Source organism: Asterias rubens, chromosome 12 (assembly GCF_902459465.1).
Source record: "Asterias rubens chromosome 12, eAstRub1.3, whole genome shotgun sequence".
NCBI lineage: Eukaryota > Metazoa > Echinodermata > Asteroidea > Forcipulatida > Asteriidae > Asterias > Asterias rubens.
The window spans coordinates 808,643-925,478 of NC_047073.1; the positions used below are offsets into that span (position 1 = coordinate 808,643).

Below are 116,836 nucleotides of genomic sequence, written 5' to 3' on the forward strand. Positions count from 1 at the left end.
CTTCCTACAAACAGAAAACCATCTTTAAGTTCAATGGGAAAAGATATGTAATTGATTGTAATAGTAAGTAAAGCGATAATTGGACGAAGCAACCTTAACTCTACTGATACAAAAGGCATAAAGAAGAAATATTATGCCTACATGTACATCACAACAAATACAAACAATCCTTCTAATCGGTATTTTTTTCAAAGTTTGCAAACATATTTTGTCGGTCTAACTTCTATATTTGGCCTATACTCTTATAAAAAAAATTCGGTGTTTAGCAAGTTTTAAAAGTGTAGGCTAATAAAAATTAAAGTTTTTTTCGAAGCGACCTCCTCCATTTCCCCACACTGCCGCCCGGTTCCTCACCTAACAAAATGTTGGTGTCCTGAACAGTTTGGTTCAGGGCCAGCTTTCATGAAATTTCAGGAAATGTTCTTTCTTTTCAAAGTGAATCATTCATATACAAATATCTACGGGGAAAAAAAACCAGTATTTGTTAAAATATTATTAGACCTAATGCTCACCACTGTAAGCCTGTATTAAGTGATATAAAAAAAACAGGTAGGCCTTCTGGAAAGTATCTATCTAGCCTAAGAACAGAAATCAAATTAGGCCTAAAGGTAGTCAAACCATGGTCAAATATACGTAAAATTTACCTTGAATTCCATGAAGTAAACCGTTCCTTTTTGTCGCTGACGAATCCGCTAGCGATCGCAGACGGGCCGCAGTTATCGCGTCCGTCGGCAAATTTTCAGCTTGTTGTTGAAAATTCGTTATGATTTCGTTAAGATTCCGTTGGAAAACGCAACATGCCAAACTCGACTCATGCTCGACAACAACGCCGCAGGCGTCAGCCGCCGCTCCTTGCCGCCAGGCAATCCGCTGCAAGCCGTCCGACCTCGTTGACGGGCTCCGTCGAGACATCGTCACTCGCCGCCCAGACAACGTCCGATTTTGCTCGCTAGACTCCGTTCTCTCCCGCAGGCATTCGTCCTTTTCCGTCTTGTTGTCGCTGAAGGTCGTTCCCCGCCCGTCAGCAAGTTGGTTTTCTCTCTTTGCCGTCGCATTGCCGCAATTTGAGATTTTCACAGGCTTTGATGGTCATTGATTCACGCCAACGGCCGCAACGGCGTCAGCCGCCGTTCTTTGCCGCCAGGCAATCCGCTGCCAGCCTTTCGACCTCGTTCCTTGTTGACGGGCTCACTCGCCGCTCAGACAACGTCCGATTTTGCTCGCAAGACTCCATTCTCTCCCGCAGGTTTTCGTCCCCTGCCGTCTGGTTGTCGCTGAAGGTCGTTCCCCGCCCGTCAGCGAATTTTGGTTTTCCCTCTTTTGCCATCGCTTTGCCGCAAACGTTTTGGGATTTTCTAATACGCTTTCATGATGATCGTCGATTTACGTCGGCGTCGCCGCAAACATTGGCGTCAGCTGCCGTTCTTTGCCGCCAGCCAATCCGCTGCCAGCCGTCCGACCTCGTTCCTTGTTGCCGGGCTCCGTCCTGACATTATCACTCGCCGCCCATTACAACATTCGATTTTGCTCACAAGACTCTGTTCCCTGCCGCAGCGATTCGTCCCTTGCCGTCGTGTTATCGCTGAAGTTCGTTCCCACACGTCAGCGAATTTTGTTTTCCCCTCTTTTCCGTCGCCTTTCACATGGTCTTTGCAGCTATTTATTAAATCAATCTTAACCAAGTTCCGCGCAGGGATTCCAGTAGAGTATTGTACGCTGTACGAATAGCCCCACGTTCTCCGGAGCAAGATAATTTTATTTGCCAAATTAATATCAATTTTCACCAGACACTGCGTCTTCTTTGGCACAAGTCTTGAAGTAAGAAATTGTTCGCTATCAATGTATATTTCCATATAAGTTCACCAGTTTCTTTTTGGGAAATAACTTCTCCTTTCAGTAATTAATTTAACCCATACATTATATAAAAGCATAATGTTAAACATTTTTACAAGTATGTGATGACATTATTCACATTACATTTGTCGTGATTTGCTGCTCTTTCTCAACAAAGTCTTGGAGGTTTCATATTGTGGTCGCTGTAGTCTATCTCTGATTGGGATACTTGTATCGTAAGGTAGGCTCTTTGTCCAGTGAGTTATATCCAGTGAGGTATATCCAATGAGGTATATCCAGTGAGGTATATCCAGTGAGTTGTATCCATTGAGGTATATCCATTGAGGTATATCCATTGGGGTATATCCAGTGAGGTGTATCCAGTAAGGTATATCCAGTGAGGTATATCCAGTGAGGTATATCCAGTGAGGTATATCTATTGAGGTATATCCAGCGAGGTATATCCAGTGAGGTATATCCAGTGAGGTATATCCAGTGAGGTATATCCAGTGAGGTATATCCAGTGAGGTATATCCAGTGAGGTATATCCAGTGAGGTATATCCAGTGAGGTATATCCAGTGAGGTATATCCGGTGAGGTATATCCAGTAAGGTATATCCAGTGAGGTATATCCAGTGAGATATATCCATGAGGTATATCCAGTGAGGTATATCCAGTGAGATATATCCATGAGGTATATCCAGTGAGGTATATCCAGTGAGGTATATCCAGTGAGGTATATCCAGTGAGGTATATCCAGTAATGTATATCCAGTGAGGTATATCCAGTGAGATATATCCATGAGGTATATCCAGTGAGGTATGTCCAGTTAGTTGTACCCACGCAGGGGTGTTCAGTACAATTAATGTATAATGTCTCGAATCTGAAGCAAATTAGTACAAGCTATATCCATTTTGCGCATCTTGCTGACTGCTGAAGTTTAAATCCATCGAGTAATTCCTCATTGACAAATTGTTCCGTAAGACATAAAGTTAATGGGTGGTCTTCATTGCCCATTCACCCTGTAATAGCTGCTTAGCACGCGTGTTGAACGATTTAAGTGTGTTTTTTGAAAATATGTTTGACTGAATGGTTTTAGTTTATATTGGTTAAAGCAACTATTAATGAATATTTATTGAAAGTAGTAAATATTACTCATCAATCGAACCAACAAAACATTCACACTTCTCGCACCCTGAAGTTATTTTGTTTTATTATTTTACGTTGGTACATACTTTTTGAATTAAGTCATTATTTGAAACTGATATTTGCCTTTACTCCTGGATAAAATACTAAATTTAAATAAACAGACACGGATTTATGTAAACAGTTGAGCAGACAAGAGTAGTTGAAGAAATCTCCATCAATTCCTGAGACTTTCGATTCATTTTGTTTGTACTGGCTTTGAAGCTAAGGACTCTCAGAAAAGTGAGATCAATCCCTGTACATTGCCAAGAACCCAATGTAAGGAAGACAAGGAAGGAAGTTTCACTTTCAGATGTGGGAGGAAAACCTCAAAGAATGAATTTATGGGAAAACCGAAGCAGTCAGGTAGGGACTCAAAGCCTAATCCACGTAGTGCCCCCAGCGGGATTCGAACCAGGCTCCTAGAGGTGGAAGGCGAGGAAAGACCACTGCACCAACCTGACAGCCTTTCTCATCTTCTCCTCACGTTGGTAGATTAAAGAGCAAAGAAGCTTTTGAAGAACTATACCAGAGAGACCATTCCAGAGCCTTGCATTTTTCCAATTATCCTTTGATAAAAATTGTACTTTCCAAGAGCTAATTATAAACTAATTATTTATACGTTTATGAATTAATTAATATTTTACTGGTTTTTTTTTTAAAACTATCACATTATGTTAACACCGACACATTCACATACTCGTCCTTCACTTCGTACATGTTTAAGTTATCGGTTTATTTAAACAAAAGTAAAGAATTTTTTATAAATTTAGTGTTTTTATCCGTGTAAAATTGTAAATGGTTTTGAGTGTTGTACGATGTGTTGCGAGTGGATATAATTTAGTCCATTGGATTAAAATCTTCACAGCGGGATGGAAGATATTTACTGCGATTACAGTTTCAACTGTTCTCAATGTTCAACACGCTCCTTTTTGCTTCCGAAGTTGTTCATTATTTGTATTAATGTTTTCTCCTTTGGACAATAAGCTGTTTCCATGTGATAAGTGCGCCCTCGACGTTACGTTCTGTGTAGATAACAACATTGCGATTGTGGTGGTTCATCTCTTAATAAGAGTTGTAAGTTTTACATATTTTCCTCTTGGCTTGCGTCAACATTAACGCAATAGTTATTCATTACATTAGAGTTGTGACCAGGACCTTGAAGACTGTATTGCAAAACTGCATACAAAGTTATGTATACCAACACCAACTTTAAACTAGAGTACAAAAAAATGTGTACACAATATTATGTCTGCTCTTGTTTTGACGCAGAAACAACATTACTTTTGTTCAGTCTGTTTTACTACACTGAAAAGTCAGATAAGCAATTATAATAAGGTCACATTAATATTTGTTGGCACCCTATCTCTTCATCATTGTGTGGTTACCGATGCATTCACATAATCCTTTCTGGGCGTGGTAAATGACGCGTCCACTTTGATGATTTCTTGGTTGTCTTTGGTGGGCGTGGTTAATTGACGTGTTCACATTGACAACTGGTTAAATTAATGGGCGTGGTTGATTGTCACGTTCACATTGACACGTTTCTTGGTTGACTTTGATGGTGTAGCAGAACAATTCGCATTGATGATTTCTTGGCGGAAGTGGCGTAAAACCCAAACATGGGCGTGGTCGATTCGACACTGATGTTAGAGATAACCTCGTTGGGCGTGGTGTCACAACCGGAAGATTTGTGATTTTTGTTCAGTGTTCTGAGTCAATTAATGTTTGGTACATCATTAAGAAATGACAACCTCGTCTCAGTTTCCATCTTTGAACACGCGAGGGCTTCATCGTGCCCAAAGCTGCCCAATAGCAATGCGATGCGTTTGCTGTTGTAACTTGCATGAATGTTTGTTTGGGGGTTTTATGTTTGGTGGAAATTTTGTCGTTTACCTACTATTTATTTAAGTACAATTATTTAGTTCAACAAATTAACCCAAGTTCCATTTTATAATTTTCAGCATCCTATGCATCCATCTCTCATCCATTAATTCACATGCTCTGTAGTTCACTCCTCATTTAATAAACTAATTACCTATTAATCAAAAAATTAATTACTTGCGAACCTATTTAGTTTGACATGTCTCTGTTTAACATTTAAAAGAAATAAGTACAATGCAGGTATGTTCCAAAGTAGTGGTCCTGGCAGAGTTTATCCAAAGTAGTGCCTGACAGAGTTATCACGTATCTCCTTGGCTGACGTTCAAGTATTGCTTCATCCTACTTGTCTCATTTTTGACAGGAGCCTCAAAATGTTTACTTTATCCTCCGTTTCCTTTTCTAAAGTGTATCATCCAATGTGTTTAGTATCCGTTATTCCTTATTCGCACTCACTTACCTGATTTATGACAAGGCCAAGGATTCAGAAATGAAAGTAAGAAAAAAGAGTAGAAGAGAAAAGGAATCTGAATCCAGAAAAAAATAGATTGTGCACCATCTATTTTATTTCTTAATTCTCATCCATGAAGATGTGTTTTACGAGCACAGGACAGGTTTGGGGCTTCAGGACTCGAGAACCCGATAGACACGTCTTACGAAGTGAAAGGAAGGTCACTGATACCTTAGGTTGAAAAGTTAACATAAAGAACAGAAGTAGAAAAAAAAAAAACCTTCGTGACGTATATAGTTGTTCCTATTACTAACGTTCATGTACAAAATGACTACAATTTTGTACATTTACACAATGTCCCACACAGTATCATCAGAGTGAACAATACTATCTTTGTTTACTGTAAAATGGGTGTGGCAACTGCCGTGTGCACACACTTACCTTTATATAAGACAGGTGTTTCTATGGGGACTGGGTCAGGGAAACCAAGGATAGGGTGTGTATAAATGAGTCAAAGAGAGTAAAAACCTATTGTTGACATAATATTGGTGAATATGGAGAATATTTAGATGAGGATACAGTGAGATGACAGCTCAAAGAAACTGAGTGTCTTACACTCAAAAGACAAAAGACATGGATGAAAAAGGAAGTGTGTCATAAATAAAAGAAAAAAATAAGTAATACAAAAATTTCTCCATATACTACACCTATTCAATTATCACGCTTGATATAGACCTACTTAATATTAATTTTCCCTTTACACTAACTTCTTACAAAATATTAACTATTAAACTTATACCGTTTACTGTTAAATACACCTACAATATTACAATATGAACATCGTGCACAGACACTTACCTTCAGTCGACACTTACATTCATAGTCCATATAGATAGAAGAGAAGAGACATTGATGAGAATAAAAATATACGATAAGAAGAAGCTGTCTCGTAACTATCACAATAGACAAGCTAAAGACAAGAGACATGTGATGATAAAGGAAAGGAAACGAAATAAAAATCCAAATAATTTGCACCATAGACTACACTTACTCATTTAACACGCTTATTTATATACTGAACCTTATTAACTACTTACATAATAAGGTTTACCACTAAACTTATACACATAACACAAAGGAAAAGTGTCCACAGTGGGAACAAATTTAAAAACCTAATAATTAGCACTAGTGACGACACTTACTTATGTATCATGCTATACTGATATACTTGTACCTTATTAACCACATAAAAAATGTTTACCACTAAACTTATACTTAGGGCACACCTAAGGTTTTACCTGTCAGACTTAACAAGTTGTAAATATTTCTGACACTGGTAAACATTCCCGTGCACATACAAAAACCTACCTTGAGTGGCCATCCCATACAAAACAGATTTGTCATGGGATGGGGACTGCATCTCGAACAAAGAGATCCAGGGTATTAAATAGAGAAGAGAATTTTTTTAAGATAAGACAAAAGAAAGGATTTTCAGGATGAGATGATAGCCCAAAGAAACTGTATCATAACCTAATCACATCAATAGGTTCAGGACAAGGGACACATGGGGTGCAAAAGGAAAGGTTTCCAAGGTTTCCATAGGGGAAACACGTTTAAAACCCCAATAATTTGCACCTGAGACTACACTTACTCATATATCATACCAAGACTAATATACTTGTACCTTACTAACTACTTACACAAAATACGAACCCCCATTCTTTAAATGTTTTATACTGAGAACACACCTAAGATGTTACCAACATGTAAGACATAACAAGTATTAAACATTTCTGAGACTGGAAACCATACCCATACATGTACAGAAACTTACCTTGAGCTGTTAACTCTGACAAACCAGGTTGTCATAAAAGTGCATTATAGAATAAAATACCCATTTCCAGATTCAAAGATGTATGAAAGAGAACTTCTATAAGAAGTATAGAGTTCTAAGATGACATGATAGCCCAAAACATGACTTACAAAATATACCATTGACTATATACTTACTTAAATTATCATGCTTACTAAGATACCTGTACCCTGTTTGCTGCTTACAACAATCTTAACCAATAAAGACATAAGAAGTTGTAACAATTTCTGACACTGTAAACATGTACAGATGAGGTGGTTTTATCCCCGACCCCCCCCCCCAAAAAAAAAAGGCCTGGGGTGGGGAGTGTGTCTCATAAAAAGAGCCTAAGGATCATAGGGAGAGAGATTCTCTGAGATGAAGAAATAAGAAGTGTTGGGGGCCGGGGGAGGCTGTGGGTAGGATCTCTCACGGGTGAGGAGGACAGCCCCCGTAAAAGGTGTCTTGAGTTGTCACAAAGTAATAACAACCTTAGATTGAATTGCTCTTACAATTACAATTAAGGAATTGTCGTACTTGCAACTTACTTAAACTTGTACCGTAAATACTTTCTTGAAAGTATAACCCCACGGATAAACAAACTATTGGCAGGAGATAAAGCAGTAAGGCAGAAAATTGGTTTGCATTTATAACCAGATTCACGTGCTTACTTACCTTTATATCAACGTAATTCGAATGGGGACTTTATAAGATATATGGGGGTCACTCACTGAAATTGATGCTACCATTCTCTTCAAACAAAATACTATGGTGGCAAATATACACACATTAAGAAATTTCATTGTAAAATAGTCAACACAAGAAGAGTGTTATGTTGATTAAGACAAAGAGCAGACAGAGAATGACAACGGGGTCTTCATGAGCTCAAGGCATAACTGGCAGGCGACCAAAGTTTCTTCAAAAAAGAGAATAGATGGTGGCAAATACACACATGGAGACATTTCAATGTAATAGTCTACACAAGAAGAGTGTTATGTTGATTGGGACAAAAAGCAGACAGAGAAAATAACAACTGGGTCTTCATGACCTCAAGACATCAATGGCAGGCACCCAAATCTCCTTCAAAAAATAGAGTAGATGGTGGCAAATACACACATGAAGACATTTCAATGAAATAGTCAACACAAGAAGAATGTTATTTTGATAAAGACAAAGCACAGAGGACGAAAATTACATCTCAGTCGTCATGACCTCAAGACATCAATGGCAGACCATCAACAATACTTAAAATCCACGAAAGGCAGCAGAGAAGAGAAACTATATTTTTCTTAGTAAATAAGACTAAGCAATGTCAGGCTAAATTGTTTTAATATAATTTACTTCATAACTTTACTTCTAAGTAATTTGTGTTCAGTTGTTTTACTTCATAATAAATAGTGTATCGACTCATTTAGCAAACATTCATTCCCTCTCCAGGAGGTACACTTTCATCCAATTTATTATCTCAATCATTCAATCACTCTATACTAAAACTGTATAAGCCTAAGAATGATGAAATTTAATTTACTACAAAAATCTTCTTTTAGCAAACATTCATTCCCTCTCCAGGAGGTACACTTTCATTCAATTTGTTATCTTAATCATTCAATCACTCTATACTAAAACTGTATAAGCCTAAGAATGATGAAATTTAATTTACTACAAAAATCTTCTTTTAGCAAACATGCATTCCCTCTCCAGGAGGTACACGTTCATCCAATTTGTTATTTCAATCATTTACTCTATACTACTTGGAACTTGAGTAATAAAAAAAAAACTTATTGGGCTACTTTATTCAAATGGTGTCAGTTGTTAAAAAATTTGTTTATATTTAAAGTCTAGTACATAATTTAATGTTCGTGTGGTGGATTGTTTGGGTCAGTAATGTTGGTGTTGAGTTTTGCCTTTGCACCGCATTGCGTGTAAACAAACTAAACTGTTATAACGTCAGCTTTCTCCCAAAGTCATTTCAAGAAGTTTTTGCAATTCAATAGAACCCATAATCCGGTTCAGAGCGTTGAAGATCAGTGCAGTTTTCTTCCATTTTATCTCCTTTGAAAATTGTATTACTATTTCTTTTGGAGATCCAATGAATGACATTTCGGAGCGATGGTTGCGTTTGCTGGTCACGACCTTTCCTTTGTGCAGTTCGTGCGTGAACAGGTGTGTGCAATGCGAGTTCAACAATAGCGGAGTATGTATACCACATTCCAAATAGGCTATATTATAGGGCTACAACTTTTGTTTACAATGTTTAAATTCTAACATGACCAAATTTATATTAATATTAAGCACAATGATGCACACATGAATGTGCAAAATATACATCGTATAATAATGGCATTGAAATATCAACACAATTTTCAAAATACATCATCCTTATTTAAAACATCATCCTTATTTAATTATCTGGTAAAATATCTTTAGTAACCTGTCTAATTGCATTTATATTGCCCTCCTATTTGACACAAAATAAGTTTTAATTGGTAGTTCGTCCAGTAACTTTTGCTGCAAAACCTTGCAGATTAGTACCAATCATTTTCATCGTCACAAAGAATTTTCGTTTGGTGTTTTTTTGCAACTATTTGCAATTTCTTTTCACGAGCATGATTTTGTTAATATTGTTTCATTTTTGTTTTCATTTTACCCACATGACATGTATGAGCATGAATGAAAACACAGTTTGATAGGAATTTGCATGTGAATCTGTGTTCACATGTACACATTTTAAAGGGTGTTTTGACAAAATAAACTATGGTTTTCAACGGAGAGCTAAACATAAATTGTTTGTGGCCTAAGACTTACAATTAAAAACGTTGAAACAATATCGCTCTATGTTCATGAGAGTTTTCTGCCTTACTGAGTGCTGCTGGTGGTTCTAAAAAAAAACGTTTTAGTGTTGACTTACCCCCTCCTGGTCAGGCTTGACCATGTCTTCCTCATTCTTATTGGAGTAAAACTGTATCTCTTTTTGCACAAACCTTGTTCCAAGTTTCAGCACAACCTTTGCCGTCAAGCAACCGCCAGTGACTTTGCTCGTAGCTGTACGGTCTCAACTCCTCGAATAACAGCAAGTGTTGTTGCACAGCAGCACGGCAGCGTTTGGCGGACGACACACGGGCGAAAGGTGAAATGGTGCAACAAGTTTCACTTCTAAAATTCAGCCTTTTTGCTCGTCCAGTTCCAGCTTCAGACAATTTACATTTGGTCTATACAATTTAAGGTGTCCACTTTAGTCCATGGCTTGACAAAATTTTGCAAAATTGTGAAAAGTTTTCGTAAATTAGGACGGCGAAAATCCAAGGAGTCGCAAGGTTACATCCGTTCTGACGTGTGCTAATTACACCGAATGAAAGACGAACAAATTGCTTTGGCGGACCGTTTACTCATGATTAAATTTCTACGCGAGGCGTTTACTTTTTGAAAAATCTAAACAAAAATACTTTCAAAATAAAATGGAAGATGTTTTTCTTGAAAAGTAACCCAAATAATTATTAGAAGAAAAACTTCATTGTGTTTGTTCTTTGTTTTCAAATTTTTACACATCAAAGGCGCACTACTTTCACCGGTGCGCGGAAGGAGTTTAAAGTTCTACGGTCGCGAAAATGTTGTCCGTGAAACTTTGGGGGCTTTTTGTGCGGAGGGCGGAGGTGGGGTTGTATTTGCATGGGGGGGGGGGGGGGTCACGTAGACTGGTTTCCTGTCTTTTATACGCAAGACATGTACTTGATTTTTAGAACCAGCGATTTCATTGGATACAATAATTTCATTGGATAAACGTGCAGTGACGTAGGCATTCTGTATGTGCTTTGATTGGTCCGAGGTGCAGCTACTTGCTTGCGGGTCGTCTGCACAGGTAAAGATGGACAATTGTCTAGACTTGATTCAAGCATATCCGCCGTAAAATAGCGCGGAACAGGTTGGGCCGGTGCCCGGGAAATTCTGTCCGCCGTAGATTCGGTCTCCCAGTGGGAAATTAACATGGGCTGAGGAGGATAAAAAAGGATACTAAGTTCTCAATATAAACTAAATTTCATATCTTAAGTTAGGCGTATTTCGCAGGTTAGACAGAAAATTATGCATATACAGCTTGTGTGTTGACCATACCAACCGAAAACGGGTGCGAATCCCACCCGACTCTATGCATGTGTTTTTTGTTCACACAACTCTGGAATGTACCGAGTATACAGTGCTAACACTCATCGTTTATGGGTACAGGACTCTGGAATGTACCGAGTATACAGTGCTAACACTCATCGTTTATGGGTACAGGACTCTGGAATGTACCGAGTATACAGTGCTAATACTCATCGTTTATGGGTACAGGACTCTGGAATGTACCGAGTATACAGTGCTAACACTCATCGTTTATGGGTACAGGACTCTGGAATGTACCGAGTATACAGTGCTAACACTCATCGTTTATGGGTACAGGACTCTGGAATGTACCGAGTATACAGTGCTAACACTCATCGTTTATGGGTACAGGACTCTGGAATGTACCGAGTATACAGTGCTAACACTCATCGTTTATGGGTACAGGACTCTGGAATGTACCGAGTATACAGTGCTAACACTCATCGTTTATGGGTACAGGACTCTGGAATGTACCGAGTATACAGTGCTAACACTCATCGTTTATGGGTACAGGACTCTGGAATGTACCGAGTATACAGTGCTAACACTCATCGTTTATGGGTACAGGACTCTGGAATGTACCGAGTATACAGTGCTAACACTCATCGTTTATGGGTACAGGACTCTGGAATGTACCGAGTATACAGTGCTAACACTCATCGTTTATGGGTACAGGACTCTGGAATGTACCGAGTATACAGTGCTAACACTCATCGTTTATGGGTAACACCATAGACCTATAGCTAAATCCGAAATGAATATTCTTTGTCCCCGATGCAAAGCCTACAGTGCAAACTGTTAAATATAACAAAAATACACAACTAACACCTATAAGTCACAAAGCTTTTTACAGTAAAGGAAAATTTATTAATTGGCTCTTGAACTTGTAGGGCCGTCGGGTTAACAAAACATAAACATCTTGCATCTTAAAAATCCCTTTTATTTTCTATTCCACGAATTGCAGTTCAGAATTCCTTCGATACGAAAATACAAAAACGAAACCAAGCCCTTTCGATACCTTCTCTCATGATTGATCAACTATTTTGTATAACACACTTCCTGTAAAACCATTGTTCCTTGGATTATTTCCGTGAGAACAGACTGTGGCAAATTTTTTATATTTTTACCAAAAAGTTCCGGTAGCAGGATACTTTAGTTGTTCAACTGGCCACAGACCCTGACAGACGAATATTTTGGGAGCCTTTACTACCAGACGAAAACAGCAAACCGAAAGACTTAGTGACAATGGCTATCCAGTTCAATTCAACAATTCCTTCAATGGAAGACTTTGATGAAAACTTTACTTCTTTGACGACGGGTACAAGTAGTGAGACAACAGAAGCTGTGGGACTCCACCCTTATGGTGTTATAGTGACCATTGCCTGCTTGTGGATCTTGATCGCAGTGCTAGGTATCATTGGAAACTTGCTGGTGATTCTGTCGGTGGTCCTGAGTAAGAGTGTCCGAACAATGACCAATGTCTTAGTGGTCAATCTTAGCGTGGCCGATCTATGGACCTCACTGTCTCTCCCTTGGAATGCTGTAGCACTGTTGAGTGACGGCACCTGGCCCCTACCAAGTCTAATCCCATGCCAGGTAGCAGCATTTATGTGGCACACTGGTCTGGGTGCTAGCCTCTACAACCTGGCCCTGATCTCTGTCAACCGCCTGGTCAGGATTACCCGCCCGGGCCTCTACTCAAGGCTCTTCACACCCTTTAAGATGGCCATCATCGTCACCCTCTCCTGGCTTCTCTCATTCTTCGTCATCTTATTCCCCATTGCCATCGGTATCGGCAGCTTAGGACATGACCTCAGGGACGACACATGTACGGACCAAGACCTGCACCCCAAAGCAGACGAATACAACCTCATCCAGACCATTGGGTTCTTCCCTGTTCCAATGCTAACAGTTATCATCAGCTACCTTATCATCTACATCCACGTTAGGCGTCACTTTAAGAAGCGGGTATACAAGAAAAGCAACAGCTCCTCCAGGCCATTTGATGCAAGCCAAGCTAGCCAGTCCAGCGTGGTGTCGATGCCAACGTCTGGCTCAGATGTACCGGCAGTGCTAGAGAAAAACAAGTTCAGCCGCCAGCAGCTTCAGATCACCAAGAATCTCTTCTTGACCTTCTGTGCCTTCTCGCTCTGTATCTCGCCCTACTTCATCTCCCTCTTCATACCAAGCAGCAAGAAGTTTGCGCTGTACGGTGCTACAATCCTCCTATGCAACAGTTGTATCAACCCCATCATCTATACTGCTAACCACCCGCAGTTTATGAAGGTACTTCGACCTATGATAAAATGCAGGTGGTCTGAAATACCACAGCCATCCAAAGCTCTTCAATATCTCAAGAATAAACTGGGTCAAGACGGCTGATCAATGAGTAAAGTTAAGCCTATTTTCATCTAATTGCTTTTTCCCGTTGAGATGCATTCTAACTATTTTGCAATTTTTTAAAAATACTATTGCATTTATGCTTGAATTTTATAAGTAGCCTAAGTAAGAAAAATTAGTTTTAGAATGACTTGTTAATTCTCATCCAAGAATAAGATGTAATGTTGTTCGCACAGACATAGGTGAACGACCGAACCGGTGCGGGCGGGGGGGGGGGGGGGGAAACTGCCCTGCCAAAATGGGCAAAAACAGTCAGGGAAATTTGGGCAAAGCATGAAGATGGGAAAATAACATAAAAACGTACTTTTCACACGGCACTAGAAATTGGTATTATCGTTATCAAGTGATACAATTGGGGCAAATCGTCACATCTGCCCCCCGCCCGCCCACCCCTTACCCAACGAGTTTCCTCTTATATGCCCTTGCATACACACCAGAACATCTGTAGGCCTATAAACTGTATTATGAGTAATAATAATGAACTTTATTTAGAAATGTTGTGCATAATGTACAGAGTTTTTGTAATTTTAAAACATTACACAAGTATATGGCGCTCTTTAAACTCGTTCAGTATTCTTTGAATCATTGTAGTATAATGGTTGCTCGTGCGTAAAGCGCTCACCTCTCACAAAATGTGGCCCTGGTTCGATTCCCAGCTAAGGCCGTATATACCTTTATCATGGTGTAGCCATCTTGACTCTCCCATTGATATCAAAGTTACCAAACCGAGGCTGGAAGAACAAAATAGTCTGGTTCCTATTTGCAAAACGCTTATTAGCATTCATTACTGTTATTCGATACAAGGAACATGACCAAGATGTAGGCAGCATGATAAAGGTTTATAATGAGTGAAGTTGTGTGGTGGTTCTCATCACATGAGGGTTTTTCCCTGGGCCCTCCCGTGCTCCTCACTCTTGGAAAAAATAGCTTTCGATCTGTGCGGCCTTGGGTTGAAGTGGCTGCTGTCCAGGGGCGCCCTTTTATTAATGTATGTTTCAAATGACTATATTCAAGCCCCACATAAAGAAGGAAATGTTGATAACATCGCTTTCAGTAAACTCAAGTAGGCCTATAAATGTTTCGGTTTTGTACATTGCTAATGCTTGTTAGATTATAACTTATCATCATGAATATCAGCTGAATTTGTCAAGCTTCCTCATTTTGACAAACATACCTGTGAACATTGCTTATTGTATTGGTCATCGGAGTTGCAAGATTACCAAAAGTGTAATAATTATGTAGATTAGGGGCCTATAGTGAATCCACCATAAATAAAATATTACAATTAATTATAAAATTATTGGAAAGGTTGCCCATACTTGAACATAAGGTCAGCTACTTTTAAATCAAAATCAGTTTGTGAAACGTTATTAAAAGTGACATGTAATTCAGTTACCCGAATAGTGTCAATTATTAGTTTATTTTGTAAAATAAATTGTTGTATCAAGGAACGGTTTCAAAGCACCTTTTGAGTCGATTGATCACTTCAAGGCCTAGGCCCTACATCCAAGTAATACGGATCGGAAATATCAAAATGTCCAATTTCTACCTTAGAAGCAGTTACGTTACAATATTGTTTAATGCTTGCGTCAGTTAGTCCGGTTGTCTCTTGAATTATTTTCTTGTATAAATTCTGTCTTTAGAGAGCCACTCTGTGCTTCGTGGCTCCGGGTCTGAACATCTTATTTCAGAAATATCATTTATAATTGTCTGCGGTTAGGGGACGTCACTAAAGATTTGCATAAAATGAATAACTATTTTTAAAACGTTTATTTGACGAACATTTTCTGCAAACTATATTTTGCACACCGTGACTTCAACTACGTACCCAAAATAAGACTTTGCAAAATTTCAAGGTACTATAGGTTGCGTAACTAAAAAGTAGTGCTAAAATAGTGAAACCAACGTATTGGATATTACTGAAATGAAATGTTCAGACCCGGGAGCCACAAAGTGGCTCTCTAAAGAAGCTAAAGACAGAATATGATAAAGACAAAACTCTAGGGTCAAATGGTACTTATTAATGCAAGCATCAAACAATACTAGATATCTAATAGTTTTAGAAAACAAAAATAATTGATAAAAAAAGTTTATATTTCACGCACGATTTCTGCGAACTACTTGCACACCCTGAATTCAACTACGCACCCAAAATACCCCCTTGCCAAATTTAGGTAAGGGTCATTTAAAGGCAGTGGACACTATTGGTAATCAGTCAAAATAATTATTAGCATAAACCTTTCTGGTGACGAGTAACAGGAGCGGTTGATGGTATAAAACATTATGAGAAACGGCTCCCTCTCTGAATTGCCATAGTTTTCGAGAAAGAAGTAATTTTCCACGAATTTCATTTCGAGACCTCAGGTTTAGAACTTGAGTTCTCGAAATAAACAATCTAAACGCATACAACTTTATGTGACAAGGGTGTTTTTGTTCTTTCACTATTATTTCACAAGTTCGATAACCAAATAGCTCACATTTTCGCAGGTTTATTATTCTATGCATATGTTGAGATACACCAACTGTAAAGCGCTAGTTTTTGACAATTGCCAATAGTGTCCACTCCTTTAAAAAAGAACTTTGAGTTACAACTTAGAGCTTAAAAGCTTGATTGCTCTCTCAAAGAAGATCATACGGGAATTTTCTTGTTTTTTCCCCTAACAGTTTTGTTTGTGATCACCCAGGTTAAAAAGAGCCAGATAGCTCAGTTGGTAGAGCGCACGTTCGTTAATCCGGAAGTCCCTCCATGTTAAAATACCGTTCTGGTGAATTTGTTTAGGCTCAAAAGCACACTGAAAAAAATTATATCACTCAAAATCAATCAATTGTCATCAAAATTATGCTTTTTTATAATTGGGGAAAATGATGCAGGTTGCATGAATTTTACAATTATAGTAACAAAGGAGTCAGAGCTGCGCGGAGCTGGCCTGCCGTTAAATTAAAATAGCGCCCTCTTGGGAACCACTAAGAAATGAATAACCCCGTTTTTAATGGTATCGCACATTTATTTCCACATCAACACAATAATTTAAACTATTTTGTACAAAAAAGCAATAAAATCATAGTAAAATATTAACCATTAACAATAAAATAAAATAAATAACAATAATTTATTGTCCAAATTGGTAAAATGTATAATTTTAGGAAAGTTCCATTTGTTGCGGCAGGTAAAACGGAACATACGGCAATGCCCACACGTGCTTACTCTTACATAAAAATTTCACACACTGAATCATTGTGTTGCATACAGTCGAGGTAAACCGGGTGACAAAATAACTAGCACTTCAGCAGAAAGGTAAATCTCATTATTTTGAACCATGTTTCATGTTTTATTGCGGATACCTTTATTGCCAATAAGTTTACTATTTTCCTGAAATATAATATCAATTCAAATGAAATTCTTTGGTGAAAAACATTTTTACTACGAGTGAAGCCGGCTACGCCATTTTTGCCAATGCTTTGCACTGATGTCTGTCTTTCCGTCTGTCTGTTAAATGGAAACTGAGAGCAAAAATCGATGATAAAAATGCTTAAATGCACAAGGTTCTGTAGTTTCTTCTTCTTCTTCCATGAGAGTAGACCTTCCCCTGCTCTGTACTCCTACGCTTTGATGTTCATTCCGCTGAGAATGGCTCTGTGTAGTTATTTATCTCAGAACCTGGAAAAATGGAAGTGATTGTACAAACCTCAATGATACAAAATGGAACATTCCAATCTATCTATGCACGTTTCTACGTAAACAAGCACTACATACATGTACCTGTTTGTGTTAATGGAACAGCACTACGCATTGCTATTTTTTTTAAATGTGTTTAATATGAACAGAAAAACATTCATGTAATTGTTTAGGGAGTTTTCTTCCGGCCACCATCAAGGGACTTGAATGCCTAACCCAGTAGTGTGATTTCCAGCAACTCATTAGAGTAAGACATCTTCAAAGACACTCTCACTTAGCACTACAAAAATTAAGCCATCCCATCCACACAGTGCGCATAAGCTGGTGTGATGTGTCTTTTAGACATTTCTTTGCCGGCTGAACTATACAGAAACAGAAGGTCCTTTTTAAATTGGTTGTTTACCACTTGGACTCTTGTCCGATATTAATGTCAAAGTAGTCTGGTTATTCATTCTCTTTTGATGGTTCACATCACCTAAATCATTACTGTCTTATTTGTTGTCTGTTCCAGCCAGTAACACTAGATCACAATGTCTGCCGGAAAATGTCAAATCACAAAGCCCGCTCCGGATTTCTCTGGCACGGCTGTCATGCAAGAAGGTGATTTTAAAGACATCAAACTGTCCGACTACAAAGGTATTTATGACTGCTTCTTCACTTTGGGAAACAAAGTGCCTTTTCTGAGTGACCATTTAAAGGCAAAGTAAAAACTGTTTTTTGTTTTTAAGCCAATGATTGTTTTAATCTTTATATTTTGTATAAAACTAACCTGTGAAAATTTCATTTAAAAGGTGGTTGCGATTTTGAGATACCGCCCAAAATCTGCAGCAACTGTGGTTCAATCCTCAATCCGACAGAATCAAACAAAACATGCTGTTGGAGTTGTTGAGTTTGGGCTGGTTAGGGTTTAGGGTGGGGTTGTTGTAGATATATGTCAAAGGGGTTCCGAAAGGCACAAGACCCTCCTTTCATCCTGAATTATTTATTTATTTCCTCAAAACCTTATGATTGGTTAACCTAAAAACTTATCAAATTTATTGATAATTTTTTTTAATTTCCGTAGGAAAGTACCTCGTGTTTTTCTTCTACCCATTGGACTTGTAAGTATACAATGAGTACATCTTACATGTAAAGTTAAATAAGGGAATAAAAGGGTAGCGACGAGGTCGAACACTGCTGTAACCGGCAAGGTCGTTGCCCTGCGGCTCAGGCTATTGCACGGCCACGACCCTGGAAGGTTTTTAAACGGCCATTTATGCACGATTCACTACTCTTTTATTCCCATTCATAAATGCAATTTTTGTTTAGCAGTTATAAAGTAGGAAACTCTGTAAAAACCTATCTGGACCTGGTTTAGATTCACTGAGGTGAATGTACACATTCCTTGTGTTTTCCCCTAGTGGGTTTTTCCTCCCACATCTAAAACTAAGCATTTCTTCTTGTTTCCTATTCATCTTGTTATTTGCGCTACATGTAATTGACGCATAATAAAATAACTGTACACTGAAGAAATAGGTTCTATTCTAATACACAATCTGCAGTGAAGAGCGAATTCATAGCGTTCTTTTGAAGACCTTGCAATTTCAAACTTATCCCCGATGCAAATTTAACATCTATTATCGTTGCGGTACCCGCTGCCAAAACATAGAATTCGAACTGCCTCTAGCTGCCGGGCAACCTCGGTAGTCTAGTTGGTAAGACACTGCTCTAGAATTGCAAGGGTCGTGGGTTCGAATCCCACCCGAGTAACATGCCTGTGATATTTTTTCACTGGACTCGGGAAAGTACTGAGTATACAGTGCTAACACACATCGGTGTATGGGTAAAAACCAAAATTAATATTCTTTATCCCCGATGCAAATTTAACATCTATTATCGTTGCGGTACCCGCTGCCAAAACATAGGATTCGAACTGCCTCTAGCTGCCGGGCAACCTCGGTAGTCTAGTTGGTAAGACACTGCTCTAGAATTGCAAGGGTCGTGGGCTCGAATCCCACCCGAGTAACATGCCTGTGATATTTTTTCACAGGACTTGTGAAAGTACTGAGTATACCTGTAGTGCTAACACACATCGGTGTATGGGTAAAAACCAAAATTAATATTCTTTATCCCCGATGCAAATTTAACATCTAATATCCAACTTGCTGTTTTCTGAGTCACAAATGTTCTATTTTTGTGGCTTGAATACATCTTATTATGCTGACAGCACCGAAGATGTAGTACAACACACACAGCTTATAGTAAAAGGTTTCCTATAAACCAGACTACACACTCTACAAATAATTACCACATTGGCCTTGTGTTCAATTTAAAATCTTGGACAGCCAGTTTGGGAGAATTGACAATTATTGTTTTGAGACAATTCAGGAAACAACATTCCATCTCAGCTATGTAATCAGGGATCCTAAAAATAATGTACAATTCTCAACTATGAAGGAGTGATTTCACATGTTGATAATTTAATATTGTTCATATTGTTTTGGGATCGCAGTTGTGTGAACACTATAAAGGGAAATACATGTATAACATTTTTAAATATTAAATATTGATTTGACATTGATGTGTGGTGAACAATATTTTGTTAGTTGCATAGTTGACAATATTTCAAACAAAGAAAGAATAATTAAAAACAAAATCTTCATCTTCTCAACTCCTTGGTACAGCCTGTAAAGTCCATGTTGTCAATTTTATATCATTGTATTTGTGCAAAATGTTGTCTCTTAAAATAGCACTTACATTTCAAGCGAGTTTTAAATTGTCAAATATTGTATCTTGTTTAAAACAGCCCAAATGTCGACACAAACACGTACCTGCTAGAAATGCCAAGGTTGTTTTGTACAGAGCATTTAACCCTTAAAAGATAATGCCAATTTTGCTACATCGAGATCTAGATACAACATTTTTGCACCAACGCGAAGATATTTAGTAATCAGCCTTTTATAATAAGAAGTTGTTCAATTAAATCCCCTAAAATCAATTGATAATTAATTGTTTTCCTAGCAGGATAAATGTCTTTGCTGAAATTGTTTTTGGGGGAAGATCATTGTATCACTGCTAATCAATTTAACAAGAGCTTCAAGAAATCCCAAACCATTTTTTGAAATTCAATTAATAACAAATTTTAAAAACGTTGCAGTAAAATTGTTTTACAGATTTTTGCAGAGGAATCCATTTATAAAATAATAAAAGCCCTGTAGTTATAACCCTTAAAAGAAATTCTCTGACATGACCAGTACATTGTCACGTAGTGTCGTAGGTATTGAATCATTTTATGCGTGTAATTGCTTAAGTGGTAAAGCCTGTGATAGATCTCCAGATATGAAATATTAGTGAGTGCATCAAAGGACTTTGGTTTTCTTTCAGGGAGTTGTAGCATCAAGGTCAGGTGAAAACCAATTCATTCGACCTTGACTAAATGGCTTCAGAAGCAAATCAGAGACTAGATTAAATCAGAAACTCAGTGCTTGGTCAGCCAAGTCAGCTGTGTGTGAAATATACATGTACGTCATGTTTCAGCAAGAAAACTGCCTTAAAGGCCCTGGAGTAACATATTTTTTTAAGAAAGAGGGAATTTCTCACTCAAATAATCAAAGCCTTCATATGAAAAGCATTTCAAAGAGATGGTCCAGCATGTGAAGAAAAACGATCTCCCCAAGTGTGTTTAGATCAAGGGATGTTGAGGTGTATAGTGTTTGTAGAGCGAAGCTGTCTTGTAGAAACACTTAGCTGTATTGAAACCTGGATGACTTCAAACTGAGAGACGAAATATACACTATACACAACCACAGCAGGGATCTCCCCAGGTTTTTTGAAATCTGGTGGGCAATCTGAACACAAATGGTTGAAATAATATGAGATCCTTGGAATGTTTTTTACTTGTTGTTTATGTTTTATTTTAAAAGCTCTACCTGTGCCATATGGGGCAATCTGAATATTTATATCTTGTGATTTTGGAAACAAAAAAACCCAGTGTTTTGGGTTTTGTTTTGTTTGTTTGGTATTTTTTTATTTTATTTTGTATTGGGTGGGGGATTTAAATGAAGAATATAGACACTCAAATTTGGGAAGTGTAGGCTTTTCTTATGTATGTCTATGAATGGCAAACCCAACAAAATTTCGTCCTAATGTATGTATGTATGGACTTTTGAATCTGTAAATAATGGTCCCTTCATGGGTTGGTTTTACAAGATGATCAACCAGCATTTGTATTTTTTATGAGGGTAGTAATTTTATATTATGCGTGTCGTTTGATTGCTTGACTTGCGTCCCATGTCATTCGTTACTACTGCCGTGATGCTGAACATTTCTTTTTTAATATTGATAATTGTAGGGCACTTTAGATGTTACGCATCGTCTTATTCAAAATAACATCCTTTTCCGACAATTTGTCTGCATGAGGCAAAGTTGGGTTGCGGCGAAGGTTGATTGATGTCTACATGGAGTGGTTCATCTGAGATAATCAGAGGATTTTATGTTATGCAGATTGTTGGGTGGACGAGTGTATTTTGTGTTTATTGTGAAAACAAGTTCAAATTGCAAGGATCTTTATGCGAGTTAAAACCAATATTGAATGCATTTCGTTTGTTCATTGTCATGTGAAATCTGGCTTTTCCATTTCACTCCGCTGTGATTTGTAAAATGAAATAGTGTACCTCCAATTTAATTATGTTAAAGCTGTATTACTATTATTAGTGTATTTTAAGCCTTTGAGAAAGACTGTACTTGAGTCGAAACATCATGCCATTCACTATTTTTTGCATTGTTACTGTAGGCCCTTGTGGTTGATAAGCAGTTTGCAATCAGCTAATTCAATTTTCATTCTTGTGTTTTGGGAGCATTTTTCCAAATAAATTTGGCACAGTAATTTATGGTTATTAAAATATTATTTATCATGGGCATGTGGATGTTATATGGCAAAGCGAAGTATCAAAGTAATCACAATTCATTTATGAAATTAAATATATAAGCATAATGCAAGGATACACTGATACTTGCACCTTCAATTTGGAAGTGTGGTTTTTGCCTTGGTTTCTGAAGCCAAATTGATTATCATATTTGATCTCCATTTGATTGATGGTGTGTTACCAACATAACCTTGAACTGTCCAAACCAAATTAATATCCCTGTGCCAGAGAATCAATGGGTACATCTTTCCTTTTCATTTCATTTGTTCAAGCTATTTCTATCAAAATCGGTGCGCTGTACCATTGTGAAAACCAAACAAATTTCTTGATTGATTGATTGATTGATTGACCTTTGAAATCATCCTAAATTAGTTTTATTCCTTTTAAAGCCATTGGACCCTTTTGGTACAGAAAAAACAAAAAAAGTTCACAGATTTACAATTAATTTACAGGGTTTACAGAAGGTAATGGTGAAAGACTTTTCTTGAAATATTAGTCCATGAAATGCTTTACTTTTTGAGAAAACGGTAAAACAATATAAATTCTCGTTAGCGAGAATTACAGATTTTTTTTAAACACATGTCATGACACAGCGAAACGCGCAGAAACAAGAGTGGGTTTTCCCGTTATTTTCTCCCGACTCCGATGACCGATTGAGCCTAAACTTTCACAGGTTTGGTGTTTTATATATAATTTGTGATACACAAAGTGTGGGACTTGGACAATACTGTTTACCGAAAGTGTATAATGGCTTTGATGTAAATTTTAATTGAGAGGACAGTAGTAGGCTTTGAATTTGAAATGTGAAAAAGATCCTGAAGGCCATTTTTTGACAAAGTTGTTTTGTGCTATTTGTTGAATCAGCTTTTAGCTAAGCACAACAGAACTATGCTTACTAGAAAAACATTCAGCCGAAATACCATCTCACAATACTATCTGTGTGGCCGGTATCCTTCCTAATTTTGCTAAGCTTAAATTGTTTAAGCAGTATTAAATGTAGCTCTATGAAATTGGACCCAGGTGCACCAAGTCTCTATACATGCTAAATTTTGGAAGTCTAATATTGTAAGATGGAAAGAAAACAAATATTAACCAGAGAAAAAACAATAGATGATGCTGTCTCAATCTCTAGTGCTGCATCTTACACTTGCATCCTCTAGGTAGCATGAGCAGAGTTAATGAAATTGGTGTGGGTTGCATCTATAATGAAAATACCATCAACAAAACCACAGCTGGGTAAACCTAATGTAATATAGGTCTGTATGCTGATTGCTAAACTCTGTTAACATGGATCAAGGATGGTGCAGTAATGAAGTTACAATGGGTGAAATCACCTGCCATCTCGTTGTGATTGCATTAGGACATAAATTATAAACAATGTTTAATATTATAAATTGTTTGTACATGCGAAATATGATGTACTGCATTCAGGTTAAATCTTTCCTTAACTTTTATATAGTGCTTCATTACAGCCCAAAGCGCTTCTGACATTATTACCCCTGGTCACTGGGCCATATATTTCAGTCCTTAAACCATCTCGGCTGCTTGGGGAGTATACAGCCGATGCTGCAAGTTACAGCGCTCCAAGCTAATCAATCACATGAACCATCTCTGCCCTCACAGGTACCCATTTTACTCCTGGGTTGAGAGAAGCTAAATGATTATGTGTCTTGCTCAAGGACACAAATGTCATGGCCGGGATTCGAACCCACATCTCGATGACTTAACCACCCGAACTTGAGCCCGGTGCTCGTTTCTGCTCGACCACAACAAATTGACTGTAAGGCCATAAGGCTTTTTCAAATTTTGCCACAAATGTTCTGGCTCTCAGTGTTACTGTTTCATCCGGCTGGAGAAAATATATTTGATTGAAAACAGATTTTCCTGCGCTCATTTGGAGCGACTTGTGTTTAATGATAATATGTTTTGGAAGCGCCCTCAAGCGTTTGTGCGTGCGTTGTAAATACGGTATTAAGTGAAGACTAGACATTCTGTTGAATGGTTGCGTGGTGCTGTATAGTATATCAATGTATTTTATGTGTACATCCATACACAATCTTTATGTCAGGCTGTGAAGGAAAGAGTCACTGGCATCCCTATACTAGTTTGTCTTTGTACGAAAGCCTTATTCTGTGATTGAACAGATGGTCAATGTGTACCGGTAATTAGTAGAGAAAACTGAAACTCTAAAACATCGTGACATGAGTATTAGTTGTCACACAAACATAATAAGAAAGTATCAAATATACAGCAAAGTCATGGGATAAGAGACCAAAGCATGGTTTGCCTATAACCTTTTCAGTGACTAGCCAGCAGGAACAGTTAGCTTGTCAATTCACTAGTCCGTCAGTCCATCAGCATTATCTTCTCACTCCGCATCCAGAGTTCTCATCAAATCATTGCACCTGAACTATGGATCCGTGTTCCACACCACATCAAAAACTGCCCCACCTGGAACAATTTAAGTTGAAACTTAAAACCCACCCAAGCGCATCGAGACTTCATTGTATGCGCTTCGTAATAACTGCTACAGTTTACAATATATTATTACTATCACAAGTCCATTATTGAAATGAATAGAGATGATTTTTCAACACTGAACTAGCCAACCGGACCACGAGTAAAGTTTGACTGTTTTTTTAAGGTGTTTTCACTAGCGTTTTGCCAGCAGACCACTGTTAAGGGAGAACGCTGCCAGAGACCAAAGCCTTATTGCAAAACTTCCTCTTTCAATCTGGCTTAGGCTTCATCTGCTTGTTCAAATGTCGCTTTATACTAAAAGAGCCAATTGTTACAACTACTGACGTAATGATGCTCTTCAACAAGTCACTATTGGGATTCATAACATTCAAATCAGCTGAAAGATAGAGGCAGATAAAGGACTCCTCAGTCTTGTGTTGTAATAAAATTTGAAAGTGAAAGGCTGCCATGTCTTTGTGGGGTTTTAGGAACAGAAGTTAAAAAATTCCCATGGCCTTCAGAGACAATTTCAATTAAGTGTCCTTATTGACAGACATCTTTGTATCATTTAAGAACTAATAATCATAATGATTGTAATGATTTCCTCTACTGCTTGATTTGTAAACACATGTTGTTTATTTGTTAATTTGTTTATTTGTTTATTTGTTTGCAGCACATTTGTTTGTCCAACGGAGTTGATTGCCTTCAGTGATCGAGTGAAGGAGTTTAACGACATCAACTGTGAGGTGTTAGCTTGCTCCTGTGATTCTCACTTCAGTCATTTAGCATGGTGAGACAAATTTTTACTTTCGATCTTGTTTTAAGTAATAATCATAACAATAATAATAAAGACTTGTAATGTGCACATATCCAGCCTGCTGTGTGTTCAAGGTGCAGTAAACCAAAACAAAACATAAGAAAACTGGCACAACAAAATTAGTCCTTCAAACCTGTGACATAAGATAAGTTTTGAGAACGGATTTGAATTTTGTGGTACAAAGACAAGATCTGAGACTAAGTGGTGAAGAGTTCCAGATGCGGGGCGCAGCTGAAGAAAAAGACCTGTCGACCCTGGAGTGTCGAGACTTGGGTTAATTGAGGAGAAGTAAGTAACTGGATTGAAGATTCCTTGACGGAGTGTTAACTTGATTATAAACATAGTAGGGGGATCTTTCTTCGCCTTTCCAATTCTAGGACTTAATTTCGAATAACGCCAGGGCACTATGTTGATGGGTTTTCAGTCTTTACTGGGTGGATTTTTCCATGGAATATTTCTCGAGAGGTTTTCCTCCCACATCTTAAACTGAAACTTCATTATTTGTCATCTCTCCATGGATTCTTGGCTAGAAAAGTGATTAAGTTTGCTTTTCTGAGAGTCCTTAATAACGGACATGAAATGAAATACCAAGTAATAAACCACAAGGGAGACTGTCGGCAATATGGCTTGATAGCTCAGTTGGTAGAGCACCGGCACTTTAATTCGAAGTTCAAAGGTTCGACTCCTGCTCTTGTCAGCTCGTCTTTGTTCAACCCGTCATTATTTTGTATGAAATAATAGACATTAACCACTGATGTTGATGCTCTTACAGTCTTAGCGCATAAACATTGTTTCCCTTGTTTATACTTGGCTATTTGTCTACTGACTGTGCTTCAAAGTATGTAGTACATCAAGCTATAAATCAATTGGAAGAATGATCTCTGCCTTTACTGTTACCCTGGTAACCCCTGGGCGAAGAGAAGCAATTAGAGTTAAGTGTCTTGCTCTCATACTTCGTTTTCATCACCTGGTTTCGATCAGACAGCCCGGTTACGCTTGGCCATCACACCGCATATATTTAGTGATATGAATATCTGCTTTCATTGCTTCATCCATTTGTTTTGTTTTTCCTTTTAATTGTGTAATCCTCAAGTCCAAATTTCTTTTCCCTTTTGTTGTTTGGTTGTGTACTTATTGTAGTATTTCAAATATTGTATGTTTTGAGTGGTTCGACTTATCATCAGTGGAAAACAGCTTTCATGATAAACTGATTTTACCCAGTATAAATAAAGTATTTAATTAGTTAAATGTATCACCCCGTTAACATATTCCTGGTTGTTAATTGCATGATAGGACAGAGAAACCGCGCAAAAAGGGTGGTATTGGCAAGATGGCCATGCCTCTTCTTGCAGATAAGAGCTGTCAGATCGCCAGGGACTACGGTGTGCTTATTGAGGAAGATGGTGTTTCATTCCGGTAAGACAAAGATAGGAAACTCAGTGCTGGATGAATAGTAATAATAATAACAATAACCAGGAACTGTAATCTGATCGAAGAATGAAGCAAGTATACCAAGTAGAGTTGAATACTTCAGGCCTGAAGCCTTTTATTATGCATCTGAAAGCACACAAAGTAATGCAAAAAGGCTGTTTTTTCTTTCATTATTCTCTTGCAACTTCGATGACCAATTGAGTCCAAATGATTTTATGTATTTATGTTTGAATACACCAAGTGACAGTACTAGTCTTTGACAATTACCAAACGTGTCCAGTGCTTTTAAATACAATGTGTCTTTTGATTCCAGCGGTCTTTTTATCATTGACGACAAGGGAAACTTGCGCCAGATCACCATTAATGATCTCCCTGTAGGCCGCTCTGTGGACGAAACATTACGACTCGTTCAGGCTTTCCAGTTCACCGATAAACACGGAGAAGGTAATTGTTGTTCTTCTTTTTTATTTATGAGAACAGTTGTGTACAATACCCAAATCAGAAACTGACCAATGTGGTCATAGTGGTAGGCCAATCAATTGTTTTACTGCTGCTTAGAGAAAAGAAAAAAACACTCTTTGTAATGGGCTACAAGAGGCAAACATTTAAGATGAAAATAGGAATATATATTCCTCTTAGAACAGTCTAGATTGAAGGATGGAGGAAACATTCACCAGGTAAGGAGCTCTAAAGAGTGCAGTACATGGAATAAAGCTGATGTAATGGCTTTGTTTTACATCTCGGCATAGCTAGAGTGTATGGTTAAGAAGAAAGCCTGCTTTCACACTCAAAGATCCTGATAATATTACTTTGTTGGGTTGTGATGTTTACTGACCAATTGCTATGTTATTAGACTTGGGCCAGTTATCCAGTGTGTATTTCAAACCATAGTGGGTTGGTGGGCATATCCTAGTCTTGTCAGTAAACTACAATAGAACCTTTAAAGCCTAAGATTGCCTTACATTTATTTTTTATTTTGCACTTTTTTGCCCCATTTCAGTTTGCCCAGCAGGCTGGCGCCCTGGCGGCGACACCATCAAGCCAGATGTCAAAAAAAGCAAAGACTACTTCAGCAAACAGTAACCAAAGCAACGAGACAGCAATGAAAAGCAGCACTGACTTAATATGTTTATGTGTAACATATTTGTATTAAACAGCAGTGACAGTTATGAGAATTGGAAATAGTTTTAAACATAGTTTGACACATGTGACAACATATTGAAAATAACGCTTGTTTGGTGTAGAACATCCTTTGTTTTTGTCCTGTGGGAATGCAACTAGAGTTTAGATTTGCACATTTCAGTCTGCACCATGCAGCTATTTCATGTGTAGTTTTGTAGGTGACGTACCTGTAGGGGAGGTTTTTGGCTGTGGCTGTTTCATGTTTCATTATATTGGATTCGTGTGGGTTTGCAGTACAAGTTGGGGACTTTCTGTAAAAGTGGTTTCATGAAGTAGTTAAAGGGTTTTCTGACACAGCTGCCCCGGTTGGTCTGAATTTGTGTAGAAAGTCCTTAGCAACACCATTAGAAACAGTTGTAGCCGTAGTTGTAGCTTACTAAGTAAGTGACGCTCTATGAGGCTGTTTCATGTATTATTTTTGTAACTTCCTCATACAGTACTCTTTAACTATTTATCAGTACACCCATGGCAGCATTTGGAATTCAGTATTGCAGTTATTACTTTGTTTCTTGGCAAGTTAAGATGAGTAAGTAGGTAACTTTCCAGTAAATAACTTTTTGGTTGACCTTAATGGGGACTTGTGGTGTCGCTTGTGGTGTCGCTGGTGGTGGCATTGCTTTTGGAATTGTGCACATGCTCAGAACTGTGTATACAATGGAAGAGGTTAATCTGTTGCTACACAGCATCCCAAAGTCGCCCATATCGGTCAACTGGATCATATATGACCAAACAAAAACCTGATTTCTTATCCAAAAGTCGCTAACAAAGTCTGACTTTTGTCGTTGTCTGTACATGTACATGTATGTATTGTGTTGGGCTTGAGTATGTAGGTTACTTAAGTAAAAATGCCACAAGCCTGTGATCACCAATTTTCGCTTACAGAACAAGCATTGAATTTCTGCGCTAGCTGTGTACAAATGGTAGTAACGTGGCATGTGCACAAGTTGCAATTCCCTGCTAACCTGTGAAATACGCTTGACAGCAGAGAATTCCCTGCTTCTGTAAGCGTTGATACTTCGCTTACGGTAAGCAGAGCCATGAAATTGGTCCAGCTCGTGAAGCAAATCAAAAACTGTATACTTGGTTGACTCCCAAAAGTAAATATTGACTGTTGTATTTATTTGTTAGTTGTATTGTACTTGCTGTAAACATCATCTCTGATAAAAAAAAATATGAAATCAAAACAAAATCTTCTACGGACATTATAGACCTTTTCGCAAATACTCGGGCGCGCGCGTAAAGCTTGGAATTAGGTGCATTGTGGTCTAGCTGGTGATCAAATTTGATCCATAGCTATCCCACAATGCACCTCATTCAACAGTTTGCGCGTGCGCAATGGTATTTGCGAAAAGGTCTATGTGTATGGCGTCATTTGAGTAGGGCCCCCTCGGTTAGAGGTCAAAAGACGGTAGCTCATTGGCTGATCCCTGTCAGCTGTGCGTACTAAGTATTTTCCATTGTTACGTCATCGTTTGACCTCTAAGATGGCTGCTTGATGTCAACGCATAGGGTCTAATGTACCTGTATACACCACAACGATAATTGTGATTACTAACAAGTTGTTCATGTTATCAAGTGCAAATAACAGCATTACTAATGCTATTACAATTATACAATTTGATCCGAAGTTCCATCCAAATTGCTGTTTTTTATTCACGCCCCTTAATAACTCTATCAATACCCTTTGGTTTTCACATTGTGTGACATTCTTTAACTATTACTTTATAAGAGTTCTGTATTTTTACCATGTCTAAGTATTATTTATGGGATCTAGTGCAGCTGCTGAACAACAAACATAATATCTTTTACTTGTACGTAAGGAATAATCTGCTCAATTGGCCAATCAATGCTTCTAAATGATTTCAAAAATTGGCAAGCAATGCTTTTGTTGTATGCATACACCTTTGAATTTTAAACATAGTTATGAATCAATGTTAAATGGGGGGTGTGACAAATATTAATTGGTTTTACCTGATGTGTGTAAACCACTTTATACTCTGTGCTTTCTTAAGTTCTGTAAATAACTTCACAGGCAAAATGCTGGGATGGGATTCAAACCCATGACCCTGTCCATTCTAGAGCAAGTGTCTTACCCCTAGACAACTGAACTTGCACAAAAAAGTAGCTAAGCACAACAAGATTCTGCTTACCAGAATATGGTCACCAGCCAAAATGTCATTTCTCAAATACAATTTGTGACTAGTATCCTGCTATTTTTGCTTAACAGAAAATTGGTTAGCATTATTTTCTGCTTAAGCAGTTCTATGAAATCGGGGGCCCGGATCATTACCTTGTTTTCTATCTTACTTTCTAAGGTGTATCCAGCAACAGGGATACCCTATTTTACATATTTTCATAAGTTTGGAAATTATGTCAAACAAGGTTGCCGAGTTAACACTTTGTTAGTTTTGTGTGTTTAGAAAGGTGTTAATATCATAAACAAGACTGTGTGTATTCAAAAAGTAAAGAGTATTTTGGCCAATAAACTGTAGGAGTTTGGTACGAGTAGTATTCGACTGTGTGTGCTGTGAATTATCCATGGGAAGTTGTTCAAAACAGACAGCCATGTTTGTCATGTTCCGTATGGTTTCAACTTTAATTTAATACCTAAAAAGCCAGTCATAAAATGGGGTTAGACTAAAGGTTCTGCGTCAGGATGGTTTCATTGATTTCAACAAAGCTGCAAACTCTCCCTGATTCTGCAGAAAGTTCCATAAAAATAAAAGTATTTACTTGTACGTGAATCTTTGTATAGTTTGTAGCTCTGAAGTGCAAGAGGGCAAACTACAACTGCAAGCTTTCTTGTTGTTTTAGAATTTTTGCGATATATAAGAAGTGGAAGTGAAAGGAAGGCTTGCGAACAGGGTTTGGGTCAAAAGTCAAAATTTACACTAGCCTTTCATGTACCTTATTTTATTTCTATTTAAGAGAAACAATCTGTTTAATTACTTGTCAATATAATAGCAAACCAATTCCAGACTCTGTTCTAACTGTACACAACATGTTTTGCTTTTTATCACAAAATTTATTCTTTTCAAAATCAACCATCTGACTGTTGAGATATAACTAAAAAAAATATAAATATCTTTAAAGTGAAGAAGTAATATACAAATTTTAGTAAAGAATGAAAGGCAAGTTTGGTTAGTAGAACTCTTCATCCCTGTTTGAACAAAGAAAAATTTACTGGAGCTGGATATGAACCAACGACACCAGAACCAAGGTACCGGCGCTCTACCAATGCTCTAAGGTACTGTCTCTCTGCCAATGCTCAATCAACTGAGCTATCCAGCCCTATGTTTGCCGTCTCCCTATGATTAGCCAATATCTTTGTTCTTAGGATTCTGACTGGCACCCAAGAACAAAGATATTTATTAAAAGGGAGACCACCAATAAGACTGGATAGCCCCGTGAAGCACCCTTATGTTGGTCTGGTCGTGGGTTCAAGTCCTGTTAAAACCCAAACCTATTTAAAAACTAACCTAGCCAAGTTCCCTTTCTGTTAATAACTTGGTATTAAAAAAAGGAGTCAGACTCCACTTTATATTTATTGGTACCCTGTGTATGGCTAGAAGCTAACACTTCAATGGTAGCCAGAACCACAAGACTGGTTTCAGCTTTATGTAGCTGATACAGAATATGATAAGGATAGGGTACCAGTTAATTGACTACATGTATGGGTGCGTTAGATATTAGCTTCCCCGAGTTGACCCCGGTCTGCCCCTGGTATGTTCAAATAGCGTTGACGTCATTCCAGGGGCTCACCCGGGTCAGTCCTCAGTGCTTGTGGAATGGGTCACTTGAGGCTGGCCCGAGGTGCATGACGTCACCACGAGAGGGCATACACAGTCTCTTTGAATTCCCATAGATGAAAGATCATAAACCTTTCACAAAGAATATTGAAATAATTGAATTAATACTCTTTAATTTAAACCCTTCATGAAACTATTGCGCATCATCAAATAATCCCTCACTACTTTAGGTTATTTATCTGTACAATTTAACACTTCACGGCAAACAAATCTTTGGCTATTCTTAAAATAAAATAAAAATCTTTAATTGTACATAGCGTTAGACATGGTCAAACAAAAGAAACCAATCTCATTTTTTGCAGTTTTTGTTCATAAGTTTATACCTGATGCCTGAACAGAGTGACTGGGTTTGATTTGAGAAAATCCACCCTTCTAAAATCCAAACTTTCATGCCACCTTCAAAGTTACAAGCCCAATTTGTTCACTTCTAATTTTCCTCTTTTAAAATATTGCTCCAATTTTCCTTTTGAGAAGATACACAAAAGCAATGTATTATCAATGATTCCCCAATCCTGCGATAAACACATTCCACACAGTACTTGGATGGGATCCAAAACCCACCACCTCTGCATTTCAGTGATGAAATCCTAGCAGGCCTAAATATTTGGAAAGGTTCTCCCTTGAAGGGTGGAGAAATAAAGTAAAAACTGCTGATACTGCATCGAAAAACTTGGGGATCTCTCAAATCATAGCACCTTCAAACTTAAATTGAAAGACTTTGTTGTGGGGGGGGGGGGGGGGTTGAAGTATCGTGAGCACAGTTGTCAGAAAATGCATCACGTTTTTAAGCTCCAAAAAGTTTTGTTAAAGTGTTGTCACAACTGGTGTCACTGAAACACAGTCATGTATGCCCATTACTTCTTTGTACATTAAGCGCTTTAATATCAGTTTGCGTTGCCTCCTGTGTTTCAACCAGATCCGATTTTATCTTTGATCTGAGGGCGTTAAGTTCCTCTGCCTTCGATGACTGATTGGACTCTGCGCTCAAGGGCCTTCCAGGATTACTTTTAGTTTCATTCCTGGTAATCTCTGAGTCGATCCTCTCATCAAAATCACTCTTTACAGAGTCAATGTCTGTGGGGTCTCTTGGAGTCGACTCAGGGGTACAGTTTGGGACAGAAGGGAGCTCCTCGGCAAATGTCACCATCCGGTTGGACTTCTTAGCAGAAGCTGGTTTTCGTTGAGGTTCAAGAACCTCATTGTCAGAATTCCTTAGGTCTAGACCATCCACCTGGTTGATTACATAACCAATGTCGTCATGGGTTTCATGAGGTTGACGTTTTGAAGAGGTGCTTGACGCAGAGCTTACAGTCGCTAAACCTTCTTGTTCATTATTTGACTCACAGAGATGGTTGTCATTAGAGTCCTTCAGGGGAGACATATCACCTTCCTCAAGTGTGAGATCATTTGCTTCGCCAAGTTCAGAGCTCAGACTCCCACGGAATGAGGAGTAGGAAGCCATGGGGTCCATATCAGAAATGGAATTTAAATCCGACAGACTTGTGTTCATGTCCGCCGTTGGGATATTTATGAAAGTCGAGGAGGAATGAGAGACTCTTGAAATGGCTGCAGACATGACCCTCTTTGCCTCCGGACTGCAGCTGCAGGGTGGATCAGTCATCGTAGTCACATCATCAGGAAGGCGATTTCCACCACGATCCCCTTCAACATTCATACTATCTACACTATCAAAACTAGCAATGGAAGGATTCTGACCGAGACTTTGCGAGTCATCGTGGCTATCCTCGTAAACGTTCCTCTCACTGACACGAGCAATGGCAGCCAGGTTCTCAGCTCTTGAATTGGTCCGTTCAGATCCTGGGAGAATCTGCTGCGAGATTTTGATGTATTCATGCTCGCCATCTTGTACACCGGGGTTAATACTCGACACACCTGTCCTGGGCAACTGTCCTGGTTTTGCTAGATTTGGATGAGGGCTGTTGAGATTCCTTGGGGTTGGGGCGGGGCTGAAGGGATATCTGCCCTTACTGTTGCTCGATTGTGCTCGCTGTGACTTCTGGGATCCTGTCCATGGCCGGCCACTGACAATACTTGGAGAGCTGGGGACTGGGCTCGTCAAGGGTATCGAGCGAGGCTTAGGGTTGATGCTTTGAGTAGTAAGTCCTGTATCGCTATTTGGGTATGATTGGTGAGGGCTGCTACGCGGTGTGACAGGCTTCTCCAGCAACCCTGATGTGGTTGTATTTTCCGATTCACTCAGCAATACCTCCCCAAGCATTGATGATACTACGGAGCCTCGTTTCAGGTCCTCACCGAACCGCAGCGAAGATGACGAGCCTTCCTCTTCAGGAGACTGCTCTACGTCCAGACTCCTCTGCAGAATCTCCTCATAGTCCATGGAGTTTAAGGATTCTCGATCTTCATCGATTTGATCCACGGTGATGACAGTAATGCGATTGCTGAGGCTCTCAGTGCCGTCAAGGTTTCTTTTATTCTTGGTGCGGTGACTTAGTCGATACGTCTCCAACTTGGGGCCTCTCTTGGGACGGGCGTCATCTTTGATCAACTTCTCAAACACAACTGGATGTCTCTCAGAGAGGTCCTGCGGACAAACAGACAAAGAAACATTCTCATCTTAAGGTTTGAAATTTTAATTTGTGGGTTAGGGAATGCTGTAATACTAAAAAGAATTCTTACAGAGATTTTCAGGTTTAACCTTTGAGAGACCACTCATTGCTTTTTAACCAAATATTTTAAGTAAAAATTTCAACAGAAATAACATGAAACAGAAAATTTAGATTCGTGTTAAGAAATTGGGATACAACATTCTGACTAAAAACATTGAAAGCATCCTTAGCCCATTCCTTACCAGTTTGGCAGCCAGTGATTGTTTTTCCTTGGCCTCTAGAACCTTAACGTCAGTCTGCTGTAGTTGCTCATCCCAGCACAGGGGTACAATAGAAGTTGGCATCTTCTTCTTTGGCTTTCCCATCTGCCCGCTCAGTCTGAAGAGGTCTGAGTCACAAGTCGTCATGGAATCAAGAGACACTATCGACTCGGCTCGATTTGATGAACTGGAGACAGAAAAAAGTCAAACATCCTTACTCTGGGTATGTAATGAAAACCAAATTTTGTCCAAATATTGTTGATCATTTGGAGTCTCCTGATATAATGATGACTAGAGCAGGCTTATAGAGCAAGCTAGTCCAAACAGCAGGATACAGTTTTTCAGAAATTAGAAGTCTCCTGAATATCCAAAAATCTACTCTGAGGTAGTAGTGAAGTCTTCCAAATTCCCAAATATTACTCTGCAGTAGTAGAATATAAAGCAATACAAGTTCTCAAAAGACCACCAGCAAGTAGATATATATACACCTCTCAAAAGAACACCAGCAAGTAGATATATAGACACCTCTAAAAAGAACACCAGCAAGTAGATATATACACATAGTGTAACCACAAACCGAACACCTCACCTTGCAATACCTCATAATCCCATATCATTTGGAATTGTTGTTATTAATAATTGCATCACTGCCCTATAGTGACGCATGGTGGCTTATTCTCCGTTCCCACTCCGTTCCCCCATTCCTCAATCTCACCTTTCTACTTCCTTTCTCCATCGTCGTACCCTCAGACTGTCCGATTGCACATTGCCATTAACACCAACACGTATTTTGTTGCCGATGCGAAGCTGAGTCGCTACATTAGCTCCAATGCTTCCCTCGATATTGTAATACTCCGAGTTTCTCTCCCCTTAAAAGAAATCAAGTAATTTTTTTTTTTTTAATTGTAAGTAATATACCACAAGGAACAACAAAACTGGGTAACTTTTTTAGTAAAAATTACCTAGAGCAGGACTTAAAACAGGGCAAGCTTTTGCGTAGTTATGTAAGAGACGGTGAACACCCATACATAATTATGAATGGATGTGTATGGCACAATGGTGCTAGGGTCTACTCATCTGGAGGTTGCTATACAAAAGCTTGCCCTGAACCATTTGACATAGCAACTGTCTCTGTAGTCTGAGGAATTCAAATGTAGGCGGTAACTTTTGACTGTGCAAGTCATTATACAAGACAATATTCAAATCTAACATGCATATGGCTTAAATTGAATGATTGCCTTACCAGTGAAAGCATCCACCACCCCGCCGCTATTCCCATGATCATCTTCTTGTCCGTCCATCCCACCAGCAGCGAAGCTAAGCCACTGTCCAGCGAAGGAATCATACCTCCTTGGAGTCTGACTCCTTTCTCTCCGAGAATCTACCCGCTCTTTCTTATCTTCTTCCTCCCACTGCTGTCTGATCTCCTCTGTGATTTGCTTGAATTGGATCTTGCTACCGCTGGAGCTGCCATTTTGTTTCATCCTGACCCACATGAAGCCTGAGGCCTGTGGGGGTTTACGGGAAGGTCGGTGGATCGCTCCTGTGGAAGGGAAGTAAAGCAAGTAAGATAAGAAACTTGAGACAATCCATTGAGCTGGGAAGATGGACAGATTGCTCCTGTGGAAGTTAAGTGAACCGAGTGAGTAAAGAAACATCAGGCAAACTGATCCATGAAACTGGCTAATGACCTGTGACTTTGATGAATTGAGATAATTACCTGTACTGAATGGTCTCAGTGTTGTGGAACTCATCTGAAGCTGTCTTGACCCATCTGGTATAGAGACTGCTGCTGATGTATGAGGGCGCTGTTCAACCTCAACTGCACAGAAAAGATACAGATAAGTTTAACATCATACAAATTTGTAATTTCCACAATAAGAAAACATGCTCAAGTAGACTTTTAACATAGTTTTTTGGTTTGAAGAAAAGCTGAACTAGCTGCGCCGACCCTACAGCGAGGCAAATTCACCTGTGAAGTTTTTCAGCAGAAAAGTTGTATGTCCCGTTATATCTACTTATCTATTAAAAAAAAAACATCACGACAGCTTTTGAGCAAGGTTTGCAGACCAATGGATTGTTGTAAACACACCAAACATTGTAGAAGTAAATCAATAATATAACAGAGCCACACTGGCGTGTCATGGCTGAGGGGGTAAGAGCACCAAACTCAAGCTCTGGGTTTGAGTCGTGGTCTTGACACTTGCGTCCTTAACCAAGACACTTAACCACTATTGCTGTGTCTTCGGATGGGACAGAAAACAGTAGGTCCTGCACGTAAAAGACCCCAGTATACACTTATCGCTAAGAGAAGGGGTTCACCCTGGTGTGTCTGGCAGTGTGTTCATCTTCAATCATGATTTGAAGGCTGCACTCAAGAGGACAAAAAAATGTATTTAAAATTAAAATAACTGATGATTCTTCATCTCGATGCAATTATTAAAATAGTTCAACATTTCTTATCTGTACCTGGTGTTTGAACTCTCTCCTCCAGTGATGAAGATGGCCGACTCCATTCACTCAATGTTTCCTTCCTGAATGACATGAACAATTTGTGGTCAACAAAGGATTAACTTCAAACTCACTATGCATAAACATACTTTGTTAACAATTGTAACCTACTAGGCCCAATTTCATAGAACTACTTGAAGTAGAAACGACTGTTCACTGAATGTCTGCTTAAGAAAAACTTCAGGGAACCACTCACAAAGGGAATGCATGATATGATATTTTGGCAGGTTAGTAAGCAATGTTTTGTTTCTAATAAAAAGCTTGTGTTTAGTAAAATAAACTATAAACAGTAAAGTTGCACTACAACCACTTGTACATCTCTTTTGTGGGAGTGTCGGCTCTGAAAAGAGCCAGTGTGGTTTCAAGTTTTTGACACTGAAACAATGTTTGCAAAGATATTTTAGTCTTGCTCAGTTGCTGACTCACCATTGTGTCTTTTGATAGCGGTTTCTGATCTGTTTGCGTTGATCTGAGATGATGTTACTCGCTGTGGTAGTGTTTATCGCTCTGGTTTCTGGGAAGTCTAGGTTGACGAGGGAATTGACGACAGTCGCCGTGGATGGGCGGGACCGGTAACGATGCTTCCCTTCAATATCACCAAGATGACGTTGCTAGAGGTAAGAAGAAAAACAAAATGTTTATGTACCTTGTACTGTGGCATGTGGTCATTGAAACAAGAAACATGAACAAGGAATTAATTGGAAGGTGTGTCCTGACCCTCCACCACCACTATTAAGAATGCACCCACTACATAAGAGAAAATTGCTGACTTCCAACTTGAGGTATTTTGGATGACACAGGCCCTAAAATAAATGGTCCTTTTTGTTGAGAGGTAGAGGGAAATTGTTTCAAGATTGATGTTTGGACATTTGAAAAATTACACCACAGGGAGAATAACTCAACTGGTCCTGCGACTTCCCATATCAAATTGAAAAAAGGGAAAAAAGTTCAAGAGTCAATTACCACTTTACTATACTGAGCTGTGAGACTTAAAAGTATTTTTATTTTTATTTTATTTTTATATTTAGCAATCTGCACTGTATTATATAGGAGTAAAAGTTGGGTGCACCCATAACAAAGCGTTGTGTACAGTGCATATCTTGAGGGCAGTGAGAACACCCTTGCAATGTCTTTTATAGACCTGTGTGGAGATGGCTGTGCAGTTTACTTTGTTCGACCATGTATTGATCTTTTCAGGACATAAATACTCTAGGGTCGTTTATGTTCTAAAGCCCATTGAGTGAACATTGTGCCTGAGGCTGTGAGTTGTTGATGGGAGTTTGGGATCTGCTTTGAATGATCATCCTATTATGCAAAATCTTGGGGATTATCTGGTAAGGATAGTAGAAAGTACATTGTAGGGCTATCTGTTGCAAACTGCTAACCAACCAAAAAGACCTGTCAACAACTTTTTAGACCTAGCAGAGTCTTTCTCGAAGGTTAAACAAAATAAAGTACTTACACTATGTCTAAAATCAGTATGGAATAATAGAGTAGATGGTTAGAAAAACAGGGGAAAAATTGGGAGAGGGACAGTGGATGTTTTTATCTTCCTGTAAAGGCCTAGATGTAGATGTAGATGTATAAATTGCCACCAACAAGTGTTTGCAGGGCGTATGGACAGATTGTTAAATCCTTTTTGCTTTGTTGATTTTATCACCAACTAATAGGAAAAAAAAAAAAGTTAAATTCTGTAGATGTGGGATGAAAACCCCAATGGGGGAAACCCGTGCAATCAGGAAAAGAAACCACTGAGCCAACCTGGTCCAAAAAGCCAAATTCCAAATTCTCATTGTGAAAACTCTGCCACACAGGAGCTGAGTTTGTGCTGGAATGCTCTGATACAATTTCAAATTCAAGTGAAAAATATTGCCACAATATTTCTACAAAGATTTTGCCCTGTGTTCGATCAGCTAGTCTGATGGCAAACAAAAAAACTAAAGCGACAAATTCATAGGAATTTATAACTAGACTTCTCACAATGGGTCCAAGGTTGACACAAATTATGTAGATTATAACCGGGCAACTGTTTGACAAGGGACTGCTTGTTGCTTTTGTAAAAACGTTATCATGTGCCGACAACATTCAACGCAAACAATAAATCCGTTATCTGTGTAAACAAAACTGATCTCTCAGTTCCCAGACAGAATTGACATATATTGAACAGATTGTTGAAGAAAAATAGTACTATTGGAAGTATCTATATGCTCACTTGCGATCCAATTATAGATTCTGGTAATGAAATCACGGATACTTAAAAAAGTAAACTTTTAAAATCAGTAGTAGTTCAGGTGTTGAGGTAAAACAAGTACAAAAAGGTGTTTGCAATAAACAAGGGAAAAAAAACATTTACTCTTCTAAGATAAGTGTTTTTTCGGTGTGTACAAACCAAAGATTATAGAGTGCTGGAGGCCTAAGATGAGAACTAGCTCAATCCATTGCCGGGATGCGAAATACGCATAGGCGCCATTTCAGCAAGCAAATGTTTTGGAATCTTTCGTACAGGCATCTTTTTGGTAACTTTATTTAGACGTTATTTAGACCTTTTAACAAAAATGAACATTATTTCAATTTGTCTTACCACCAAAATTATTATTATTAATGCAAAAGAGAAAGTCCAAGAACAAACTGTTTTTAAAACAAACCTTTGCATGTTTCTTGACATATTCCCGATCCTTTAAGTCCACATAGTCGTACGCATACAGACACTTCTCAGCAGCCATTATAAACTTTTTGAACACCAAAAAGTATTCTTCCTTTTCTGTTGCGTCTTAAATTGCAGAAATCTTTTATCTCACCAGTCGCTTCCCACTTCAGTTGATCTCATTCCAAATAAACAGTCCATTGCAAATTTCTATGGATGCAAATACATTATTTTTCCATCAGTCAGACATTTTCCGTAAAGTCATAGCTGATTTTCCATTTTTTGATTAGTGATGTTAGATTTTTGGTATGAATCTTCTGGTCTAGCGGTTATTGATATTTGGCTCTGACGCGGAAGACAGATCTCGCTGCGCTGTCCTAAAATTAAAAAGTACCACAGCACGTTTTGATTTTAACATCTTTTCTGCTTGTATTATCAGTATCAGTTTATTAGAGTTGGTTTGCAAAATCACTTATTCAGGGCCTGGAATTACACGACGGCCATGGAGGTTATGATCTCTGTTTGACTGGTCTTGGCCTTTTTTTTTACATTTTGACATTCTAGCATTTACTTAAGTTTTAAATTAAAGGGGAAGTCCTCCACCCCCCCCCCCAAAAAAAAAGTGTTAACCCAGATCAATGACCAATTAAAAAAGAATTGGTAGAATGTAGGTTCAGACGTCTCCCAGACGCTACCCTCCCAGACCGATTCTCCCAGACATGTCAGAATACAACTAAAAGGCACTAGGCTATTGCTATTGCTAATATAATAAACTGGTCCAGCTTTCGGGCTACGTACTCTCAGTTACATAGTCACATCATATCATACACAGCAATAATATGCTGACTGTGTGCGAGACTGTATGTCACTACTAACTTTATGCCACTGCCACTTATCAAATTTAAAGTCATAAAAAGATAACGAAGAAATGCAATATATTTACCTATAATTTAATTAAGGGTTGTAAAGTTACGTCATCATGGAGGCTGTAATGTGTCATATGTGGTGTCTATCAGGAACTTCGATGGGACGATGTGTTTGTTTGATTGATTGTAAATCTCCTTTACAAATTACACATTCCATTATGCCATGTGTGCATTGTGTATGATCGGCCATCATTTCATTTCTGTCAATGTAAAAAGTGCAGTTGTCAAGAACAACGTAAACATCAGGAGAGTCCACTATTTTTAGAGGGGATACTGTTTATGTTTTCTGCGTTTCGCTTTTGGTATAATATATAAACCACGTCTTACTCAAATATTTTGAAATTCAATGAGTATAAATTTATTTCAATAGTTACTATTGATTTAATAATGATGTTTTGAGTATAGTCATTAAAAACTAACAAATTGAAACACGTATGATTTTAAACTTTGCATGATGATAATACCCAAATAGTATAATCGATCAATCCAATTTATACCACTTCCTGGCTTGTTCAGCTTCTTGATTGAGGGCGCTGTACATGTTGACCGTTAAAAACTTAAATTTTGACTGAGCGCGTTTGTGTAAAGTTGGTGATTAGTTGAGCCAAAATGAAAGGAAATTCACTTCATTCATTTTGCAGAAATTAAATCGCAGTTTACAATTAAAAACAACTTATGTATATGTTAACAATTTTTAAATAAAACATAAAACAGGCGAATTTAATTAAAGATGGTTAAATATAAAAGAACAAGAACAATTGAATTATTAAATTGATTGTTGCTATTACTTCTATTCTCTTGTTATAAATATTTATTTTATATTCTATTTTCTTTTTGTATATTTATTTATCTATAATTAATAAATTAATAAGCACACTCCTTTTTTGACTTACCCTCAAGATGCTGTTTCCTCTGGGCCACCGTAGTATCTTGTATCGACTTTTCCCGGGCTCGCCTTTGTAGTTTGTCCGCTCACTGTCAAACAACAAAAGAGATTGGCTACCAGCCAAACAATTCTAAAAATAGAAATGATCTCATTCAATGCTTTTGTTATACACAACCGCGCTACTGCACAACCACATTCCTTATTCAAAACAGTCACTGGGGTGGGCAAATGATAATAACTTGTGATAAACCACCTCGCAAAATCAGTCTAGGAATTTCCTTCTGCGGTTTGTTTTGGATGTGTGTGGGTGTTTATGATGTGCTACCTCAATTTGAGTCGTCTGGAATACTTTGGATTAATTAATTATGACTACGATCAGGCAATTTAATTTGGAGATCCCGTAAAGTTTTTCCAGTGTTGTGGTTGGACCACATACTTTTTAAAACCACGTTGCTAACAGCCTGGAGTTGTCACGCTTTTGATTGGGATTATTACTTTTAATTACAAGAACTTCTCAGCTTTTCACGAACCATTTTATCACTGGAGTTTTTCAAATGGATCAGCAGAGAAAGGAAAGGACCAGACGGAAGCCTTCCAGTCGCGACCCTTCTCCGGAGTTGAGTAAAACTCGAGCACGGCACCACAAGAAGGACCACTCACCAGCTGAGAACCCAACGGGGGCAGCGGTTAGTTGTACGGCAGGGCAGTCTGTTGCGTCACCCGCTGCTGTAAACAAGGCCGTCTCGGGCTGTGGGCCTGGGGCTGCTTGTGGTAGTACTTCGGGGTGAGTACATACAGCGTAGCAATGAATGTCTCGTTTAATTAGAATAACAATATTGTACAGGATGTATTACTTTTAATTTTATGTAAGTTATTGCACTTTGATGTGTGCATGGTGTGGGTGACATTGGAAATAATTGCTTGGTGGGGTACCGTTAGGTCTTTCATAAATCTAGAAATGATCTAGTTTGAACAAAGTTTAAAATGAAAAGTATCAAATTAAGACAGGGTTTTTATAGAATTACTTTTTGAACAGTCACCTTGTAAATACATGATAGATTAATGATTTTAAAGTTTCTGTGATGTATTTTGTAAGTTTTAGTATTTTTGAATGAACCTTAACCTGCACCTTTAACCAGGGCCCAATTTCAAAGAGCTGCTAAGCACAAACATTTGCTTAGCATGAAATTTCTTCCTTGATAAAAACAGGATTACCAACCAAATTTCTACGTGACGTTCAGGATTTAGCAAACAACAGCTGATTACCAGTAGCAATCAATATGTAACAAATGGAAATTTGGTTGGTAATCCTGTTTTTATCAAGGAAGAAATTTCATGCTAAGCAAATTTTTGTGCTTAGCTGCTCTATGAAATTGGGCAAAGATGATCACTATAAAAGTGTTATCTTTATTTATAAACTTGCATTGTTACTTTGAGATGAAAACTGCCAAGAAATTTGTTTTAGTTTGAGTTTAATTTGGTATTAAATTGTTTGGATAGTTCCTGTTTTCAATTTAAAAACACATTGTTAATTGCCATTTCATTTTGTATTTAAATCATGGAGAGATTATTTCAGTCCTTTGTGCCTGAATTTACTCCAACCTTTGACCTTTAAATTTGGATTGAATAAAAGTTTAGCCCATAATTTTTTTTACACCAGTTTCAATGACTAAAACTACAAAAGCTGAATAAATAAACCTTGAATACAAGTTTCCATTGCAACTAGTTAGTACTCGTCACTTTTAGAAATATCACTTCCTAGGCTGGTCATGAAAACAGGAAATGATTGGCTCTTGGTTGTTTTTACCGAATTCCGTTTGTCCAAATAGACATGTTTGCACCGGTGTTAGTCACAAAAATCCAGCCACGTTACAGATTTGTCAGAATCATTTTCTCTTCGAACTTGTAGTTTCATTTGTCCCTCAAAAATTTAATTTATTTGAGTGGACATTCTACACTTAAAACTGAGTTAGTGAGTTAGATAACTACTGAAAACATGATACTTAGAACTGTGGATCAACAAACAGGAAGAAAGCTGAGGTAAGATACTGGGAAAACTTGCTGTAAGTTTTCTGTTAAGCAGAAGTGTCAAAGTGTTAAACATAGCCTGGACTCAATAAGAAGAAGAAGTAGGCACGTTTCAGAGAACATTCTTAGTTTCTATTTCAAGAAAAGATTACTTTTTAAATCACAAAGAAAACGGTTATTCTACAGGTTTTGTTTGCAACAATTTAGCCTACTGTGTGACCTTGCCTCATCTCAAACCTGATAAGGGATGTCTTTTGCACGGTTAATATGGAGTTTCCTTGTGACATCATGCTTGGTCATATCAACAAACTAAATACAGATTGACGTTGAACTAAGTACGTCATCATATCCAGTGACACAGTTTGACGCTTTACATGTACAATCCCATAATACGCAGCACCCTTGTTCTGGGCTCATCTTTATTGTCAACGTGGCATCTTACTTTGACCATTTGGGTACAAATAAAATGTTGCTCAAGTTTACATTAACAGAACTGTCTCAACTCTTAAGGTTTGTTTCATAGCATCAAGTGTCATCAAAATATAAACCTTTGACATAAGTGCAAATTTGATCATATAGAACACGCCATTGTGACAAGCTTTTCCAGTGGTCCCTTTTTTACGAACACGTCAAAGAAGAGTCGACTGTGTTCCCGGAATAAAACTTGTTAAGTCTATCATCTTTCAGTTTGAAAGTCTCACATTTTTGCAGTACAGGAAATCCAAGACAATTGATAGATTTGTTTGTGTGAGAGCGAAATTGACTGTTTCTAGTGTGAAATCTTTTCATGATGTAAGCTTTTCGTAATGTTCATTGGAAATCTCTTTATTCAAACCTCCGAATGATTCATTCATCATGAAATTCTGGACTTTATTCATGAAAACTGTAATCGCTAAACTTTGCACCCGTCTGTGCTTATCCAGGATGTTTGAAAAAGAGAAATGGATGTCCAAGCTGGAGGACCCGCTGGAAAAACAGCGAATCAGAGAGCGTCTAGGAGCAATGCATGCTGGGAAAAAAGATGCTGACGATAAACAACGAGGCAGAGGACCAATGGTAAGTTCAGATATTTCAAAGAATGAGGTAAATTTTGAATTCTTGAAACGCCATGAGCTGTACCTGGTACAACAGAAAACAGAATAATTAAATTAAAAACTCAGTGACATTAACCCCTTGTTTCAGACAGGCGCTTCAGATTTGCGCCAAACCAAATTCTAAATTTGAAAAGTTTGACGTCTGAAACGGCTGAACAGGCTAGAAGTCCAAAGATACACTGCAGTTGTTTGGAACTACTCTGGAGCGTCTTGGGTTCAGACATTAATTTTGTCATGAGATAAACCTATTGTAATGTAAATGTTATGTTTTTTTTTAAAAAGGTTGCCTGTCTGAAACCCAAATTTATTTTGGTCGACCTACAAGTGTTCATATAAAGTTGCTCCTTATCTATTTGGTTTGGCGCAACTCTGGCGCGCCTTTCCGAAACGGGTGTAAATCAACTTGGTCATTTGATTCGTAAGATAAGTCGTAATCTTAAACCCATTAGTTCTTTTTGCATCAATATTTTAATTGTTTAATTTCCTTTTTTCTTTTCTAGGTGGTGCGCCCTCCATCCCCTGCATTAAACACATTGAACTCTGGGTCTTCTGGGAGCAAGGTTGACGGAATAAAGAGGCCAGTTACGCTAAGAACGCGACGATCGCCATCGCCAAAACAGAACCCAGACTCAGTCTTCACACAACAGGTAGGTTGACAATCTTTTTATAAAAAATAATTTATTTCACTAGCATGTCACTTCATTAGTTCCCAAACATTTTAGTGGTCCAACCGTAAGTTTATTCTTTCAACATTAATGCTTTTGAGTTTGATTTGACTTTAAAAAAAATACAATCTTGAATATTAAAAGGCATGGCTTCTGTTGCCCTGGACTTGGCCTCGGCGCCCCTTTAAAAGTTTCCCCTAGCTTTCCTGATGGAAGTGTCCTTCACAAAATGAAAATGGAGTTTCCCTTCTCAAAAATAAAGTTTCAAGCCCCTACATAAATATTTTCCATCGAAATTTATTGAATCACTTTTGAACAGGAATTTTGTGTACAAGTTACTCTGAAGTACAATTTCTTAAATAATAATATTTTAATTTCTGCCCAAATGAACAATGACATGAAAGTCCCCTAAGGGTGGACGGTTAGAGGTTTAAAAATTATCTTCAAATCAGGGACCACTCAAATAACGTTATCAGGCATCAGTTGTGAACAGATAATGACTGACTGCAGTCCTGTGTGGCCTGCGGGGTAGTGCATTATTTACAAGGCTGGTATGTCCACACTAAAAGCAAACATGTTTATACTGCAGCAAGTTTTTGAATAACAAATAGTATTGACTTCTTTTATGTAATGATTAAAAAACTGGCAGTGAAGTGTATGGTACGCCTTTTTTCTACTTCAAATACACAAGCAGAGCTTGTAGTGCATGAACTTAAAGTCAAACTTTGTTCATTTGGGGCCATTGATGATTATGACATTGTCAACACAAAGGAAATTTACTCACTTTATTAAAGAAATTAGGTGGGAAAATCATTTTAAAAAAGAAGAATAAAAACTCTACAAAAGTGTTCATAGTGTAAGAAGAGTTTGCAATAAAAGAATGATTGAAATTAAAAGCATGTTTAAAGTGTCATAAACACCACACCCTTTTTAGAAACAACACCACTCACTAAAAAAACCTTTAAAATCGTCCACACTTTGTACCCCGGGGTCACAAAATTTCAAGTCCTTATCCAAACATTGTAACAATCACATGACTCAGTCCTTGAATTGAAATGCGATTACAGTTTGTATGACTGAAAGCATTCAACATCCTTCGTACACGTGTGAGCGCAGACAAGTGGCTTTGTGTGACTGCCAAACCGTGGGGTTAGTTTGTCACGAATGGATGCGTCGTTCAGTGGGTGTGCGACGGTGTAAAAATACTTACGTACATTTGGCGGGAGATACCTTCCACTTTACGCATGTCTGAATTTAAATTATGTGCGACATTGTGAGCCTATAGAAATTGGTGTTGACATTGGGCGGTTATAAAGTTTTGTACTTCATTCTTTGGATTCATTTCAACAAAGGAGCAATAGTGAATTTGTTTAATAGCGTGCCTCACTTGTCATTCACAATAATACATGTATTACCGACTATAGCCATCTGCGTTCAGCTGTTTTATTTTGTTAGAATTCTAAATTCTTCATTCAAAAGCCCTATCACAGGCCTCGAAATAACCCACAGCACTTGTCGTGGTGCTTTTGCTTTGGTGTCCTTTACAAAGTGACAATACAAATTTTAATTTTTCTCATAGAAGAGGAAAATTACTGTGCCCCTTCAAGAACGAAATTCAAATGCCTGCTTAATTACAACAATTCAAGACAACACACAGACAAACAAACAGACTAAACAGAAGCATAATCAGACAACAAACAGACAAACAAAAGGAGGGCTGAATTAACAAAAACAATGAATTCTAAATTTTTCTCAAAAACAATGAATAGGAAAGGGAAAGACATGTAATTGAGAACAAGTTAGCATTATGAAAATGAAAAACATTTTGTTGCTAATAATTTTCTGTCGGAAACAAATCCAGCATAAAAATTCAAGTCAAATTTTGAAAATAGCTTCCCTGGGTGATTGAACTGTTGAAAATCCTACAATTTTATGAACAAAATGACTCTGGAAAAATGAACCCCAAAAACCCTTCCTTGAAACCCCAAAGAGCTCATGTTGACATCAAAGTGATTTCAAAATGGACAAAAAGAAGGTTCCAAAAGAATAAGTATCATTTATGCAGAAGGGATCTCTTAGTATAAAATAGAGAAAGAAAAAAACGTTCCTTAGCAGGCATGTACATGTGTGCTTCATTCAAGAAAACATTCAAGAAAACATTCAAGAAAACATTCAAGAAAACGTGCTCTATTTGTATTGTGGCCAAAAACAGCAAATTTGATATGCGCCAATTTGCTTGAAATTTCTCGAAATAATTTAAAAGCCAATGCTGTTTACACCACACATTGTAACCATGGCTAGGCAACACCTTACAACTGCCTATTGTACCTTGTTGCTAGGCAGCCATCTACGTCAGATATCAAAACATCCCAGTTGTCATGGTAACAGACTCTTCGAGCAATCCTCATGGCTGGTGCACACGTTGGTACGCTCAATTAAGGGCATTCTTCCAGTTTTTTTTTATCTTCTGTGATTAGATTCAGATAATTTATGGGAATATGTAAGTTTGGGTGTTGACACTTTTGCGCATATTTAATATGGTCGCAAACTATGGAGGCCTTGACAAGACATTGATTTGCGTAGCATAGAATATGTCGTGCAAAACATCTGATCATCCAACTTATGCACAATGCATGAAGTCTTTAAATTTTGTTCTCTCTATTGTGTTGTTTTTAAAATTGCATTAATGTGGCTTGCCTGAAACAAAATGGTTGATAGATATCTTTGTCGAAAGAACACAATTAGTTTATTACAGTACACCTACAATAATAGTTTCAAATGCGGGGGTAAAAGTTACTGCTTTTTATTACTATTTAAACCTTTCAAGCCGAATGATTTTCTCTCAGTAAAGTCAGTGTTCTCCCTTAACAGTAGTCCGCTAGCCAAAGAACAGTTAAACCAACCCAGTCCGACTGGCTAGTTTATTACTTTCCACTTTATGCAAACCATTGGCTTTTTATATTACTTGAAATTACAAGTCCCAATCTATATAGTTGATAGGAAACATTAAAATAGGGACCAGTAATAATAACAATAGGATTGAGGACCAGCGAAATGACGTGCTAACTGGTCCCCCTGACTAGTCAATGAAGAAGTTAAGAGAAAACCCTGACAGTAACAATGCATTCATAGTAAGACAACATTTTAAACTTTTAGAACTCGGCCATTTACAAACTATGATTTTGTGAGTTTTTGCTTAAAGGCCCTAATTAATTAGTTTTTGTCTAAAATAAAACTAAATTTACATCCGAGGGAATCGTGTTCTAATAAGCACCTTCTTGTCAGGGATTAGATATCTACTGCGTCACAATACCACATAAATCAGATGGCATTGGTCCCTGTAATTAGTACAACCCTGGGACGTACAGTGTGTCATCATGATTCAATTAATTACATGCACCATCCCTACATCGGACAGAGCGGGGGGTGGATGCGCAGCGCTGGTACACCGTACGCGGTACGCCTCACATAACGATTTCACGTCGGCCTAATCTACAGAGAACACTTCTTCGAATTCAGAATTAATTGAAATGTTAAGAACCGTTGATATGCAGCGTCACATGTCCATCTGCATTAGACAATGAGTTTCTAGAAATGGTGTATTGGGCAATTTTTTTTATAGCGTAGCAGCCTTGAGTTTCATTCTTGAAGGGCAGAGATATTTTCCTCTGGTAAGGGGCACTTCTGCAGTATGAGGACAATTTAAATAATTGGGCACAACAGCTAAAGCACAGGGCACCATGGTAATTGCTGTTGGTGTCGTTGGTTTATTCTGAGGCCTAGCGTAGTAAAGGATTCTCCTCAGGATTTTTTAAAACAGGAGGACATTCTGGAACCAAGTTTTTAAAGTTTGGCCTAAGCATTGGTTTCCAATACCAACCAAAATATCACAAACTGTGATCTGTGAATATAAGATTGATTTAGTTTAATTTTTCACTATGATAAATAGTGAATAGCAGAACCTGACTGGCCATAAGCGTACATTTTTGCGCAGAATGCCAGTTAGTAATGGGCCCAACAGGCATGGTGATTTCAATAGCATAAACTCTATCATCCTATCATACTCATGTTCAATTGCAATACATGAATCATTCAGTACACTGTCTTTAGTGATTCATAGCATTCATGTTCAAGTATTTAGCATTGTGCCAGTCCCAGCTTTTACTTTACCATTAGCGACGTTCCTTGTTTCGTCTTATTTCTCGGTTCATTTTCATTTTGCGTTTCTCCCAGTGCCTGGGAGATTCACGTAATTTCTCTTGTGAATCATCAAGGTCGTATGATTCATATTTCATAAGCTAGCTTTGTTGTGTCTGTCAGACGCGTACCTTCGACTGATTCTGCTCGCTATAGTGGTTTGATGGACCACGTGGACATTGTGTGTTGCAAACAATGCAAGCCTGATTCTTCATGGAGGCAACCCAGGCGAATGCCTCTATGCCCCCTGGGCGTCGCCGTCATGCCCTTGAAAACAGTAGAAATTCACAAGGACAAATGCCTTGGTACCCTTGCCATTTCTAAGCCTACAGGCCTGAAACATGCACCCTGCACAATGTGTTTATCATGTTTTTATCTTGTGTCATTTAAAATTTCCTTAAAGGGTGCCCTTTACCAAGGAGAAATTGGCTACTTTGTAGTGTGCCCTTGCGCTTTCAAAACTAAGCATACATGCCTTACAGTGGTAGATTGCACTCAGCAAATCGCTATTCCTCACAAATTTGTAAAAAATTTCCTGTTATTTTGTTATAGGTTGTCTGCCGATCTGAGTCTCCCACGTCACCAAGGATACCGAGACATCGATCAAGAATATCCCCAGCGGTAAGAATTTACTTTGTCAAGAGTCTGGACTCAAGATGCCCCAAATCTATCAAAATCAAACACCTAGCAGATCTCTAAAATTTATTTGGTTCAAATCTAGTTTACAAACCAGCAAGCCTCTGTTTGACATAAGATGCACCGCTCAATTTTGAATGTCCCTTTTAGACAATTAGATGAAAGAAGAAAATAACTTCTGCTATTTGCAGTTAGAAAAAAAAAGAGTCTAAAACAATAAACAGGAACCAGTTGTCCTTCAGTTTTCAAATTAGAAGATAATCAAAATTTCAGGGGTAGGGTGGCAAGATTTTCATTGCAAAGGTCCGTTGAGTAAGCATAGACTTATTTTAATTCAAACAAACACACCAATGTCGGGAAGTAACAATCCGGCGTGTGAAGAGCAGCGTATAATCAAGGCTTTATCAATTTAAAATGTATGCAGGTTATAAAACCTTGAATACGTCACAAATCAGTATTCTCTTGATAGATTCTTTGGAAATTAGCGTTTTATAGAAGGAGGTGCACAGTGAATGATGGATAATGCTTTATGAAAACCATTTAGCGTTAGAAATGTTTGATAGAATGGACAGCATTGATTGGTTTAGCAAAACTTTTTTTATATTAAGTTTTCTTTAACATGTTTGCTTCAAATCGAAAACAAAATTCAATATTTAATATGCATCAAAACAAAAGTTCAAATATCCTGAGAACAGTACCTGCACAGTTGCTTTATTTTGGATCTAGTTGTAAACAGTTAATCTTAGATTTGAAGTCTAACTTCTGGATCCAAAACCTTGGTTAACTCTGATTCAATTCTTTTGTAAATACAAGTCTTATTTATATCTCAGTTACGCTCTCAATTCACTTTGAAACTTCAAATGTCACCAATTCCTTATTTTTTCCTGAAGCCCTTTCTTCTTGTTTTTATTTGCTTATAAAGAAATTTAGGTAAATACTTTTAGGCTCAAATAAATTGAAAATTTGCAATAAGAGATGTTTTTTCCCTTTCGCAGAGTTCCCGCCCTCCATCCCCACCCTTTGTACACAGACGAAGCCCCTCCCCCCAGGGGGAGATCTGTATCGCCATTGCTGAAGAAATCTTACGGAAGAGAGTTGAAAGGTCACTTCATGCCAGACTGTACTTCCTACAACAGAGTGGACCAAACTCATTCGTGATTGGTGGAGATTCACCCAATCACAAATACAAGGTCGTCATTGGACCGCAGGTACCTTACTTTTGATTTGGTTTGGTTTGATTTCTTGTTTTCACAAAAGGAACATACTCCATAACCATGGTGAAGGGTTACAACAATACTTAAACTATACAAATTGCAGTTAACATCATGACGGAGGGGTTAGCAAAAAACATTGAATTCGTTTTACAACAGTATACATACTTGGCTAAGCAATGAACAAACATTTTCCCTGAGAAGTCATCAACAAAAGGAGTATGTTTCCTTTCGATCACATACTAAAATCTGCAAAACAATTATAAAAACATTTGCTGTGTTTTATTTTATCGATATTGTAACAAAACATTCTTAATGTTTAATCTTCTAAGGCCTTTCAAAATAAAGCAGGTTTGATTTTTCCAAAAATAAATTCTACTTAGCAATAGTAGATAATATCAAATGGTGCTATCCACCAAACAAAACCATCCCCTAAATCCTCTAAACCACAGTACCAGATAAAGTGTTCATACATTGAATAACGGACCAAGGATTTCACTAAATATTTTTCTTGCATTAACTAAACACCCCCCCCCCCCCCCCAAGAGATCAGTTACGAGGAAAAAGAAAATCATTTCCGGCTATTTTTGCCTCGACCCGTCATCAGAGAAGGATTAGAAATAGAGGAAAAAAACATCTGCCTGTATTTTTATTAGCCATTCAAGCATGCCACTCTTAAAATTTCAAGGCGATATCGCCATTAGGTTCTGTGTGTATTAGCACGTTGGTGTAGCAGTAATTTCTCTTGGATACACGCAGCGTAGGTTCTTGTGTGCTGTAGCTATGGCAACCATGATACACTGGGTGAGAGTTTGTTGTGTAGTAACAGATGTTATTAATCATGGTTGCGCTGTCAACGACTGTAGGTGAAATTAGTACCAAGAATGTCGGTATAGTGCCTGTATGAAGGGTATAATAATCGTTAATAATTTACTGGTTGGCAAACAAATTGAGGTTTCATTTGCAATAAATACTTTCTCTTTTCACAAAATTATTATAATAATTTACAGTTCTTAAGAGTTGCAATAAAACCAAGGAAATAAAATATATGACCAACCAGACAGAATTAGTGGTGATGTCATCAAAGTGGGCTATATTTGGCTCTTCAAAATTAGCATTTCTTACAAATTGTTTAGTTTAAATACAATTTCTTAAACGTTATGTCTATTACATCATAATTGACTAATATTTAATTGGCTGCTTGCCAAACAACTTGGATATATTGTCAGTTTGGTATTTCTTTTGACAGGCACCCGGAACAAAGATCTTGAGACAATAGGCAGACCACCAACATAGGGCTAGATAGCTCATTTGGTAAAGCGCCAGCACGATGTTTGATCCGAATCCTGTTCTAGTTAATATCTTTGTTCAATCCCAATTTATTTAAAATTTACCCAGTGTTTGTGTGTCGTTTGCAACTTCATATTGATGTATAACTGTATTTGTCGTTCATTTTTGTTTTTCAGAATTGTAACTGTGGAAAGGGTCCATTTTGTCTGCATGTATTATTTGTGATGCTTCGTGTGTTCCAAGTAAAAGAAGGAGATCCGATGCTATGGAGTAGAACGCTCATGAACTATGAGGTATGTCAGCCACTAATGGCCACTCTCCGTCTTAGAGCTGTTTGTTTAGCAGATGAGCTTGCCGGCAAAACGTAGCAGGTTACCTTTTTAAAACAACATCAGTGCGTCACAGTGATCAAATTATTTTATTGTACTATCATATTGTGCAGAGAAAAAGGCTTCATGCACAACGTTCTACATTGGGTTTTGTGTACAATTGCGATAGATGTAGAGTGATTCATGTTTTGAAGTTTCAAACATGTACATCTATGGAGTGCCAAGGCACACTTGTAACCAAAACCTTTTTGTTGCTCACCAACAATGTTCTTATGTCAGCCATTATATTCTTCCTACTTAAGCTTTTTTCCTGATTATGTTGCCGTTAGAACATTTTGAAAACATTGTGTCTAAATAGCCTGAAAAGTCATTAAAGCCTACATTATGTACATGTACATGTAGGCCAGCCCTTGTACTCCATGAAATATTCATACTGTCTCCAAGCTCCAAATATCATAACCATAACAACATGAGAATAGTTAGTAACTTTCTTTGTGCTAGAAGAGTTTTTATAAACTTCAACTTGAAAAATATTTCCACAGGTTGAAACATTATTCAGAAACTACCAAGCCAGACAGAAGACCCGTCTAAAACGTTCATCATCAAAAGCGACCAATCAGCAACAGAGGAAGTCGTCCAATGAGGGTTCAGTTGAGATGACATCATCCACCTGCACCGGTTCCTCCGATAACACAATGAATAGCGATCAGAGGTAAGAGAGTGGGAACCAGTCACTCCAATTTTGTAACCCTAGCTTCTCAAACTAATGCTTTGTCTAAATTATTTTGAAATTTTGCTTATTTCTGTTTGGTGTTTTGTACACCAGTACAACATGTCAATTGACCTGACCATAATCTATCAAAGGCCATTGAATATGACCTATAATCCCTTAGGATTGTTCTTGGCAAAACTTGTTATACTTATTTTATTCAATATTACCCTTTGTAACAAAAATTATAAAACGCTGTTATCATAAAAAGAGGAGGTACAACAAACCTTGTTAATAATCAAAGAGAATTTGGTTGGATGACAGGCACCCTATCCTGAGAAACTGTCCTTATTTGTTATTAGCATACGCAGTCATAAGATAGACATTAATTAGCATAAGCAGCTATTAGCATCTGTCATTAGCCTATTATATGTTATCATACACCTCATTAGCATACACTGTTTTGTCTTGCAGCAATAAAGAAGAGGACCTTTGCCCAATCTGCCTCTTGGAGATGATAGACGGGGAGAGTCTTGTGGTGTGCCAAGATGGCTGTCGTAATAGGCTTCACCACCACTGTGTTGCCATCTGTAAGTGTATATATATCACATTCAAGTCTTGTGGTGTGCCAAGATGGCTGTCGTAATAGGCTTCACCACCACCGTGTTGCCATATATATATAAAAAAATGTTTCGCATTAAAGTCTTCTGGTGTGCCAAGATGGCTGCTGTAGCAGGCTTCACCACCACTGTGTTGCCATCGGGGCCAAATTTCATGGCTCTGCTTACCGTAAGCAAAGAATCGGCGCTTAGGGAAGTAGGTAATTCTGTGCATACGTCAAGCATGCCGTGAGGTGTCTGTGGATTTGTTGGCATGATCCGGAAGGCACCAAATATATAGACGGTTATCACACATTGTGTATCGTGTTTGCAGACTTGTCAGAGTTAGAGTTGACCAAATAAAACTTTGGCCTCTATAAAGTTGTAGTGCTTGGCTGTAAGTGTAATTTTCCGTGAAAGTGTTTCGCTGGAGAAATTCCAGTGCTTATAATTATCTGAAATAAGGCTATTATCAACTGCCAATTTTTTTCCTTAAAATTTAACAGGGGGAGCGGAGTGTGAGAGACAGAACGAAGCCCTCAACTGTCCTCTCTGTCGTACAAAGTGGGACAGTCCACATGAGGATGGGGGTGATACACCTCCTAATGAATGCAACGGTGTACCCCCTAATACTAGGCAACCCTCTCCAGCACCCTCACCTAGGCTGATGAGGCGTGCCAGCAGGCAACAATCGGATAACAGTGAGCTGCCTCCAGAGACCATGCCTTGGATCGAGGTAAGTCATGAATTATTTTATTAATAGTTTCTTTTCTTTTTTTTCAATATATTGTGGCTTATTTTCCCCTTATTCATTTCAAAATGTAATGTTGTTAAACGTTAAGCCTTTGTGCTGCGAGGACAGTTTGAAGAAACCAATTCTATTTTTCTATCTATCTATCTATGTTTACAGCCTTATACGCGATGAAATAATTATAGCGGTAACTTTCAAGCTTCCAATGTAATGTAGGTTTTTCACAAACATAGATACGTCAAAAAGCGGCCTCGTAGCAACGAAATAGGCAATTGAAGATCCATGAAAATGGGCCCAGTAATACCAATGGTACCTTTAGACTGAAGTTTCACCATGTATTTATGTTGATTGTTTTTCTTTTTCAGGAATTTTCTGAAGAAATCATTCGGCCGTTATTCTCTCGAGAGTGGAGCCTCCGAGAAACTGGTTTCCATCACCTGAGGCCGGCCATGCGTGCCAAGATGCAGTCACAAGAGGGGGGTGTTGTTTACAGACAGATTGATGAAGCGTTGATCAAAAGCTGCTGTGAGATACTTGCACTTGGATGCTCAGATCCTGTGTACAAGGTGTACGTAGCTTCACTGGTAAGTTCTGGTGGTTAGTCATCGGAGACTGGGTTCAAATCCCTGTCATGGCACTTGTGTCCTTGAGCAAGATGCGCAACTATAATTGCTTCTCTTTACCAAGGGGTATAAATGGGTACCTGTTAGGGTAGAGGTTGAGAGAACATCAAATCTTACTTGAAAATTGCTTGCTACAGTGTTTATTTCAAACAATGTTTTGATTTTGTAATGTGAAGTTTCTCATGACTGGTGTAGTATCTTGCCTGTCCTAAAATGCCATGGAATGCACCAAGCCACTCTCACAAGATGAATTGTTGATATGACCTCTTCCATGTTGCCCTCTGACCTTAAAGCTTGATGTAAGCGGCCATGTTTTTTTATCTCTTAACAGAAAGGACTGCGGACTCTACTGTCTTGTATCCAGTGTTTCAATGAGGACGAGAGACAGAGATTGAGGCAGCAACTCAAACAAGTCATTGAACCAATTCTTTTCAAGTGTGCTGACGGAAACAGGTAAATATTCATGTATTTTTTTCCAGACACATTTTAAGTTTGAACTTTCACAAACCAAGTCAAAATTTGCAGCCAAGTCTTGGCTTGGTGTGTTGATCATATACACAAAAGCAATGCCTCTCACAGGTTCAGTAGTCACTGTAACTAAGCCTTGGCGACTAGTGCTATTAGTGTCGTAGTCTAGTTGCGGCTCCTGTTTTTCAACTACTCAGTTATTCGTGCCGCCATGACTACTACAAAAATAGTTGCGACTACATGTTTGCTGAACCAAGCGTGTCGCTCATGACTATTCACAACATTATTACACAATTCTTTAAGCGTGAATTTTACTATTGCGCCTGCGGCAAATATAATGCAGCAATGCAACTTTGGAATTAAGAAATAGTCGCAACGAGTGTCCAAGTTGCGACTATTTGAGGTGGGACTAGTCAGGTAGTAAATTTCACTAGACGCCCTGGCCAAACTGTTACCCTTCATGTTCTGATGCAGTGATGATTATCTCTTACATTATGCATCATTCTATGTGTCCTTTCCTAAATAGACGCACCAGTCAGCTCTCAATCTCAGCTCTGATTGAGCTGAGCAAAGGACAAGCGGGTGAGCTTGCCTTGGGTCGAGAAGTCTCAGCATCAGGTTTGTATAATTTTCTTTCCTCCCTCAAAATAAACAGAATCAACTAAAGGCTGTGTAAGAAACGGCAACTTTGACAACAGCTATTTTCTCATAGAGCAAAATTGCTTTGCACAAAAACTTTGTTTTTCAACTTGATTTTGACTTTATTGATTCATAGATTTGGTTGGTCTTGGTGCAGTGGAGTACGTTGAAGAGTGCATCTATGATTCCTCTTTGTCCTTCGAGCCAGCTTGGCAACCCCATCTTGGTCGCCTGTGCGTCCTGGAGAAACTCATGAAAGAATTTCCAGAGGAGTATGTCCCTGATCAGCATGAGGTGGTTCCAACACACAACTCTCACTGTAATCGCCTGATGTGTGTCCTACGCTTCGCCCTGACGGCCATACCCAACGCCCACAGCCGCATCTGCAAGCTTGGTAAGAGACTCTTCGTCAACGTCGCGCGGAATACAGTCCACATGCCGCAGCTCTACGAAAAGGTCTGCGATTCAGTGGCAGAGCTTGACAATGACCTGCAGCATGGGATACAGCGGCGACTCACAAACATTCTGGATGACTTTGAAGCCTCTAGGAATGTTGCTGAACGGTTGCAGGAGACGGATATGCATATCTATGGGAGAGTTGTCATGGACCTGGAGGATGATATAGAAAGAAACAGTGAGACTGCTCAAGCTCCAGAGGGCTTACTAACACCACCACCCACCCCACCATCACAAGGTGCTACCCAATCCAAACAATCAGCTTCCAAAATCCCTGTATTGGTGCAGGATAATCAAGGACAAATTAGACCACATGTTGTCATCAGGTGTAAGGCAAACTCAAGGCAAAATAGTGTGCAGGCCATCCAGAGCGATGGCACACCCCAAAGGGCTACCAACAACCAAACCGAGGACCTCTCCGACCTGTCCCTATCCATGTCTCCTTGCTCACCCACCGATCGGGCCATCACCTTCAAGAGTGAGGTAGCAACAGCCAACTGGTCGTCACCGACACACGCTCCAAAGGTCCCAAGCTGCAAGGAGCAGATTGAGATTGAGGAAGCGGAAGCCATTGCTGTTGCTTTAGAAACATCAATTACCCAGAACCCTCTTCCAGTGGTACCAGGATTGACACCTGCAAAGGACGAGGATGTCATTGTTCACATACAGAGTGAGGTAAGTGTTATGTAGATATCTTCACAGGGCACCATGGCAAAAGCACAGGGCACCATGGCAAAAGCACAGGGCACCATGGCAAAAGCACAGGGCACCATGGCAAAAGCACAGGGCACCCTGGCAAAAGCACAGGCCATTATGGCAATTGCTGTGGGTTATTTTACAGTTATTTGTGACTTTAGATGTGCACAGTTCATCTCCCCCAAAGCTTTGAATATTTTCCTCAATGTGATTTTTAAATTAAATATTCATGTATTCTTCTTTCTTTCTTTTTCTAGGATGGTGATACACCAAGAGAGAAGTGCTACGTAGAGAAGGAGCATTGGGTTAAGGGTGTACTGCTGGGAACCGGTGCATTCTCAAGCTGCTACCAGTCAAGGGATATTAAGACGGGAACATTAATGGCAGTCAAACAGGTATGGTGAAATTTAGATTAGATAAGACTAAGTTAGTTTAGATTAGATTTTGGCTTATTGCTATTTATATACAGGTGAACAATAGAAATTGCCTTGGCCCTTGTGCTTAAAACTACATAAAAGTATCAGGCCTTGAACTTCTCTCATGAAGAGAAGAGGCATGGCAATTTTCCTCTGGAAAGGGGACACTATTTGTATTTTAGCTTTGCAAAGGGCACCACAGCAAAAGCACAGGGCACCACAGCAATGGGCTGTGGGTTATTTTGAAAAATGTAAGAAAATTTGAGAAAAATACATTTATTAATCCAGGATATTTTCATTGTGCTTTTAGAAATTATAAATTGTTACCATGAAGTTAATTTTCAAAAAATGTTCATTTCTCCTCCCCCAGGTTTCTTTCATCAGGAATAAAAATTGCGACCAAGAGAAAGTTGTATCTTCCTTGATGCGTGAGATCAAACTCATGAAGGAGTTGGACCACCCGAACATTGTCAGACTGCTGGGTGCAACGAGACACAATGGACACTTCAATGTCTTTGTGGAGTGGATGGCAGGTACGTCCTATAGACCAGCTTAGTCAAAATCGGAACAGCTTGTTGCACTTTATCTTTCTATCCTGCCTAAATTTGGTTTCAAAGATTTTGATAAATTCTTTTCTGTTTGGCTGGTGTTTTAGAAGTTTGATTTGGTAAACAGAGTTAATGAATGAAGTTCTGGGCCAAGTGAAGCCCGGTTCATACTTCCGGCAAATGCAAAGCAAATCTTGGTGATACAACAATCGGTATGCACGTTTGAGCCAATTTGGATGCAAAATAATTTCCTTTGCACGCAGCATTTGCATGAAGTATGAACCAGGCATTGGGGTTTAAATTTTCTGCAAAGGGTTTTGTTTGCTATAAAGGGCTTCCTGTATTGGTGACACTGCATGATATCAATTTATCGGTGAATACCTCCCCACCCTCTCTATCATCCCATCTGTCTCTCCTTCCCCACCCCCAGGTGGTTCAGTGGCCTCCGTTCTGTCTGCTTATGGTGCTTTTGAAGAGGCGGTGTTGTTGAAATACACCAAACAGCTTCTTACTGGTGTGGCATTCCTCCACAGCAAGCATGTTGTGCACAGAGATCTGAAAGGTAATGGGAAATAAATCATTTTGTTCTTCTGATATTTGATGAGGTGTAACATACATGATATTCTTCATACTTCTGAAAATTGTGGTTAAATAGCTACCTATGTCTATCGAAGCCTATAGCGTGTGTACATTGTTTACATGTAGGGCAGTCATTCATGAAAAAATTTTCCTACTATGGACCAAATTTTACGCCTTATTTATCGATCCATTTTACCTTCTATAGACACCATCAAAAATTCTATTGTAACTTTTCAACAGTGTATTTACATATTTTTTTCATTTACCTAGGTGCCAATCTGTTACTGGACAGTACGGGTCAGCATTTACGCGTAGCAGACTTTGGCACCGCTGCCGAGATGGCATCAAAGGCAACCGCTGAGGGAGAGTTCAAAGGTCAGCTCATCGGAACTATTGCGTTCATGTCACCAGAGGTAAGTCAATTCAGAGATTGTGGACTTTTGATATTTTTAAATTAGTTTGTTATGAGATTAAGTCTGATTACCAAACCATGTGTACATCTTGATTAGGTCAGCACTTAATAGAACCCAATAGACCTTGTGCATTGACATCATCAAGCCATCATCTTAGAGGTAAAACAGTGACGTAATAATTGCAACGCACAGATGTGCATGTGTGGCGCACAGGATTAGCCAATAATCAACCTTCTTTTGACCTTAAAGTGAGGGTGCCCTACTCAAATAGCATCGCTTGCAAAAGGTCTATGAAAATTTTTTGACTTTTTTCCTAAGGGCCAAGTATCATACCCATAGATTATGTTCTGTAATTTTTTAGACAAACAAATTTACACGATACACCAGTTGTGCCTTTTGAGCAAATGTGTCATGTAGCGTTTTTGAACAAAGATTATGTAAAGGTGGTCACTTTAAATGTTTGAACTTTTTTGACAGTGGTGTTTTGTTTTTTGACCAGGTATTAAGAGGTGAAACGTATGGTCGTTCCTGCGATGTATGGAGTATTGGATGCTGTATGGTTGAGATGTCCACTGCCAATCCTCCATGGAATGCATCCGCAATCTCCAATCATCTTCAGCTCATCTTTAAGGTTAGATTAACATCTCTCTCTAATATAACATTTACAATGGCTCGGCTCATGACAAGATCAGCGTCCGAAACCAAGACACTCCACAGTTGTTATGCAACAGTTGATTTTTGGACTTCTAGTGCATCCAGTCACTCCTAACTGTTTCAGACGTCAAACTTTTCATGTACATAGTTAATTAAGAATCAGAGTCGTGCCTGTCTGAAACGGGTATAAGATGCCGCGTGAGTAACAAATTTAAAATCAATGATATAGTTCCACTGTGATGTGATTTTTAATGAGTGATTGTTTCTTGTTGGATGACAGATTGCCAGCGCTGAAGGACCCCCTCCCGTACCAGAAGACTTGTCAGCCCCAACCAGAGATCTGTTACTACGATGCTTTGAGCACAAGCCTGTAAACCGAGAGAGCTCTGCTGATCTCCTCAAGCATGCTGTATTCACACGGCTCTAAATGTATGGAGGCAAGGCTAGCTGCTGAAACAATGTTAAACTCGTTGCTTGATGGCCGTGGCCAGGATTCTAACCCTAACCCAGACAAAAATCTGTCTGAAGATGCCTGAATCTGTCTGAAATCTGAAGCATATTGTATGCACACGGCTCTGAATGTATGGAGGCCAGGCTAGCTGCTTACACAAACTCATTGCTTGAAGGTCTTAGCCAGGATTCTAACCCTTAAATCAACCACCAGGGCCCAAGTTCATAGAGTAAGCTAAGCGAAACAAAATGATGCTAACCAGAATAAGGTCACCATCCAAAAAACCATGTCACATGTACAATTAATGACAGTTATCCTGTTCATAAGCAGGTATTTAAGTAGTGTTTTCTGCTTCAGCAGCTCTTTGAAATTGGGCATGGATAGAAATGGTAGCAAGATAATGCTAGGTGCCTTAATTTATTATGTGTTTTTACAGATAAACCATTTTGTAGATCCCACTTGCCCAATTAAAGGTATTTCAGATTCCAAGAGTTTCACTAAACACTAAATAAAACCAAACTGAAAAGTTCTTACAAGTTATCGGTGTCAACAATACAGATAGTTCAGAAAAATCCTTTAACATTCAGTCATTTTAAGAATTGAACTGGCAAGGTTTCTGTAAATCCTTTAACATTCAGTCATTTTAAGAATTTAACTGGCAAGGTTTCGGTTCAGTTGCAAAATTCTTTCAGAGCCCAGTTTGTTTCAAGTTCACCAACAAACTCATTTCTAGTAACTTCTACATTTGGCTTCAACACTTTGTTTTACATTGGGAGTTATCCACCACTTAACATGTACTCCAAACCAAGCAATGGTTCTTATCAAATGTCTTAAAGTATGAAAGAGTGAACAGTTTTGTTTTGAATAAGATATGTACATTTTATAATGTAAATGTTTTAGTTTGAACGATTGTGTAGTTGTGTATATTATAGGACAGGGTATGACAGAATGATATGCTGTTTGGCCACACATTCTTGATCTGTCAGTGTCACATGTTATTGTTTTATAAATTTATGTTCCATTTTGCGTTTATGCAATCAGATTATTTTGCTCCAAATATAAATCATATATTATACAAATAACCAAATAGGTGTTTTTAGACAAGATAAATAAACAATTTTATTTGTGTATAATTTTGTGTACAAATCTCAGACGTATCCACCACAGGTAGTACTTAACAACTCATTCATTTGTAAATTAACTATTACTTTCTAGTATATGTTTCTTTTATGTATCCACTACTTATGTATTCACTTTGCAACGTCTACTTAATAACAATTGCAACAGTTTTTCTCTAAGTGACATGTTCATTTTTGAAACCGTATTCATTAACGTTATCAGTATGTATGTGAATATATATTTGTCTATTTGACATTTGCATTTTTTTACAAAGCTGATAGAAATGAATCCGTCCAAACTTCACCTCTTCAGATGTTTTTGAAATAACAAACACACTGTCTGTTGTGAATACTAATTGTGTTTGATGTAAATATAAGCAAGTGGTATCAAAAGCAAGGTACAACATTGGTAACTCTTTAAAAACAAAATGGTGGAATTCACTTGAGGTTTCACATCAAAAAGTAAACTTTTTAGTTTTATCTTTTTGGAAGAATACTTTCTGTTTGCAATGCACTGCAATTCCTGAAAAATCAACTGAATCCTCAAGGTTTTTAGAAGCTCTGGGGCAAGTTAGGTTTAGGGAGTAAGTGCCAATGGCATACCTTGTCTTTATTTATCACTGTACATTTGTACAACAAGTGTGTTTAACAAGTATGTGCGTAGGGTGACTGATATGAAAGTGCCTTGAATCGGTCATTAGGAAAGGTTTGTAAAGTTCAGTAATATACTTTGAACAGTTGGCTCAAAGACTACAAGTGTCCCCCCCCCCCTCTTAAAGTCAAAAGGTTATGAAAAAGTGTCTGTTGGGGAATCATAACTATTTTTATTTTAGAAAACAAATAAACATTATTTGAATTTTTTTTTCAAAATGTTGCAATTTTAATTGTAATTTTCTGTAGAGAGGGGTACTTCTTTTGTTAACTTCTTTTTCTTTTTCAATTTTCTTGAAGTGAAGGTTTTAACTTTATGATTTTAATTAAATTATGTTACATCACAGATGTGCTACATGTTGGGACCATTCACATATTTGTTTTTTACACAAAGGAAGTCATCCACATGAAAAAAGGACCAAGGATTGTGAAGAAAACGCAATAACTTTTATAAACAAGTGTTTTTACAGCCTGCCTAAAGATGAAAAGGACCGAGTTATGTGAAGTGTATTTTTGTAACGGAAGAAGTTTGTTTTTAATTTTGGAAACGAGTGATACAGTATTCTTATAAATGTACAGTATTGTAAGATAATTTTATTATAAAGTATTTCTTCAGTATTTCTTATGAAATAAAGACCTTGATCCAATTTGATAAAAATTTGTAAAGGAGAAAGTGTTGAAAAAATGGTCAGGTGACTTTAACGAGCATGTTTATGTACTTAACCTCTTGTGTCTGAGGTGGGGCACAAGACATACAAGGTGACCACCTTAAGACAAGTTTTAAAAGTGTTGACTGATCCAAACACAAGTCCAGAGGTAGTTTAGAACTGACAATGCTTATATATGAGGTGTATTATGTTTGTGTTATGTGAACTCATGTTGTTGTTTGGATCAAAAGAAGAAAAAAGCTGCAAAGACGACCTCATTTGGTGAGATTTCTATTTCAGGAAAATGAACCTCATTTTCTACTTGCAAGTACAGTATATCATTTAAACTTGTAATAATACCAAGTTGTATCATGATTGTATATAGCCCCATGTGTACATATTTTTTCATCCATTTTATGTATGGTACAAACAATAAATACTGATTAATTTTATCAAATAAGCTTTTAACTCATGGTTTTCTTCTGATTGGTCCTATGTTTTGTGTTGCTTCCTTCCCACATCGGTCATTGTTAATTAATGCGGAAGACTTTCTTGATCAAGAAGTGAAGCAATATTTGCATTTGTGTTGTACCACTGCACACATTATACGCATCACGCAAAGGTTGTCAAATTATGCACTATGCACGGCGCGTGTGTTGTGTAACCATCACCAGCAGTGTGGGTTCGAGTCCCAGTCGAGACACCTGTGTGCTTAAAGCAAGACACTTAGCCATGATGCTTCGTCCTTCGAAAGGGACGTAAAGCCATTGGTACCGTGTGTTGTGTAACGCTCATAAAAGAACCGGGTACACTTGTCGAAAAGAGAAGGGGTTTGCCCGATGATCCTGGTTTGATTGGCAGCATATTGTGCCACACAAGAAAGATGTACAGTGTGTGTAAAGGGAGATACAGTAAATAGGAAGATTAATTTTGAAAGCAAACTTTCTCCGGAAAAACAGACCGAGTTAGCCTGGTACCGATACTCGAGTGAGTACATGTGCATTGGAAATACATTGAGCCACACTAGGGTCCATTGGTTTCCATGCCCCCAAACCAATAGGGCTGTACACCGAGGTAGCGTAACCTCTATACAATGTAATGTAATAGACCCCTTGCAAATGACATCACAGGCCCAAACAACGCCCTCACTGAGGTCAATCAAGACCTTTCATTGGCTGAGAGTTGTGCGTTGTGAACATTTTCATTGTTTAATCTAAGCAATGGCAGCCAATGCAAGATGTCTATTACATCCGTTTCAGACAGGTGCGTCAGAGTCGCGCCGAACCAAATAGATTAGGAGCGACTCTAGGTCGACCCAAATAAATGTAGGTTTCAGACGGGCAAACTTAACCTACTATTTTCATTGGCTCGGCTTATGACAAGATCCTTGCTAAAACCAAGGCACTCCAGAGACTGCACCAGTCAATCTTTTTCGACTTGTAGCAGGTCCAGTCGCTCTTAACTGTTTTAATAACTGTTTCACACGTCAAACTTTTCATGTACTTATTTCAGAATTTGGTTTGGCGCGACTCTGGAGTGTCTGTCTGAAACGGGTGTAAGGTGAATTGCACAAAAACAAAATTTGACTCGACATTCGACCCCTACAAAAATGACAGTGTGCATACTTTGATTTATTATTTCCATTGGAAACAAAGATCATGCGTTCTCCACATTTTGTGACTAAATTAAACAAAAAGCATTGTGAAACTTATTTAAATGTTGCTTTATCAATGACCATTCACTTTCCTGACTCATCTCAGCCAACGATGGATCAATTTCTTCAGTGATTGGTTTTAAAATTAATTCTCATTAGTATTCTTGAACAAATCATGTCAAACAAGATCGATGTATTATTAGATAATATTGTTATATAGAAACAATTAAAGAAAACTGTGACCTTATTGACCAATCCTGGCCTGGTTTTTAATTTGAGGCAGGCCTGGAATTCCATGCAGGCCAGGCAGGCCATGGCCTTTGTTGCCCCCTGGTCTTGGCCTTGGTGCCCTTCAAAAAATTTCCATTGACTTTAAGGTTTTCCAATGGAAGTGCCCTTTGCAAAATGAAAATGGCATTGCCCTCTTCAAAGATGAAACTCCAGGACTGTAAAGCCACAATTCCTTGGAAATTAAGCTTCATTACCACCCCCCCCCCAAAAAAAAGTTATTATCCACCCATTATATTAACAAATTTGATAAAATATTCAACGAGGGTGTAGAGCCATCACGAAGTAACGATTTCTGATGTGATAGTTCCATTAAGATTTAAAAAAAAAAAAAAAAAAAAAAAACCTAAGTAAGATTTGAAATTTTGCATAGTGCAGGAAGTAAAAAGTGAAGTTTATGAGTAACATTAATGTGTTGTTAAAATCTTTTTGGGGGATAAGTGTTGGTTCCGAGAAAAAAGGGTTACACACCTTTGTTTCAACATCCTTGTGGTCCGACACCCCTAATGTGTTTGCCTAATCTTAACCCCAACCCTCGGGTGTATATCACTATCAGAACATAGGGGTTTCATTTCATTTCATTTATTCTGGTTGTGGCGCCGAGGACTCTCACAAAAGTGAACTTAATCACTAGCCAAGGACCCCATGGAGTGAAGACAATGAAAGAAGTTGCAGTTTGAGATGTTGGAGGAAAAGCCAGGTGAATTATTGTACAAGTTTTGTAAACCTTTGTATATGCATGCAATCTGTTATGTTGTCTTGATTGACGACGCCGGTCTGACGACGATCAGTCACCGGTAAAAGGCGCAACATCGACTGGTTCAAGACTTGGCTAGTCTATGAATTGATCCAGATGCTTGTTTGAAACAGATATCTCTTCTCCAGTCCTCGCTGTATAGATAGTTGTTGGATTATGGGTACTGTGTGATTTCACAAAATCAAACAGAAAAGGCCTGTTGGAGTTTGTTAGGTTTTGCATCATGCCCCTTAGCAGAATGTTTCATTTTGTTTGATTGGGTACAGTTCCCATCGCATGGTAGTATAAGATGTTGGAATGTGTTGGTTAGGGATGGATTCTAGTAAACACTTTGGGAGTTAGAGATAGAACTAAAGTTAAAATCAAATAACAAAACGAACATCGCTCCCTCTATGGAAGACATAACAGAGCTTCTGCAAGTCAAGAGTAATGTCAGAATTTTCCCCCCTAAAATAGTCGGCTTTCATCTCATAGTTTCCTGAAGCAGAAACTAGTTTTATGAAATACTAAAGCCCGGTTCATACTCCCTGCGAATGCGATACAAGTTTTGACGCCACAAATTCGCAATGAATAATTCACGTCAGTTGACTTGTGCTTAACTCCTGCGATACATTTGCTGCGAACGTACATACAAATTCAAATCGCATTCGCATTCGCAGGAAGTATGAACTGGGTTTATCTGGTGCTAATCGAGAACTGGGTTTATCTGGTGCTAATCGAGAACTGGGTTTATCTGGTGCTAATCGAGAACTGGGTTTATCTGGTGCTAATCGAGAACTGGGTTTATCTGGTGCTAATCGAGAACTGGGTTTATCTGGTGCTAATCGAGAACTGGGTTTATCTGGTGCTAATCGAGAAGTTCAAATGTTCTCAATGCATCGTCTTCTTTAGTCTCTAATGTCGCTATTGCACCGTCGTTGAAGACGAATGATGACCCACTGTCCATGACGAGGCATGCATCCCAACCACGGGATCGAACTCGGATTCTGTGTTGGAAAAAGTCACAATAATATTAGAGAATTAAAACATGTCCCCCCTGTTCTGAAAATTGTCCATCCTACGACACCAAACCAAAGGGAAAAGCATTTGTGTAGGACAGTTGTATATTACTCAAAACCACAAGGAATCGTGACTGGCCAGGCCAGGATTCGAACACTGACCAGAATTTGAAATACGGTAATACTTGGCAACAATGCTCCATAGCATGTGTTTACAAACAAGGTAGCTTTACGTGGTGTTTGAAGCTTTTCATGGTGTGAAAAAAAAAGAATAAAGAATAGAAAACTTGCGGGTACAACAATGTTTTAAATCTCGTTTGTGGGAGTGTTGGCTCTAAAGTGCCGGTGTGGTCTCGACGTTTCGAACAGTCAGGAGAAAGCTTGACATGTATGTACCCGTGTATGGGTCTATACTTACTTCTTTGCAAACCCTCTTGGCATCATGGCTTGGTAGATGCCATTAATGACCGGATCACGCACTGTATAGGAGAGGGTCGGGTCGCTAGCATCAAATACCAGTGAATTATTGAAGAGAGAGGCAACTCTCTCCTGGAGCTCAGGACTGATTGGGATATTGGCCCCCGTCTCTTGGTTAACTGTTAACAAAAACATTCAAGACATAGTACAAAACTGCTTCATATAGAGAGATGCTTTTAAGCATAAATAAGCAGAAAACCAGTTACAGATAATACATGTGGAATGATACTTTGGCTGGTTATCTTATTCTGGTAAGCAAAATAGTTTTGTTCTTAGCTACTTTTTGTGCTTAAGCAGCTCTATGCCATTGGGCCCTAATAATTATCGATTAAAAAGGAAAAGAATAAGAATAAGAGATCATAAAATGTATTAAAACTATTCTCAAGAGAAATATTTCAGTGCAGAATACTGCCAAAGTCAATGTAAGAGTATTTGAAAACCCAACAATCGTTGTTGCTTATTTCTTGATCTTTGACCCAGTCCCATATAATAGACCTTTGTCATCCTGATTTTCTCCCAGTCAGAGCAATGTCACCAAACCACGGTTGGAAGGGCAAATAGTCTGGTTCCTTTTTGTACTATGACAAATAGTATCCATTACTACTATCAGATACAAGGAATATGACCAAGATGGTGGCATCATAATAAAGGTGTATTATAGTCCAAGAATAAATAAAGGTATACAATTGGTGCATGTACTTACATATTGCTAGTAGTTCTCTTACACTCTGATGTGACAGCTTGTTAATGTTGAGGGACCTGGTGAAACAAAAAACAAATAAACAAATAAACTGCTAACAATCTTTCAATTAACACATTTTTTATTTTATTTTTTTGGACGAAGGACTGAACTAGTAAACTTATTATGCTTTACGGATCAGGCATACTGATTAGGCAAGAGTGAATCTTTGGTTAGATGTGGTCTGTATGTGTTTAGAATGTCAAGTAAGGCCAACAGGCAACCTTGGTTTGTCTGGGTTAGAGTTCATGTTGTCTGGGTCATGTTGTCTGGGTCAGAGTTCATGTTGTCTAGGCCAGAGTTCATGTTATCTGGGTCATGTTGTTTGGGTCAGAGTTCATGTTGTCTGGGTCAGAGTTCATGTAATCTGGGTCACTGTAGGGTTTCATATCTTTATAGTTGCCCTACCATGATGTGGAGCCGGTGCCTGTGCAGATTGTGATGCCTGAACTTTTCTGTCTCTCCATGGGTCCATCATCCACTGATATCTCATAATAAGAAACCCTGTATAAACAAAACAAGATCAAGCCTTATGACTACAAGAAACGGCAACAAACATTCTGCAGATTAAAAAAACTAGAACAGTAAAGTTGAGGACATTTTATAAACCAAAAAAACTCACTCTGTGACAGTGAAAGACAAAAGAAGTCCCCTTGATCCAATGAAACAGCCAAACAGCCCTCTTGCTTAAACACTTTGACCAGTATCAACTGTTATAAAAGTTTAGTTATATGGTAAACTACAGGATTGGACTAAAGTTACTCGACCCAAACCAAAATTGATGAAAGCTTACGTTGATGACAGTGACTCCCCAATGAAGACCTCATTCAATGCTCTGATAGGAAGCACTCTAGGCACTGATTCAGCCTTCTCCAATCCATGTCTTAATCTATTCTCCAAGATCCAATGCTTGTCTCGAAGCTCAGGTAACTTCAGCTGCTCTTCGTGAAGGTCTATGGGCTCAGCGTTGATCAATCCACTCTCTACAGTTGCACGAATTCTCTGACGCCATTTCCATCTAGGGGTGGAAATGTGAAGAAAAATCAGAATGATCGGACATAAGAGTTTTATTCTTATAGGAAAAATTGTGCTATTTTAAAAATGTATAATGTAATATCGCAATATTTCGCTGTAATATCTCTGAAGCATTTGATTTGTTTACAGGTTTCTAGAAAGGTTGATTCCTCCGTTGCTTACAATGGACGGAGTCAAGGGAATAAAGGTCCCATACCACTGCACTGGCATCGACGTCCTACAACAGGACTAGAGTTTTACACACATCAATGACCAAATAATTTTCTATATCCCCGATTCACGTTTAACATTTATCCTGTTCAATATGAAATAAATTCTAAATCAAACTCAAGTAAGGTTTGAATCTACAAGAAACACCTACCTGAATTTCCCTTCCATTATTTTCTTGAGAGCCTCATCAAAGTTCTCAGTATACCATGGTGAGAGGCAAAGATACCCAGCCGACCCACTAGGGTAAGTATTAACTCCTAGCACCGGTTTATCATCAGTGACTTTACTGGCTGTCATGATGAAGGTTCCATCCCCCCCAGCTGGGATGAGAATATCCGCCCATCGGACCGACTCCTCATTCAGGCTTTGGTCGAATCTCTGTGCAACCTTCACCTCGATGTTCTGTGATCTGGAGAGATATTAAGATTTATACTCGATTTAGTATTAATAATGTAAATAATGATATCCTGCCAATATGAGACAGAGGATACACCCCAAATGTCCCTATACTGTACAGGCACTGGACACTATTGGTCATTACTCAAAATAAGTGTTAGCAAAAAACTTACTTGGTATCAAGCACAGTAGAGCTGTTGATAAAACTATGTGAGAAGCAACTTCCTCTGAAGTAACATAGTTTTTGAGAAAGAAGTAATTTCTTACTAAAGTATTTGAATTGAATTTGAGACCTCAGCTGAGCCCACTGGGCCCTAAGCATTCTTGAAACCCTGAAACCTTCTCAGCTTCTAAAACCCCTTGTTTACAAATGGGTATATATCTGGCTCTTTCCAACCATGCATCAAAGTTCCTGTGGTATCTGGGTATGTTTCTATAGTGACTGCGAATGCAATACTTACTGCAAGCTCTCCACTATCTTGTTGACATTGTCGATGTGTACGTTATGTTTTTCTACAAGCCTGTCATATTGAGATCCTCGCTGAACAAGCTGAAAATAATTATCAAAATAGTTACATATATTTGGGACAAGCTTCCGTATGGCGCCACCACGTTTTCATTCCATATGAAATAATATAGTATCTAATTTACCTCAAAGAGATATCCCTTTTTGTAAAAATGAGGGGAAAAGTGGTGGCGCCATACAGAAAGTTATCCTATTTTTGATTTTGGGTTGAACAAATACTTTTCACCGACCTCAAGATTAATGTGCCTGCACTCTACCAAACAGAGTAATTGTTTGCAAAAAAGACTCCACTGACTGTTTAGATCAGATTAACCTATCTCTGTTTCTCGAGTTGCATGTCAAATCCTGACTCAAAAACCAACGGCCAATTAAAAATCAATAACATTTAAAGTTGATAGTCACAATTGACATGTTATTGTGTATAACATATGTTATGACTCAAACCATTCTATTTTAAACCATGTTTGTAATAATATTATTATTGTTACTCATCATTGTTGGTGAAAAAGGAAGTTAGTGAAAAAGAAAGTAAACAAACCACTTTCTTGAGACCATCTTCTCCAAGCTGACTGTATCGCTTCCTCTCAAACGCATAGCGTGACAGTTTAGAGACAACCAAAGCTCGCTTTGGTCTGAAGGGGACCCCGTCCCCTCCAAGCTCAGCCCCGCCCCCTCCTCCTCGAAAGTTTGTTGACATCAGCCTTCGGATCACATTATTGAAGTCCCTGGGGCTTCTTGAACATTTTGCACAGATTAAAAGTCGATGTAAATAACCAGCAAAGACCCCACTCCTATGAACCATCTTTGAGACAGACGATCCTATAAATCGTACTTGGGATTTTGACACGACAACGTGAATAATTTGAAGAAGAAAGCATGTAAATTACTAAAGGAATCGCTCGAGCAGCGAAATGTGTACTGTGTGCACCGTCAGCTTTTGTTGTTGTCTAGCTAGTATGTACTTCGCTCAAAGCCCATCCATTTAAAGGTGCTGTTAATTTTGTGCACTTGCACCCATGCAACTTTTACAGCATGGGTTTAAAGGAGCCACTTTATTACCGCGACTTTTGAAATGCAGAAGTTAGAGACTGGCAACAAAAGCGAGTTTTAGTAAACCTTGGTTCGAAAGAAAATGGCGAGAATAGTAACAAGTCACCATTGGTATATGAGAGACGTAAGTTTTATGTTTATAAATTGTTTAAAGTCGTATTTTCGTGAATAATAAAAGTTACGTCTTGCGAATGGTCCTCTTTTTGACACGTGATTGTTACATGCATACCCCTATGTACGTCTATTTCCGACATCTGATTTGGTTTTATTGTTCTTATTTTAATATTGACACAGTGGTTAATATTACTCAAAACAATTATGAGCATAAAACCTTACTGAAAACTGAAGTAACGTAGTTTTTGAGAAAGAAGTAATTTTCCACAAATTTGATTTCGAGACCTCCTCAGATTTATAATTTGAGGTCTCGAAATCAACCATCTGAGTGAAAAAAGCACACAACTTTGTGTGACAATGGTGTTTTTTTACCCTTGTGCTCAGTAGGGCCAAGTATCATGCCAATGATTTTAATGATTATAGTTTTAAAAGAAAAATCAATGTTGTGTTTATTGTGGAAGTAACATCAATAATAAATCAAAATTATAACACCATTTATACAGCGCCTTTTCCTAAATTTAGATTGCAGAGAGCTCAGAGAATGACTTGAAAAAAACAACAACAATGGGAACGGGAAAAAAAAAAAGGAAAAATAAAAGGAAACCACAACCAGGCAAAGCCTGCATAATTGAGGCAAAGAAAGTCCAGCAAAAGCCGGTCTCTCTATGACGACAAAGTGCAGGCCAAGCCAGGCAAGAGTTACTGATTAAAAAAATATGTTATCCAGTGGCTTTTATGTCTAGAAATGGAAAAAAAGATCAAAGCATAACAACAATTCGTTGAGATTTCCTGAATCTAAATCTCATAAGCGGCAGCAGCAAAACAGCGCCCTTGACTAGTATGACATCATTTCTTTTTATGCTCAGGTGTTTCGATGGAGGACTGGAGCAAGTCTAGCCTGGTCCCTCATACTTCTTCCTTTTACAACAATCTTGTACATCGTTCTTGTTAAAATCGATGTCTTTCATCCATACACATGGTTACTTGGTAAGTTTGTAAACAGTCATTATTTAATCAAATTCTGTTGCAGGAAAATGTTAATGCCTTATGGCCTGACGTTTTGACCCTAGCAGAGGTGTTTTGACCCTAGCAGAGTTTTAAAGACTCTGTTAGGGGCGAAACGTCAGGGCTTTAACTTTTTGTTTGTACTATACCATTTGCCCTTTGGGTTGGTACTTGGCAAATTGCAACAGCTAATTTTATTTTCGCTAAATGATGTTTTGTTACATAGGATGCTATCCTGAAGGGACCAATGAATTCAAGCCCTGGTTTTACTTGAATCAGCTTTATCTCACATGACAATGTTTAAACAGAAATGTTAATCATGAATATTGGTACAGGAAGGTATAAGCTGGTGAAATCTTTTTGAAAGTAAGCTTTCAGGCCTGTATGCTTTGTTTTTGAAAGTGCAAGGGCACAGATGCAGTTTCTCCTTGGTAAAGGGCACCCTATGGTGAAACTGTAAATTTCTACCTGAGCATTTCAAGGGCACCAAGGCAATAACCAGGGAACATTGAGGCAATTACCTATATTGTCTTTGTGAAGCTTTAAAATGAAAACTGTAACATTGGTTCTCTTTAAATTAGATAAAAACGTACTTCCTTGCCCAACAGATTGGCTCGGCACAGCTTTGTCTGTCTCAGGCTTTGGTTACATCATCTTGATTGCCATCCTGACAACAGTTGTTGCCATCGGTAACGTCAACTGCTACACAGGTAAGGTTTTTTTAGGTTTGTTTCTAAAGGCGTTTATTTAGAGGGACTTGTTCAGCAAGCTCTGTTTCATAAACTTTAAATTTTGGATTCCATTTCAAAATATCCAAATGAAGAAATGGAAAACTTTAACCATAAAATTATATAAAAGGTCTATTACTGAGGACTTTTTCTTTTGTTTCCACATTTCGATTATTAATGAATTAACACTATTTAAGCTCCATAGACTTTATCGCAAATACTTGGTATGCGAGGGATAGACATAGAATGATTTGAATGCTGGTCTACATAGAGATAACGTTTGATCCCTAGCTAGATCAACCAGCGTGCATCTCATTCAACATTTAGCGCTTACGCAGTGTGTATTTGCGAAAAAAGGTCTATGCTTTTTAAGTTGCATTAATTATGCCATAGAATATTTGTTAATTTTTCCCCCTTTCTTTGAAGTTGTCCCTACTGTCCACATCAATCGCCTGTCGATCATCTGGGGTTTGGTCAAGCCACCAAGCCTCCTCCACATGGCATGCCACACCCTGGCTGGAGTCCTGATGGCCTGCTGCTGGGCAGCGCTGATTGGCACGTCATACAGCAACCTGACAGTGACAGCCAACAAGGGCGCTACGCTGTGTCTGAATGACCGTCATCTGTTTCTGGTGTTGCATGGTGCATTCATGGTAGGATTTTAAACATTTATGGTGATAACAAAATCAAGCATTTCAGAGTAGACATGCAAGGTCATGACTCTGGCTTGTTTCCATTGGACTTTTTTTCGCAGGGCCACACAGAAAGTACATTCCCACCTGGTTTTGGCAACGGAACATTTAATTACCGTGTATGCATTGCGATTTACAGCCCTGTTCAGTAGGTTTACAGCGCGAAGCTGTTCCCATTGCACTTTTTAGCTGCTGCGAGGAAGTCTTTAGACCACGACATCTTTTGGCCCGTTAGTTTTCCCTCATGGTCGTGGTAAGTTGACAGGGAGGTCAGTTAACCATGCGTCCTCATCCGTTTAGTTTTGTCAATGAAAATTAACACTTCGCTTCAACAAGATACATTTTTCTTACAGTTGCTTACTGTCCTGAATAAGTCCTGAAGTGTTTGGAACTGCTTGCCTGTAAAACGCCCTTCGGCAGCTTATAATAAATGGAATGACTTAATACAAACTTTACTACCAAATTAAAATATTCAATAATCTGCTTTTTATTTGCAGGGTTTTCTGTACTCAGTTTCTTACATTCAGCAGCAGGATCGATATATGGACTTCCCAGTTATACAAGTAAGTTTTATTGTTATGTTGTAATTTATGTATTTGTAATATAGATGAATTTTACTCTCCTGGAAGTGAAAAAAAAAGTTATTTGAGATGGTTTATTCAGGTACTATCGTTACACACAAACAGCTGTATAAATTCTCTGGGTGGTTTTTTTCAAGTACTAGTAACTCTTTTGTGAGTTTCTGTATAGTCTGAAATATCATTTCTATTTTGTTTTCATTGAAGTATCCAATCACAAAACGGCAGTTGAAATAAATCTACTATTAAGGGAATCAATGTGTGGTGAAGAGGTTTTCAACTAGTAGTTTAATCCCAACGAGGCCTGGTTCTTGTTAATTTTACCGAGACGAAGTCGAGGTAAATTATCAAGAACCAGGCCTCCTTATAAGGGAATGCTGTGCGCGTCGCGCGTCTTACGTGATGTGGCACAACTGTCATATAAGCATAGGTGCAAACCCGCGTGTCACGCCCATGTTTCAACACGTTTTACTGGTCATAAACAAAGGTTTATACACACCCACGTGACGCGCTCTCCACCAATAGGAATAGCAAAAATGTCTGAGGTATTTATGAATGTTATTTAACTTACAAAACTTAATTTATCTACTCATCATTATTTAATTAAAACAGTTGTAGTTCTTGGATCCTGAACACATCCATTTAAATTTTTCTGCTGTAGTTTTTTAAACTCACAAAACAGCCGCTGAAATTAACTTGCCTTTTTTATTGAATCCACAAAACAGCAGTTGAAATTCTTCCAAGTGAAGACGTACATGTGGTGCAGCCTGCAGAACAATGCAATTCGTTCATTGAGAGCCAGTGGATATTTTTACATTCTCTTTTATCTGTTCGGTAAGTCCTGTTGCCAAGCAATGCCTCTTAATATGTTCTTGATTCATCTCTCCATCTTCTGTTTTGTCTTCTGTTTTGTCTTCATCGTTTTCTTGTTCTGTTTCATGTTTAAAAAACATTTCATTGTTTTATGAGGTGTCTCTCATCTCACAAGGCCTGATGGCCACTTAAAGCCATTGGACACTTTCGGTAAACAGTATTGTCCAAGGCCCATACTTCGTGTACCACAACTTATATAAATAACAAACATGTGAAAATTTAGGCTCAATCGGTCATTGGAGTCGGGAGAAAACAACAGGGAAACCCACCCTTGTTTCCCCACGTTTTGCCCTGTCATGACATGTGTTTAAATAAATCCGTAATTCTCGCTATCAAGAATTTATATTGTTTTAATGTTTTCTCAAAAAGTAAAGCATTTCATGGAACAATATTTCAAGAGAAGTCTTTCACCATTACCTTCTGTAAACCCTGTAAATTATTTGTAAATCTGTGAACTTTTTTTTTTTTTTCTGTATGGAAAGCGTATAATGGCTTTAAAGGTGAGGGCTACGTTTAACTGATTTGAGCTGTCGACCCAAATCAACTGCCACCAGGGGCATAGTGCCACCTACTCTTGGGGCTGAAACAGGGTTACCGCCCTTGATAGACAGCCACAAGGAGCCAGCTGGATGCGCCGTTGCACCTTGTAAACCCTTATGAGGTGCTACAACCTTGGGTCTCAGAAGTCATCACTCATGCAATAACCTATCTCTCTGAGCATTTGTAAACAATACTCAGCGCCTTGAGTACCTTGTTTGGTAGAAACGTGCGCTATATAAGACTTCGATATTATTCTTCATTATTATTAAAGCAGAATGTATTACCTTCCCATCTTTTCACGAAGCAATTATGGTTTAAGTGCCCTGCTCAAACCATAGTTTCTCAAAGCATTGCATTTACCTGTATCTTAGCAACTCCTTTAAATTTTGCAAAAGTTCTTCTTCTTCATTTTTGTCTTCTCTTTTGAAGGATCCATACCCAAGACTTGGTTACAATCCAACTTGAATCTTGAAGAGACCCCTGTACCTCTCAACTCCATTTCTGGACTTCTAGACGTCTCCCTCGTGTGGATTGTCCTGTGGACCGGTGTCGTCACAACTCACCTTTGGGGAGTGTCACTGTTTCTATTTAAGATCTTCAATACAGAGGTAGGACTTTCTTATTAAACAAAATCGAATTATATTTTGGAAGTTGTCTACAACTGGCTTGTTCCTCTTTGGTTTCCATTGGACAAGCTTTCCTTTCATCTTTTTTTGAATCTATGTACAAACTAAACTGTTATACATGTAGTCAACTTAATCATTGACGATTGTGCCTTTTACTGTTGCTATAAAGGGTGTTGCTATGGGCAGCCTATGCTACAATGCATGTTACCATGGTGATCCAGCCATAGCCACAGCCAATAAGAGCTATCTTGCTTTCCTCTCCATAGGTTTACCAATTCCCCATCGAGGCGGCCTTTGTCAGCCAAGAAGAGCGCTGTCTCCACAAGGCGCTGTCTGAAAGACACAACCTCTTGGTTAAATACTTGGCTTATCAGGACCTGAGCTCACTGGCTGAGCATCGTCGGGATCGAAGAGCGGATGTATTTGCCCTTAGCCAGCCAGGTAAAGTAATATAATAACAATAAAATAATTCTTAATAAGTTCTTATAAAATAACTAGTTCCATTGTGTGTCATGGCCTAGTGGTTAAGAGCACCGGATTCAAGCTCTGGTGTTTAATCAGCAGAGTGTGGGTTTGAGTCCTTAAGTGAGACACTTAACCATGATTGCTTCAAAAAAAGTTTGGGACATAGTGCTTTCTGCTCTACCAGCCATGCTTCAGATGGAAGATACCCAAGCCTAAATCCGTACGGACTGTAAAGGGGGTGATCCTGTTTCATCCCCAGGAGTAGGTGGCAATGGCCCCTAAAAAAATAGTTGATTACAGCCCACACCTTGTTGTGGCCTTCAGGCCTTATGTGTCTGGCAACTTGAATAAACAGTTTTGGTTTCAATGCATTTCATCATTAGTGCGCTTTACATTATTTAAAACTAGATGATGGAAATTAATTTACTCTTCCGGAAAGTCTTCCCTCTAACCTAATCGTCTTTTTATAATTGGTTTAAAAAGGTGGTCATCCACACAACTGGATCAGTATCTGTGGAGCATGCCTGTCACTCATTGAGTCTCTGACTCAAAGACTCACCTCTCACCAAGAGTGGATTGCCAACGGCCTTGCCCAGAAGAAGAGAAGTCAGGATACTACTCCTAGTGAGCCTGGAGGGCAGCAGTCATCCAATGGGAGTATAGCAGAAGGGTCTAAGGTTGCTGGCGGACATTCAAACCAAGGTTCGTAGAAACTGCACAGGGACTTAAACCAAGGGCCTAGTTTCAAAGGGCTTTTTAGACACAAAGTACAACAAAAACATGCTGACTTGAAAAATAATTAAACAGTACTTGTAACTCTTTTGTCAGTATTGTATGGTATGAAAATACCATTGATGGGTTTTTTTCGTTGGAGAAAACCTATCATAAAACGGCAGTGTAATTTGTTTCCCCTTTATTATGTGGAACTCCGTTCGTTTTTAACCCACCTCCAAACAAAATGTATAACTAAGATCGTAGTTCATCTGATAATGAGGAAGCTTTAGTACTCAAATGGAAGTATAGCAGAAGGATCTAGGGTTGGTGGCGGACAATCAAACCAAGGTTTGTAGAACCTGCACAGGGACTTATACCCAGGGCCTTGAATAGTGCTTAGTTTATCAACAACCGATACAAACCATCCACATTTGAAAATCTCTTTTTACAATAACATATTTTTCCCTTCCACACTGCAGATGCATCAAACTTTTGGTACACCCCAAGAGAGCCTCGTGGTCCTCACCTTCGTAGCTCCGTAGCTTCCCCAATAACCCCTGGGGCACCTATGTATGACCACGGGTACAACACCGTTCTACAAACACCACAGATTACTAGTCTGGATGGACTCCAAGACATTGGAACCCCAGGGGTAGAGAGCACACGATATGCCACCCCTGGGTCTGGTTACGGACCCCTTGCAAGACCATCTATTCACAGAGGTAGGAGCTGTCCCTGTCTTGTATCGTTAAAGGCACTAGACACCATTTGGTAATTGTCAAAGTTTACTGTCTACAGCTCTCCATTGCTCGTTACCAAGTAAGTTTTTATGCTAACAATTATTTTGAGTAATTACTAATGACACCCTAATAATAATTCCTTGAGTTGCTGATGTTCCTCCTGTTCTTCACCCAGACCAAATAAAGCGTTCATCACCCTCTGGAGACCATCGCGGTCGTGCTATGTTACCATGGCAGCATAGACTAGACAGCCTAAGAAAGTGGCGTCTGGGTGCCTATCTATTGAACCCTCTACCTGAAGCCATGAGCCAGGCTTTGTTTACCGATGTCCAGCTACATATCTGGGCTCTTGAAGGTGAGTTCAAATAAAAAGTTGACCATAGATATGGATAGGATTTGAAACTTTGCAAAGTAAAAGTGTAACTAAGAGAGGTTTGCTGTAAAACGTTGTGGATATTCTCCTGAAGACGATCAGAGCATACTGATTGAAACGTTGAGTCGTTAACCACCGGTTCTTTTTAGTACCAAACACTACTCAGATGAGATATTCACATGGTTTTATCACAAACCTTTCTTAATTAGACAAAGAAATTGAATTCAGAGTAGACATTCTAAGGCTGTATCCGAAGTGTTGGCAACAGCTATGGCTTTGCAAAGAGAATAACTTTGTGTGTTTTCAGATGCATAATAAAAGGCTTCAAAGGCCTGAAGTTGTTTATTATTTAAGTGAGAAATTACCTCTTTTCTCAAAAACTACATTACTTCGGAGGGAGCCGTTTCTCTCAATGTTTTAACTATCACCAGCTCTCCATTGCTCGTTACCAAGTAAGTTTTTATGCTAACATTTATTTTGAGTAATAACCAATAGTGTCCAGTGCCTTTAAACCTTGATTCATACTCTTGTAACGACAGCCTTGTCATCGTTGGTGACAGCATCTTACCAGGAGGATACCTATGGTGTGGTTCAAGGCAAACTACCAGAAATCCTTGTTTGTATGCTGGCTGTGCAGAATGTAAGTAACTATCTGGGTTTGTCATTAACTATTTTACTTACTAGGTAGCAGAACCAGTTAGCTTGTCATTTCACTATTTCAATAACAAGCTGAAAACACAGTTGGCTGAAACACGGTCACATGGGGTGAACGCACAGAGTCTAGTGCATGAGATTTAGGCCACCGTGAACTAGTTGCGCGTCAAGTTCCCGAAGCGAGAACTAAACTTTTAATTTTAGACTGGTTTCAGCGCCCTCTGTTGACGTGAACCAACTAAGAACAGCGACTAAAAACTGAATACGGTAAATTAAATGTGTTCCATGTGTTAATTGTTGAATTAAAACAGTTTAGTAATGCCCTGTTTCTTTCTTTTTCAATTGATAAGCATAATGTGGTAAATGGAGCATGTCTGTCCCCCCTTGGGCCTGTGAGTGACCAGTAGAGGAACCTATTTCCCTCTTTTGGTCACTCAAAGTCCCTTGATGGAATAGACATATAGGATTTGAGGCATTGCATGGTGAGGTATCAATGTATATTTGGTTTGCGGTAACACCATGTGTGTATCTACTTGCCAGGTAGAGTTGTTCTTAGGGAACTGTCTTGCTTTATTCTACTGCCGTGGAGTAGATAATCGGAGGTGTCCTGACGATGACTAGAGCAAGCTAGTCGAAACGTTTAGACCAATTTCAGAACTGACTCCGCGGCAGTACAGTTAATTACGATCCTATAAGCTAAAGTAGTAGTCCAGTCTAATTTCTATACCATCCGCCCTGGTAATAATTAATATGCAGGACAGTTCTTTTCAGAACTGAGAAGTCTCCCAAACCTCCGATTATCTACTCCACGGCAGAGGAATAAAGCAAGACAGTTCCCTAAGAACAACTCTACCTGGCAAGTAGATACACACATGGTGTTACCGCAAACCAAATATACATGGAATAGACATGCACTATTTACCTCATTGCCAGTCAATATGTGTACACAAATGTGTAGTTCTGACGGGTTGACGATCACCAAATTTGTTTAATCATTCAGGCTTTAGAGAAACATTTCAAGTTACCCACGTCCCTGCCTAAGAGAAACCCAAGTGATTTCAGACCCATGAGATCCGGCCCAATACATCCCAATGACAGACTACGCTTTGACCTCAGGTCAACTGTGATGACATCCCTGTATCGTGTTGTGGCAGCCTTCGGCCCTCATTTGAAGTAAGTATTTAGTATAGGGTATTTTGCCAAAATAACTTCTTGGTACGACAAAAATAACATAGTGAAATATAATCACTATTCACAAAATTTCCAAGACCTTTGTGCGCAAGATTGCGCTTGGCCCTCATTTTGCGTAACGCTTCCATTATCAATACATACCGGTAGTTAAAGTAAGATATATTAGCAGGGTTTATGCACAGCCAATGATCGTCGCTCCCAGTTTCACCCTTTGCAAAACAGAGCTCGCAGAAGTGACAGAAAATGTTTTGAAACAGGGCACCTCAGCAAAAGCACAGGGTACCATGACAAATGCTGTGTGAGCTGTTGGTTATTTCGAGGCCTGAAAACCCAACATCAGTTAAACTGATTGATATTGTTGTTTTATTGTAGAAATATTGCGATGGCACCTGAGTACAAGCGTAAACTTGGCCATCTGATGGATTACAAACAATGAGATTTTATTGATGACCTATGGATGACAGTGAACCTTCAAGTGCCTTGTGAATAGAACATCCAGGAGGTACGATTTCCAAAAATAAGTTCTATACTTCCTACTTCCTAACCAGACATCCTTGTGTGCTGGCTGTGCAGAATGTGAGTAACTATCTGGATTTGTCCGTAAAATTTGTTAGCTACAAACTATTTTGGGGTCTGAAATTTCCACTGGGCCGCCGGTCTGAGCCCAGTAAGTGAGGCATTGACATGCAGGATGGATATTCTTTCTAGGGATTTTAGATTTGTTTGGTACTCAATAGTATGTTCGTAAGTTGTCATGGAGGGCATTTTACCATGGGTCCCAAATGGATTTAATTTTGTCGTTCTTAAGAAAAAGTCAAATGGGAGCATGGCTTTAAACACTTTAAAATCGATTCTTGCATAAATCATTTCTCAGATTCAAACTTTTGGGGATGAAAATTTATTACTTCACAGGGACTCTATTTCTAAAAGCTGTAGTGCTTCTCAACAAGAAAGTTAAGGGGTTGTGTACTGACTGCACATGACACTATCCATTTCCTCTAAATGGTTTCAGGGGCTTAACCTAATTTGTAAATAACTGTAATATTTGTTGAAAAGCTAGATGTGTATAAAAATGTGGTGCTGGACCCCAGGAATCTGTGACATTATTTCACTTTTGAGAAATCCTAAAATGTATCTTAAACAATAAGAATTAACATGATAGCCCTTTAAAGACACACCAAGGAAATGTTACTTTAGTTTTGTTTCAATAAAACAACAAAGTGATTTTTTGTCTTGTCAGGAATTTTGTGGATTTTTTATTATTATTTTTTCCCCCCACTTTCAGACCAAAATCTACACTACCATTCATAGAGTAGTACGATCACTTTAACTAATACATAATAAGTAAGAGCCAAATAAACAATCAAGGAACAGTGAGTCTACCAACTGGCAGGCATGGTACTGGTATCTGGTATAAACTTTAGAATCAGTGAGTTTTCAGATGGAAATGTTTCTCTGGAATATTGGTACTGGTATGAACTTTAGAATCAGTGAGTTTTCAGATGGAAATGTTTCTCTGGAATATTGGTACTGGTATGAACTTTAGAATCAGTGAGTTTTCAGATGGAATTATTTCTCTGGAGGATTGGTACTGGTATGAACTTTAGAATCAGTGAGTTTTCAGATGGAAATGTTTCTCTTGAATACTGGTACTGGTATGAACTTTAGAATCAGTCAGCTTTCAGATGGAATTATTTCTCTGGAATACTGGTACTGGTATGAACTTTAGAATCAGTGAGCTTTCAGATGAAATTTATTCTCTGGAATACTGGTACTGGTATGAACTTTAGAATCAGTGAGCTTTCAGATGAAATTTATTCTCTTGAATACTGGTACTGGTATGAACTTTAGAATCAATGAGCTTTCAGATGGAAATATTTCTCTGGAGGATTGGTACTGGTATGAACTTTAGAATCAGTGAGCTTTCAGATGGAAATATTTCTCTGGAGGATTGGTACTGGTATGAACTTTAGAATCAGTGAGTTTTCAGATGGAAATGTTTCTCTTGAATACTGGTACTGGTATGAACTTTAGAATCAGTCAGCTTTCAGATGGAATTATTTCTCTGGAATACTGGTACTGGTATGAACTTTAGAATCAGTGAGCTTTCAGATGAAATTTATTCTCTGGAATACTGGTACTGGTATGAACTTTAGAATCAGTGAGCTTTCAGATGAAATTTATTCTCTTGAATACTGGTACTGGTATGAACTTTAGAATCAATGAGCTTTCAGATGGAAATATTTCTCTGGAGGATTGGTACTGGTATGAACTTTAGAATCAGTGAGCTTTCAGATGGAAATATTTCTCTGGAGGATTGGTACTGGTATGAACTTTAGAATCAGTGAGCTTTCAGATGGAAATGTTTCTCTGGAATATTGGTACTGGTATGAACTTTAGAATCAGTGAGCTTTCAGATGGAATTATTTCTCTGGAGGATTGGTACTGGTATGAACTTTAGAATCAGTGAGCTTTCAGATGGAATTAATTCTCTGGAATATTGGTACTGGTATGAACTTTAGAATCAGTGAGCATTCAGATGGAATTAATTCTCTGGAATATTGGTACTGGTATGAACTTTAGAATCAGTGAGCTTTCAGATGGAAATATTTCTCTGGAGGATTGGTACTGGTATGAAATTTAGAATCAGTGAGCTTTCAGATGGAATTATTTCTCTGTAGGATTGGTACTGGTATGAACTTTAGAATCAGTCAGCTTTCAGATGGAAATATTTCTCTGGAATATTGGTACTGGTATGAACTTTAGAATCAGTCAGCTTTCAGATGGAAATATTTCTCTGGAGGATTGGTACTGGTATGAACTTTAGAATCAGTCAGCTTTCAGATGGAAATATTTCTCTGGAATAATGGTACTGGTATGAACTTTAGAATCAGTCAGCTTTCAGATGGAAATATTTCTCTGGAGGATTGGTACTGGTATGAACTTTAGAATCAGTGAGCTTTCAGATGGAATTATTTCTCTGGAATATTGGTACTGGTATGAACTTTAGAATCAGTGAGCTTTTAGATGGAAATATTTCTCTGGAGGATTGGTACTGGTATGAACTTTAGAATCAGTGAGCTTACAGATGGAAATATTTCTCTGGAATATTGGTACTGGTATGAACTTTAGAATCAGTCAGCTTTCAGATGGAATTATTTCTCTGTAGGATTGGTACTGGTATGAACTTTAGAATCAGTGAGTTTTCAGATGGAATTATTTCTCTGTAGGATTGATCCTGGTATGAACTTTAGAATCAGTGAGCTTTTAGATGGAATTATTTCTCTGTAGGATTGATCCTGGTATGAACTTTAGAATCAGTGAGCTTTTAGATGGAATTATTTCTCTTGAATATTGGTACTGGTATGAACTTTAGAATCAGTGAGCTTTTAGATGGAATTATTTCTCTTGAATACTGGTACTGGTATAAACTTTAGAATCAGTGAGCTTTCAGATGGAATTATTTCTCTGGAATACTGGTACTGGTATGAACTTTAGAATCAGTGAGCTTTCAGATGGAATTAATTCTCTTGAATACTGGTACTGGTATGAACTTTAGAATCAGTGAGCTTTCAGATGGAATTAATTCTCTTGAATACTGGTACTGGTATGAACTTTAGAATCAGTGAGCTTTCAGATGGAATTATTTCTCTGTAGGATTGGTACTGGTATGAACTTTAGAATCAGTGAGTTTCCAGATGGAATTATTTCTCTGTAGGATTGATCCTGGTATGAACTTTAGAATCAGTGAGCTTTTAGATGGAATTATTTCTCTGTAGGATTGATCCTGGTATGCACTTTAGAATCAGTGAGTTTTCAGATGGAAATATTTCTCTGGAATACTGGTACTGGTATGAACTTTAGAATCAGTGAGTTTTCAGATGGAATTATTTCTCTGTAGGATTGATCCTGGTATGAACTTTAGAATCAGTGAGCTTTTAGATGGAATTATTTCTCTGGAATATTGGTACTGGTATGAACTTTAGAATCAGTGAGCTTTTAGATGGAATTATTTCTCTGTAGGATTGATCCTGGTATGAACTTTACAATCAGTGAGTTTTCAGATGGAATTATTTCTCTTGAATACTGGTACACTGGTATGAACTTTAGAATCAGTGAGCTTTCAGATGGAATTATTTCTCTGTAGGATTGATCCTGGTATGAACTTTAGAATCAGTGAGCTTTTAGATGGAATTATTTCTCTGTAGGATTGATCCTGGTATGAACTTTAGAATCAGTGAGCTTTCAGATGGAATTATTTCTCTGGAATACTGGTACTGGTATGAACTTTAGAATCAGTGAGCTTTCAGATGGAATTATTTCTCTGTAGGATTGATCCTGGTATGAACTTTAGAATCAGTGAGCTTTTAGATGGAATTATTTCTCTGTAGGATTGATCCTGGTATGAACTTTAGAATCAGTGAGCTTTCAGATGGAATTATTTCTCTGGAATACTGGTACTGGTATGAACTTTAGAATCAGTGAGCTTTTAGATGGAATTATTTCTCTGTAGGATTGATCCTGGTATGAACTTTAGAATCAGTGAGTTTTCAGATGGAATTATTTCTCTGGAATATTGGTATAAGGACATAATAATAGTGTAAACAATGTCAACAAATAATGTTATAAATTTACTCATCTTAGTTTAAACGCTTCATCCCTGAAATGTAAACGGGCAACAAATTGAAATTGTATGACCGCATTGTTTGAGCATGCAGACAATCAGTCAAGTTTGGCTATGGTTATGGTCGAATATTAAATTTGATGCGCTTTGTTAGTTCCTTTTGTCATGGTAACATCATCTATTAAAAGAAAATTATCCACCGTATCGTTATAATTGTGTTTCCCTCCCAGGTCACTTTAACTACAAAAAGGGTAACCTTGAATATTTAATTAAATGTCATCATTTTAGTAATGTCCGTTTTGTAAAAGTACAAACTATGTAAAAACTTAAGTGAGCAAAATAGCTGACTCATTTTTTTATTTTAATTTCAATTCAAAAGGTGGTAGTGTTTGTGAGATGTATTGCTACAAATCTAGAGTGGTTTACGCCACCCAGGAAAAATAATCTGTAATGGGGAATACACAATCTGAGAAGCATTTCATGCAGAAACATTTCTCAGATTGGATTGTTTTGGAATCCCATTCTCTAAAACCACGTTCCTTAGAAGGGAATCAATTCTTAAAATGTTTTACATTAGGAACAGCTGCAGGGCTTCTTACCAAGTGCGTTTGTATGGCCAGAAATGTTTGGAGTAATAACCAGAGGTCTTCACATTTATTTTAAACATTTAACCATCATTCAAAATGATAGTAAACCATTACTTGGTGCTTAGGGTTAGGTCTCATAATTAAATGGTACATGAAATACTGTATGTTACAGCGCCAGGAGCGTCACTGATTGACGGATATGCGCGCTTTATAAGAAGCCACTATTAAACATTTAGCAATTATTCAAATGATAGTGAAGCATTACATGGTGCTAAGGGTTAGGTCTCATAATTCAAACTTAGTCCCACATCTAGCAGGAAATGCTGTATGTTACAGCACCAGGAGCATCACTAATCGACCGATGTGTGCGCTATCGAGGTCACTACATCTAACGACCCCACCGCCATGTCCTTGGCCTGTACCATGTCCATGACCTTGACCTCTCTTGTTCAGCTGACATGCTGTTTTCTGCTGATCCCGAAACGCCTGACAAAGGAAAGAATAGATCAAGTATAATGAGAAATTTAAATTAGCTGCTGCAAACTGCTCACCAACCAAAAGGCTCCCTCCACGGAGCGTTCCTGAAGGCTAAAATGACAACACAAATAATAAAAACCAGTTAATCTAACACGCTTTTCACACCCGTTGAGCATCTCAAAGCGCTTTCAACATAAACAGGTATACTGGTGTAACATGGTGTGGGTTCGAATCCCGGTCATGACACTTGTGTCCTTGAGCAAGACACTTGACTTCTCATCACCCAGGGGTAAGTGGGTACCTGTGAGGGCAGAGGTGGTTCTTGTGATTGATTTAGCTTAGTGCGCTACATACAGCACAGGCTGTATACTCCTTAGGGAGCTGAGATGGTTTAAGGAATGAAATATGGCCCTGGGGTAATTATGTTTTAAGCCTAATGATCATTCTTTGGAATTGCTCTATGTAAGAGCTGATATTATTAATATTGGTATTATTATTTATTATTATTATTTATTATTATTATCATAATAAACAGAAGCAGTCAAGTGGAATTGAGAGAGAGGGAGGAAGCATATAGAAAAATCGTTGAACAATGAAGAGGCGAACAAAGGGGTTTGATTAAAGGTGTGAAGATGGAGAATCAAACAACTAATAAGTGACTGAGAAGAACTAAAAAGGGTAATACCTGTCCAAAAGGGGAGAAGGCAAAGACAAACAAGTTTTTTTTGTTTGATAAGGTGTCTTTAGAAAGAAAACTATTAACAACTTTTCATCTTTGTCTTCTCCTTTTCCCAACAGATATCTTTGGTTTTGGTCTGCCTCATTCACTATTTAATTACTTTTCTACCTCCTCCAAGTTTCTATGTTGTCCTTTGCATTGCAACCTCCTGTGGTCAATCCAGCATCTTCCCTCTACCCTTATTATCTCCTTCTTCATTGTCTACCCTTGCTTTACCAGCATGATCCCACTCCCCTCCCTCCCTCTTTCTCCCTGATCAGTTAATTTATATATACTTGACTGCTTCTGTTACACCAGTAGTCTACACATGTTCACGTGTGTTGTGTTGTCATTTTAGCTTTGAGAAAGACTGCGTGGTTCATAACGTCAGACCACTAACTATTTTTTAAGAGCAACTATAAATAAAAAATATTAATAGTGAACTTGCGGGTACAACAATGGGTAAAAACTCTTTTGAAGGAGTGATGGCTCTGAAAAGAGCCGGTTTGGTCTCGACGTTCTGCTCGTCTTACAAAAACATAATTTTTTTGTTTGCGTTAGCGTTAGATTAAGTAAAACACACCCATTTAAAAAAAAAATAAAACAAACATGTAATCAATAATAATATCGATTCTTAGAGTGATGTATCATGCCAACAGAAGCACTGGGTTTAAAAGAACAGTACTGAATTTGTAAGAGAAAAAAACTCGTTTAAGATCACAGATATACATCAAACTTACACAATCTAATAATGATGATAGTAGGAAAAATCCCTTAAATATTTCTGTCTAAAATGTCAACAGAAACACTCCGGGATTTGAACACACAACCTTTGCAATTCTAGAGCAGCGTCTTAAAAATTAGAACTTTTCTTTACAGAACTCGGGAAAGTACTGAGTATACAGTGCTTATACACACCTTTGATGTAAGGGTAAAACCAAATTTTAAAATTCTTTAACTCTGATGCAAATTTAAAACTCGAGTGTTCTGTTCTTTCGAAATTTGAAACTTCCAAATAAAAAGCAATCCATTCGCTGACACCACCCCCCCCTTTTTTTCCCCGGAATAAAACTGAAATAAATGCTCACTTATTTGTTCACAACCCCAGAAATCTTGAATCTCCTTGGGGTCAGTGCTGATGAGAACGCCGTTGATTAAGAAAGTAACCTGGTCATATGGCCGGTTATAGGAGACCATGTTCCTGCCTCCTAGCCGCATCTCGGTACATTCACATGGGTTGGTCTCCGATACCCACCACCGTGGTAGTCTACCGTGACCCCTTCCCATGGGCTCCTGGTAGACGTAACATACGTGGGCATAAACTGCCGTAAGAACAGATACAAAGTGTAAGATCATTTCTCATAGTTGCTTTTGGAGTCGCACCTGGGCAAAAACTGCCGTAAGCAACTTGACAATTTGAGACCATTTCTCATTGTACAGGGGAATATACCTTTGCTTTTTGGAGCCGTTTGGTTGTTTTAATCCAAAAACTTCATAGAAATGAGCTATATATAGGCCATGGCCATTATACAAGTAAAATAGCCATGTGAAAATTTCGCGTTTTGGGGATAATAATCGCTGAAAAACTGGAGCGGTTATGTCACGCTTGAAAAATAAATTAAAAATGGCAATAATGTCTTTGTAGAAAACATTTTTCGGATCATTTACTTTAGAAGCAATGTGGTAATGGAAAAGGATCATTTTTTTTCCTTCATCTCCAACACTTTGAAGTTGAGCAACGTTTTGATCAGAAACGGGCAGATTGTGTATTCCAGTTACGGCTCGTTATTCATGCATGGTCATAAAAATAGCCGCTCAAGGTTTTCAACGCTGCCAAGCGCTTCCCATATTCAAATCTTGGGCCATGAAAACTTATATATATTTTACACAAACCGCATTACTTCGAAGTGAAAATGGTTCTCAGCGGTGCTTTATACTAGCTTCTGACAGGATTCCATCTACAGTTTTTATTTGCATTTATTTTAAGAGTGAGTACGTTGTGGGGATATCGCCGAAAAACCGGAGCGGTTTATGTCCACCCGTGAGGAAAATCCCAAATAGAAAACACAATCTGATAAGAGTCACCACAGAAATGCTTCTCATACTCAAATCTTGGGTCTTGAAACTTATATATTTTTAAACAACCACATTCCTTCGAAGTGAAATGTTTCTCAAAGTGCTTAAAAGAAACAATAGACATTTATCATCGAAAGCTGCAGTAGGCTTCTTACCAAAAGTTGTTATTGGCATTAAGTTTTAGATTACCAAACGTATACAATCCCTTCAAATAATCAGTTTACTCACCCTCGCAAGACAAGACTCCAAGAATAATGAACAAGTTGAAAAACATACCAAAGCCTCTTGCAAAAACCGACAAGAATATTCACACGCACACCTCTGCAAATGCGTCAAGACTGAACGAGTGGTGATGATAACTACAAAGACGGATGCTAATAATGCCGACACGGAATTAAATTACCAATCGGTGCGTGGTTCCCAACCTTTCATGGGCGTTAACGAAACATTATTGGGTTGTTTTTGTTGTTTGTGGCTTTTAATTTAGGTCAAAGGTTTAATTGGCAAATGCAAACTTTAAATAATATTAATAAGGCATTACAAGAAACAGCTCTGCTTTGTGAAGCTGGAAAGACAGAAATAGTAAAATTTGAATATCAGTTTGATTTTAAGTCAATTAAACATATTATATCTTTATAGAAAAAAATAGACAGCCTATAGTTCGAGCAAAGAATACTCGATAATGATAATGATGTTTAAGTCCAGTACGATGAAGTGGGTATAGGCTGGTCAATAAATATGCGCTATTCTGCGAACCATTCATGATTTCTTAAGGGTATGAAATAAGTTTGCGCAATATTTCTGAACGAAGAATAAAGGGCTTCTTGTTTTGTTTTATAAGACTTTTATTTAGAAAGAAAAACATTAAATTAATTAGACATAAGTATGGTGTGCATTGTTTGCCGCAACCGAATGTAATGTAGGCCCTAAGACGTTTTCAAATAAAACAAGAACAATGGAAACAACTCGGATAAGATGTTTATTTCAACCGTCCGTTGTTCACTGGGGGTTTGGTTTCATCAAACATTTAAAGTAACTAGCCGACAGTGGTAGTAATTTTTACCCCGAACATTCTACTACGAAATAATGAAAGTTTACAAAGAAAATGTAATTTTATTCCCCTGCTGACTGCTGACTGCTGGTCGTAGATATGTTTCCATGGTAACCACACGACGCTACATAAGCACAGTAACAAAGAAAGTCTTAAATGAATGTCAGAGAGACACAATTCGTTATTATTTCAGCATTTTTCGATGAATAATCGTTCATTAACACAAAAGAAGTCGGCAATGACATACTTTTTCTGCTATTATGTTCGCTTGTCTGCAAATACTTGGCTGCGAGCTCTAATTGTTGTTATTAAATCGGGCACGATCAGAAAGACATTGATCTGAACTGTGAATCAATCTTTTGATGTCACAAAACAAATCACCATGGTAATACTGACAACTCATCTGAAGATGAATCGTTAGGGTCATGTCGCATGAGGCAACCAGTTCCAAGCAATCTCCAAAAAGAATTGATTTTCGCATTTGAATTGTCACATATTATTCTTGTGGATTGTAAGACATTGTTTAAAAAATTACTCATGTGCTACCAGAGTGGAGCCGTAGCATGCACTGCAGTGGTTGCCTCCAAGTTGTCTTTAAATTTGGCCTCGTTATATGAAAAGGGCCTTTGTGCTTTGTGACTGAAATCTACCTCGTCAGGACTCGATTTCACAAAGAGATATAAGACTGATCTTAAGTGTGAATCGATCTTAATTGCTAAGCAAAGGGGTGATGTCACAATACAAATCACTGAAGTTATATTGGGTGCGTTCGTTAGCTTCCCTGGGTCGACCCCGGTGTGTGGCAGTTTGTTTCCAGGTTGAACGTGTGCAGATAATTACCCACGTTCGTCCTGGGGAAAAAATCCGTCACACACCGGGGTCGACCCAGGGGAGCTAAACGAACGCAGCCACTGATAGCTCATCTAGAGCTTTGTGAATCGAGCCTACTAAACATTCACGTAAGGAGTACATGGTCGGCAATGACATACTTTTTCTGCTATTATGTTCGCTTGTCTGCAAATACTTGGCTGCGAGCTCTAATTGTTGTTATTAAATCGGGCACGATCAGAAAGACATTGATCTGAACTGTGAATCAATCTTTTGATGTCACAAAACAAATCACCATGGTAATACTGACAACTCATCTGAAGATGAATCGTTAGGGTCATGTCGCATGAGGCAACCAGTTCCAAGCAATCTCCAAAAAGAATTGATTTTCGCATTTGAATTGTCACATATTATTCTTGTGGATTGTAAGACATTGTTTAAAAAATTACTCATGTGCTACCAGAGTGGAGCCGTAGCATGCACTGCAGTGGTTGCCTCCAAGTTGTCTTTAAATTTGGCCTCGTTATATGAAAAGGGCCTTTGTGCTTTGTGACTGAAATCTACCTCGTCAGGACTCGATTTCACAAAGAGATATAAGACTGATCTTAAGTGTGAATCGATCTTAATTGCTAAGCAAAGGGGTGATGTCACAATACAAATCACTGAAGTTATATTGGGTGCGTTCGTTAGCTTCCCTGGGTCGACCCCGGTGTGTGGCAGTTTGTTTCCAGGTTGAACGTGTGCAGATAATTACCCACGTTCGTCCTGGGGAAAAAATCCGTCACACACCGGGGTCGACCCAGGGGAGCTAAACGAACGCAGCCACTGATAGCTCATCTAGAGCTTTGTGAATCGAGCCTACTAAACATTCACGTAAGGAGTACATGGTCGGCAATGACATACTTTTTCTGCTATTATGTTCGCTTGTCTGCAAATACTTGGCTGCGAGCTCTAATTGTTGTTATTAAATCGGGCACGATCAGAAAGACATTGATCTGAACTGTGAATCAATCTTTTGATGTCACAAAACAAATCACCATGGTAATACTGACAACTCATCTGAAGATGAATCGTTAGGGTCATGTCGCATGAGGCAACCAGTTCCAAGCAATCTCCAAAAAGAATTGATTTTCGCATTTGAATTGTCACATATTATTCTTGTGGATTGTAAGACATTGTTTAAAAAATTACTCATGTGCTACCAGAGTGGAGCCGTAGCATGCACTGCAGTGGTTGCCTCCAAGTTGTCTTTAAATTTGGCCTCGTTATATGAAAAGGGCCTTTGTGCTTTGTGACTGAAATCTACCTCGTCAGGACTCGATTTCACAAAGAGATATAAGACTGATCTTAAGTGTGAATCGATCTTAATTGCTAAGCAAAGGGGTGATGTCACAATACAAATCACTGAAGTTATATTGGGTGCGTTCGTTAGCTTCCCTGGGTCGACCCCGGTGTGTGGCAGTTTGTTTCCAGGTTGAACGTGTGCAGATAATTACCCACGTTCGTCCTGGGGAAAAAATCCGTCACACACCGGGGTCGACCCAGGGGAGCTAAACGAACGCAGCCACTGATAGCTCATCTAGAGCTTTGTGAATCGAGCCTACTAAACATTCACGTAAGGAGTACATGGTCAGCGATTTGTGTTGTGACTTTTGTCGGACATCAAACTCTTAAGAAATATTAAGATTGTTTCAAAGTTAAGATCAATCTTAGTTCTATGTGAAATCGAAGAAAAGGTTACCATTTAAGATGAGTTTTAATATCACTATAGCAATGATGTGTTGTAGCACTAACTACACTACCAGCAGCCACCTCGCTCGCGTACATTTAGCATGTCAGTATGTTGTGCATTGTTATGGCATCTGCGAAAGTTGTGGAATATGTTTTTCGTTTTAAAGCAGCATCATCAATACAAATCGTTTCGAGAAATAGGTTGGCCGATCCATGACGGAAGGAAACCCTCCATGGTCAACCTGAAGATCAATCAAGCCCTGGTGGCTTATTCATTATGTAAACAATAGGGTATTGTTATCTCGTCGTTCATAGCTTGCTGCTTGGAACTTGGAATCAGCTCCATCCCCAGGCAAAGTCGAATCACAACCGCGTGTTTTGCCTCTTACCGAATAAGTTGTTGCCAAACTGAAGCGGCACAATAATGGCAGATTTTAGGGACGCCCTGTCTGCCTGGGCAATGCTGATGCCCGAACTCATTACCCCCCCCCCCCCCCCCCCATTATTCTCCCTCCCTGTCCACCGGGGATTATTATGGGGAAACATGGGCTGGAGGAGGATGGGTCAAAAGAGGGCGCCTGACCGTAATGAATCTCCTGACCAACTGGGCCCCTGTCTTTATCCGCGAGGATAAACGAAAAATGACGTCAGACGTTCAGGCTACTGCTGGAAATGTTATAGGGATAAATTAATGGCAACGGATCTCATGTGGGTTCAGCCAGCAGAGGGCGCTCCTTCAGTGTTTGGCGTCGATCTTTTATTTTTAGCTACAAAGTGCTCCAACTCAAGTACGATCGATTTGGCCGTATTTCCTTCCTCCATAAACCGACTCGGTCCATAGAGCAACCCAGTTACACACGGTTTATCAAATAACTGCTTACAGTCCCCCAGAAAGCTCATTCAAGTATAGTACTGCCCGCACATGCACAGACAGTCGATCAAGTTTGTGCGGCTGCGGGGGCGGGTCGTCTGGGGATCGGAGGTCTCCGCCCCATCTGTATTATTGAATTTTGTTTGTTTTTCTTGCAACATCTTATTTTTAAATTCTCGGGAGGGGTCAAATAAAAAATAAAAACAATGTATGGCAGGTAATAACGGTATTACACTTGCAAAAAAAAAATATGCAGAGAACCTGCAACCATGGAGGAATAAATTAGAATTTATTCCTCCATGCTGCAACAAAGCTTCGAAGCAACCACTCTGCTAGCTGCTGAGAATTTTCTGTGGCGAGTCCATCAAACACAATCAACAGAGGGCGCTGTTCCCATTTTATGAACGCACAACGCATGCCTTTCGAAACATTAATTTAGTCAATACTTTGAATAAATTATGATAGCAATTATCATTGACATCACTACTCTTTCCCAGCGCGGGCAGGTGTTTTATATTGCACTTTGCCAAAGTAACTGAACAATAATCATTATGTTGACCAACAAGAGGTCACGTGACACTCCTCTGTGACAAAATAAAGGGTTTCCGTTAAAATTCCAATCGATAATCGATACGTTCGAAGTTATGTGGTGTGTAAGGAAGGATGTACGCAATCATTGCACTGTGCATATAGTGCGCATGCATTATGCACTAAAATGGGAGCTTGTCTTTTTTCTTCTCTGTAGCGCCGAAGCGCATCTATATCCATCCACATAGCAACGCACTATTTGTCAAATTAGCTTCTAAATTTTTAACATTTAACGAGTGGATATACTTCTAAATGAATTTCAAATGTATTTGATAATCTTATAAATTATTATTATTAAGAATTCATTGTGGTTTAGTGAGTTCTTTAAAGGAATTTGAGGTGCAGGGAGCGGCCATTGGCGGATGTTTTATCGTTGATGTGTAGTGACGAGGTTTAGCAACTGTTGCCTTGAGAATAAACGCCATAGCCACGGTAGTCCTGGCGACTGTTACCCGCCAACTACAAGGTAATTTTTCCTTTTTGATTCGTTGGAGTGTGTAAAGACTATAGCCCGTACGAACAAACTGCACATTCTGGCTCTCTTTTGGGTGATTTATTTGCACTGAATTTGGAAAAATGACTGAGAAATGTCGGGGAATGTTGAGCCTAGGTTTTTACAGGCAGCGTTCCAAAATGGCGATTTTGCGCGGGGTTAATTCTTGCATGTACAATTCTGCAGTTTGTTCGGTGGGTAGCTAGTTGTGGTGTGGTATGGTGCTGAAGAATTGGATTGTAGCGTGGGTATTCTGTAGCGTTGCATCATTTGGACATGTTGGGAATCTTGCTTGATATCTCACACATGTATTGTTAAGTACGATTTGCATGCAATGTTAAAACTCCACAAATTTCACACTTGCCTTGTTCGTTGTTCTTTGTAATTTATCATTTACTATTTAGGCCCTATAAATATAAATTTCCTATTTTTTTGCATTATTTATTCATTAATATTTATTAGGCCTAATTTGACTGATTCACCAAAATAGCATGTTTTATAATCCGTAAGGTGTTGTATTTGCATGATTGAAGTCTTTGTATTTGAAGATGTTTATTGTAATTTTATTTTTAGGGAAAGCTTCGGCTTCCATAGGATAGGACCATTTTTCTGCCACCCACCACTTATTCATCCCCCTAATTGACCCCTTCCACGCAAGTCACAGGCGGCGACTGTCATCATATGGTCATGCATGACTGTGCCAAGCTCACCATTTTGGTGGTCAATAGGTTTTACGCGTAAAGGACGCATCGCCTAAAATGCGCACTTCACTGAATAATTTAAAGCCCAGTGACTATAATAATTATATGGCCCACCAATAATATGGCGCATTCAAGATTATTCTGATGTTGAGGTTAGGTGAATTGGGTCAATAATTTGAAGTTTTGCTTTCTGATTTACTCACAAAATGGGATAAGGTTTATCGCGAATAGCAAAGTATCAAGAGAGGGCGCTGTTGAACCCACAAAAAGGTATAGGCGATGCAAGCGAGTCGTGCATGACAGCAAACTGCCCCATCTTATTACCCACAACGCATTGCGGTTCTGAATCGCGATAAACCTTATTCCTTTTGATGGGAAAAGTGGTGGAAGGATACAAATTGTTTTTTGTTCACTCATCGCATCGATCATCATCATGACAGCATCACGTGACTGTTTTTTACTGTTCCACTTGGGGGTAGACCTATATGCTGAGTTCATGACTTGCGGGCAAAGAATAGGAGAAGATGCAATGCTATCGCTGGCAGCAACATCTGCTAAAACTTTATAAATAGGACTGTTGTCACAATCAACAAAGAAGAGCCGTGGCTGTACATGGAATTAAGATTTCTCTATTACTCACGCCCACAGTGTATTAATGATGGCAGTGATTGTAATGTTATGGCCAGTTGGAGCATGCGATAACTTTGTTACAGTGGGAGCATGCGATAACTGGGTTAGAGCTCATGATTCCATTACAATCACAGGCCTGTTCAGTTTTCATAATACAAGAAATACAGTGTACAATCAAACATTGCGTCTTGTTGTGTGTTATCTACATTTATGCAACATTGTGTTTGCATGAACTAATGTAGCATGCATGCATTAAAAATGTTGTTCCTCTTGTTCTTTGTAAGACAGGCTACCACTATGGCCTGCTACATGTTTTGCTTGTGTAAGACCTAAAACACAAAGTATAATCCCATTAATAGATTGCTGTTTATAAACCGATGTGATCAGATTAAAACATTAGACCACCAATAAATATTGAGCATATCTTGTCAAGTGTCACACATTTTCTTGTGACGTTTACCTATTTTCACAGCTAATCGTGACTCTAATCTTGATTCTGTGCATATCCTTCCGGCAGCAGCGATGCTACCAGACTAATTTTTCCTTCAGACAAAATTTCAAAAGTATCAGTACAAAATTTATCAAAACATTACTTTTTCCCCCTTCAAATTAGTATATCCCCCCCCCCCCAATTAAAACAATTAATTTGTTTTTTTTGGAATGATATACTTAAATGACGGTCAATTGTTTAAATAAAAGAATTATTAGTTCAAGTTGACTTCTGACCTTTTGTTTGGTCTGTTTCCTGGTCTCCTTTGGAGTGGAGTACGTAGTTACCATGTTTGACATTGAAAGTCTGTTGCAATCAACTTTAGCAATCTGTGACAGGAAATTCCCATGAATGCAAGTAATGTGCTATTTTAGGTTGTGGATCTTTCCTCTTTAAAGGGAGGGAATGCATGTACCTAAAGGTTATTACTCCAAAAATTAATGAAGAGCACCAGAGAGCTATTGATATTATAAACGATTGTTTGAAGTTCGCCCCCCCCCCCCCCCCCCCTTTGAGGAATGTAGTTTTTCTAAAAGTTCACCCCAAACTTCTGTCCACAACTTTCCATGAAACAAACCTTTACATCGTACTGGAAAATGTTACCTTATTTTAGTAAGTTTGTACTTGTGTGTTCAACTTCAAAGCTTCAATACTATAAAGGAAACAAAACAACTTTGCAAATCAATTCGAAGGTTATTTAATTCTCTACCTAATGAACTGAATTTGTAAAACATGAAAATAATCACAACAAAAGCTATCTCAAAATTTCTAGGTGCTGGAGAAATTTTTGTAAATTTTCGTGCCTAGTTCAAGGAGTACATCTTTGAGTGATTTACCCTCCTCACTCTATCCAATTCAACGCCATATGGTATCTCAATACCCAGAAGTATTGGACTCGGATTATGGGTGTATCTTTAATACCAATGTAAAGCATAATCACTTGACTAGTACAGTCTTTGGTCCAACAGAAACCAACCAAACATGGCTTTAATTTTTAATCGGTTGAAGTTATGTTGAGGGGTTTAATTTGTAGTCAATTATCAAAGCTGTTAAAAGGTTGTTTGTATTCTGAAGGAAGACTGGCTATTGACAGTGTGTGGCATAACATTCACACATGGCGTCAAATTGTTGCCAAGTTCTCTGATGGGAGAGCCAGATCTGGAATTTTATGGTTGCAGTGATGGGGTCATGTTGTCTATACTGAGAGAAAAAAAAAGGCATTTCATATAAAAACACAATCTGAAGATTTTTGAGGAAACTGCAATAGGCAACAAATTCAAGACAATGTCAAAAGATGCAACAGATAAAACTCATTCATTGCATGGCCTAGATGATATTTCACATAATTTATAAACAAGCATGGGAATAGGTACCAGACATCTAGCTAATTGCTTTTGATGATGTTAGCTTTCAATTGTCAATTGACTTGGATATGGCCATAACACGTGACTCTACTAAAGTTGAGATAATCATTTTTCCTCTAGATATATTGATCTGATTTCCAACTGTGTTAGCCCTCAGCGAGTGGTAAGACTGAATTAATTATTAAATGGCCTATAAAAAGCCTCGAAGTTCATCATGTAGGTCAGCCCTAGTGTGCGATGCAATGTCCCTACTATTTTTTAAGGGTCAGATATCATGCCTGTATTCTTGATGTACTGGTTTATTATATTATTGGTATTGATTGATATTATCACTTGTATACCCATGCTTGATACAAAGGCTTGGAGGCAGTTGCCTGTATTAAGTGAAACAGCTCGGTGTTCTGTTTGAAATATTCCTGATTGGAATGTATTGATAATATAGGCTAGCTATAACTACAATTAAAACAAATTCAGTTTGGTTTAGGCTTTATAGTACTTTGAAATAAGTTTTTGGCTGCTGAGGTCAATGACAACCCCGTTCCTCTTTAGTTTAACAATCCCTGTGATGATAATTATAATACAGTCGCTATAATTTTGCAACGGGAGAAAATGGGTGTTTGACAAAATGTAAATCAACATGTGTACATGCATACATCCAGGGGTATTGTAAAGTCCGTCGGTGTCAAGTTGAATGATGCTGTAATGGTTAAATATTCATGAATAGGAGCTTACATGAAAGGTGAGATAGCTGAGTCTCAGGATTCTGGGCTCAATCTAGCTGCTGCATTAAAATTGCAAATCACTAGCCTGCAAAACGTATCAATTTTATATTGATCGAGTACAAAATGCATAAAATTTGGTGTAATATTTCCTCATGTGAAGTGGCTGATCTTGTTTTGAAGTGATATTTTTTACACTGGAACAGAGGCCAGTTTTGTGGTTGAGCTTGCTCAATGGTCGAATGAAGTTTGTTTTTCTGTAATAAGTTCACCCACATTTACATATCACAGTACACATGTGTAATGGAGTGTACAGATTGAAAGCAGAAAGGGCATTCATTGTTTAATCACACCCACTCACTGCTAAGGCACCCTGCTGTTAGTGCTCTAACTGTACCAGTTAAAGTGGAAACTCATCCCTGTATGATCAAACTTTTTATCTGGGAAAAATTAACAAATAACATGCTTAGTTTAAAGTGAAACCTCCAGTACAGTACGTGTGGCATACTTCCTGTGTGTCCTTGCACTTGTGTGCCTTTGAAGAGTGAACTCTGTTTTAGAATGATTGCGTTTCCTGAAACGAGAATTTTAGTACGGTATTGATAACAAACCACAGACTTAACTTCCCCCTGGCTACAAATAATCCTTTCGTTGTTTTTTAATAAAGTTTCTCTTGGTTCAATAGATTTTGGTCCAATTTCAGGCATAATTTTCTGTGTGATTTGAGCTCATAATAGTCTCTCTGTGGTGGGACAGTTAGTTCTGATCACCACTTTAAAAATGCTTGCAGAGGTTAGGTTCTGAATTTTTGTTTCTGAAAGCTGTGTGAACAATAAAATCCTATAGATTTAAGCTTTCCAGTCGGGGTCTGATTGAAATGTACCTAAGATCAGACTCCTAGTTTCAAACTTTAATTTCCAACTTCACCTTGTTCAAATAGAGTGTAAGGCCCTATGGTGTTAAACGGAAAGTAGAATGGCTGATTTATTGAAGTGGCAGAGGTTACTACACTGTTTTTCCTGATATGGCTTGTATAATGGATAGGTTGGTTTAGATTTAAAACTATGCTACAGTACACAGTGTAGCTTCCTGACATTTCAATACTTCAAAGGTAGAATTGCGACCATTAAGTAAATGCTGCCTTCATGAAACCTCCATACAACACTTGTGATCTTGGTTATATAAATATTTGCTTATAAAACTCTAATTTTGTACAACGATGTGTTGTTTTATCTTTTCCCATTCTTGGTGGCAAAGCACTAAGTTTATACATTTGGATACGTGGTGTTATTTTTATCATAGAAACTATTGACACATTATATGCGATAAGTTCCAAAGTAATAAAGTTCTACATGTTGTAATTCTCTTGTCATGGCAACAGTGTAGTTGTGTTTTGACTCTGCCAGACAAAATCATTCAATGTTATTCTTGCATTGACAAAGCATTGTGGTCGATGGTGAATGCATTGAGGACAGAAGGCTTGTTTGGACAAACTTGTACTTGAATACTCAATCAAATCATGTTGTGAACCTGTGGTGTTAGTAAGAATCTAACTCAACGATTCAAGTTTGCTGTGACAATTCAAACACAGCAGGCCCAAGTTGTTAATGTGTGGTACATTTAAGAATGTGAAATACACTCGCTGCGCATGACAAAAAATTGTACCCAAAAGTCTAACACTACATATGCTGGTGCTAACACAGCAGTGTGGTTTTTGAATTTTATAAAAAGGTTTGATGTTGTTGTAGGAATGCAAAAGTTTTTGTTATTGCCTCCCGTTTCAACCATAGAAGAGTCTTTTCTCGTGAATTACATAGTTTTAAATGTACACACACAAACATGTTTGTGAATCCCGCTAATCGAGGACTTTTCTTTGTTCTCCCACTGTTTGGACTTAGTTTTTTTTAGCGATGTCCCCATTGGTTTTATACACGAAAACAAAGTTAGGAAGTCCTCGCTCTTGCAAACACCCAAAGTCCTTTATGTTAAAACTTGGATTCCACTGGTAGACACGCTCACAGTGTCAAACACCCTCATATTGGTGAGATAGTTGAAGCAGATTGAATTTCGTCCAAAGTTTCTTGATGGCAGTTACATTCAGTTTGAACAATGCTTCAGTCCGATGCTCGGCCATTTCTTTGTCTTTCCTAATCTGCAAAGACAACATTGAAATTGCTTCTCACCAGGAAGACCTCCCCTGGCAACCAACCTGGCCCATTCTGTTGTCATTCCACTTGAGTCTGTAATATGTTTCCATAGTAAACATGCACTATTTGTCCCGTTTCTAGGCAACCCTAATATCTAATAAAGCATGCTGCACTAACCCTAGGTTGATTAAAACCATCGGTGCTATCACATTTTGTCCGTCCGTGGAATAAGAGTAAACGTTACCAAGGATACAACAAAATTTCGTTCTATAGTTTGCGAAGGCACTTGTGGTTATTTTTCTTGAAAGTGCATATTTCTAATAACGGAACTGAAAGCAACTCATGGGGGTGTTTATTGCATGCTCTTACACTTGACGAAAGAATGCTAGGCTAATTGCTGGACAGTCAAAGTCCAAGTTCTTAGGTCTATGAAGACTGATTGCCCGATGGATGAAAGTTTATTCTGAAATTGAGTGCCGAGTTGATTACATGTACAAGTAGGCCCCTATCAGTTACTTAACGTGAAAGCTAACTGGTATTCAAGTTATTACTGGCAGTATCAGTATCTTCCATAGAAATATTTCTTCCAGAATTATGTCACTAATTACAAAACCTTTTAGTTACCTTTAAAGTCTCAGGTCACCTGAGACGTACCGTATCAAATCAAATTATCAAACCAGATTATGATACATATTTAATGTATTGCAAATCACTATAGACTTACATTTTTGTCATCTACAAACCTGCTGTGGGGTCACATTAAAAATTAATAATAAGAGGTTTACAAAGCACAAACATCCAATGTTGCATCATAGGGGATGTTGTCAATATTTTTTGAAGTTCAGTATTTAAACATGAACTGTTCTGTTACAGAAGACTGATTTAATTTTGAATGAAGAAAGACCAAAAAGCTTGGTTGTTTTTACTTACATGAAACATTAAAGTAAATCATAGGAGATATTGTTTACACGATCAGCGCCTAGGCTTATTTTACTTTTTAGTCTCAAGCCTTCGTTCTCTCTTTCTTCTGACGCAAAAGTTTTAGATTATCATTAACTGTTGATTTGACTCTGGAAGATTATTTCTCTAGGCATGTCATGGCTGAGCGGTCTATTGGACCAGTTTTAGTTTTAGTTCCAGTCCCGGTCATGACACTTGAGCCAGATGCTTCACTAAAATTGCTTCTGTTAATTGACTCGGGGGTAATAATGCTACCTACAAGGGTAGGTTGATAATGGGTGCGTTCGATTAGCTTCACTGGGTCGACCACATTGTGCTTACTCGGGTGAACGATCACTCTCCCTCTCAAGGTGACTTCATTCACGTGGGGCCAGCCCCAAGTGACCTATTCCACTTGGGGCTGACCCGGGTGAGCCCCTGGAATGACATCAAAGCTATTCGAACGTACTGGGGACAGATAGGGGTCGACCGAGGGAAGCTAATCGAACGGACCCAAAGTTTTTGAAAAAGCCTTTGGAGCACAATGCTAGCTCAGGGCTGTAAACTACCTAGGGAGTCGAGAAAGATAACAGAATGTTACTGCCCCATTGACCAGCGCACTAATGTAAAGCACTTTGAAAGCACTTTGTTACTAATATAATTGAAGGCAAAAATTTTTTAGTAGCCTAACGTTGTGACCCTAGCAGAGTATTTCTTAAAGCCTTTGGACACTATTGGTAATTGTCAAAGACTAGCCTTCACAGTTGGTGTATCTCAACATATGCATAAAATAACAAACCTGTGAAAATTTGAGCTCAATCGGTCATCGAACTTGCGAGATAATAATGGAAGAAAAAACACCCTTGTCACACGAAGTTCTGTGCGTTAAGATGGTTGATTTCGAGACCTCAAGTTCTAAACTTGAGGTCTTGAAATCAAATTCGTGGAAAATTACTTCTTTCTCGAAAACTATGGCACTTCAGAGGGAGCTGTTTCTCACAATGTTTTATACCATTAACCTCTCCCCATTACTCGTCACCAAGAAAGGTTTTATGCTAATAATTATTTTGAGTAATTACCAATAGTGTCCACTGCCTTTGAAGGCTGTTCGAGAAGGATTCTGCTAGGTTTGCAACATCAGGCCACTAACTATTTTTTGAGTTTATACCATCCTTTTGGTTTATGACGTGCAAAGCACATTTGTATTCTGATTTTAATCAAATTGAACCCTTTTCTTTTGACAGGCAAGCTTGATTGATGGCAACCGAGACGTTCAAGATGCAAGCTATCAGTGCCACAACCCAACAGCAGCAGATTTCAGCACCTACTATTATTACCACTCACCAGGCACAGCACCAGCCTAGCACACAGACCATACAGGCACAGCAGTTTGTACAAGTTGCAGGTACATCAATATAGCTGGTTGTTTGCATAGTCTAAATGAAGCAAACACTGTGTGGTTTAATAACTAATGTCCAGTGTTCAGTGCTTGTAAATATTAGCAGTAAAAGTACTGAGCCTTATGCCAACACAAGCGCAAGAAATTATTTGGCAATTACTGAGGGTATTACATCATGTGTTTAATTAAGGTGTACATGTTTGGTACACATTGTATGCATTTCAGATCATTGTTTATGTTTCTGTAAAGACTAGGTCATTGTTAAACCATAGTTCGCATGAAAGGGCAAGGCCATTTTGATTTTGCAAGGGCACTTCCATTTGAAAGTCTTTAAGTCAATGGGAAAGTTTTGAAAGGGCATCAAAGTCAAGACCAGGGGCAATGGAGGCAATGGCCTGCGTGTTGGGATTTGGACCCACACCCTTTGGAATTCAAGAGCAGTGTTCTACCAACTAGACCAACGAGACTGCCCGGTAGCTACAGGCAGTTCAAGTTTTATACTTTATTAGTGGGTACTTTATTTTTAAATGTTTTTTTTTTTAAATGTTTGTTAGCCCCAGTGACTGAGCCAGTGAAGGATGTCCCCTCAGCCGGTACCACAGTCACCCTACAGACGATTCCCGTCAGCCAGTCCTCCCAGCAAAGCATCTACCAAGGACCAGTGCAGTACGTAGACGGAACCGATCACACCAGTTCCATCTATGCTAACGGTGCTATGTGAGCTCATTATCAAATCATCCTGCATGTTGGCCCCTTCTAATCTACTCCTTCTTTGTTAACCTCCCTGACCCCCATCCCCTTCCCTCTTCCCTTCCCCAACAACCAAACTGCTGGATTGGTTGGTCTAAAATAATAGGGTTCTGAGTATCTGTCTGCAAAAAAAAAAGGTGTGAAAGACCAGTACATTTCAAATCAGAAAATTTGTTTTTCTTTCAAGCTTTGATTTATAAACGCAATGCCATAAAATGTCAAACCTGGGTGTTTTGATAAAGAAAAAAATGATCAAAGTCATTTAAAAAAAGAGGATTAGTAATGGTGCAGCAGTTTTTGGAGTGTGAAGTTGATCGGATTTAAAATTGTTGTAACCAATACATAGCTAGTTTAAAGCTCAACCCCACTGTCCATATTGAGGCACAAAAATGTCAAATATAAAATAAGCAGAACAGTAGAACTGTTTAGTTGGCACTTGAAGAATCCTGTACTATCCTTCCTAAGAATAATTCTGCCAAAAAAGTTGGGACTGTAGAGTTTACATATTTTTCTATGACCAGCCAGCCAGTTTCACACTGTGGTTTGCGGTGCATTATTTGCTGTTGATGTCAGTTTCTATTGTTTGATGTCAGTTTGTATTGTTTGTTCTCCTTGATGGTGACGGCTTGAGCAAGGTTTCCATTACGTTGCTGTGTGTTGGTCTTGAGATTGGTGTTTGTAGTTCTTAACAGTATACATCCCATTTCAGTTCCATGGCATGTGTGTATCTTAACCTGAACCACGCTATGAACAAAGACACTATGCTTGCTACGAACATGTTGCAAAAAGAATTATTCTCAGCCTGTTCAATTCTCCTGTAACTTTTCACTCAATTCTGAGTAATTAATCTGCAAATCATAATCATAATTTGATTACAGACAAACCAAACTTGCTGTTTTAACAGTTCATATTTGAACCAAAATGATAAAGTGCAAACATTCCATTTCTAAACATTGTTGTGTTTTGAATATTGAAATCTTAGCATTTTACTGGTTTAGACATAACAACTTTCTACTCAGCTGAAATTAGACATAGTATAAAACGTTTGTTGTTTATCGGTAGACGCAATTAAAGCTTTCATATTAAGCATTGTACTCATAATAGCTTTTACTTCAGACGCCTTGTACCATTCATACATGTAGCTTGTAGATTAAGCTTTCTGCCAGAGGGGTTCAAAGTTCACTTCAACCTAAATCAACCCCCATTTACATTCACTTCATTTTGACTTTGAACTGTCCAGGCCTGAGCGACTGGTAAAATTCTCTTCTTGACTAGTCACACCTCAAATAGTTACGACTATGACACTAGTCGGGATTAATTTTTCATTCTCAAGATGCATTGTGGCAATGTTTGCCGCAGGTGCACTCTAATAAAATTAAAGCTGAATGTGTCACAACTGATGCCTGGTTGTGTTTTGTAAGTCAATAATGTTGTCGTGAACAGTCGTGAGTGACACATTGTTTACCAAACAGGTAGTCACAGTTATTTTCAAAGTATTCATGGCAAACGACTATGCAGGTAGTTGGACAACTACCTAGCAGTCAAAAGTTGCGACAACGACACTAGTCGCACTTGTCGCCCAGGCCTAGAATTGTCTTGGTCAAATGCTTTTACTCTCATTTTGCTACACATGTGTATGATATTTATAAGGGTCTAGAATCGCAGTGAGTTAAAGATTTTTCATTGTTGAAGCATGAGTATTGGAGAGTTTTTAAACAAGTTTATTTGTGCTTTGGGACAAGTATTGGAGTGAATTGTTTTAAATGTTGCAGGAAGAGTTACAGGCTAATGTGTTTGAATTAATAGGGAAATGTTGTAACGTGACAGAAGTGATGCAGTTAAGTGTTTGAAAGCTAGTTGTTTTGTCAAATTCTGAGGTGTAATATTTGTTAGAGGAAAAGGGGAGTTTTTTAAAGTTACCTTATAATACATTAGATAGTTGCTTTTGAAATCATAGCTGTCTGTTTGAATACTTAGATTATAAGTTTGTGCATGTATGCTCCGTGGCACAAACTTGCAAACCAAGCACACAAATGTCTTTGTACAACTGCACAGCAGGCATTGAATCCTGCAACCAACTTACCCCCACCCCACCCAGATCGGAGTCTAGCCCAACATACCCACCACACAACCCAACTAAATTACCCCCTACCCTGTTTGTTATACCTTACCTATGGTGATGTGGCTAAACCATACTAACCCCATGCAATCGTTCTCTCCCCCTTCTACTCTACCTTTCTCCCCTTGGATCTCTCCGTTTCCTCTTGGGATATTTTTTTCTGTTTTGGGCGGTTTCCTCGACCTTTTTTCTGTTTCTTATGAAACATCTCGCTGACCGTAGGGCAAACTATCCTTACAGTGAAGCTACAACGATGTACACCCAGGCCACCCCGGCCGGAGGGGCCACGTACTACTCATCAGGACAGGCTCTTGCCTCTGGACCACTTGGAAGCATCCAGACCATAGGAGGGTCCAACATGTCTGTGGGTGGTACCACTATCGTTGGAGGGAACATCATCGGAGGGAATCTACTGGGAGGGCCGCAACTCATCACGCAACAGGGGAATACGTATCTTTTACAAGGGCACACGATGGATGGAAACGGGCACCCTCTTACCCACACCACACGGGCATCACCCGCCACAGTAAGACCACTGGTAGTTTAAAAAAAACCTTTTCAATCGATTCTTGTGTTTGTACGAATGTCGTTCCTTGCTGGATGCGTTTTTATTTTATTTTTTGTAGTCGTGCAGTTTCATGTAAGTTGTGCTTTTTGATTTGATGTAGTAGTGGAAGGCATTTTGAATAAATCTAGTATTAAAATAACAATAAAAAACAACAATTTGCAATACCTTGCAAATGAACTCTGGTCAACCTTTGCACTTTAAGTAAAGTTTTGTGGTCTTTTCTTGAAAAAGTTTACAATCATTTGTCCATCAATAAAAAAAACTCTCAAGAAGTAAAATTTGCATGTTTATGTTTTCAGACTTAATTAAATCAGTGCTACTTTGATGTAAATTGGATGTGAAAAAAGTACTCAGAAAGATAACAGATCAATGAACTCTTAGAATTAGATTGTGTGGTAGGCTGTCAATGTCATCCCCTTCTTGTTTCTTTTTGATTTCTGATTATTGTCCTTTTCTTTCCTATTAGGTCCAGTGGTTGTTGGATAACTACGAGTGTGCAGAGGGTGTAAGTTTACCCCGAAGCACCCTCTTCAATCACTACATGAGGCACTGTCAGGAGCATAAGATCGACCCTGTCAATGCGGCCTCCTTTGGGAAGCTCATCCGCTCTGTGTTTCTTGGTCTGAGAACTAGAAGACTAGGAACAAGGTTAAGAACCTCAAATCTTGTCTTGTTTATTTTTCCGTCTCTGGAAAGGTCTTTGGATCAAATATCAGAATACTTTACTTGAATCTAAATAGTAGGAGCTTTATCATCTGTAAATATGTATTCTTTAGATTTTGTTGATAGCCCATTTTCTTTAGGTTTGCCAGCCCAGCTCTTTTTTTCCATTATACCGCTTGGTCTATCAAAATCCCCTGGAACAGTAGTTAGTTCTTTAATGACAACCCATTGTCTTGTTAAACTCAGGGGGAACTCCAAATACCATTATTATGGGATCCGTATCAAGAGTTCGTCACCTCTCAATCAGTACCAGGAAGAGAGCGGCCACACAGCCATGAGACAGCAACCCATCAACTCTGCTAAGAGGTGAGTATTACAAACCCAACCTCAGTCCTATGGATGCCTGGTTCCTTTTGGTACATTGTTTCTATGGGTACCTTGTTCCCATGGGTACCTTGTTCTCATGGGTACCCTCGTTCCTATGGGTACCTTGTTCTTATGGGTACCTTGTTCTTATGGGTACCTTGTTCCTATGGGTACCTTGTTCCTATGGGTACCTTGTTCTCATGGGTACCCTCGTTCCTATGGGTACCTTGTTCCTATGGGTACCTTGTTCTTATGGGTACCTTGTTCTTATGGGTACCTTGTTCCTATGGGTACCTTGTTCATATGGGTACCTTGTTCCTACGGATACCTTGTTCATATGGGTACCTTGTTCCTACGGATACCTTGTTCCTACGGATACCTTGTTCTTACGGGTACCTTGTTCCTTTGGGTACCTTGTTCCTATGGGTACCTTGTTCTTATGGGTACCTTGTTCCTATGGGTACCTTGTTCATATGGGTACCTTGTTCCTATGGATACCTTGTTCTTATGGATACCTTGTTCCTTTGGGTACCTCGCTCTCATCAGCACCTCGTTCTGATGGGTTTTACTCTAGAGTATGCTTTGCAAACTCTTCCTAAATACTTGCCTGAGGATTAAAGACAAACAGCAAGTTGTTTTTGAAAATAAAGCAATGATCTGACCTTTATTTTCCCTCAAGATTCAAGCCATCTCCAATAGGCAGCAAACAAGACGGCACAGAGGGAGGGGGGTCGATAAGTGGGACAGCAGCCCAAGACCCAGTGCAGACTCAGACCCAGCAGCACCAGCAGTTCCTTGGGGATGCCTCTTTGGCTCTACCCGACTTCACCGAGCTCAAGTTTGGTACCACCCCTCTGCCAGATGGAGTAACGCATGATGATGTAAAAGCCTTCCAGAGCCTATACAGGGAACACTGTGAGGTGAGTGAGAGTAGAAATATAGTACCTCTTGATGCAACAAGAGAACAGAGGGGTGGACCTCTTCTTTTAGCAAAAAGTGTTACTGGGATCTTTTACGAGCATAACACAACGCACGGGCACAATGACTTTATGTCCCATCCGAAGGACAAAGCAATATTTGGTTAAGTTATTATTATTAAGTGTCTTGCTTAAGGACTCTCTTACCCACACTCTGCGGGTCAGAAACACCAAAGCTTGGGTCTGGTGCTCTAAACCTCTAAGCCAGGACACGTCAACGTGCGCATATTCGCCAGGCCAGTTCTTTACAATGTTTTTAAGTCTCTGTTAAAAACTCATTCATTTGAAGCTGCTTATTTGTAATCTGCTTATTTGTAATCTGCTTTATTTGTAATTGTATCTTTCTCTCATTTTCGCATTAGATGCTTAACAAATGTCTTATTATTATTAATAACACAGTTTCTTTTATTCAAACAGGCAATCCTTGATGTGGTGGTCAACCTTCAGTTTGCGTTGATTGAAGCATTGTGGCAAACCTTCTGGAGAAATCCTCCCACCGATGCACAGCAGAAGTATGTCACTCAATAGTTCATTTACTTTTTACAATTCAATACAGTGACATTATATCCAAGCTCAATACACCATATTTTTTATCACTTCCGGGGTATACACTATTCGTCCTGCTCACTTTTAATTGGCGTTCTGTCACTTTTGTTGCGCGGTTGTTTTAAGTTGCTTTAGTTAAAAAATCTCCTTTATAGGTCTTACTGTCCGTGGTGGATATGATGCCTGTGCTGGTACTGTATTCCTATCTTTAATAACTGTTTTGGGTTAGATTGAATATATCCACGGAAGTGCTACAACTGATTGACTGATTACTTGTATTGCTTTTTCCCCTGATACAACTAGTCAAACATGTGCTCTTTCATGTTTCATGTTATAGCAAAGCAAAAGTGAATCATTTAACTAATTCTGGAAATCAAAACGTAATTTTTCTGTTTTGTTTTAAACTTTTCAGCGAGGTGGATGTAGAGAAAAGACTTCCAAAAGCCAAGCTGATTTCTTTATGTCAGACTGATCCAGTGCAGGACTATGTCAAACACTACGACCATGTATTATACCAGGGACTAGTCGAGGTACTAATACCGGATGTACTGCGCCCAATACCAAGTAAGTTTATAACAAGGTTATTCTTTTCATTTTTACAATGCGCCGTAGCACCTTGTAAACCCTTAAGTGCCACATAATTGGGTCTCAAAATTCATCACTGCAATTACCACTCTTTCTGAAAGTTTGTAAATACACCTTGTTTGGTAGATACGTGCACTATATAAGACTTCGATATTATTATTATTATCCGATGAAATCTGTTACAAAAGCCTAAAGCCTTGTTCGTACTTGTGATACAATCTTTGACGTCAAATATTCACAATAAATAATTCACATCAGTTGACCTGTTCTCAACTCCTGCGAGAGATGCGCTGCGAAAGCAGGGTTTTGAGTTTGTTCGCATTTGCATTCCCAGGAAGTATGAACCAGGTTTAGTGCTACTACTGATACAATTGCTGTGCAAAACGTGGATAAAGGCACCCTGTACTAAGAATAAACTGTCTTGTCCAAGAATGGGGTATCAGTAAGCCTTCATTCTGTGATCGTAACCTCGTATATTTATATCTTTATTTTTCTGTGTGCTTTCATCTGTGTTATCTCTTTCCACTTGAATGATTTTGTTACTCAAGTAAATCTGTTTAGGTGCATTGTGTTGTGTTGTGCTGTCGTTTAGCCTTTAAGAAAGACTCTGCTAGACTTGAAACGTCAGGACACTTAACTATAATATTTTCCATTCAATTTTAAAGGTTTAATTTTCTCAAAATAAAGCATCAAAAAAGGTGCAAGGGGTCTAGAGTAACAGCTTGTAAGGGCACAATGCTGCACATGAAAGCTGTATTTGTAAATATTTTATTATTTAAATGTATAAATAAAATTATGAAATAAGATATCAACCCTGAAATATTTATTTGTAATGGTTTGAATTATTTTCAGGTGCCTTGACGCAATCCATCCGTAACTTTGCAAAGACGTTAGAGACGTGGCTCAAGAACAGTATGACGGGCATTCCACAAGATATGATCGGCCTCAAGGTAAGAACTTGATTGAGCATTAAGCAATTTGCCGAGCATTAGGCAGTTTTCGTCGTCTTTGGGGTTTCCTCCTACATCTAAAACTGAAACTTCCTTCTTCATCGGGTTTTTGGCTAGTTCAGTGAGAGTCCTTGGTTATAACCAGAATAAATTAAATGAAATGACGTGGCATGGCATGGCTGCAATGCATTATCTTTCCTGTATTTGACTGGCATTGCTCTTTTTATCCTGTAGGTTGGGGCCGTGACAGCCTTTGCTCAAACCCTCCGCCGTTACACCTCACTCAATCACTTAGCCCAGGCAGCCAGAGCCGTTCTGCAGAACACCTCCCAGATCAACCAGATGCTCAGTGATCTCAACCGGGTGGACTTTGCAAATGTACAGGTTGGTGTTAGTGCAGTGAGAAATAATCAATTAACAATTTCAATGTGGAATCAAAATAGACTATTATATACAGGCATCTAACTCTTCTGCGGTTTTCCGCTTTCATTAAATAGAAATCCGTCATTACGAAAAAAACTCAGCGTTTAAAAGTTATCAAGCTGCTTGAAAACAAAATCTGTGTTGGATGCTCTGCTAAAGTTTATAGGGCCACTGATTTTCCGTTTCAGAAAAGTGCAAATTCCGTTTGGCAAAAACATGAATTCCGTTTCAGGCACAAAAAATTCCGTTTCATGTTTTTTTAATTAGATAAAAGGTTGTTTAATACCCAGGGACACACTTATAAAAATCAATTTGAGATAAGTTGCACTGTTGACTTCGTAAAATGTTCATTTGAACTGACAAAAGTTCAAAAAAATACTTTTTTTATAATTGTGGATTATTTTGTATACTGCTGTTCTAAAAAGGTTGCACTGTGACTGCAGTATCAATGCACATGATGTGATAGACTTGATTCCAAGTCTAAAACTGCAGTTGATTCTCTGCATCAGCCACATTGTAGGCTAATGACAGGAGTGTATCCACAAGAGGGCGCTGTTTCAGCATGATCAAAGACTTGGGAACAAGTCTATGGACGTGACCATTCTCCATCCACAAACAAAATGTCAGCCATTTTGTTTTCGCTTTGGCGACAGAATGTTGACAGTTTACGGTTTTATTTTAGACCTTTCCGAGATGAAAAAACATTGTATGTGTTCTTATAGATCATAGGTAAGCTAGTTTGTGTATTATTGTTGGTAAAAGAGAGGGAGAAAATGCAATTTGGGTGAACAAAAAATGTTTGAAACGTGCCGCGAATAATGCCCTTTGCTTAACCATGTTAACAACGTGTGTACATCATGTGTGTAAACATTGAGGATGGTGTGAAGTAGAACAGAATGATCCACGGTTACGATCTCGTACTTTTTAATGGTCTGATTTCTGATGCCTTTTTAGTTTAACAAAAAGAATCTTAATAAAGAATGCAATTTCAATAGTTTTGGCGTCAAGAAAAAAAAAAAAATCAAATTTTCTGAAATCCCGTTTTCCGTTTCAAAGGGCGGATTCCGCGAATTCCGTCCGTTTTCCGCGATCGCGGAAAATCAGTGGCCCTAAGTTTACACATTACAAAAACACAAGTTCTCGTCAGAAAGCATACCTAGTACACATTTTTTGCACAGTATTGTATTGTGTGAATGCTCATTCATGTTTGTTGATACTAGACTCTGTTTTTGTCTTTTTCATAAAGAAGGATTTTGATAAAATACATTTTTTTTCATGTAATGTCAATGTAGATTTTCATGTTGTTTTGTGATAATCAGGAACCAACTTCATTACTCTGCTTACTGCCGAATTATGTGCTCATGATCACCATTCTCTGCTTACTGTGCAAGAACCAAATATCTGCGCTTGCTGTGTAAGCAGACAATGTATGCACGCACGCAACAATGTTCTGCTAACCCGTGAAATATGCTTAACGTAAGCGCAGAATTCCCTACTTTTGTAAGGATCGATTATTTGCTTACGGTAACGCAGCAATGAAATTGGGTCCAGGGCCCAATTTCATTAAGCTGATTAGTCAAATGTTCTGCTTGACAAATTTCTCTGCGTAGCACAGAATTAAAGTAAATAAATTCTCAAAGCTAAAACATGCAGGAATTTGCTGCACCTCAATCCAAATTGACAAACCTCACTGCATTGACTTTGAATGTTTTTGTGGTTACTGTGTGAGAAACTGAATTGTGTCTCGCTATTTCTCTGTAAAGGAACAAGCATCCTGGGTGTGCCAATGTGATGACCAGATGGTACAGCGTCTAGAGCAGGATTTCAAATCCACCCTACAGGAACAGAACTCACTGGAGCAGTGGGCCGCATGGCTAGAAGGGGTGGTCACAGAGGTCCTGGAGCCCCACGAGAACTCACCAAACTTTGCCAAGGCAGCTCGGCAGTTCTTACTCAAGTGGTCTTTTTACAGGTAAGCTAGGAGAGATCACAGATTGAGTGTTGCCACTTTTTTTCTTGAATCATGACCAAAAACCGAAATAATATATTTTGACGTTAAGTGAAGACGCCTGTTCACACTTGCATTTCCTACCATTGGAGAGTCCCTCTTGTTCTATTTTGACCGGTGCCTTTGAATGGTTTTCTATCAGATTAAAGTCGCCTTTACAAATACTGTGTTATTATTATTAATATTATTATAAGAAGTGGCATTCACAGACAACCCTTTCTGTAAGTAGGGTCTCACTTTTTAAGTTTTTCAGGAGTTTGTGAGGACGTGAAAGAAACAAAAAACAAAGAAATTGAATCAGAGTAAATTAGAGAGCTTTCTGTTGTTCGTTCTGATAGTTCCATGGTGATCCGTGACTTGACGCTGCGTAGTGCCGCAAGCTTTGGGTCGTTCCATTTAATACGTCTGCTCTACGATGAATTCATGTTCTACCTGATTGAGCATAGGGTGGCGGCAGCCACAGGAGAAACCCCTATTGCCGTAATGGGTAAGTCCATTTTTAGTTATTTTATAAGATCAAAGGGTATTTACTGTGTCCTTTGATAGTTGCTTACACATGTGTGTTGAGTGGGTTACCAGTGGAAATACTATTGATTGTGTACCTATTGCATAGAGTTATATATAAGAACTAGAGCGCGCACTGGCCTATATACGCCCCCCGGTATGCGAGCAGGCGGCCATTTTCTAAGTTGACAAAACAGCTATCTCACAGCGTGTGTTTGTGCGGCCATTTTGTAAGTTGAACAAACAGCATCGCGTGAGCGTTCAATAAAAAAAACCTCAAACGTGTATTTCATATTCAACGCGCGTGCAGAATGACGCGCTTGTCATGTTGCGGTCCCGTGGCGTTTGTGCACGAAGCATCACTCGTGCGCCCTCTAGTTCTTATATATAACTCTATGACCTATTGTGACTAGTTCCAGTTAAATCATATTTCTCTTTGTTTTTGCTGTAATATTTTTGCAAATAGCAAACGAGCAGGTTGTTATACTTGCATGGTGTGTTGCAGCAATTAACGTCAAATACTTACAATTCCTTTTTGCAGTTACCCAATTATTTAAGTTTGTGAACACTCATTTATGTTTGTTGATACTGTTTTCCTGTTTTTTTGCTGTTATATTTTTGCAATTAGCAAACGAGCAGATGGTTATAAATACTTGCATTATGTTTAACAGCCATTAATGTCAAATAATAACAATTCTTTTTGGCAGTTAAATCAAATATTTAACTTTGTGAATGCTCATTCATGTTGGTTGATACTTTTTCCTGTTTGTTTTTGCTGTTATGTTTTTGACATTTCAATATTTTCAAGTCTTTCTTTTTGCTTTGCTGTACTCCATATATGCGTTTTCATTTCAGTATTTTGTTTATTAAAATCATTCTTGATTATCTTTGCTTTAAATATGTCGCCTGTATCAGGCCTGGAATTTTCATCTTTGAGAGGGCAAGGCCATTGTCATTTTGCAAAGGGCACTTCCATAGGACTACTTTAAAAGTCTATGGGATAAATTTGAAGGGGCACCAAGGCCAAGACCAAGGCAACAGAAGCCATGGCTTCAGTGGCCTCTGTGGAATTCCAGGCATGCTGTATTTGTTTACTTTGTTTTCCTTTTTACCAATATCGAAATAAATGTTCCTTTGATTTGAATGAAATTGATTAGCCCAGAGTGTTAAACTTTTACTGCAGGGAATGTTTTCACAGTTTCTAGGCTTTCAAAACTATCAATTGTTTAGTATAAAGTTCAATATATGTAATTTAGCTGCAGGTTTACTTGAATAAATGTTACATTTTAATTGGTTATTTAATTCTGGCATTCAACAAGGCCCTCCAAAGGCCAAACTCAGACTTGTGATTCACTCATTTTCAAGAATAGAGTCCCCATTCCGTCAGGGAAAACAAATCTCTAACCTCCATTGGAATATGGGTGCATCACAAAACTAAGTATGAATGTGGGGACCCTTTTTAAGGTTTTTACATTTACCTGCTAGGTTTTGGAACTTTGTAAATTATATGTTGAAATCAAGGTTAGGTTTATTTGTAATAATTATTAAAAATTATAGAGGATTAGAGCTAAGTTTTGTTATTTTTTATTTATTTTATTTAAATGCTCTTTAGCAACAGGAGGCCTAAGAATTAACTCTGTGAATGCCTCATTCCGCAACTTTAACAAACTGATAATTTATTGTACTCTTTACTTGTCCCCAATGACAGACAAAGTGGACCTGGTGGAACCACCCTTGGCCAACTCATTACCCACAACCAACAGTGTCAATACCATCATTATCAATGCTCCTACCCCTGTAGCTAACTCAGCGCACAAGATGGTCAACAACAAGTGATGAGGACTTCCGCCTGTGTCGTCCTCCCTACTACCCCCACCTTCACCACACAGGTATACGGCAAGTCCGCTTCTGTACGTACTTTTGGTTTTTTTTAGCTCTTGTGGTTTCCTGTTTTCGACAACAAAATGTATTTGAGATTTTTATTAGTGAATTTTCACAAAGTGAGCAAAGGTTTGGGATATATATACTAAAGGTCGGTTATTTTTTGGTGGGATACAACGTGTTTTCTATATTGTCCCCATCAGAAGAGTAGTTTTCCTTGTGTGATAAAATACCCCGATTGAGGTTCGACTACAGACTTGCACCCAATGTGGTTAACCTCGGCACCATAAACAATCTGTTAGACAGGGTAGGATCCAGTTAGCATAAGAGTATATTATTATATATTGGCACCTGATTGACGTATATACTTATAGCCCCATTGGGAGAAAGGGTTTCAAATAGTATCGGAGTATCTAGTTTAAGCGGTTCTTGTGACTTGCTCTGTTCCCTCCAGCTGTAGGTACCGTTAGCTTGGCCTGAAATACCCACTGGCCAAAGACCACTGACTCATGTTAGACCTAGGCCAGTATTAAACACTTTTGCTAAACAATTAATAATAACCGTTTTTATAACGCGCCTTTTTTCCAAAGGATACAAAGCGCCAGGTATTTACTGCTAGGTGAGTGGGACAAAGTTTGAATTATAAGAGCTAATCCATGTAATGGTTTTCAAGGTGCTGTGGCGCATTATGGTGCTTATCCAGCCAGGAACACCGGGGCGAACCCCTTCTCTTTTCGATAAGTGCACTGGGTTCTTTTACATGCCTTTACACAACACATGGGACCAACGGCTTTATGCCCAGCAGAAGGAGGAAGCAATGGTCAAGTGTCTTGCTTAAGGACACAAGTGTCATAGCTGGGGATTTGAACCCACACTCTGCTGATCAGAAACACCAGAGTTTGAGTTTGGTGCGCTTGGCCACAACACTTCCACATGAAT

At 38.6% G+C, this 116,836-nt stretch overlaps 8 protein-coding genes across 15 annotated transcripts; 5 read left to right on the forward strand and 3 right to left on the reverse strand.

Annotated features, from left to right (window-relative positions):
• The first annotated feature begins 12,490 nt into the window (after positions 1-12,490).
• On the forward strand, positions 12,491-13,968 carry LOC117297958 (G-protein coupled receptor moody-like). Its single transcript, XM_033781157.1, has one exon. It carries the CDS (start codon positions 12,585-12,587, stop codon positions 13,719-13,721), a length of 1,137 nt encoding a protein of 378 aa, XP_033637048.1. The 5' UTR covers positions 12,491-12,584; the 3' UTR covers positions 13,722-13,968.
• A 2,997-nt stretch (positions 13,969-16,965) lies between these two features.
• On the forward strand, positions 16,966-29,312 carry LOC117297877 (peroxiredoxin-1-like). The gene is made up of 7 exons (XM_033781050.1): positions 16,966-17,034; positions 17,927-18,051; positions 18,479-18,515; positions 25,453-25,569; positions 26,890-27,012; positions 27,341-27,471; positions 28,028-29,312. Exons 2-7 carry the CDS (start codon positions 17,946-17,948, stop codon positions 28,108-28,110), a joined length of 597 nt encoding a protein of 198 aa, XP_033636941.1. The 5' UTR covers positions 16,966-17,034; positions 17,927-17,945; the 3' UTR covers positions 28,111-29,312.
• Positions 29,313-30,403: 1,091 nt separating this feature from the next.
• Positions 30,404-41,129, reverse strand: LOC117297878. Its single transcript, XM_033781051.1, has 9 exons — positions 40,965-41,129; positions 40,023-40,231; positions 37,804-37,988; positions 37,336-37,400; positions 36,587-36,688; positions 36,110-36,409; positions 35,582-35,735; positions 34,849-35,053; positions 30,404-34,581 (listed from the first exon to the last, which is right to left on the reverse strand). Exons 2-9 carry the CDS (start codon positions 40,098-40,100, stop codon positions 32,860-32,862), a joined length of 2,811 nt encoding a protein of 936 aa, XP_033636942.1. The 5' UTR covers positions 40,101-40,231; positions 40,965-41,129; the 3' UTR covers positions 30,404-32,859.
• A 925-nt stretch (positions 41,130-42,054) lies between these two features.
• Positions 42,055-64,161, forward strand: LOC117297879 (mitogen-activated protein kinase kinase kinase 1-like). The gene is made up of 19 exons (XM_033781052.1): positions 42,055-42,617; positions 44,785-44,917; positions 45,456-45,602; positions 50,370-50,438; positions 51,449-51,661; positions 53,131-53,247; positions 53,826-53,995; positions 54,467-54,582; positions 55,098-55,327; positions 55,708-55,926; positions 56,297-56,418; positions 56,960-57,051; positions 57,209-58,203; positions 58,482-58,619; positions 59,011-59,173; positions 59,619-59,750; positions 60,038-60,180; positions 60,680-60,811; positions 61,115-64,161. Exons 1-19 carry the CDS (start codon positions 42,388-42,390, stop codon positions 61,259-61,261), a joined length of 3,708 nt encoding a protein of 1,235 aa, XP_033636943.1. The 5' UTR covers positions 42,055-42,387; the 3' UTR covers positions 61,262-64,161.
• Positions 64,162-65,280: 1,119 nt separating this feature from the next.
• Positions 65,281-71,721, reverse strand: LOC117297633 (NAD kinase 2, mitochondrial-like). Its single transcript, XM_033780770.1, has 8 exons — positions 71,320-71,721; positions 70,717-70,805; positions 70,011-70,268; positions 69,408-69,632; positions 69,023-69,118; positions 68,579-68,634; positions 67,817-67,994; positions 65,281-67,386 (listed from the first exon to the last, which is right to left on the reverse strand). The coding sequence occupies exons 1-8, from the start codon at positions 71,581-71,583 to the stop codon at positions 67,248-67,250; spliced, it is 1,305 nt and encodes a 434-aa protein (XP_033636661.1). The 5' UTR covers positions 71,584-71,721; the 3' UTR covers positions 65,281-67,247.
• Positions 71,722-71,828: 107 nt separating this feature from the next.
• LOC117297632 (nucleoporin NDC1-like) lies at positions 71,829-82,834 on the forward strand. The gene is made up of 14 exons (XM_033780769.1): positions 71,829-71,955; positions 72,812-72,932; positions 73,559-73,660; positions 74,105-74,331; positions 74,868-74,933; positions 75,674-75,782; positions 76,791-76,969; positions 77,254-77,428; positions 77,936-78,154; positions 78,646-78,888; positions 79,082-79,261; positions 79,819-79,919; positions 80,934-81,106; positions 81,497-82,834. Exons 1-14 carry the CDS (start codon positions 71,914-71,916, stop codon positions 81,558-81,560), a joined length of 2,001 nt encoding a protein of 666 aa, XP_033636660.1. The 5' UTR covers positions 71,829-71,913; the 3' UTR covers positions 81,561-82,834.
• A 2,802-nt stretch (positions 82,835-85,636) lies between these two features.
• On the reverse strand, positions 85,637-89,880 carry LOC117298019. Its single transcript, XM_033781239.1, has 3 exons — positions 89,835-89,880; positions 88,619-88,852; positions 85,637-86,821 (listed from the first exon to the last, which is right to left on the reverse strand). The coding sequence occupies exons 1-3, from the start codon at positions 89,878-89,880 to the stop codon at positions 86,724-86,726; spliced, it is 378 nt and encodes a 125-aa protein (XP_033637130.1). The 3' UTR covers positions 85,637-86,723.
• A 5,181-nt stretch (positions 89,881-95,061) lies between these two features.
• LOC117297403 (transcription factor RFX3-like) lies at positions 95,062-116,635 on the forward strand. 8 transcript variants are annotated; one of them, XM_033780412.1, is made up of 14 exons: positions 95,062-95,141; positions 103,403-103,563; positions 104,112-104,274; positions 106,649-106,964; positions 107,461-107,642; positions 107,904-108,023; positions 108,703-108,943; positions 109,418-109,512; positions 109,959-110,110; positions 110,984-111,081; positions 111,316-111,465; positions 113,268-113,476; positions 113,851-113,999; positions 115,725-116,635. In XM_033780412.1, the coding sequence occupies exons 2-14, from the start codon at positions 103,416-103,418 to the stop codon at positions 115,850-115,852; spliced, it is 2,151 nt and encodes a 716-aa protein (XP_033636303.1). In that variant the 5' UTR covers positions 95,062-95,141; positions 103,403-103,415; the 3' UTR covers positions 115,853-116,635. The 8 variants fall into 8 exon arrangements, with proteins under 8 accessions (XP_033636303.1, XP_033636308.1, XP_033636306.1 ...); XM_033780417.1 differs by lacking the exon at positions 95,062-95,141 and adding an exon at positions 95,172-95,188; XM_033780415.1 differs by lacking the exon at positions 95,062-95,141 and adding an exon at positions 95,195-95,223.
• The last annotated feature ends 201 nt before the right edge of the window (positions 116,636-116,836 follow it).

Bases quoted from the DNA above. Each gene is read 5' to 3' on its own strand.
- LOC117298019 (XM_033781239.1), bottom strand. From the start codon at position 89,880: ATGTTTTTCAACTTGTTCATTATTCTTGGAGTCTTGTCTTGCGAGG. The intron at 88,853-89,834 runs GTGAGTAAACTG...TTCTTACGGCAG, and splicing joins TGGAGTCTTGTCTTGCGAGG to TTTATGCCCACGTATGTTAC. The intron at 86,822-88,618 runs GTGAGCATTTAT...TTCCTTTGTCAG, and splicing joins CTGGGGTTGTGAACAAATAA to GCGTTTCGGGATCAGCAGAA.
- LOC117297403 (XM_033780412.1), top strand. From the start codon at position 103,416: ATGGCAACCGAGACGTTCAAGATGCAAGCTATCAGTGCCACAACCCAA. The intron at 107,643-107,903 runs GTTAAGAACCTC...TGTTAAACTCAG, and splicing joins ACTAGAAGACTAGGAACAAG to GGGGAACTCCAAATACCATT. The intron at 110,111-110,983 runs GTAAGTTTATAA...AATTATTTTCAG, and splicing joins TGTACTGCGCCCAATACCAA to GTGCCTTGACGCAATCCATC.
- LOC117297633 (XM_033780770.1), bottom strand. From the start codon at position 71,583: ATGGTTCATAGGAGTGGGGTCTTTGCTGGTTATTTACATCGACTTTTA. The intron at 70,806-71,319 runs GTTTGTTTACTT...AATTATTTTCAG, and splicing joins AAGATGGTCTCAAGAAAGTG to CTTGTTCAGCGAGGATCTCA. The intron at 67,387-67,816 runs GTAAGTATAGAC...TTTCCAACACAG, and splicing joins CCAAGAGGGTTTGCAAAGAA to AATCCGAGTTCGATCCCGTG.
- LOC117297878 (XM_033781051.1), bottom strand. From the start codon at position 40,100: ATGGCTGCTGAGAAGTGTCTGTATGCGTACGACTATGTGGACTTAAAG. The intron at 37,401-37,803 runs GTGAGTCAGCAA...CATGTCATTCAG, and splicing joins CGCTATCAAAAGACACAATG to GAAGGAAACATTGAGTGAAT. The intron at 34,582-34,848 runs GTAAGGAATGGG...GTTTGTCCGCAG, and splicing joins AATCACTGGCTGCCAAACTG to GACCTCTCTGAGAGACATCC.
- LOC117297879 (XM_033781052.1), top strand. From the start codon at position 42,388: ATGGATCAGCAGAGAAAGGAAAGGACCAGACGGAAGCCTTCCAGTCGC. The intron at 53,248-53,825 runs GTATGTCAGCCA...ATATTTCCACAG, and splicing joins GAACGCTCATGAACTATGAG to GTTGAAACATTATTCAGAAA. The intron at 60,181-60,679 runs GTAAGTCAATTC...TTTTTTGACCAG, and splicing joins TTGCGTTCATGTCACCAGAG to GTATTAAGAGGTGAAACGTA.
- LOC117297958 (XM_033781157.1), top strand. From the start codon at position 12,585: ATGGCTATCCAGTTCAATTCAACAATTCCTTCAATGGAAGACTTTGAT.
- LOC117297877 (XM_033781050.1), top strand. From the start codon at position 17,946: ATGTCTGCCGGAAAATGTCAAATCACAAAGCCCGCTCCGGATTTCTCT. The intron at 18,516-25,452 runs GTAAGTATACAA...ATTTGTTTGCAG, and splicing joins TTCTTCTACCCATTGGACTT to CACATTTGTTTGTCCAACGG. The intron at 27,472-28,027 runs GTAATTGTTGTT...GCCCCATTTCAG, and splicing joins CACCGATAAACACGGAGAAG to TTTGCCCAGCAGGCTGGCGC.
- LOC117297632 (XM_033780769.1), top strand. From the start codon at position 71,914: ATGGCGAGAATAGTAACAAGTCACCATTGGTATATGAGAGAC. The intron at 79,262-79,818 runs GTGAGTTCAAAT...TTGTAACGACAG, and splicing joins ACATATCTGGGCTCTTGAAG to CCTTGTCATCGTTGGTGACA. The intron at 81,107-81,496 runs GTAAGTATTTAG...GTTTTATTGTAG, and splicing joins GCCTTCGGCCCTCATTTGAA to AAATATTGCGATGGCACCTG.